Consider the following 144179-nt stretch of genomic DNA (forward strand, 5'->3'; position numbering starts at 1 on the left):
TTCTTACTGCTTCACAGACATCCCAAATACTACCTTCAACCAGTCTGGTGACTTTCCTCTTCACTCCATGAAAACACATTTTAAAATAAAAATAAATTTATATTCCCATATTCAGTGTATTGTTTTCAGTCATGTTGGATGAAGCTGGATAGAGCTATCTTTCGTGTTGTTTGTTTTGTTTTTTCTTGATGATGGAGCTATGAGAAACATAGATTAGCAGGTTAAAAGTAGAGAAAGATGGAACACTCTGGTCTACTTAGTAGTCTCAAAAAGCAAAATGAGAGTCACCCACTGACCCACTCTGGTATGCTCACAGTTATAAAGTTAGTAAGTAAATATTGAGTTAGAATATTGATATAAATATTTAATTAATGCAAAGATATCAGGCATGATGTTGAAAGCATTGAGGCTCCCTGAAAGGCAGATTATTTATTAAAGATGTAGTGTCTGAGTCTGACATGGAGTACACATCCCCAGCAGGGATGTGGAAGAGGAGGTGTTGGACAAAGTGGGTTCTTCTCTCTTCTGACACATGGTATGTGTGGCATTGGGTGGCTTATTTCATGCTATTCATTCCTTAGTAATGCAAAGGGAAATGTTATAAAAGTATTTGAGCAGTGAAGGAAGCATAAATTGTACTACAGAAAAATACATTAATAGTAGACAAGCACGCAAGCCAGTAGGTCGGCCCAGGTAATTTAGTTTGAAACAAGTGGCATAAACCAACACGTTGCAGAGGAAAGGGAATAAAGGTGAAGAGATTTCAAGATGAAAATGATGCATGAAGAATGCCAGTGTTACAGCCCTGAGATGCTGCCTGGATCTTCAAAGCCACATCCACACCTGTTGCCTCTCTGAGTTAAGTAATCTGCCATTTATGTTCAGCTAACAGATGGGTTGGTACCCCCACTCCCTTCTTCCATGCCTGTGGATTTAAAAAGTGCCTGGCAGATGCCAGAGACATTTTTATATTGCAGATATTTTTTCTTAGAATTGTGAGGTTGGTTTTTTCATTCTGTCAGGGAAAATGAAGTAATCAAAATGAAGGGAGTTTCCTGGTAATTCTCCTAGCAGCTCCTGTCACCAGAAGTACTCGTTTCCTCAGGCAAGCCCTTTATCCTCCAGGCTCAACACTGAATCCCTCAGTCTTTGTCATGGCAGCACCTGCCAAACCCTGCCAAAAACTTGTCCTTACCCTCTACACTTGAGAGAAACACCAGCTCTTTCTCTGACACCAGCAGTGCTTCCTTTTTCAGTTCAGACCCACCTCACCCATTATGGAGCCACAACTGTCTGTAATGAAATACAGCGCGTGGTGCACAGTGATGCAGTACGATGACAGGGACATGAATCAAATGTCTGAGAGATGAGTAAAAACAATGTAAATTTAAATAGGAGAATATGATTATTGAAGATGGAATTAGGTTTGGACACATGATAAGACTCCATCCATCTGTGAAAAATGCCAGAAGATTTTTTAATGAGATTTTCGGTTATAGACGTGGAGACACCATCAGTCCTGAGGTGATAAGATTAGAGCTTGATTGTGTGTAGTTATGAGAATGGAAATGTATATAGAGAACTGACCTACTGTGGAAAAGCAATTAGGGACTACAGGGGGACTAATCAGCAAATAAAACAGCTATACAACATATCCCATGGCAAAAAAAAAAAAAAAATCAGATGTACTCGGTTATAATTTAACAGACATTTGTAGATAAAATTGTAGTGATGGGTGACTTGAGGGATAAAACTATATAAAATAGGAAATTAAAGCTCTAATAAATTAATGTTGCTTGAACCAATATGCTGTTAGGCATAATGTATTGCAAAGGACAGGACAATTAAGGAATGGGAAGGGAATTACTTCTGGGATGAAATGTCCAGATGTGACAATCTGAAAATCCAACCCAACTTTGACATTTGACTTTGGCAAAGTGGCTTAGAAGAATAGACTTGGGAATGGACTAATTGTACATATGAAAAGACTTGTCAGGGTCAAAATTATGGCTGTATTATCTTGCACCTGTCAGGTCTTCAAATACTTCATTCAAGGTAGGTTCTGAGGCTGGACCAGCTTCATCTTCCCCAGCAGCCTCCCTCCAGAGGGCAGGTGGCACGGGTGGGCACTGCTGCCACTTCCATGCTGCTCATGGGCTTCACACAAACTTACACCAGCAGTGCTGCCCCCACCCTCTCCTCTGCATCTGCCTTTTGCTGGGCAATTTTATGTCCTGCCAAAAGGAAAGGAAATGGGACTGGCTATGTGGCTGCTGGATGTGGAGTGGTACATTTGATTGGAGAAATAATAAAGGGGTTTGCTGTTACTACCTGCCAAAGACCCCTCTTACAGACCATGACCCTCATGGCTGTGCACCTCTGGCACTGTTTGCGTGTAGCTGACCCATCTGTTATTTCCATCTGCTCTTTTTCTTCAAGTTTAAAAGTTATATTCTGAAAAGTAACTCAGATCACCTTGCACCATTTTTGCTCTTGCTTTATGCAGCCCATTTAGTGTGGAAAACTGAAGATTTATTGCCAAGCACTTGTAAGCTTCTAGGCAAATTCCTGAATGAAAGAAAGAGAATTTTCTTAACTTTAAATACTTGTCTCTCTTTCTTGAGCTTCATCCTCAACAGTTTCACTTTGTAGATTTCTCTTTTTCACTGATCATTTCCATTGCCATTAATTTTGGCTGGTTATCACAGAAGCAGACAGAGTGCCATGAAGCACACCTCTAACGAATTTGGGTGTAGTGGTTCTGTGGACAGCAACTTTCACAACCACCTTTGGGGAGCAATCCCTACTCTGAGCAGGGATTTTGCTCAGGTGCTTGCTGGAGTTCCATCTCATGTTTTAAACAGGTACACACAGCTCTGCTCCCTTGAGGAGACAAGATTCAATACATGCTTTTCAAGCGTTAACAATGATCAAGTGTATGGTAATAAGCATGGTATTTTTCCCATGAGTAGTAAAGTAGCTGAAGTAAAATGTTTATACTGCACCTAATGACATACTGACAGTCTGTGCTTTGTTCATGTGTGCAATGTAAAGAAAAGATTTGTCAAACTTTAATGTGCAGAGTGCTGAGTATTAAAAGGAAACAAAATAGGTAAGTATTGCACACAGCAGGAAATGTTGAATCTAAAGCTTCTGATCTGGATGCAAGCTTTGTCAAGGTCTCTCTGCACATGACCATGTGTTCCACAGGTGAGTTTGGCACCCAACTGATGCCAAACCAGGCCCAATAGGCTACCCTGGCTGCATTTGCTCCAATCATCAACTCGTGCTCTGCCTTGGGAAATTTGGCCATGGCTGAGTAAACCCTGATGATTCCCCTGGAAATTTGCAGGGAGCTTATCAGTGCAAACCTTACTACAGGAACAGAGACTTCATGGAGTAACACATCAAAAACAGGCAGTACTTGGCAGTAAATCTCAGCCCTGCCCAAGGGGGGTGTAACACCTGCACAGGGTGTTACACTGGGCAGCCCATGGCAAGGGGCAGTGGTGGCAAATCTGTCCTCGTAAATCCCAGCTCTTTGGCCAAAAAGCAGGTTGTGGGAGTGTTTTCCAGCAAGGAAAGAGAATGGGTCAGGCAAAGGTGAATGCCTTTATCCTAAACAATGAACAAACCCACCGAGGTGTCTGTTGGAGCTGCCTACTAACAAATAGAATGGTGATTGAAACACTGTGCTTGTGGCAAGATGCTAAATAAAACCATCCATTTAATAATACCAATCCATTTTAGTATAATAAAATACATCAGCTATGGGATATTTTATGAAAATGTTTAATTCAACTGTTTCTTTGGAATGTAGTAGTCATAGTTTGGAAATTTAAGTTACAGTTCAGTTCTATGTGGTTTTTTTATGCTACTCAGTGTCTGAGAATACAAATGTCATTTAAAGTTAAGGCTTCGCTGTTCATTTTGAATCAACAATTTACAAGTGTCATATTGTCATAGAAAATAAAAATTTCTGTAAAAAAAATTTGCACAAAGTTTTATGATGGTACAAAACATGAAGCAATAATATACCAGTAAAATGAAATCATTTTACTACAGAAGATTTTTATAGTTTTTCAATAAAGAAAAAAATATGTTATTTTACACTTTAAAAATTATGAAACAATCTAAAACAATATAAACTGAACATTTTGTAACACTGCCTTTACAAATTAATAACTTTATAAACATATAATTTTTTTAAATATATTTATCAGTGCAAGATACTTTTCAATGTAAAGTTGCAGTATCATTTTTCCTTTATTGAAGGGTAACTCTAATTCTATTACCTTCAGAGAAATCAAATCTTCAGTGCTAGATCCTCATTATCATAGTAATGTCTGAAGACCACAAAGGAGATATTTTTTTCATGTTCACTATTCTCAGTATATTAAAAGAAGGAAAAACCCCACCAAATACCAGCTTTTCTGTTCAAATAGATCAAGACCCAAAGCTGGTATGGAATCCATTGAAATCAGTGGGAATATTTCAAAAGGTTTTGGGCTTGGGCTCCCCAGTGGGATTTTCTCTTCAAGGCAATGTAAGCATGTAACTCTTAGTCAAGTTAGTGAACTAGAAGTTTTTTCAGCTAAGGAGAATAGACCCTTATTTCCTGACTCACACAGTGGTGGTCTGCTGAAAATAGTTTTGAAAAATCCTTTTCTTCTTTGGGTTAATTAACTAGCTGCTGCAATGCCATTATGGTCAAATTACAGTGTTAGCAACCAATGAAAATTCTACCTCTGACAAAGTGAGTCTGTCCCTTGGGACATCTCGTGGACTAACTTTCAGGCAAAACTTTCAGGCCTTAGATGCACTGTCTCAGCCTTTGGAGGACCCAAGGTTGAGAGGCTGGGGAGGTAGCTCTTCCATCAATCTAAGGTTTGATGACCTGAAGTGGGTATTTGGGTTTTTGGGATAGTCATTGCCTTTAGAACTCCTCTGAAGTAGCAACTCTCCATGCTTTTTTTCTATTGGGACTTCCTTTAAAATATTTTCAACTTCAAACCTCATTTTCACCTACTGTCTCCCTCCCTTTTCTTCCATTTCTGGGTTACTAGTGGATTTTCTACATATTTTTCTATCTTATAGTTCATACTGATGAAATTATACACTTCAAAGCAGTTGGTGTATAGATAGGGGTGGATTTTTTTGCTCCAAGTAATTCAAGGCTGAATTAGCCCTTCTTTAATCCTAATCCTGGACAGGATATTTTATTGCTCTTCTACAAAAGCAATTTTGGAAAAGACTAACTCAGAAAGTCCCACTCACTTCCCTGACTCTACTCAGGAATTTCAATGAGGAAAAACATGAGTTCAGCACTTGGTAGGATGTTCCTTTCCCCACATTTGAACTGTTTTTCTCTGCTGGTTGGTGGATACCCAGGGGAAGGCTGATGCTGCCCCCAGTTATGGCTGTGCTGTGTGCAGGTCACTGCAGAAATCCAGGGGCTCCCCTTGCACCTGCAGGAGGGGAATGACCCCTCTGCTTTCTCACTGCCTCGCATGGACCCCTGTGGGAAACCTGCTCTCATTTCTTTTTACCCTGTTGGACCAGCTGCATAGGCTGTTGAATATTATTTGACCAATAGTATTTGCCCCAAAATATTACAAAAAATTGCCCCATCATTGTCAAGCACATTTTCCTGATGGCTTAGAGTACTCAGTTCACTGCATTGGTCACTGCCTGCACTTGTGGTCAAACAGAAACCTCCTGGTATGAAATGCCACCTGGATATAACATGGTGGTAAGAACATACCCTACATACATCGTGGGATTTCATTCTGCCCTCAGTACGCACTCCTAAGCCCAATTAGCATTGATTAGCATGAAAATAGGTTACTGAGAGTACAGAACTTCAAGTTCAGGTAGGGGCAAGAGGAGGAAAGTTTCTCATTTTAAAGGCAATCTTTTCTGTAAGGGAAGCGTTTTCCCCAGTGTAATTAACAGGCAAGCTGTTCAGGATAAAAGATATGTTTCATGACATCAGGAAAAAAGATACTGTCACTTTATGCTGTTAAGAAGAAACCCAAAGTTCGACTTTGGAGGATAAAGTTAAGAATTTTCCCTTATTTTTTAACACAAACTCTAATAAAATCCTTTGCCATTACCAGCAAGTTAAAGCTGAAGTTTTCTTTCCTTGGCAATGGCAAATGCTTATGAAACTTACTCAGAGAGACAAAGAGAGAGAGAAAGAGAAGAGAAAGGGAGAGAGATTTTACATTTGAAAATACATTCTATATGAAAGAACAATAAAAGGGGATATTGCAGCTTTATACAAAAGGGTCAAGAGACATAAAGTTGAAATACAGAAAGCAGAGCAATCAAGCCAGGTTGTCAAATCTGATTAGCCCTTGCCTTGGCTGAGGCTGTTTTCTTACACTAAAATATACTTTTCTTTTAGTCAGTGAGCCATCAGAATATGATTAAAGACAAGGGCGTAACTGCAGAGAAGCTGTAGTTAATGTTAACACAATGAGAAGCAGTACAAACAAAAAGGCACTTGAGAGGACATACACTAGCCAGTGCCAAGGACTTTTTTTGTTTAGTTTTTAGGCAGTACACTTGGTTACCAGTTGTGTCTGATGATGGCACATACTCTTTTATGGAGTTCACAAGCACAAAATTTAGTACAACACTGAAAAACATCAATAAAATTTGACAGTATTGCTTCGTAAACAGAGCTGACACGCTATATCGGTACTGATGCAGCAGTACTTTCAAAAACATCCTAACCCTTCTTTGCCTATGCACAACACGAGCAATTATACACAAATACAGGTGCAGAAGTCCACTAAATTGCTGTTACTCCAATATTTTCTGGGCACTGAGCTACAGACAGCATGTCCATCCAAAGGACCCCACTGGATACATTTTGTGACAGCATCTTGGATTTTGCACAGTAAAAACGAAATTACCCATTAACGGAAAACAAAAGAGAGGGAGAGAAAGAAAGACAAAATGAACTATAAGTCAATCATACTTGGTCTCAACACCAGCATCCGATTATTTCAAATAAAACCAACAGAAAAAGCAGACTGTACATGATTCAGGTTGTTAACACAGATTGTTGTCCATGTTCATCGGTTACACACTCATTGAAGCTCCTGAGAAAAGCTTGGCTCAGTGTCATCAATGCACTTTTCAGCCTGTACAGTAAAAGATCAACAGTTCCCCAGCACGACCGAGCTATGTCCTTCCATCCCGATTCTCACTTCTCCAGTTGCTTTACGCCTTCATGCTTCTGAGTATGAATTCTGTGTGTTCAGTTTGTCTTTTTTCAGTTTTACACCATCGACCAGTTCAAAGTTATAATTCTCCAGTGCAGACAAGTTCCTCTCCGACATGCCATTGTGCCAACAGGCACAGTACAGCACGACTCCACAGATGGCTCCTAAAAGCACCCCGAGTGCACTCATGGCTATGATGGTGATGAGGATTGGATCTAGGGTCTTCAGGACATTGCCTGGCTTCCTGGAGATGTCGTCGTAGTCGTCACCTGTGCTACGGTAGGGAGGTGTAAACCCTGAAATTGAATAAAGAATTGCAAAATTTTCAGAACTGATCCCAGCTAGAACTTTGTTTAATGAATTGGAAATTTTGAGAAGGCCATCAATTTTTTTAACATAAGTTTTTAACATAGTTTTAAAACCTAGCTTCTGCAAGGTGGTCATAAATAGCTGAAAACTGTAATGTGGCCCAAATAGCTGTGGATTTTTTCCAGACTGTTCTCCAATCTTTAAATCTGCTGCCTGTTAGTAGAGCTGTGGTTCTGTCTTGGATTAAGTGGGAGTGGATAAGGAGGTCTTTTAATCATATTTTGCCATGTTGCCGTATATAGCTCAAAAATGTTAATCAATTCCTACTCAGCTCAGGGTAAGAGGTTAGAGCCTTAGACATTGGTTGGGAATATCCAGCTATTTTATTTCTACTTCAATGACTTTAGTATTGCATCTTGAAGCGCAAATAGTGGCAGAACTGACACAAAAGACCATTCTGCCCTCTTGTGTAAAATATTCACTGGGTATCATAATCTTTTCTATCAACTTTTTTAGTTTATGAAAATGATCCAAAAGCAGCAAACCCTGTAATTGTTGCTGGAAAAGCCCAAAAGTCTTTTTGGACAAACTCACTCTCTTTCACTGAAATCAATTATAGCAATCCTGTTGACTGTAACAGAAAAAAAAATTAAGCTCATTGCCCGAAAAATGCAAGTATATTTTATTAGTGGAACAATATGACAATTATGATCCATTTAATGATCCATTTACTGTTCTCATCATTGGAAATGATAATGCTTTGCTAGACTGGTCATAAAATGGCATTTTCAGCCAGGTCTGTGAAACATTTAACCTGAAGAGTTTTGAGCCTAATTACTGAGGCACAGAGCGAGTCATAAATTGTAATAATGATAACTCATTCTTCAGCAGGGGACAAGCCTTGTAGGTAACAAAATATTGAGGGGCTATAATGTGTTGCATGTATATGAATATAATGTAACAAATTAGGTATATGAAATTTGAAATGTTTGAAATAGGCAAAAATAATAAAAAGGACAAAAGTCCATATGACATGGAAGAATAAAACTACTACAACCTTCAAATAAATGTAAGTCTTCTAATCATCTCATCCAGAAAAATCATAACACCTTAATACAATATGCAGTTAGAGAACAAATCTATAAATAAATAAATAGAATGCAAAAATTCACATTAAAATACACATTAAAATTCATTCCCTTTTAAGAAATAACACAAATTTTACCTGTTTGATTACTTTCTGGGTCTTCTTCTTCATCTATTTCATTCTCCACATCAGTTGATTCTAATGAAGCAAAAGAATTGACATTGATTATTAGGGTTACAAACACTGATTGACTATCATGCTGGCAATAATGGTATAGCAGATTTTCCTGTGTCAGAGCATCATTATGGCGGCTTGACAGAGCTGTTCATTATAATGGGCTCTGAAAATTAATGGAGAAAAAAAGAAAGATTAAAAAACTCCCCTCCGCCCAGTCTTGGCACAGTTTTAGTTATCAGCAGGGGTTTTCCATGCCTGGGAAAGAGAAATCAGTGTGATGAATTAGCATCTCGTTCACTGTATTTACAATTTTGGAGCCCAATTCCATAACACTTCATCAACACAGGCATAGTTAATCACAAGAATAGTTTCCCTGGCTGCAGCAAGACTACTTGTGTTTGGATTTCGAACTGAGCTTTTGGGTTTAGCTCCCTCAGGCAGAAATCTTTACTCAACATTTGGTTTGAACAACCAAAACACGGAGGTAGGAAAGGAGTTATTTTCCTTTCTCATGCTGGAGTCAATTAAATGCAGACACTGTGGTCTCAGCACCTCTCTTGGCACTGGGGACACCGCAGGAGGACTGCCTCCCTTTCCTGCCAGCTGCCACTCTGGTGGCATTTGATAAACCCCAGGGGTTGGACCACGTGGTAAAAAGAGATTGTTTCCTCATCCTGCAGTGAAATTACCACGTAGCTGAAGACTGTCATGTTACCCTCAAAAGGATGTTAGCTACAAAAGGTGAGGAACACCCTCTATTATTGCTCTTAGTTGCATTGTTAAGTCACACAGAATAAATTTATCTTCTTAATGCTAAGAGTTCTCATCTCCATTCCCTCTTTTATATAAAAGTAATTGCTTCATCTCTGCTATGAAGGACAGTGTTCTGTTGGTTGTGTTTATCTGGGGCTGCTGCTGCCAAATTACGTGCAGTATGCAATGTGCATGTGATCAGCAGTGACTGGAATAACTCGAGACTGGACAGGAATAAAAGGGCTCAAAGAGCATCTCAGGAATAGCCTGGCTCAGATATGGGAAAGGGCATGTCCTAACATTGCTTTGTGTCCCACATGTCTGGGAGCTGATGACTACAGTAAATGAGCCACAGCAAACTCAGAAGTACAGGACAGCAGAGGACAGAGCAGGGGCCTTTTCACCCTATCTACTTATCCTGTAAGGGTTTGATATGGCCCTTTAAAAAAATTAAGAAGGCTTTGTAGTAAGTGATCTAAAAAGGGTGAAGAAATAAAATTGGATTTTTTGCATTAGGTAAAACAGGGTCCTGCAACAGGAAAAGCAGAGAAATTTAAAGAGGGCAGCAATACAAAATACAGGGAGAGACATGAAATTGTGAATATGCTGTAACCCATGTCAGTAGGATGCCAGTTCTGATCCAAACTGCTGCCATACCAAGGTGACACCAGTGGCACTTAAAGCTATGGGCTGAATCAGGATATTTTCAGTGGAAACATAGTTAATAATTATCTATCCCTTTCTCACAGATAAAACCAGATATCAAAACAAAATAAACAATATTTTGGATGAGAACTCTCTGTGCTCTTGCTAGTCACACTTACTTCGGCAATCCTCTTGTGCTATGTGGTTGTCAATTTTAATATCATCCACAGCAATTCCTCCGGTTCCTTTTCCAATTTCTCCCTCAATAACCACCTGGAAAAACAAGATAGTGTTCACATTATTTTCACGTTAGCATACAACTGCAGCAGCCATGATTTCTTAATTAATTGTTAACACACATCTTCACTTGAAGTCACATTTGTGCTTCAATCGTGGCCTGAAAATCTGCATTGCCTTTCTGAACTTGTACAGGCAAATGTAAATTATGCACTGACATGACTTTATGAAAGACTTTTACATCAGCAAAACCGTGGCAAAGAGGCAGTTTTGTGACTGATGATAAATGCTATATAAAGTATTTATTTGGCCTGCGATAAAAAGTGCTTGTATCACAGTAATCTGAGATACCATGAAATATTTCACTGTTATCAGTCACAGCAAGCATAGCTCATCCGTGGGTGTAATATTGTCTGCATAAATCCTTCGGTGACACCTTTACTGCGGTGTATAGAACACAACCAGCAAGGTGCTGCTGGCCTTGGCCCTGGTGGCTCAGCGAGGAAGAGCCCAGCTCACCTGGTAGTGTTTCACAGACTTGTGAAGAAGAACACGTCCTTCCTTCCAGTAGTTTGCCTGGTGCCCGCTCAGGGTCCACAGCACCTGGTCGTACTCATCCGGCTTTTGGTAGCGCAGTTTGATCTTGAGGGTGCCGATGTGCGCGCCCGACATGTGGTACCAGAAGGTCATGCAGTGGGCAGAGTTCTGGGAGTAAATCACGGGGCTCAGCAGGCGGGCCACTTTGCCTTTCTGGCTCTCATCAGCTTGGGAGTAAATGAAATTGCCATCTCCTACTGTGACAGAAGGACTGTGTTAAGAATAGCCACCAGCTTTAATTGTCTTTGCCAACATCAGATCCCCTGACCACCCCGTATCTCTTGCTTTCTTTCTATGGGGATGGGTCAAGCATCACAAACAAGAGAGTCAGAGTGCTGTGTTTTGGGAGCTCTAGGAAAGCTGATATGCTTTGAGAAGAGAGCCACAAAGCTGATCAGAGGGCTGGAGTACCTCTCCTATGAGGACAGGCTGAGAGTTGGGGTTATTCAGCTTGGAGAAGAGGAGGCACTGGGGAGATCTTATTGCAGCCTTTCACCCTCTAAAGAGGACTTACAACAAAGAGGACAAAATTTTAATAGGACCCATAGTGACAGCCTAAAGGGCAATTGTTTTAAACCAAAAGAGAGTAGATTCAGACTAGATAGAAGGAAGAAATTTGGTGGGTGGTGAATCATTGACACAGGTTGTCCAGAGAGGAAGAAGACACACTATCTTCAGAAACATTCAAGGTCAGGCTTGAAGATGTCCCTGGTCACTGCAGGGAGGTTGGACTAGATGACCTTTAAAGGTCCTGTCCAACCCAAGCAATTCTGTTATTCTACACTTTCCTCTGGCCATCTCCTGTGCTGTTCACTGGAATGTTTTGTGCTAAGGGTGAACCCTAACAACATGCTCACCACATGAAACACAAAAGGCATTTGTTTTGTTGGGGGAAGGAGGTACAAGCAAGTTTGGTGAGACAGCATTATGTGCTCCATTAGTCAGTGTGCACCTCCTGAAAACAGTCATCCCTGGTTCAGCAGTCTAGAGAGAAATCCCTGGGGTGTACTCTATGTTAATTGTGCAAAGAGCTATTTTTAAAAAGTTCTGTTTGAAGTAATCTGTGCTCAAAGGGCAAGATTAGAATGGGAAGAACACTGAGAAGGGTGAAATGGCTTTGAACAGCCATGGCCAGAGATCAGGAACTGAGATTTAAAGCCTGTTCCCAAATAGAGGCTGAGCATTGTCACAGATGGTGTCAGAATTATGTCCTTGATTTTTGTAACAATATGTTGAGCTCTATATATTTGTGAGCCCTTTTCCTGAAAGAGCAAGATTATAGCTTATAATATATTATATAGCTGATTATAGCTTTCTCAAGGGTGTAATGGATTCACACTCGTTGAAATCTGAACACCTAATACCCTTAACTTGGAAACTTACTTTCTCAATCATGCTGAGAGAGAAGCATGTGGGAGTGTGATTAGTTTGGTAACAGAAAATTGCTAAGTAAGATACTGACTATAGAGATATGCTTCTGAATTACATCAGCCACACATCCATTCCAGTCAGCTTTTGAACAGTGTCTTTGCAGAGAGTTGTGGTGGAAAAACATGAAGCTCATCCTGGTGTGTGAAAGAATAGATTGCACGTGTAATGCACTCACACAGATGGAGTCAGCATTGATTGACATCATTCCATTGAGAGTAGGAACGATAAAAGTAATAATAAAAAATACTATTTCTCAAGTATTGCTGAAGTAAGTATACATATTACTGTTTATATCAACACTGAAAAGAAAGAAAAGTAAAAAGAGGGAAAAGAAGTTGTTTTGGAAGGGTGGATCATCAAGGGTGGTGTTTGGTCAGCATTGGTGTTTGCCTATACATAACATCCTTGAATTTCATGTAAAAGAGTGTAAAATTGGATTGCAATGATATAGTCCTGCACCAATGAAAACAGGAATCTGAGCAGTGCTACTCTGGTAAGCATAAGAAGGACAGAGCAGTAAGATGGAAACCAGGAGTGAAGAGGAGTGGGTTAAACCCAGTAGCTAGACCTAAAAAATAAGAAAGGACCATACTTCTTCCTACATGAGACAAGGGTGTTTTCTTTTGTTTGGATCTTTCTGTGAGCAGTAGAGGTATCCAGCCCAATATGCATGTTGAAGAATTGTATAGGAGAAGATGATGTTATATTGTAAAACTAATTAAGCTTTTTTTTCCCCCCTGTCTTCCTGCAGTAGCATCTTGTCCAGCTTCTTAAGCAGGAGTGCTTATGTCTATACATTCTTTCCAACTAACTTCATTTCTGTGCAGAGCAGCCCAACGTGCAAATCTCATCAAAGAACAGGGAAATCCAGAGGGAGGGAAAAAGGAAAACAATCAAGGCATTAGGACGGCGGTCTGAGTTGGAAGACCTAACACTGGCCAAATTTCATCACAAGATATATAATTTGAAGTGACATGCAGTGTATCCTGCCATCTACAAGCAACTGCTGCTGAAAATTACTTCTGTGTATTTTTTCAGCTTTACACATGTGTCTGAGAGAGGGATATGCCTGGGAGTTGCTCACTGTGATTTTCCCAATACGTAGGGTGGCCCTTGTTGTGCATCTGAGGGTTTGTTTGGGACATCAGTGCCATTCAGACTGCTCATGGTCTGTGTCCACAGCCACCCCACTCACGTTGTGCCTGCTGGCAGGCAGGTCACAAACCTGGCAAGTGAAGGTGCCCCTTAGAGTTCAAGGAGAATTTTGGAAAACACTGAAAGCGCAGGAGAAGAAAAAGGGGGCTGCCTTTAAGATTTACTAAAGCTACAGCTCATGGAACAAATAAGTTTTCTGCACTAGCAGGGCCCAGTGGAAACAACAAAATCTCATTTGAAGAATATAATTTCTTCATCTCCTCATTGAATACAGGTTCTCTCTCTATAATCCTTGATGGCAAAGTGCAGATAGCTCTCATTTTCAGAATATTATTGCAGTGCCAGGTCAGGAACTCTGTCTTCATTGTCTTAATTAGAGCTTTACTTATGCATGCCTTTTAGATTTTGTCAGTCTCTGGCTAACATAGCTTTTAACCTCCTTTCAATGTCAGATCCTACTGAGCCATTTCACTTTACTCTACATCAATTTTTCCACCATTACAGCCTTCACTTCAGCTAACTGCATTTAGTTAATTTGATGCCATTTATTTGTACAATGCCATTTATAGTCAAAGTATTACAAGTTTTTTTTTCCCCCGAAACTACTGTACTTGTCTTAAGATTCAATTGAAAGTGTCTCAGAATTTAAAAAGTCCAATTTTGTCTAATTTCCTTGTCATTCTCATTAAGCAAAGGGTAGCAGAAGTGGGAAGGGGGATTCATCTCAACCCATTTGATTAATCTGCACGTATGCAAGCGAGAACACTAAAGTAAGAGGCTGTGCAGGTCACACAGTGCCCTCCCTTCTCCACTAGCCTGCAGCAAATTTATTGCCTAATTATGCTGAGCTATGAGTTAGTTACTGCAAAACAAACCAATCAATTCCCCAGCGTGATATTTTTTGAAAAACTGTTTGTGAGCAGAGGATGGCCATAATCTCCAATTCCTGCAGGAAAGGAGAAGGGGGTGGTAACACATCCAATCTGGGAAGTTTCATTTACATACAACACTTTCCTGTGGTGGGTAGTCCCTGCAACTACAAACAGGAATAATGTGAGGTCATTAACTGACTGACTGTATTAGTTGGTCAGTGATATTTGCAAAAGATTTGGTCATTCAGATTTTTTCTACCCCAGGCGATGATTACCCAAATGCAAGTCAGGGGAAGGGAATATCTTCAGTTCCTGACAAGAAGCAATCTTTATTCCCCAACAGAAATGACAATTACTGGTAATGGATTAGGTTTACTAGAGAACCATCCTTGTGACTTTATGTATCTTAGGTATAATTCACTCTCCTGCGATTTTGGAAGACATTGGTATTAAACAGAACAATCTCATCCCATGTAAAATAGCCACATCATGAACTCATGATTACCTGAGTGGTCTTGAATCGGTCCAGTTTTGCTGGTCAGGATTGCCCACCTTAAATCCACCTGGTTGTCGTGCTCCCAGTGGCACAAAGTCTTTTGGGATCCCCAGCCAAAGGCACAGTTGTATAGTGGTGGCTCTGCAAGGAAAGATGGATAAGAGGGGATCAAATGTGATTATTAATTGCATAATTTGGAATTTGTACTTCAAAACAAATGCATACTTTTGACCATTAGCAGAACCATTCCTTCCCGAGACTCTGAGAAGCCATAGCAAGAACAGCCCTCCTGGGAAACATGAAAAATCACTACTTTTTGTAAAAGATGTGGTTGCTTCTTGTCTCTTTATGACCCCTATGATGGGATTTTTTTTTCCTGTGGTTAGATTAATTCTTCTGATTTGCCCGCATTATCTGATAACTGCGTTGTAGCACGGAAGGCTCATAAAGAGAGCTCTGGCTTACTTATCAGATGGATTTTCTGGTTATCAATATCCCTGCACTGTAATGGTGCCACAATTTGCAACTCTCAGTGAGATTTGGAAAAAAATAAGAGCAACCAGAAACATTAATGGAATGTCCTTGGCAGGAAAGGATTTCTGGTGAAGTCTACAGTTCTTGGCTTCAATAAGGAACTTTTTCAGCATCTTCCAGACAGTTAAGTAGGCCCACAAGATGGCAGCATTGAAATGGACAAATTGAGAGGGAAAAGGGACAAATGTGGCTGATTGCCAAATGAACTCAAAATAAGCTTCAAAACAAGCTCTGCATAAAATAAGGGAAGTCTGGTATTATGGTCAGGATGAGATCATATCTTGTTTTCAGCTTCTTTTCAATTCTGCCCAAAGGTTTAATACATAGTAGCTTATTTTCTTCAATAGAACTAGGAATTTCAATGGAAAGATTACACAAAGATAGCATATAAATCCTTTGCATTTCTTATTTTCAGAAGCAGTTTGAAATCTTTTGAGCATTTGGTTTCTACCCCATTGGCATGAACTTTTATCTCACCTTGAGCAGTGACCACTCCCAGTAGAGCGATACCCTCCCAACAGCAATGTGACCAAATCTTGGAGTATTTTCTCAGGCATGACTCACGCCTTATTAAGGGAATAACTTAGGTTTACTTTAATGAGATGCTTTGTGCAAGTATGAACTAAGAACAAAGGACTCTATGCTTCCATCAATATCAGCTCTGGGGGAAGAATTGTGTTTCTTGCCCATTATTAATAAAAAAAGCCAGGAAAGATAATGCAACTCTTAGAATGTGCTCGTTTATTGTGGGAAAATAATGAGAAATATGGGAAGTGTGTTGAGACCTGCAGTTGGCCAGACCTTTGAGGTGGAGCTCTTCCAGTCTGAAGAGGCAAAGACCTCCTGCATGTACTGAGCTGCCAGGGAAGACTGGTTAGGCTTTTGAACTCACAACCCAGATTTTAATGGAAGGTAAACTAGAATAATAATTTTGACAACACAAAACCTCAGGTGAGTAGGCTGAGACAGAATGGATATAAAAAGGGTTCATCTATCATTCTCTCCTTGCCTGCTGTGTCCTTGTTTGGCAGGCCCTTGATCCCAGACAGTTTTTTTCTCAACTCACTGGATTCCTGCATTGTGGCCACTGTTCCCTCCTCCCCTCTGGCCCCCAGAAAATTTCATTCTGTCAGCAGAGACATCTGAGCCTATGGCAGCTCCTGCTCCTCTGCTCTGCCTGTCAGTGCCTCCCTTGGCTGTGCTGTGCTGTGGTGTCTCTCTGCACTGTGCCCTCATTCTTCACTCCTTTCTTTCATCCTCCCCATCCCATCTGCCTCCCCCCTCTCTCCTGCTGGCCTCCAGAGGGGTCTGCTCCACATTGTCACGAATGCAGCATCCTAGTTGGGAGCAAATGAATTCAACAGATAATGTCTGGCGCAGGAATTCAATGTGGAGGAAAGATGTTCCCTGGAGCACCCTAGCCCTTTCTAGGAAAAAAGCACATTGTGGTGAATAATCTCTCTTTGGGCTCCAAATGTTGAAGAAGCAGAACTCAGTCTATGCACACATGAGTGCAGAAAGGCAATCCTGCAATTATGACTCTTTCGTCAGCGTATTAGGTATTTTTTTCTAGACAATGGGGCCATGATCAAAGACATCTTGCCCAAAAGGGGACATCTGAAAATCAAGGGGGGTTTTAAAAGAAACAGAGTGACATTGCAATGAATTAAAGAGTTTTAAGATTGTGACAAATAGCCTTTCATTGTCAAGGAGGCCTAGGGAGAGCTATATTGCATGGCTTTGACATCAGAGCCGTGAGACAGAACTTTAGAAAAGGTTTTAGAAAATGTAGAACAAAATTAATCTTATTAGTTGCAAAGGATTATATCATGCAAAGTACTGATAGCCTGTGTGGTATTCAAACCACAAGAAAGGAGAACAGTGGTAGATAGATCACATCCATCTGAAGATACCACACAGCAGAAATGATCACAGAGGACAAAGACAGGACTGGTATTGTTCAACTCTGAATAAAAATAAATAGCAGAATACATAGGAGAAGTATGTAAATGAATGATGAATCCAGAGACTCAGAACAGAACAATATTCTGGTTTCTCCATTTCCCAGCCTAAGTAATGTGAGATACCCAGTGAAGCTCAATGTGGATCAAAGGAAAAAAATTCCCATATAATGTGAGTGGTACTTGCTCCCTTGAACGCTGCTAAGATTGAACACAATTCAAAGAGAACTGGACATTGACATGGAAAAGGAAAACATCCAGAATTTAATAGTTAATTTTAAAGTGCAGGAAGTGACAAAAGCCTTTTACTTCATGCTCTGATGACAGCTCTGAACACAGGGATCAGAAGGAGAGTTTCAAAACAGAGCAAAATTTCACAGCTCCATCTAATAAATACTTTCTTCCACTTTCATTTGAAATATATAGTCCAGGAAATTGGCAAAGAGCCTAAGTCTGATATGCTTTGGCCATGCCTGTGTTCCTTGTCTTCAGACTCGGAGGCAGCATGGTGTAGCATAAAAATGAACTTGTTTTCCATGCAGAGGTAGAATCCACTGAAACTGAGGAGAATTTGACCAGTAACCTGCACGCAGTTAGCTGTTTCTTGCTGGATTCCTGTTGTTTTCTCAGGAGTTATTGTGTTACTGTGTTCCTTAGACAATCACAGCAATGGGATGGAAGGTCAAAGGCAAGGCATTTCAGAGCGCTCTTGTTTTACGAGCTTCTTAAACATGCCATCTCTTATTGCCTATTCTTATGTCTCTTCCAGTGCTTCTCCCAGGGACTCATAAAAAAGGAAAAATAGGCCTGCTAGCCAATTAATAATGGACACTTGTAGCATCAGGATAGGTTCATTATGGTTCAGTATGGACAATGGATCTGCCCCAGAAAAGTCAGGCCAGTTCAGCCCTTCTATTAAAGGTCCCAGGGGGCTGATACAGTAGCTCACAGCGAGCTACAGGCAATCTGTCCTCTTTGTCCTTGAACTATAGCTTGGCAGCTCTGGTGGAAGGAAGGAAACTAGGGACGAGTAGCAATTGTTGGGCTCCCTCTGCATTGCTGGCCCATTCCCATGCTAGGATAATTCTCCTGCCAATAGGTGATTGATCTCTGGGTTTGTGTGTATGGAGAGGACAAAGAAAGCCAGTCATTATGTAATCAAATAGCAGCAGCTCAGATGAGAATCTGAGAGGGAGGTGTGACGAAATCCCATATGCCTTTTTCAAAATGTAGGGTACGTGATACTGAATTAAAACAGATTTGTCCTCTCAAAGAATAACCAACAGCTGTACTTTTTGACCACATCTTGCTCACAGCTGGGACCATTACTGCACATGAACAAGAAAGTAATTTGAAAATCTAGTTGAGTGAGTTTCTTGCGAGTCCATTAATCTTTCGTGGCCCACAGACATTGACATATTTTTAGAACTCCTTCAACAAGAGGCAAGAAGAAGCATGATGGCATTGAAAATGATATGAAAATGCTCTCTAAGATGCTCTTGCCAAAGGGTAAATCAACATTAAAATAGGAAATTACACACATAATTTGGACCACTTCAAAGTAGTATATTTGGTCTGATTTGTATTTGCATTTTTATACCATTTATGCTGGCAGCACAGAATTACCTTAAATGATAGTAAATGATAATTTAACAGCCTTAATATCCCTTTACTGATACAAAGTTGCTCCAGCATAAATGAGAATCAGACCTATTCTACTTTTAAATTATTTTTAGAAGAGATTTTAACTCCAAGATTTTTTAATTATATATTTTTCTGACATAGCTATTACATGTGTGAAAAACAAGGTACTTCTCAGAACAGTCTTCTTTACAAAGGACTCAGATTACACACTGAGAGCACGTAATGTAAATTAACAGCTTGCTCTGTATGTAAATAGCTAAGAGACAAGCATTTCAAATAGTCCTTTAGAATTGAAAAATATGTGTTCAAAAATGACTAGATGTTAGAAAGTCTTAGGGCTGAGAACTGAGGTATTTACCTTGACAGATGGATTTGTAAAAGGCATCTTTTTAAGTTTGAGGAGGAAAGTAGATCCTCTCTTTTAAAAAAAAAATCCAAACCTTTAAACATTTTTAGCAGTTTGAAATCATGATTCTTTTTTTTTTTCTTTCAATTGAGTCCCCTTGAAACAAAATGTAAACGACTCCTTGATGGAACAGCTTGTTTATACACGGAGGCTTTCCAGCTCTTTGCTCTTAACTGTTTCCATAGTGTAGGAAAGCTGGTTGGAATAGGATAATCTCAGGCTTTGACACACACAAGCACGTTAGTCTGGGATAACAAGATTAGGGATATTTGCAGGCTGGAATGCAGGCAGAAGCACAGCAGTACGTGGTGCTGGCACCTACTGCACAGTACCTGTGCCATGGCACGTGCTGCTGCAGCCAGGGCTGGGCAACCTCTGTCCCCAGGCACTGTGGCACAAACTGCTGTGGCCACCACTGGCACCGTGTACCTGATGCAGGGTCACCCACTGGAGCCTGCAAACTGCAGCTGATCTGGAATAGCTCCTTGGCTTGGAGCTCATCATCTACCTCATGGTGCATCAGTATCTTCAGGTGCACCAGGCCTTAAAGGGAATTAAGGTCAAAGCTGAGGGCTCAGTCCTTGATGTGTTAAATTCCTACCTTGTTCAGTTTGAGAAGAGCTGAAAGAGTGCACTTATCCTCAGGCAGCAGAGGGCCAGGGGCCCCCAAGCAGCCCTGGAACTTCAAGGGCAGTTTAAACCGCGTTATTTGTGGCTGACAAGGCAGACTCCCTCCCGGCTGCACAGCCCCTGCTCCCTGTGTTTCACTGTGGCACTCGGGTCCAGCCACGTCCCTTCAGCAGAGGGAAATGCTTACACCACCTCCAGGCCAGGAGGGGCTTCCCCATGCTGAGGAAAATTTCTGTCTGCCCGTTTTTTGGGAGTTTTTGGCTGGTTTTCAGTGAGGGATTATGAGGCAGCTGGAAACCTTTATGTCTTAAACTGGAAATTCTGGAAACCTTATTCTTATTTATTAGCGTCTGGCTGATCTCTATCTGTGATCTTTGTAATGTGCTGCCATCTGGGAGCCTGGAGTTTGGGATGTGAACTCGTCCCTTATTCCCCGGAAGGAAACGGTTCCTACGAGCACAATGCAGGGAAGTAACACTGGCATGCTCTGAACAGAGCTTCAGAAACTCTTTTAATAGAGAAAAAACTTGGCACCTCACAGAGTAAGCAAAGGTGGTGCAGGAGGGAAGCAAGGAGAGAAAATGAGGATATCTTAAACTCTGGTAGTAACAGTCAGTCTGTTACTGGAGAGTCCCACCCAAGGCAAGGGGATTTGAACACAACCTGCAAAGCAGCTGGCACTGCTGGGGAGGGAGTGAACCTGCACTGCACAGAGGCGCTGTCTAAATTTGCAATTTGTTTAAATCCGAGAAAATAGTTTAAAAAACTGAAAAAAAAATCCTCAATGTCATCAAAATAGAAACCTAACAGATAATTTCAGACATAAAAATTAAAATGCTTTGCTCTAAATCCACTGCACAGAATCTTTTCTTCCTCTGCATCCCCAGCCCCTTTGCAGAACTGTGAGATCAGCAGCAGCCATCCAGCCCTTCAGCAGCACTGACTGTGAAGAGGAGGGAGGAGAGGTGTCCCAACAGGGGGGACTGGCTCACTGTTGTGTTTCTCATTGCACTGGTGCTCCACGATTTGCCTCTGCTCATAAAGCAGGGCAGAGGTAAAAATAGTGTATGCTGACTTAGCCAATTGGGTGACCCTGGAGACAAATTTTGAGGAGAGTAAAAGCATTGGTCTCTGCAATATCTGAATACAGAGGCCGAGAGTGGGAACAATGTCTGAGCTAAGTCAGCTCTATTTCTTAATCAGATCAACACCATAAGTGTCCTTTAGGAATTTTTTAAAATTATTAGTCCCTTTCTTTCACTTGAAGCAAGAGTGGGTTGTGTCACATGGTTGAGGAAACAATGATAAACATTTACCCACCCTGTTAATAAATCACTTGCAAGACTGTGCCTGAGTGTGCTTTAATGGAGGAAATGGGAGTAACTGAAAACTGACCTCTTTACCGCTCCACAATTATTGATGCAAAGGATTTTTAACCAGTGCTTATAGTTTTTGGAGTTTGGGTTTTCTGCCCAAATCCATCCTCTCCCCCACTCCCAGTAAATTGTACAGGATATTAAAAAAATGGCATGAAAGCTGAGGAAGCAGCAAACGAAGGAATTTAAAAGCTTCTAGCTATTGTATTAAGTAACAAGAACCTGCTGCCAGTGACAACTTGGTTTTCCCTTTTCAAGTACATGGTAGCAGTTTATGTAACCCCATTTCAAGAAAACTTGCTAGAAAACAATATTGTAGAACTGCCAGCTCCCTGGTGGAAAAAACTGGCAAACTTTACTTGTCTTAGTTTTGTAAAACCATGGATATAAATAGTGAGTGGGACTGTGTGGCTGTTTTTGTTTTCCTGGAGTTTGCAAACACACTTTGTGTCACTGACATGCCACATTTAAACAGTGCACTGTGTGATTAAGTTAGTTTAATTTTGTCAGCACTTGGCATTTGCTGATGCAGAAGGAAATCTTGTTCTCTGCTGTATCTACATGTGGATGAAAGGAATAAAATATTTACTGTACAAAGCTAAGAGACCAGATGCTTCTTTACTTCAGAGACTTCAAGGAATGGTAAGTCAGGAAGTGCTGCAATTCATTATTTTGTCTCTGGCATGAAATTTGGGTATGGAATTTATTGTGGTTTTAATAAGAATTTTTTTTTTACCTGGTTGTAATGTATTGTCAATTACTGTTGGCTTCTCTGTATTCAGCACCGTAGTCCCACCTGGAAAAGAAATTATGCGTATCATGATACATGTGACACAACAAAGGACACAGCAGTCATTAGGAATAACCTATATATAAACCTGAAATATTACTGTCTTTATTAGACATGTAGGTAACTGAGTATGCCTTGCTTAAGCATGAAAATATGACATTAAAAGTCTGGTTTTCTTTATCAAAAAAGCCCTACAAGAACTCTTCATTAAATAAAGCTGTGAATCTTTGGAGTCCTTGCAAACACCAACTAAATCATCCTCAACATGTCCCTGTGACTGTCCTTGATTTATAGACACTGTTTTGCTTCAAATCACATGGGAAGTGAGCAGCTGGTCTTCATGACACCTCCTAAGAGTCACTATTTTGTTCACTTACCCATGACCTGCTGTTTCTCATACCAGGGATGTGAGGTAAATCTGGGGTTCCCTGTAAGCTGTTTCATAGCTGTGTTGTGAGACCAGCACACAGGAGAGGTGCATGGAAATTGCCAGATCTAGTCTAAGGTAGGTTTCACTTCTGTCTCAAAGTGAAGGAAGAATTAAGGACTTCCCCTTTGTCCTTTTCTTCATACAGATAAACAAGAGGTGAGTGGGGTCATGGCCCTCTCCTAGGCTTACTAATTGATATTTTTAAAATACTTGACTTTTTAAAGCAAGCCTCATATTCATAAGGAAACAAAAAGGAAATTAGTACAATTATAAATGCACGGTGGGGTGCTGATTACCAGTCAATGACTCCTGTTTTTCTTTTCTCCAGCAAGCAAGTGCTTAAAGCATTATAGAAAGGATGCCTATGATGACTCCCAATGAGAATGAATACCCAAGCTGTATCAGCTTTATGTTTGTGAGAATGATCTGATGGGAAATGCTATAAACCACGCAAATGGAGTAGCTCTGTATGGGGTCCAAATGGAGCAGGAAGGGATTTGGCCTACAGCACAATTACAGTTAATTGCAAGGGAGGCCTTGCTGTGGCACTCACATATGTGCAGGCGCTGTCAGGGCAGCGACTCTGCGGCGGCGCCCGCGAGAGCGCGCACGCCACGCTCGCACCGGGAACGGGTGAGAGAGGGCAAGGCACTCATGAAATCCCCTCTGCACTGCCCTGCTGTCCTTAATGGGCCACAAGACCTACACACCTGTCTTCTATGCAGTTTGCAGGAAGAAAAGAATGTTTACAATTAATTTATCGGTATAACCAGTTCTGTGCATTTTGCTCTGTGCGTTTATAAGTAAAACCATACGTACAGTGCAGCATTTCTCTGATGTCCAGAACAACTGGGCGTGCACTGCCTAGGGTTTCTAGGCATTGTAAAAATAAATTGTACTTAAGTTTCTGCACTTTTGTAGGAGGGCCATGCAGTAATTTTCAATATTAATACTGAAAAACATTCAGTTCCCTAGAAAGATGGTGCTCAGGAAGGTTGGCGGCTGTTCCCTTGTCCTAGAGATTATAAATTGCCCCCTAAGCACAACCAGCAGAAACTGCCAGAAGGTTTTTCTTCTGCTCAATAAACGTTCCCTAAGGGACATGTGGGATGGAGTCCTGAGCTCCTTGAAATGCAGAGACTATGAACATGGAAGGTGCTTGCATAGATCCATCTGCTTTCTCTGACAGAGCCTCCTCTATGTGCAATATGTCTCTACCTATTGGGCTTGGCAAGACAATGTAAGGCTCTGCAAGAAGCTCTAGTGCTTCCTGACCTGCTTCTTTCTTTCTGAATAATAAATAAATAAATTACATTGTTTAGTAACACTGAAAGCTTTCTGAGCTACCTTAACACATCACAGACTATTTTATCAGACTCCCTTCATGGCTGTTTTCAAAAAGAATAAGGTTAATCTGAGACACTGATTTGAAAAGCAGTGACAGTGACCGTGCACTGTCTTTTCTACTCAAGAATTTTCTTCAATATATGATTTGCAATGTGCAATTACAGGAAATATTGGCAAAGCTCAGAAAGGGTTTGATATTGAAATTTCACTTTCATTTGTATCTGTTGCCTGATGTTCTGCTTGGCTCATTCCAAAAAGCCAATCTCTTACCTAAGCTCACCCAATGACCTCTTGGACAGCTATTGCCAGATTTTAATGCTATTTTATGTCATGGATATAAGAAGCAATAAACATTTATTAGATAAGCACATCAGGGAGCAGTGATGAAATAACTTGTGTCACCGCATCTAAAAACAACCTCAATTACTGCAGATGTATAGATCTAATCAAACAGACACAGAGATTTGTAGAACAAGTGACCTCCAAGAAGAGATCAAAAACATAGAGGTGCAGTGTCAGCTGTCTTAGAAGAACTAATGATTCTGTGCAGAAGTGTGAGGATATGAAACTTAGCAGGCTTCCTCTATTTCAGATGCAGTCTATGTTACATCTCCCCCTCCTACTTTTCTGCTGGTGATGGCAGCTTGGGGAACATCAGCCCCTCTGTGGCTGTAATGCTGTGTAGGCAGGGAAGTTCCTGGAAATATTTCTGGCAGTGTGAGTATGTGGCAGTGCACTTTGATGAAACAAATCTGTTTTGTTTCTGTCTAGGAAAGGTTTGGGAATGAGATTTGAGTCCTATACTAAGTTTTAGGTAGGAAACCTATATGTAAACCAAGCAATATTTCAAGTTCTTCAATATCAAATAATAAATCTCAAGAGTATTGCCCAGCTTTTCTTCTTAGTAAGAGAAAGTTTGATTAAAAGATTTGATTAGACACAATTACCACTCAAAAAATTGCCCTCTCTTCCATCTAGTCACTATTATTTTCTTCCAAAATTACATAGCTGAGAAAACAATCAAAAGTATTGTCCTATATAAAAGGCAGATGCCCATGTTTTGACAGCACTGACAATACAAACTGCATACTAATGTCCATTAATATTGAGTGGTTAGATCAGTGCAAACATTAAGCTGGTGATGGATATGAGCTACAATGAAGCTGCAATGGAATGAGGATGGTTTCTGCACCTGTCAGTTGGTAGTCATCACCTGTGCCACTGTGACAGTTTGCCTGGTCATCATCACACTCATCCACGGGCTTGCCTTCGGAAACGGTAGGGACAGCAGTTGGAGCTGAAACAAAACCCATGGTTCAGTTAAAACACGAGCTGGAGAACCACTGGGAGTAACATCCTGATGAGCACCACGTGTTGTGTCTGAGGATTGAAGCAAGTCTACTTTGCAGGTTGCTTAGTACTTCTTTGGAATGAGGAGTATCTTTCGTACTCTGGAATGGGGAGTATCTGCTCTGCCTCCTGCCCTGGGGCATATCTGAGCTGAAGGGCTGAGCAGAGCTGGGCAGCCAAGCCCCAGACTGCTATTCACTGGGTGTTTGTTGTTCCTATCAAGGAACAGTAAAAGCCTGGCAAGGCAGAATGAGAGTCCTGGAGGGCTGTGTGTGGGGTAGAGACCCCATAATTTTATTGCTCTCCAAAGTCCCAGGGAGTGGGCCTGTGCAGAGGAGCAGGGGGGGGTGCATGCTCAAGGTGGTAATTCTCTAGCACCCGATGCTTTGCTGAAGAAACCTCTCTGCACACATAAGAGAGGAAATGTCTGAGCACGGTCCTGGTAACAGCAGCAGGAAGGCAGTGTGATGTGGAATCGTTTTGTGCTCAATGAGGACACATGGAAGGCGTTTCTTTTGTTTTTCGTTGAAGTTATAAATAAATAAGACATCAGTGATGTCAGTCATCCCTCCCGGCCACCTGCCTGCTCCTCACTGGTGATGACTTTCCGGGAGCTGCTGCCTAACCAGTAAATGTCTGACCCTTGTTATTACAGTTAAAAGCTTCAGGTTTGTGTAAGATGCCAGAAAACACATAGCCCAGAATCTGCAAAGCGCACCACATCTGGAAAACCAGAACACAGAGACTTGGTGCTACGTTTGTGTTCCATGCCACACGTATAGTTCCCTGGCTTAAGATAAGCACTCCTGGAATGTGATCCAGGCTTTTGTCTCTTCTCACTCACTGTTATTTTCATCAGCAATCTTTTTCACTCATTATAGGCTATGCAATAATGTATGTCTTTTGCAGATTCTTCTTTTCCCTTCTACAGCCCTCAGCATCCGTTGGCCACAGAAGATCACAAACACTGACTTCATGGCTTGAAAATGTCAGGAGAGGTGGTAATTTTTGAAGTAGCTATATTATGGGATAAAACATGCCTCTTTAGGACCCTGACTTATGCTTTACAAGTTCAAGTTATCCCTAGTTAAAGAAACAGTTCTGTACCTATTATGAATTATGCAGAACATTTGTTACCCACATTGCTATAAAAACCCCTCTGAGGGATCCCTCTAGCTTTCTACATCCAGTTAAGTTTCTTATCTTGATCTTTGTGTCCCTGTATAGCCTCAAGCTTCCCTACATCTCTGCCATCATTTCATGTATGCCCCCCTGGGATGCTTCAAGCACACAAAACTTGCCCTTGCTCATTATTACTGCTGGAGAGCTGATTTCTACTCTCTGTGCCAACCTCCATGCTTCTTTTCTCAACTCTTTTCTTGCTCAGTAAATCTCAAGTGGCTTCATTCAACTCCCTCCTTAAGATGCAATTATACAACATTTAGCATTATTGTGCTTCTCCCACAGGCAAATGGGAACTGACCTCACCTGTCTGTGGGTGTGACCCACAGGTGAGCATACATCAAAAGTACACCACAGCAGAAAGAAAAAATATGGAAATATGCGTCCCAGTGGAAAAACAAAAATGTACTTGCTGTTTCAGTTTGCCTAAAAGCAAAGGCTCCTCCATCTCACTGAGCAATATATTCTTGTGAGATGGTCCACAGACTCACTCCTGGGTGGCTGGGTGGCTACAGGAGCCCTGTGGCTAAAGGACTTTGCCCAGAGGTTGTGAGTTTACATAAGGCAGGTGCTGGGCTTTCTTTTTTTCTGCACAAGTTGCACAATAGTCTGCAGGAACTAAGTATTCCCACAGGAAATGAGGACTTCCTGCGGGAACTAAGAAGTATTTCCAGCCTCCCCACTTTCCGGGCCAAGTAAAATCATACTAATTCAATCCCTAAACTAAAAAAAACAACACAGAACTCATCAGTTCTCACAGCAAATGCCTCCCACACTTCCCTCTTGGGGGAGAAATGGTGAGAAAGAAATGGAGGTAGAGCAGTTGTTTCCACTCATCTTGGGTTCAGCTGCTTCTATAGGAGGTGTCATATGAAACCCAAATAATAGGGTTTGTTATTCTGTATATTTAAGCTGGGTGGTTTATAAGCCTCACCACTGTGTCATCATCCACCAGATAAAATTGTTAAATTCACATAGTGCTATCTGTAGTTATCTATGAAGTTAAATAATTATGTTTATATAACAAAAATCAAAGCGGACTTCATGTCACAGTCCAAGGACAAATGTCTAAACTTTGCTTTTCCTGCTCTTTCATCTTCTACATATTCTTGCAAAATTGAAACTTAGTAAAGAACAAAGAGGCCCCCTTTAGCCCCCAAAAGTAACACCACAGACACTGTCCAGTCAAGTGATCTTTGCCTGCCATAGTTTGTGGTGTGACTTTCAGGTCCTTTGAAGGATAGAAGGACGTAATTACTATATTTAGTGCAAAGCTCCCTCTGCATTCTCGGAAAACATCTCCTCCAGGGTTGTATCATTGTAACATAAAATTTAAGTTCCTGTCTTTATTCTCTCTTAATAGCTCTATGATTCTCAAAAGTATAATCATAAGGATGCTTAAGGGAATGGAAAACCATGTGGAGAATATCACTGTGATTCAACAAAGGACTGGGAAACAGAATAATAATTGTGCCTTGGGCACAACATTCAAATGTTGCAGAGAGGAGCTGAACAGGCCAAGAACCAGCACTAAGGGCAGCCATGGAAGTGAGAGTCCGACGTGCTGCCTGTGCAGACACAGCAGGCTTCAGCAGCAGACCAAGTAGAGAATGTATTTATGAAAATAATAAAGTGCATTCATTTCTAGCAGAGCAATTACCTTCAAGTTCACAGCCCAGCAGCTCCATTCGCAGCCCCAGTCCCCCGTGTGTGGCTCTCTCAGGGTACACACGTATGAATCGTGTCGATACAGGTTCAAAAGTCCGCAGCTCAGGCGTGTCATAGTTGGTGTTGCCTTCAAAAGTCTGCAAAGCATGACAAACGCTACTTGTTAAAAAAGAAAGGAAAGGAAAGTCTATTTTCCACACTCATCTTTTTTCCTTCATTCTCCAGCCTTTGAATTAGGTGAGCCATAGGCCATATTCTAACGGCTTAGTAAGTGTCAGGCATTCCTATCCTAAATGAGAATGGAAAATACATTGTTAAAGCTTCTCAGAAAAGTAATGCATTTCATTTTTCATAAACTCAGTAGCAACTAATCCATCAGGGTCATAACAAGAGCTGAGTGTTTAATGAGACATGTTTTTAAATGACGCTCTGATCTGAGGTTTAACTGGGTGACATTTCCAACACTTCTCAGGGAAAAAAAATGGCTGAGGTGAAGATCCTGTCACCTTTTAAGTGGTTACAATAATAATCCAACTATTCAAGAGAAAATTTCAATCTGATTTCCCCCAGTGACAGAGCTTCACAAGTTGTAGCTATTTCAAAAGGCATAAATTAAACTTCAGGAGCAGTAGCTGCAAGAGTTCTTCCAGTGAGCTGGCTATTGAAGAAGAATTAGAAGAAAGAGAAAAAAGCTGCTTCCTGACAAAACTGCAATATAATCCAACAGGCAAGGCAGGTCAGCAAATACACATTTCAGACAAAAAAATCTCGTCTCTGAATCGCACTTTGGGTTCTTCAGACAAAATACAACTCTCAATGGCATTTCTTTGATACCTTTAGTTTCTCCTTTTCACTAATCTTTTGCATACAGAACAGATTATAATTTGGACTTATAGCAACACCTCAAGTGCCTCTATGTGGATGATCAGTCCTTAGAAGGAATCAACTGAACAAAGAAACAGTCCTTGGCATGAAATCTTTATAGCCCGAGATAGGCAAAAGCAAAAAATGCCTATTTTATAGCAAAAAATGCCTTCAGAATATAATGTACAAAAGTCTTTAAAGTACAAAATATGAAAATGCCTGTAACAATTAAGTAAAAGTATTTTCACATTTTCCATGAATTAGTGAAGTGGCAAAACTCTAAAAAACATCTTTGAACTGCAGTTCAAATTTAAGATTAGGAGTGCTACCATAAGATACTTTTAAGATATTGCTGTGAAACCAGAATCATTCTTCAGGAAGAAACCATCAGATGCCCTTCATTTTGGATGAGATCAAAACCCAGCCTGCAATGAACTCCTTCTATTCATCTGTAGCAGAGAAAACAGAGGCCATGGGAAAAGCTGGCTGAATTCCTAAGGCAGAAAAGCATCACAGGTAATCCCGATTGCTTCTTGTATTTGCAGTGCAGCTCTAAAAGCCTTCCTTTTTTTTACTGTACACGTCTGCATTGTGATCACAATCCTTCCAGCCACTGTTTACAGAGTGCCAGTTGCAAAAGCCAGTGGTGATGGGAGGCTGTGAAGAACTAAACCAAAAAAATAATTTTAACATCAATGCCACTTCTCCTACTTCCTAGGGAAATTGCACCTCCAAGGTGGCTTCAAGGGGCACTGGCTGACCCAGTGTACTGTCAGTGCTTGGAAGACAGTTGTCACAAATTTATGTGTAGAGGGCCTGTCAGATCTAATTGACATGGAATTACATATTATTATATTTGAATAACAATATAGTGCAAATGATCAGAAAAGCTACCTACTATATGAAAAAGAATGAATGCCATTTTATGTGTAAAAAGTAGACAGACACATGTATCTGAGGAATCCTTGCTCCCTTTTTTAATAGTAGTCTTAATAGCAACATATAATAATGAAAACTGATTTATAAAAGACATCACTATGGAGTACTGACACATAGACATTAGGATTCAATAGGCATCTAGAATTACATTGAATCACTGTCCTTTGTAGAGCAGAGCTGCCTGTGATTCAATTTTGACTGTTCATTTAAAACACATACTGATACTCTTTGTGGGAGAGGAGAGAGGAGTGTACAGCAAAACTTCACTTTGTGAGTGTCCTTTATACAAGCTATGTCACAAATTGCTGTACTCCACTACAAAGATAAGGCATAATAAATAATAGTTAAACAAAAGAGGAGCTAAGATGGTGAGCAGAAAAAAATCTCCCTGACTTATTTTAAAATCAAAATAAACGTTGCAGAAAAATTTTAAAAGGATGTTCCAAATGGCAAGGTGTTCTGAAGTTTCTTGTACCAGAAATGATGAGAGGAACTCTAAAAACAGCAGCAAAAAACTCCCACAAAACAACTCATCCTACCCCCATAAAAAGTGGAAGGCGGAAAGAAGTGGGAAAGAGAAAGATGACTTTATGTAGTAAGCTTGAGTAAGCAAACCCATGGACAAGAAATACAAATTGGATCTTGAAACGGAGTTCTGCACAGCTATTTGATGATTTGTGATTTTCACTCCTTTGAGTGCTTGAGCTAAGGCACTCAAAGGGGGAAACATTTTGCACACTCAAAAATAGCTGAAATTGGGTCAGCCAAAGAGGAAGGAGTTATGGCAGTCTTTGTGAAAGCAGCTGCAGGCATGAATGACAAGATCATGTTAAGAAATAAGGTGATGTTTCACCCTTTGGACACATTCTGTTATGTTTAGCCTGTCACTGCTCTTTCTTCTCTGAAATGCAGTTGTTTGTTTATTGAAAGTCACGACTTTAACCAAGTGAAACGATGTGTTTCATTTCATATAACAGGGCTGTTTCTAATCCACGTTCCTGCTGTGACTTATTATAGCATCCTGTCCCATCCAGCTCTACTTACAGTTAAAAACACTACATTCCAGTATTAACATTTTAAATTCCTCAGGCTCCAAAATCATGGGATTTATCTTATTCTCTTTAAAGAAGACTTTTTCTTTGGAATAAAGTTTATTAAATATATTGAATTTTTAGGAAGGATTATAATTATGCCACAAGAGATTTGAATCCCAGCCCTCTCCGTTCCATTAATCTTGAAAGTTAATTTCTGGTGGTGATGAAAACTGGGGATGGGCTCAGTGCATCAGTTAGCACACTAGTTTTCTTGTCAAACTGCTAACTTCTGACAATGATGGCAAGTGCCTGTATTAGAAAACAGAAAGCCATGCAGCAGACGGCACGCTGCTTCGAAAGCATATGGCATTATTTTTTTCCCTCGTTGAGCCACAGTGTAGAAGTACATGTCAAAACAACATCTATTTTAGAAAGAAAATGGTAAGATCCCATTGTTGATTTACACTCCCTTCACACTTTATGATGAAGTCAAAACTCATGGTAACAAGAGAAAGGAGATGACTGCAAAGGCTGAATCCATTTAGTTTTAATCCCCCAAACAAATGATGAAAAGTGAGAAAATGCAGACATATTCAGTGAGATTAAAACAGGAGAGAATGAAGTCCAATATTTACCAAATGTGCTTGGAAAAGCTACATCCATGGGCCCACTCAGCTTTTCCTTTAAGGAAACACAGGTTCCTCCAATGGATGAATCTATACAGCAAAACAGCTTTTACATCTAATTTTCAAACTAACACAGATGAGATATGGAGCAATTCCCAGGATCCCATCTGCCAAGCACCACAACAATTTGCCTTTTGAGGGCACGTTTTGGTGTCTGATTCCCTGGTCATCTCAGTACTACAGCACCAATTTGTGAGCAGGGCTGCATGCCTACTCATTTCCTCAAGAAACTGGGTAGGAGGACTAAGAAAGAACTGTGCCTTTTGAGGCAAAAATGCACTTTGTGAGCAGAGATAGCAAAATGGGATGGAAGACTTCAATGGGATTTGGTGTAAATAAGCTAAATCCCCAGTGTAATTTAGGTCCTGAAATGCATGCATCTAAAACCAAATCAAAACAGATACATTCCCGGAGACTCTTCTGGGCCACAAGTATTTTCTTTTCCTTGGAATCTTACACAGCAATTCATTTGGCCCTCCTCTGGAAATGTATTCCCAAGCATCCTCCAAGATGCTTCCCTTGTCAGAGTGCAATAGTACTTCTCACTTGGGATAACGTGACCAAAACTTCATCACTTGCTTTTGGAGGGACTTGGATCAGATCTTTACAGAGAACCTGTGAAACTCTCAAAGCAATCTACAGGCAGTTGAGAAACACAACAGGTAGCCCATTGAGCTGAGTAACACCATTCTCATTCTACAGCTCCAACAGAAAGTAAAATAAAAGTAATTCAAACAAATTTGTCTCAAGTTTGTTTACTCTCAGTTTTAGAGTTCGGCTTTTTAGACTAGACTTTAAAATCCCATTGCATGGGATTTTGCAATAAATTGTAAGCCAGAGAGGCACCAATGTTGACAGGGTAAAGCCTGAACTAACTGTTGAATCAGCAAAACTTGCTGCCAGAGAGGCAAATGTCCTAAGTCCAGCTCTTGCCCTGAGGCATGGGACAGCTCCCACAGCATTCCTTCAGGGCTGCTGCCCTTGGAGTCCTCCTGCTTGACTCCACCCCAGCTGTGTGCCCTTCCTAAGGTCAGATAGAGATGTGTAGAAATGCAATGCAAACTTTTTTAAACTCAACTTTTGTCAAGTGCGTTTTTTGCCCTTACCTTTATCTTTTTCTTGCTGGAATCCATGATCATTTTCCAATCTGATCCATTGTTGCTGTAGCCAATTTTGAATTTTTTCATGAACACTTTGTTTTCTCGGTGCTTGCCTCCTTGGACAATGATGCCCCTCACTATCTTTTCCTCACCCAGGTCTATCTGAAGCCATTCATTTGCGTATGGATGAGTGGTGGGTGGCAGTGCCCAGCCCGAACGGCTCGTTATCAGCCGAGCATTTTCGGGGATCCAGTTTCGATCCACTTGAGTAGATGCAGTAATCTGAGAGTCAGGAATTAGGCCAGACACCATGCCCAGCATACCAGAACAAGGATAATCTACAGAGAAAAAAAAAAAAATCCAAACAAATGAAATAGTTGTTCTGAACAAGCGCCAAATAAGAAAAAGGACACATCAGTCAATTCAACTATCATAGCTAATTACTTACTGATTTCTTATATTCAAAGTAATCTATTGGATTTGTATATAATTTTCATTTTTTCAAACTTGCACATCCTAATTTTAGCAGGAAGTACCAAAATACCACAAGTATTTTTGGCTTGGTGGGAACCAAAAGGATCAGAAAATCCTATTCTATTCTTGTTTTCTATTCTTCTTGCTAAGGCAAAGAGTGCAGGGCCATCTGAATTTGTGAATATTGCCTCAGAGAAAACTTCCAAAACCAGCCAAAACCTGGTTGCAGATTATTTTGGTGACATTGAAAATGGAAATATTCATACATTAAAATATAATTTACTGCTGCACTAGAGATTTTCCTAATGCATTTTTTTTTGTCTCTCAGACTTTTTCAGGTGACACAGAAGCTAAATAGTTGCTTCTTCTATGAACCTAGATAAAAATACATTAGAAGTACCTGCTCACAAGAAATTAAGAATTCTAATATAGAATGAAACAGTAGAACTGATTACCTACATCTAATTTGAAAAGATTTTATAGAATGACTTGGAATTCCCTAACAAAGTAATCAGTAATCTTATTTTCCTTCTGTATGGAAACCAGTTCTAAGAAACATTTTCAAGACTAAAGAAACACTTTAAAAGAAAAAAAATCCCTAAATATTAAAAATTAGAGCCATTGAACTGTATTAAGTGCTAAAAATGTGCTAGAAAAATTAGCTTTCTAACATCTAATAAATCATTATAATTTTCTTTCAACTGTAAGTTGTATTTCTACTTTACAGATAAAGGCACTTCCACTGTATAGAAATTATAGAAAACCTGAAACTGTAAAAAAGATATTTCTAAAAATTTTTGACAGGTGTGATGTAAAGGAATTACTTTGCCATACTGATCGTGACTGGGAACTTGACAACAACCACCATTATTTGCACAGACTTCAGATCAAAGTGCTTGTACTTTGCAATCCTTTTAAACCTAGTCATGTGTGTTTGTTCCTTGAGAAACCTGCTCAGAACTACCCATGAATAGCAGACATAAGAGAGATGGACTGAAGGGTTAGAAGGGAAAAAAATGACATAGGAATTTGCAAAATATCTGTGTATCTCAGGAATTTTGCATGAAGCCGTAAAGTGATTGCAATAAAAGTAATTAAAACTAAAATATAGCATCATAAAAATATTCAGATAATGCTGGATGTTTGGTTTGTGGTGTTTTATTATTTTTTTTAAGCATTTCTACATTCAGATCGTGGTGGAAATCATGTTCGTTAATTTTACTCATAAAAATAAATCCCACAGTTTAGCCACAATAAATTCCCCATATTTTATAATCTTTCCCAAGACCTACCTGTTATCTTGCAGCCATACACTTCAAATCTCAGTGAAACTCCATTTTCCCAAGACACAGGTCTAATTCTCACAAACCGTGTTAAAACTGGTTTGGCAAAAGCTCTGTAAACAACATCAGTGGGATTGCTATTCCCTTGAAACACCTTTGTGTGGAAAGAAAAAGTATGTATTTGTTAGGCTTTCTCTTAACTGGTGTTTACAGTTCTGTGTTTTACAGACAGTAATGATATGAGGTCTAACCAGGGTTGGTTGTGGGGACTGAGACAAAAGACTTGCATGGGAAACTATTTCATTAATCTCCTAACACAACTTTTGCAGACAGGTTTTCTTTCCTTGGGGAGGAAAAACGAAGATGTAAGGTGTTCAATGATACTAAAAAAGTTGTTCCTAATGCCCAGATCTATATGCAGGAATGACAAACCCTGGTCTTCGTCACCCAACGACTTCTCTGTCCTGGGAGAATCCCCCAATGCCCCACTAGAGCAGTTCTATTTTTTGTACACTCATAGAATGATGCAGAAAGCTAAAGAATCTCAGGCTCAAATTAAAGATTTGGGTTTCAATTAGACCATGTAAAAATCCTATATGGAGTTATGATAAAAATATATATTATTTTGCTGACCTTGGGCTTAAGATTTTTAAGGTCTATTGTGCAAACCTTGCTTTGTTAACACCGTTTTCAAATCCTTTTCAACAAGGTCTCAGAATTTCTTTCTCCTTGCATATTGAGATTGAAGTTTATTTAAAATCTGTATAGCAGGCTCCAAGATTTTCCCTGCATCCCCCGAGGCTGGCAGTCAAATTAGATGAACAATGAGACTTCCACCAGAAGCACATGACTGTGCCGTGCTTTCATGTTGAGGATCCTGCAGACACACTCCTTCCTAGCCCAGCCAAAACCTTGCAATGTTCCAGTCCAAAGAAGGTGATTCAGCTTCCTGCTTCTTCCTCACATAGAGGGAATCAATTTCCTGTTGTTTTCCATGGATGCAGACCCCTCTCCTTTTATGGGAGATTCTTCCATGTCTTACACACACTGTCCTACCTTCCTGTTTGTTCCTTACAGTAGCTGCATTAATTTGGAGCGGAGGCCAACAGCACACAGCTGTCAACTCATAAGGCTCAGTTACAGCTCAAGTAATTTAACTTCAGAGTTTCATATCTAGTAAGAGATTTTTAATGGAACTGCATTTCTTTCCAGCAACCTTTTTTTTTTTTTTCCTGTGAGGACCTGCTGTAGTTTTCTCAAAGTTTGCATCTGACAGAGAAAAGAGTATTTTCTCAAAAGTACACAGATTCTTATATGTAGTTAGTGCAACACTGGTTGGTGTATGGCTGCCTTGAGATCTGCAGCTGCAAACTTTTAATTTGAATTAAAATATCTGGGAAGGAGACTGGTGTATACGTTTTTCTTGTCTTAATCAACAGCAAAATACTGCCATTTTAGAAAACTGATTTTTTTAATGAACCCTTTGTACAAGTGACACAGGTTTAGGAAATGTTCTCACTAATTAAAGACAGCATGTACAAGAGAAACTCATGTAAAATATACTTTTGGAGAGTTTACAAATTGAAGCTGGTAATGAAAATCAGGCATGGTCTGATTTTGAAAGAAGCATTTGTTCAGATTACAGAATCCAGAGTCAGGAAACCCTGTGTCTCATACCAGCCACTGCGCTGGCCCCTCGTGTGACTTTGGGCAAGTCAGTTATTGTATCTTTATATACATCACTGTACAGTGCCCACATTGTGTCCTCTGACTTTCAGAACTTCCAGTCAAACCAGGATAATACCTGTCAGAGAGAAGCTTTCGGTATTCATTTTTTATTGTTTCCAAAAGGCTTCAAAAAAAAGCAAGAGGTATTTGTTAAACACTGCTACCATGTTGATTAGATAAATGTAGTGGACTTGGCATAGCCCTTACAGATGAGTCAGGGACAAACCAGTAACCAAATATTTAGAGCTTGATAGGGTGACACTGATAGACTTTGATATTGTACAGCTCTCCTGTGTCATTACAGAGGGGTCACAAAAAAGCTGCTTTGAAGGGAGGTACCACAAAACTATTCCAGTTGCATCAGCCCCTGGCAGCCTCTGGGGATGCTGCTCTCAGGCACATCCTGAGCGAGCTGGGAAGGGAGGCACAGCCTCACTGGGGCTATTCATGTGCGAGCTGGAGCAGAACTGACTTCTCAGTAATGAGCTTTATGCTCATGGTAGCGGATAATGACAATTTTTCTTATGAGTGTCTAAAGCTGTTTCATTGGGAGGTCACAGAGAGCAAATCTGCTGATAAATGGAAAGGTGATAAAAATCTATAAGGATGGAAAGATGTGCCTAATCATCTGTCTGCATGACCCCCATCACTGAGATACTTGGAAGTCTAACAAACCACTAATCATCTGCTAGCAGTCCTGCTTGGCCAGGCACAGGGAGCTGAGACACTGACACATTGCATATCCAGAGCTTCACTGCACATAACAGACAGACACATTTTTTGAAAAGTTCTGCATAATGTTTTTCTCAAGGTCACATAGAAAATCTCAGAGAAACAGGGAAACAGCAGAACAGTCCAGGAAAAAGACACAAAATGACTCAAATTATGGTGAGTTCAATACATAGGGCATCACCTTACACCATTTGCAGCTGCTCTAGGCTTTGCATAAACACTTTCTGTGTCCCATTACTACTGAGACACAAGCTGGCTTTTGGATTTGGGAAATAGTGCTCATCAACCTGACTAAAACTTATTCCTCTTTTTTAAGCATATAATAACAACGAAAGAGTTCAACAGACTTTTCAACATATTTTTCAGCTGAAGAGAGATTAAAAAAGGAAAAAAAAATACTTACAACAGGCTTGTTTCCCTCCTTCAGTGTAATCCAGTCCTCTCCATTGGAGCTGACATCTACACGGTATGCTTTCAGGTAATATTCTTTCTTTGTTTCTTTTGAGATGGCTCCCTGGGTCCCAATTCCAGAAACAAAGCGGAGGAGGCCCAGGTCTACCTGTGGTGGAGAATAATTTGAAATGTGAGGACGAGTAGTTCAGAGCATAAAAACATTGTAGCAGTGGCACACTCTCTACCTCGTCCTGCCTTAGAAAAATTACAAGGATTTTATATAAAGCAAACTGCCAAATATTGTTGACGATAACACAGACACATCTCTTTTGTAAATGGCGTCATCACAGAATTCAGGAAAATTTGCCTAATTAGCCAGGATTGTTCTTCACACACCAGAGAATCCTCTTTCCTCTGTGAGGGAGGAACCAGAGATGCCATCAGTGCAAGTGGGAACCACCAGACTGCAGAGGAGTTACTAGAGAAATTCCTCAAGGACCAGTCTGCTGAACAAACTTACTTAATACTTTCATTAAGCACTTGCATAGATGCTAACGGAATTCCCTAAGGACACTCAGCTGCAAGGTGTTGCCAACACAGAGGAGACTCATGCAGTGAGAGCTGAGTGACCCTGAGGACTGTAGCAGTAGAAATGGGATGGAATTTATTAGGATAATGTCAAAGTTGCACTTATGGAATGATGACAAGAATTCTGCTAAAACCTAGAAGACCATTACTTGCAAATAGAAGAGAAGAATCCCAATGTATATTAGTTGGCCACAAGATAATTACAAATCACTGTGTGATTTTGTTGGGGAAAAGGCAAATTAGTTGCTAGTACTGCATGATGTATTTGGGGAAAACAGAAAGAAGCATTAGCACAAGTGTAGTAATTCTGATCCAACTGTCAAATGCTTCTATCCTTAGAAAGCAATGTCATTTTGAACTCTCTGGAGAAATGCACATGAATGTGCGTTAGAGGTCATCTCTCTTCTTCACTCTTCTCTCTCCTCCTTCTCTCATGGAACTGCATTGCCCATTACAAATGGACAAATGATTTAGGTTAACCTTGCTCTCCCCCATTATTTCTTTTTCATCCAGGTCTTTTCCTTATCTAGTTCATCATGTGGCATCAAAGAAGTATCAACGTATTTGGGAGAATGATGTGGGGTGTGGGAATACAGCTACTTAAGTAGCTGGCTACTCAGTTCTGCTGGCAAAATAACCCCATATCCCAGTGCACAAGTCCAGCTGCCAAATAGCTGAAACTGGGCTAAACACTTTCTCACAGTGACCCCAGTTTTGATACCTCTGCCATTTCCTTACAGCCTTTTTTAGCCATAACAACAAACCAATTAAAATCAAATTCCTCACCCTCTTTCTCTGCAGTGAGAACCTTTGTTTCCCAAAGCAGGTAATTTAATTTCAGTATAAAATGACCCTATTCACAAAATATTAATCAGTGTAATTTTTTCCCCTAACTTCAGTTGTCCGGAGTTTAGTAGGACAATAATAGGTTGAATTAACCCTTCTCAAGTGAATGGCCCCATGAATGTCCCAGTCTTTTTCATTATTTCCAAAGTACGTAGGATGCAGATTACATGTGCTCTGTGTCCCAGAGGCATCCTTTTTCCTGGATGTATGTCATATATCCAAAGGCACTGGAGCAGTTAAATCAACATGCTGTGCATTCTCTCTCAGAAGGCTGAAGGAAGTGCTATTGAGGACAGAGTGTGTGCTCTCTCAGTGCCCATGTCATATGCAAGGCATTTTGGAGTCCTCCAGCACAAGAATAGCAGCCTTGTGTGTGACAGATAGAACTGGCTTTCAGGGCAAAGCCCCTGCCCCAGTTTGTTAGGCTCATAAAGTCTATATGTAACATTTTAGCCCTCGTCTTTAGGGGTGAAATACTGCAACATTTTGGTTTTGTGTGATAAAAAAAAAAAAAAAATCAGTCTTAAAAAAAAAAAAAAAGCCAGCACCACCTCACAAAAACAATCAAGTGATTTAAAGTAACTGGAGAGTCTCAGATGTTAGATTGTTGCAATCTGAAAGTTAATGGGGGAATCTGGGCATCATTGCTCTGAGCAATCTCAGCTTAACTTCAAATGCTCTCCAAGCTGTACTCTGCTGATTGTAAAGTGTGCTGCACTGAGTTATGTCCAATACCACATTCACTTCCAGGCTGAAGAGCACTTGAAAATCTGGAAGTCTGAGGGAGCACAGAGCTAAGTTATTTAAATGATCTGCCTCTCTTACAATTTGAAACAGCTCTTCAGTTTTGAAATGATTAGGGTCCCAAGCCTGTACCATTCCAACTGATTTGAAATTATTCTAGTAGAGGCTTTTTAATATACAGTAAGTACTTCATTGTGAATAAAGTCAAGCAATGGCCTTTTACAAGAGTTCTAGGTATTTGAAGCCAAGGTAAAATTTAACATTGGCGGCTTAGGAAGATTTGATTATTTGATGCCTGACTTATCAATTGCTGCCAGTCACTGACCATTCAGGCCTCAGGCTTGTCCTGTCAGAAAACTTTAGGCCCCCAAATTTTGTCTGGTCTTGAATTCAGGGATTCATTACACCTACTTAACTCCGTATCCTACAGAACCCATCTTACTGCCCAGGATTACATCCCAAACACACGATATAGACATGTACTTTCATGCCTAGAACCTGGCAGAACTCCCTCACTGGGAGAGAGGGAGACTCTGAGAGGACTTCTGATTTATTGCCTATAAATAAGGAAGGAAAGGCAACCTCATTAGCACTCCTGGCTCCAGTAACTGAGAAAGACATTACTGCTGGAAGGAGGGCTCTCCTTGTTAAGGAGCACATCTCTTCACATGCATGTGCTTTCTCTCCAGGTCAGCAAATCTTTAGGTGTCCTTGAAAACTGGAACTATGTCAACAGTAGTCCTCTCCTGGAGTGCCTGGAGTCTGACAGTTTGAGTGTTCAGCATAGCTCTAAACCCCTTGCAAAAGCAAGCTGTGACCCCTGACCTGCTGCGTGCCAGGGGCTGTTTGCTCACAAGCTGATAAAGGAAAGAAGAATAACATTTCTCCATTGGTGTTTTGTGAGAAAGAAGCAGTGCAAACAAGAAAGGTGAGATTAAACAACAGAGAAGCAGAAGGGTCTCTTGGAATTTTTAGAACCAACTCTGTGTCAGTGAAAAAGTGCAGGAGAGAGGGAGGGCTTAAGGCATTTACTTCCCTCTGACAGTTCCTTGCTGTGGCCTCCGGAGGGGAGCTGCCCCTCTCCAGGTGCATGCAAACAGAATTGCAACTGTGCACCCCTCTGTGGTGCCTAGGTATGTTTGCAAATTAAGCTCTAAATGTAGCAATCTTCTCTAAGTAAGGTGATAGAAATGAATTATGTAGAAGACTACCTCAAAACTGCATGACACATTTTAATGGGCTGTTAAGCTCCCCCTCATTAATCACTTTGTGATGCATTTTGTTTTTGTTCCAATGGTTTTTGAAAGTTTGCTTCCTATAAAATGCAAAAAGTTGTCCATAAAACACAGATTCTAAAAGTCACTGGGACTGTTCAGAATTGAAGTGCAACCATATCAATTGCTAGTAACAACTGGAACTGGAAGGCACCAAAGTGTAGCTGTGATAAGACACAGGTCTTTATTTTTCCCAGAGGAATCAGTGCAGAGGGTAATAGCTCTGGAAGAGCTGTGTCACCAGACAGGAAGTCTTTTGCATCTTGAAGCTTATGTCTAGAAAGTCCACCTTTCTGTATAAGTTTCACTCAACACAGTATGTCCTATACAAAGAGGTCTCCAAGTGTTAATGTGGCCATAATGTGAGCCATTTTTCTCAGATGCAGGCTACTCCAGCTATAATATAAGTCTTTAATAACTAGCTTTTTGTTTTGGCCTTCTTGTCCTTTTTGTTTCAAGAACTTGTGTTTCATGTTAGAGTGACTGTGAAGAGATGTGGTGTTGAAATACAGTACTTTTGAAGATGAACATCAAATGCATTTCCCTGCAATTATTTGACATTTAACGTTCTGCACATATGATAAACAAACATCTGGTATTTATTTTAGAAAATGCAAGCGATTTTGTAAGTTATTGCAAGCCTTATGGCTGTGATCTGAGATAGGCAGCTGTCTCCAAACCTGAAATCTTCACATTTCATTTCCATGACCAGACTTTCAGCTTTGACTAACGGCAGCATGTTTCAAGTTCTTTTTCTTTTTTTTTTCAAATTTTCAATTTCATTCAGTTTAAGAAGCATATCTCTCTTGGAAAATGATGCCTAAGGGCCTTATCCAAAAACACAGCCTTTGATAGTTGCCTGCACTGCAATGTGAACATCTTTATTTGAAAGTGCAAGTCTGGGAGCAAACTTGCCTATAGGAATGGGCCCCTACCTTGTAAAAAACGAGGAACATCTCCAGTGTGTATTTTTTTTTTCCAGGAGAGAAATGTTCATGGGTTTTTTTCAAAAATACCTCACTTGTTCCTCTTTCTAAAATCAATTTATTTCCTACATAAGCATATTGCAAGGCACTAGCTGTTTCTACATATGAATTACTTCCTCTCTATTTATTCTACAATATCTCCTAGCATCCAGGAGAAATATTCTTATTGCTGTAGCACTGTCTCCAAAAAATGCAGGTGGGTGACACATTTTTAAGACAAGCATATGCAAGGGCTGGCATATGCATTTTACTTGAGACCAGTTAAGGAGAAAGAAAAAAATAGCATTTAGCTCTGCACAATGCATCACGTAGCAAATCTGAGCAAACTGCTGGATAAAGAATGACACACAACATACACGGCTTGAAATTAATATTGCTTCTTCCTGTCATCATACATAACTAGGCTGTAGTATGGAAGACCTTATCTTCAGGATGAAAATCTGCCTTGTTAAATAAAATACAGTCATTGAGGGAGCTGTAGCAAGGGAGCAGTTTTGCCAGATTTTAACACTCCTACTGTAGGTCTGTTCAACAGCCTGAGAAAATAAAGTACTGAGTGCTGGAGTTTGATTAACAACAGGAAGCTTTTTGTTGTGGGCATCTCTTGTGGCTTGAAAAGCTGTACAATCCATCACTTGACACAACATACCAAAGCAAATATTTTTAGAGAACCGTGTCATTTCCCTAGATAGCATACAGTGCTCTGAGTCAGATTAACTGCTGTGACGCCTCACTGTTCTGTCAAATATTTAATTAAGCAAGAGTTGATCTACTTTCTTAACACGGCTGTTGATTTGGCCAATCATGCTTTCTCATGAGGTATATACAACTAAGACTTAATTCTTTAATTTCTTAGATTGTAATGCTAAGTAGGAATGGGACAGGCTCCAGTAGAAATTCTGAAAATAGTCTAATTAATTTGGTTGGAAAATTACTTCCAAAAGTCTTCATTCTTGACATGAGTAGTCATTACAAGAGCACAACTCCTTGATTAATGACAGGTTGTAAATATTCATCCTGGATTTAAGTGAAAATAGTTAAGCCTGTAAACTACCTCAAATCTTTGTGTAAAATTCTCAGTGATACTTGCAGCAGCTCCATAAAGAAGGTGGAGAGAAAATATTGCTCTTATTAAGATCTCTCCTGAAGAGACTGAAGTCTTTCTCATTGACCTTGACGGCAACATCCTGAAAGCCCCAAAAGGGAAATCAGTGACTTGGCAAACAATAGTTGTGCCTAACAACTGTCCCCAGTCAGCTTGTTTTACTGAACTGATGCTTATGTGACTTGGCAAAATGGGGAAGCATGGAAGAAGAGATGAGAAAACATTCAAGCCAAAGACACAGGAATTCTTGGCAGCAAAAGGGAAATGAATTTTTCTTTAGCAGTTGAAATATATATTTCTCACAATCTTCACCTTCTGCTCAAATCCCTTTCTGCAGAAGAAAAAACATAAGTGTAAAGATTCCCTCCACCTGAAAACAAAGAATAGAGTCAAAAGATGCTATCAAGTTGAGCTACTGATGCTGTGGTCCCAGAATTGAGTACAGCAACTTTTCTCAGAAGCAGATCAGCCAGTTTCTATAGGAGAAAATTTAGGACAACGGTGAAAAAGTATGACTGATAAACATAAGAGAATCTCAGTCATCATTATGAGACTAGTTCAAGAAGGAAAAGATGCAGAAAGCCAAAGAAAAATGAAATCCAGAAACATAAAGGAAAAAAGAAAAGACAAGAAAAGAATAAAAGAAAAAGCTTCTGTGTCTCTGACAGAGAAAAGATAATGCTTGTGTGGGCTGTGTTGCATCTGGATTCATGGCACATTCTCCCACTCTTATGTTAATTTTTTTTTTTGCATAAATCAGAAGCAACTAATTAAAAAAGAAATATTTAATTCTGACATGTTCTTTGAACTGGTGTTCCATCTGGTTCTGTTTGAATAGTAAAATCTGCTGTAGTCATAAAAATTGGCAAGCAGCACTCTGGTAAAGAGAAACAAAAGAGACTCAGTACAGCAGGTTAATACACTAGCATTTTAACTGGAGACATTTCCAGAATTCAGCAAACCAAATCGCTCCAGTATGGGAGCTATAAAGATCAAATGGGAAGGAGAAATGCTGCGCGGGGGCCGGGAGCGGCGCTGCCGGCGGCAGGAGCCCGGTGTGCCAGCGGGGCCGGTGTGCCGGCGGGGCTGGGGGGCTCAGGAGTGCGGTGTGCCAGAGGGGCTGGGGCTCAGGAGTGCGGTGTGCCAGAGGGGCTGGGGCTCAGGAGCCCGGTGTTCCAGCGGGGCCGGTGTGCCAGCGGGGCTGGGGGGCTCAGGAGCCCGGTGTGCCAGCGGGGCCGGTGTGCCAGCGGGGCTGGGGCTCAGGAGCGCGGTGTGCCAGCGGGGCCGGTGTGCCAGAGGGGCTGGGGCTCAGGAGTGCGGTGTGATAGAGGGGCTGGGGCTCAGGAGCGCGGTGTGCCAGCGAGGCTGGGGCTCAGGAGTGAGGTGTGCCGGCGGGGCTGGGGGGCTCAGGAGTGCGGTGTGATAGAGGGGCTGGGGCTCAGGAGCCCGGTGTGCCAGCGGGGCTGGGGCTCAGGAGCGCGGTGTGATAGAGGGGCTGGGGCTCAGGAGCGCGGTGTGATCGAGGGGTTGGGGCTCAGGAGCCCGGTGTGCCAGCGGGGCTGGGGCTCAGGAGTGCGGTGTGCCAGCGGGGCTGGGGCTCAGGAGCCCGGTGTGCCAGCGGGGCTGGGGCTCAGGAGCCCGCTGTGCCAGCAGAGCAGGGGCTCAGGAGCCCGGTGTGCCAGCGGGGCTGGGGCTCAGGAGCCCGCTGTGCCAGCAGAGCTGGGGCTCAGGAGCCCGGTGTGCCAGCGGGGCTGGGCGCGGGCAGAGCCGGGCAGGAGGCGCTCCCGGGAGAGACGGGCTCGCTGCGAGGGTGAGACGCACCCAGGGCACAGGCAGGGACACAGAACCATCCCCCTGGCACTCATTTGCAAGCTCCATCTCACGCATTCATGTGCAGCTTTGATGCAACGCCGTCGTTATTCAGGAGACTCAAAAAATATCTTTTTCCTAATTTATTTTTCTTACTTGAGCACTATTTAAAACCTGAACGCCAAGATACAATAAACTCTGATAACAAAGGGAGGAAAATGTAATCGTATTGGGTTTTCTATAGACTCTGGGATCTAAGCAATCAGCATCTTGCGCCATTCAAATCCTCTCTGTAGCAATGGAGAGAAAGGCTGATTAACTCCCAGTGCTTTAGAAAAAGATTGTTTTACATCTTGCAGGAACATATCTTGCTGTGAAATATTACTTCTTTAAAATGAAAACCTTTGCTTCAGCACTACATTAACTTGCAAATGGATAACCTAAGACATGTACAATGACTTGGTCAAAAAAAAGGAGGAATGTGAATGGCCCCTTTCTCCAGCTAAGATACTTAGGAACCCTTGCTGAGCAATAAATGAGTCAGGAACGTAATACTTTTAATTAACGTTTTCTGAATACTTATTTGTAATTTACATTTAATTTTAAACCTGAGCTTAATCCTCTGATCTGGAATGAAGACAACTATTTAGTGCAGTTTGAATGTGACCTTCCCTGGTTTGTGTTAGAAACTATAGAAAAGGGAAACTCTATAGCAATACTTGCAGAACCACTCTTTTCTGAGAGAAGGGCATAATTGTAGGACTTTCTTTCCCCTAAGTGTACTGAGCAACTAATGCACAAATGGGAAACAAGTAATCCAAAGCTTCTCATTCAGCCTTCTTCACATGCGAATAACCAGACTTTGGGCGGAAAAAATTGAATTTTGCCCATTAAGTTCTTTTGGTTTTTTGTGCCAGCTGCTGTCCTGTCAAAATCAGGGGGTACAGGCAAAAGGGCTTGGTTTATAATTGTGGTATTTTGAGTATAAGTACAACACTACATGTGTAAACACACAGTAATAACTTCTCCTTCCTGTTTCACAGCATACCTATGGTAATGGTAGGAAGCTGCTAAGCAAGGGATGATATGCTGTGCAAAATTAAATCTCTCCTGTCTCAGACAGCACACCTTGATGGTACAGATAGATCTGACTGTGCAATCCCTGTGTTCACTATCAGTTCCACTGAAATAACTGGAATTTACTACAGTCAAATATTTTTGAGAGTTCAGGCTTTGAGTTTTCTATAAAAAATCACAGCAAAATGAGGAAAAAGTGCCAGTGTCTGTGATATACTACTTTTTAAGTCTAATTTCACTGGAATAGGTGTACAACCTGTGTCACATGGAAATACATGTATTTTCTTTTGATCAGCTTTCTCATCTTGGAAAATCAGCAGTCTCTTTAAATCAGTCATTCATCCACAGGAGTCTGCATTCATTTATTCTCTGTTAAATGGAACTGTCAGTTTTGTTGCATCAAAATTCGATTTTCTATTTCATACACATTGTATATGATGATTTTAATTTACTGCTGGGTCACCAAGCAAGTCACTGCTTTTTTACAATACGAGTTTCTGCTACCATCTAGAAAAATGTCAGGTAGCTACAGTTAGACAGTGTGGTGAGGGTGCTGCAAATGTATGGTGAAAAATGAGAGACAGACTGCACATGCAAAGATTATTTCACTTTTTCTGGTATGTTCCTCACAGATCTGAGGAAATGAACACATGTAGATTAAATACTTCTGAGGCTATGACTTGGAAAACTCACTGCTGAGAGTGGTGCTCTTGTCCTGTGCCAGAGGAGGAAGTGGGACAGCAGAAGGGATGCACAGGTCACTGACTACCAAGACAACTTCCCCCAAGTGCTAAAGCAATCCTGGGAAACTGTCTCTGTCCTTCCCTCAGCAAAGCATGATCAAAATTAAGGCAGGAAGATTTTATTTACAGGGTTTCTTTGGCCAGATAATGGTGCCTGGTTTTTGTATCCCCACTCTACCTATCTAAAAGTTGCTCTATCTGCAGTTATGTAAAGAGAAAAGCTATTGATTTTTAAGTGCTGTGGCTTTTAAAAATAAACACAGGATGTATTTTCTTAGTTAAGCATATCATGAAAGGAGGGAACCCTCCTATGGACAGCTAATTTTTAAGGCCTGGTAAGAACATTTGAAAATTATTCTGTGCTATGCTAACCCTTCAGTCCATTGCCTGAAGCTAATAGTATTTGCATTGGAGAAGAACCTGCTCCTGTGTCTGTTATGGCTGAAAGACACTTTAGCCTTTAGTGCAGTAATCTGTAACTTAAATACAGCCAGTTAAAATATATCCTGGTCTGATATGTGATGGGACAGATTGATCTTTTCATCATCCTCAAGAGGATCAACACCAGAAATGAGTTTAGCCTGAAGTGTTCAACACAGAATGCTGCAATGTAGAGAAAGACCAGACTACACAGGTACAGCTGGTTGGTGAAGTTATGTGTAAACAATACTTCCCTGATGAGAAGCCAGTTGTGCCTGAAAACAGAGGAACTGAATCTCAGCTTAATGTTTGGTAAACTGTATTTTCTCTGCTAGCAGCTTTTGTTTACCAGTCAGCTTTGGAGGTTATTCTGACGCCTTTTAAAAGACTTTTTTTGAAACCTTAAATGAAAACATTAGAGGCAAAGACAAAATGAAATTAAGTGTTTCCTTTTTGAAAGATACCTTTCTTTTTCTTTTTTTCTGCGGGGGCAAGAAGACAAATTGCTTTCTGAAGGGCAGGTATTTACCACTTGGAAGAAATCTCATTTATCCTTCCACTCTACCTATTTTGCTACTGCTGTGAAAATGTCACCTAATGGGCAGAACAGAATTGAACTGGGACAGAAAAGCAGGATGACACAAGGACAGGAGAAGTAAACAATAGCTCAGCAACAGAAAATCTGGAGCCTGGATCCCGGGATAGGGAAGGGCCCATAGGACTCATCAACTGCACAGCTTCATACTACTGTGCAGGTGTGGAAAGAGTGAATAAAAATGCATAATCGTCTCTGCAAAGCACTCAGCAGCACACCTCTCATCTCCAGCCCAGCGTCGGCCCCACGAGAACAGAGACCTTTAGCTCAGTAATAACTCTGCTTATTAGAACACATCTCAGCTGTGTGTTCCCAGCCAAGGCTCTGTTTCTGGTCACTGCCCTTAGTCACTTAACTTCTAGCCCTGAGCTTTACCTCACCCTAGTCTGACACCTGCCTAGTCTCGTAGATTAATTTATTTCTGCCAGACTCAGAAAAATCTCCCTCTGAGATACCTTCCTTCACATCTGCACAAGGTCCTGGCTGTTGGTGTTGCTTAAGATGCGTTATTGGTACTGGGTGGGCAAAGCTGCCTCGGCCCCCATAGGGTCTGCAAACCATCTGGGAGAGAGCAGAGAGCTCCCCTACCCCCCAGAATGGCACAAACAACTGATTTCTTGGCGTGATGGCAGCTTAAAACCCAGCAAACTGTAACAAATATTTTGAGTCAAGCCAAACATCTGAACCTGGTGAATGGGAAAAATAAAAACAAAAATAAAAGAGAGAGAGAAGAACCACTTTGTACAGAGTAAGTGGATTTAATTACTGTGAAATAAAGAAGAACAAGATGTGATATTAAAAAAAAAAACAAAAATAAAACTAAACAAGCCAGTGGTGGTTAGTTTAAAACTAGTTTTAGTTTAGATTTAAAGATTTTAATTTCTTTGCCTCCTGGAACCAACTAGTGAAAGTGAGATAAATTTATAAAATTATTACAGTAGTTGCTGAATCAGTGCTTTTGGTGGACACATTTTGAATTTGCTATCTCAGCTCTAAAGGGCCATCTGTCTCCCAGCCATTGAGGGGATGTAGGGCTGGACTGGGAAGTAGATGCACAGGTAATTACAGAGCTACACACAAACTACTCAGATCTCTGCACAGTGGATCCCCTGAAAAAACTGAAGCTGTTATAATGATTAGGCTGGCAGTGGGGGCTCGGAGGGGCTCTGCTTCTGCTGCTCCTCCATATGTTGCACTCAGGATTGCTCGAAGCCACACAGGACTCCCCTCTGTATTAGGCCTGATGTTAAAACATTTCAGAGGGAGGTAGAGAGGATTTTCTTCTAAACTGCATTTTGCACCTGCACTTCCAGAGCAATAAGGCTGCCAATGGTTTTGCACAGTTCTCTGAGCATCTCTCCAGCCTCCCCAGAGTGATAAATCTATGGCTGGGAACTTTCTGGTACTAAAATAGCTCTTAAAGCACTTTGAATAATCAAAAAACCTTCATACTTTGTAGGGCCCTTTTATTTCTCCCTCTCCCTCTAGTTTAATTTCAGTACTTGCCTTTGTGAAACTCTACCATTTATTCCCATGTCACAGTAAATAAAGGTATGAATGTATCCTGCTGGGTCAATTAACCCCGGTTCTGTGCTGTGTCACAGTCTGTGCTGGCTGTGATTTCCAGAAAGGAATATTCTTTTGTCATTCTTTGCCCATGTGCAAAGCATGTTAAGACCGCTAAGATAACTGTAACACTTTCCTACACAAAGCTAACTCTGCTTTTTGTGATTTCTGGAGTGCAGTTATGAACTGTAAAATGACATGAACTAAATTCATGACTTATAATCTAAAGTGGTAGAGAAGACAAAGGACTGGCAGTTTTTGTGCTTTAATGTCAGTGCGCTCCCTAATGATGGGCAAGCCCCACCACAAAGCCTTGAAGTCCAGCTCTTAGGCTGTCCTTCAAAGGCCAGGAAAACTGGGAGGCTGAGATTTCCCAGTTTTCATGCTATTCTATACAGTAATATGCTGCACTTCACTTCTGTACCAAACTCCAAAAGAAACAGAAATAATAATAAAAATAACAGGCACTGACTGTGGACCAGCACATCCATTACTTTTTATGTGAAGTATTTAGATAAGCTTGCTGGGTAAAGTCAGCCTAAACATCTGCCTGATGTAAGAACAAACCTGTTAATGAAATGAATGTGCTGTGCAGCAGCAAATATAAATACTGACTATGTTTTTAAGTGAATACCTGATAAGGAAATCAGCTATGACACAGATGAAAGGTCAAGACACCAAATGATGAACTGCAATTATTTTCAGAAGTGATATGGAAATAAATCAGTATTAATCTATATACCAGTTCACATCAGTGATGTATGCTCCTGGGTTGCACTTACAAAGGAGCAAATAATGAAGAATGTAGGTTAAAAACTAAAGGAATGAAGACAAATGTGGAAGGCAAATTCCATCTCAGAGTTCCCTCTCAATTCTGGTGAAGTAGTGTATACAGAGAATTGCTTTAAATCAAGAGGAGTATATTTTCCTTGCACAGCAGAGTTAGTGTTAAATAAACAACTGATATTTCAATCAGTGAAGGAAAGGGGGATCTCCCAGGCTGTTTTTTGAGGAGGCTTATTGTTACCTCTCTGGCCTTTCTCCAGACTCCTGAATGCTGAAAGATGCAGAGGCAGAATTTTGCACCAGATCAGCTGACGCTGCTAGCGCTGTCTGGTCTAGAGGTCTTAAATTACTGCTGAGGTTGTAGGTGCCAAAGGGCTGGGTGGGCAGTGAGATAGGGACTGGCAGGCAGAGCCTGGTGCTCCCTGTGCCAACCCCTGAGTCTGGAGGTTCACACGTGGTATCAGGTCTGTGCCCTGCTGAAATACCCAGCAGTATGAATTTGGGCTGGTTTGGCTGGGTTTATGTCATATTAGCCAGAACACACAATAAGGAGTTCATCTTAGTGTAAGGCCCCATGACAGCTGCAGAAAGACAGATAATGCTCAATCCAGAGCATACTGTCTACTTATGTTAACCCCCTCTTAATGTTTTTGAACAGATTTGAACTGGCAGAGTGTGTTTATACCAGACTAGTGCCTTTTGGTTTATGGCTGCAAAGTTTTGATCTGATCCCAGGATTCTTAAAGCTGGATTTATGGCTTTCTGCTACCCCAGACATAATGTGAACTGAACATCTCGTGTTGCTAACAAACACACTTTGGTCTCTGGGCAAGCTGGAGGTCTCACTCACTGCTATAGGATGAGAGGAAACTTGTGCCACCCAGAAACTGTCATCCAGCTTGGTGGGAGCACAAAGATTTGTGTTATATGCATTAGAAGAAATATTTTGATAGAAAACATACAGATCCTGCAGTAAAAGCACCCAGAAGGTGTTGCTCCTTGTGGGTTTGAAAACCCAGCCCATGATGAGGATTGATGGCAGCAGAGGTTCCCAGTGACCCTGGTAATAGGCAATCAGTCTCCCCTCAAAGCCACACACGTGGGTTTCAAGTGTCCCTGTGGGGCTCCTCGGGGGCTCCCCCTGCTCCTGCCCTGGGGCTGCTGGCCGCAGCCCACCGGGGCATCCCTGAGCCACAAGGTCTGGCCATGCACGATGGCCTGCGGCTCCTCCTCAAAGGACTGAGAAATAAGATGCAAAAAGACCCCAAAGTACAAAGATTTTGCGTGTTGTTTTTTCAGATAAGTGTAAATGTAACTGCTTTCTTAAATGTGAACATTAAATCTACTCTGTAAAAACACAATTACTGCTGCCATGGCAGGCATCACTTGTCCCTTTTGAAGGAATGCCTTGAAAATGCAATCATAAAATCCTTGTGCATTATGGATTTCATTAACATTGTACTCCCCTAGGATTCCCAATTGCACAATAACAGGAGTTCTTTAAATTTTAAATACCACAGACAGGAACAATTTCACTAAAACCAGATGTGAAACCCTTGCATGGGCCTTCTTACTGGTTCTAAGTACTGAAACTGGCTGGTAATTGATACCTATTAACGTGTTTGTTGTTCAGATTACAGAAATGGAAACACTATACTATTTTTCCTGTGAAAGGATACATTAATGAGGGACAATGACTTACATTGCAATGGCAGTTCCCTGCTCTTGATTAAATTAAAGGTCTGGTTTTATTTTTTATTTTAAATTATGCTGTTTCAAACTGAAGGGCAGTCAAGTGTGTGAAACATAAGTGCAATAAACAAGTAGGCTGAGCTTAAGGTTGGGATGCTAATAACATCCCATATAACAATAAACTACCTTCACACATATTTTTGGCAGCCCTTGTTCCCTCATGCATATCTTTATTCCATTCATATTGGAAAATTCACAGACTTATTAAAGTGTTTTTAAAGAAGAAATTCAATCTAGAGCGACTCTGTTTCTGATTAAGGAATCACTCCAAAGCTCATGTTAGTTGAGCAATTTTCAAAGTGTGTTTGAGGGCAAAAATAAAATGGAGAAAGTGCTGGGCAGACTTGCAGTGCAACTATACAATGGTTATTTTGAATCTAAGCTTTGAAATTGATTTTCTAACAACTAAGGAAAGGAAGGGAAAGGCAACTTTGACTTAACAGAGCCTTGTAAGCAGGTGGAACTCTGACAGACTCGGGAGTTCATACCTGTTAGCCACAAAGAAGCAGTCTAGTTTATCCACAAATGAATAGGATTCAGGTCCACAGATGGAACTCATGCAAATCCATTACTAATAATGAGCCAACACTATTTTCCTAATTATTTTCATCAAAATGGTCCAAAAGACTTCAACAGCTCAAAGGAGACAATAATATCTCATGCCCTCTAGACGTCCTCTATAGATACCAATGTCCTTTGGTTGATACTCAACAAGGTTTTCTGTTTCTTTTGTCTTAAAAACATTAACCTTGAAGAGAGAGGCAAAAGGAAGAGAAAGACGAACTATAATGTTTCCCCTGTACAAAGAAACCCCAACACACTGAGGAAATTAATATTTGGAGTTGTTCTGCCCATGTATGATTGTACACAGCTCATATAGATGCCCTAGTTGCATATGCAAATTAGCAGCTCAAAGACAGATATCACTGTTTAACCAGCTGCAGTGTTTGTGTAGGTATGGAAACCTGCAATTATGAAAAAATTAATGGTTAACTGATACACACAAAACTTCTGTCTCTCAGACAAGGGCATATAGGCAGAAATTTTCACTTTGAAGGTTCTAAGTTCAGCACTGCTGTATCCTCAGCTTTCTTTTTTTGCTGCTGAATATCTCCTAGAGTTCTGCTCTGTGCAGCAAAAATCCATTTATGCTGCACTGCACAAAAGCAAATACTTCACATAAATGACTAGTTTACAATAGCATGCACAACAAAGCAGAACAAAGTGACCTCAGTCCTTCACATACAAGTGCCTTCCTGCTTTTTATAAAATATTACAATTTTTTTTTCTATGGGTAATTTCAGAGCACTTTATCAGTTACATGTCCTTGGTTGTTTGTCTGTAAGCTCTCATGGAGAGGAACATCTGTTCCCAGGGATATTTGTGCAGAGGAAACATGGGACTTCAATATTTTATCCAGACACAAATTCACAACATGCACTTACTGCCAGAGGCATCAAGACTTTGTAGAAGATGCAGGTTCATATGCCCAAGGACCCTCCCATTGAGGTCTCTGGGGGTCCAAAGCCCTTAGCACCCATCACAAGATTGTCAGTTAGCAGGAAAGCATTTAGAACACGTTGGAAGTTTGAATTATCAGTGTCAGTGTAGAACTAAACCACAATAAAATAAGCTTAATCAGAGCCAAATAAGAATTATCAGAGCCAAAGATGAGTTAAGTTGTTGTGCCTTGCAAAAGGGGATGATATACTGAATCTCTGAACTAGCTCAGCTCCTTCTGCTGCACAGGTTGTGCTCTGCAGCATGTGTAAAGCATCTCTACTCAACACAAGTTGAATCTTCAAGCAAGAACTTGTAGGCTCATTCCTGCCAACAGGACACAGACACAGCCTAATTGTTCTGTGATGAAATCTGCCTTGGGGACGCTGCTTCCTCCACATGGGCGAGAATGAGGTGTCCAAGGGACTGCTCAGGGAAATGGTTCCTGCTGCTTTTTCCAGTCCAGGAGCTGGGTGAAGAAGATGAGAGCTGTGGCATGAGCAGCACAGCATGCAAATAACCACCAGCTTCTGGGCAGATGTGGTAGCTGAAGGCATCAAAAAGCTGCTAAAAATTATGCTCAGTGCTTTTTTTCAGCCCCTGAGCACCCTGTTTTATGGCAGGAGGAAAAGGAGGCTGAGAAATTCATGTGCAGGAGGCCTGAGGTACCCTGAGCTGTTTTAAGCATAAAACCTGGAGTAGTTTGAGTTCTATGTCTGTTATTAAAGAAGTTTATGGTCAAAAGAAGTCCTTTGAAACTTTTTCTCAAAAAGATCTAGTTCTAAGTGAAAGGATTAATATATACAGATATAGGTAATATATAGGCACGTAGTTATCATAACTTAATAAAGTTAATAAGCACACAGAACACATGAATGAGATTTGACTAACTCTCTTGTTTTGATTATCTGGTCATAAACAGCGACAGCAGAAAAGAAGGAAACAAAGGAAAAGTGGCAGCCCTGCGACCAGATGAAACACATGGAATTTGATTCTGACGCATTCCACCCTTTTTCCATGTGCATTCCATGGATTGCAAGTGGCAATGATTAATAACAAGCCTTGCACGTAGATAAGGTTGAGGAGATTTTAGTGTTTATTCCTAAATAATGAAAAAGGATCAACAGATTTTTTTTTTTTCCTTTCTGAAGGCTGATTAGGTCCATTGTACTCGATTGCCAAGAGCTCAGGATGCACAGGGGCCCCCGAGCAGGACACCTGAGAGTCCCCTTGTGTGCCAGGGATCAGAACTGAAAGATTTCCCCCTCTTTCTTCCCTTTGCTAACTACTACTCAACATGTTTTTGAGCTTTCTTGCAGACATCAAACCTCACAGGAAACATCAGTGTGAACACTTGTATGAAAGGCTAATAAGGCATTGTTTTTATATGTCAGTTAGTAATTTCCTATAGAAAATAACAGAAGTAGGAGGAATGTTTCAAACCTATGAACAAGTTTTCAATATTAGTAATATAATATGCTTAAGCATTTCTCTTAGCTTTTGCCAACAGAAATAGATTCTAGGTTTCAGGTAAGTAGTGTAAGTCAACTTAAAATTGAGGAAAATCAATGTTTTTTCATATAATGATATTAATACTTCCCTGCTAGTATGGTTTTTTTGTACACAGTAATTGATATGAATAAACTAAACCTGTTCAGGAGTTATATACCATTCAGCTATGGACCTGATAATATATAACAAACAACAAGTCCAAAGTGGCTGAACTCAAGGAGCCTCTTCATGGTAACAAATGTTTGCAGGATTTCTCCTGTGCTAGCAGAGCAAAGCCAGGGCAGCCCATCTTGGTAATGAATGTTGTGTTTAAGGATGTGGAAGAATAGCCACCAGACAGAGACCATTGAGCTCATTCTGTGAGTAACACATTCTAGAAGGGACATAGGTCTTCTGAGGTGAAATCTGAGTGCATGAACACACCACATTGTATTAATGCTTAACTGTAATCAGCTAGAGACATAGCACATGCTCAGTTTACTGGGACATTCCACTTTAAGTGCATGTTAAGCTAATATTGACTTTTCCACTAAACCAAAATCTCTGTTATTTGTGCCCAGAAGACTGCAAAAACAATAGATGTGGGAAGCAGAAGAATTAATCTTCCTGACCTTTTCTTTTTCTATGCCTTTGGGAGTAAGTCTTTTTTTGTCTGTCTAATGGGGAATATGAACTATTCCCTTGCAACGATTCTTAAATTATGTAGAAGTACTCCACTGCGTTGTTTTTTTTTCTTTCTTCTGCTTTCCCCACATCCAATAAAATCCACAGAGTATTATTAATAACATCTTTAAAATGTTATCTTTTTACCTGTATCCATTCCCTGATAGAATCTTCCCCTGGGGTCCATCCATTCTCAGGGTAATTCAGCCGGGACCTTTCTGAAGACCAGATAGCGCTGTACTGGGAGGAGACAGTGATTTGATCAGAGTGAATTTCTCCTGACTCCATGCCTAGTGGTTCCATGCACTGGAAATCTGAAGGAAAATAAATTACCATCATTATTATGGTCAGCTTTTTTGATTTAGACTTTGAATAATAAGAACATTTACCTGCTTTGAATATGAATATCTAAAGAATTTATTTTTATGTGACTTTGAATACTTTAGCAACTTTAAATGAGGCAGTGTTGGGCTTATGGTGTCATTCTTAATACTGCCATTTGAGTTGCCATGGCAATTCCTGCAATAATAATACTGTACAAATATTTTAGTCCAGTATTGTGGCCATTTCAGTGCAGGACAATAGAAGTGTCTATCCTAGGCTAGCACAGATGCTCCTGTGGATTCATAATATAGAACAATCTATGTTCACCTCAAAATTATGCAAAAGCCCAGAAAAGACAAATTAGATGACTTTACAAAATAATTTGATTTTAAAACTATTTAGTTCAGTACAAAAGATATAAAATGCTTAAAAATTTTTATTAAAATTTTAACTGTTCCTTTTTGGATTCTGGACACTGGAATGAAATAGATCAACAAAATTTGAATTCAGGCCACAAAATTATTGACCTAAGGAAATTACCACCTCTTCTGTAATGTGGTGCATTGTAAATGAGTTGATCATCTCCATTCAATCTCTTTTTGTTTACACAAAAATTACCTAGCTAATTTAGAATCAATTGACTTCCTAATCACTACAGTGAGTTCAAAGGTTGGTAGGACAGAGTGACTCAATTCTTCTCTCAATCTTTAAAAATAAAGGCTCCAACCCCTCCTAAGGCAAGAGAAGCCACTAGCTTCAGGCAGATCCTCACACCCAGGTGCTCTTGGGCCTTTATGTCAGTACAAGAGCCCCCCAGTACAAGGGCAAGAGAAAAAACCCCATGGGCCTATGCTTCTGTTCAAAGACTTAACACTATAGAAATAGAATTAATTCCTTTATTGGAATTTAAGCTAGCATAACTCCTTGAAATGGAGTTGGATATATTTTGGATATATGCTCCTTTTTATTGCACCTTCTCTGGAGCTGATGTTTCCTCAATAGGGGTGGGTGCTGAGCTGAAAATTTCAACAACCATGAGTTGGAAAAATGGCTTTAAATATGTGAAGTTTTGGGTTTTCAATGAAAATTAAAGTATTGTGAAAAAAAAAAATCTTAAGTCTTTTATCAGGGATCCAAAAATTTACATTCAGAAATGTTACCAGGGTGTTTTATAGGAACTGTAGTTGGAGCTTCCCATAACTCAATCATACCAACAGCATTTCCTGTGGAATAGGAGCCCGTGTCCCAGTTCTGTGCTGCTTCAGTGTATTAGGTACGTGGTGAAGGACTGAAGCTGAACTACAGCAGGGTAAGACTGAAAGGAAAGGAACTTCTGCCTGAAACCTAAAGGAAAGCCATAAGCCACTACAGAGAATGCAAAACATGATAGGGGGGAGTAATATCAAAATACCTAAAAAGTGTCTAGTTTGATCTAGACACTTTGGCCTTCCCTGTAGTCTTCTGAGAGGGACAAGTAATTCCTGGGGACACATCCCATGTCTGAGATAAGTAGATTGGGCTGTTCTCTGGAGGTGACCAGACAACACAAAGAGTAAGGGTGGCTGAAATTAAATGAGAGAATTCGCTTCTCTAAGTCTGCAGCATATAAAATGCTTCCTCTTGTCATCCAAAAGGGGTTTCATACACACCAACTTCTGTTCTGCTGTGTTAAAAACTGAAGGCATCTTGGCATAGCAGATATTATTAATTCTGACTTCAGTGTGATGGAGCATCTACAGCCTGGTGAGGGTGACTGTGGAGGAGGGGGACATGGGGGACACAAGTTGTTTGTGCTGGTTATGAAGGGATGGAAGCAGCACCTACATAAGGAGAAGCCAAAGTAGCTGAAGGTACAATGCTTCCCATCCACGGAGGCTGTGAGTCCCCCATTCCCTCTTCCTGCCTACATGTGTGTAAGAAAGCTCTTAAAAAAAGGCATGGAGTGGAGAGATGGGGAGTTACAGTTAAATTTTCAGTTTGCTCATTTTTCTTTTGTGTCTTTTTTGATTAAACAAGTACACCAAATCTGTATGAATCTGCTCAAAACTCAGTAAAGACACAGAAAGGAGAGGGAGTTTGATATAAAGTGCGTGCTTTATCATTGAGGAAAGCAATGAAATCTGCAAGGACATGGTGTAACACAGCGTGTTATTTTCCTGTTTCCCTCACTTCATTTCATTCTCTGTCCAAAGGGTAAGCATGAAAAGGAGTCAACTGAGAAAAAAATACGAGACAGAGAACAAAGCTTAGCTAGCTTATGAAATGGTTTAACAAGAGCACATATATTAAATGGGTTCTTTTTATTCAAAAAATCGATCATCAAAGCTTATTCCATGCAATAAAAGAAGGCTTTGGATAGTGCATTCATTGTTCATGTTTCATTGTTTTAATGCAAGTGTTCAATTGCTCTGCATTCCTGCGTTTCCTTGGTCAGCACAGTTTTTCACAATAATTATCCCAACTTCCTGGCAATACAGTGGAATAAAACTGTAAGGAGAATTCTGCTTCTTGCACTTCTTTTCAAAGGGCAGCTGTTCTTTAAAAAAAAAGAAAAAGAAAAAAGAAAAAAAGGAAAACAGAACCAATCTTTCTCTACCCTCTTATTTATTTAAGCTTTCTTTAAAGCTTCAGACAACACCTGGTGTGCAAGAAGACATAACAGAGAGTATTTTCCAAGAAGCTCTGCGGGACAGATGAATACTGACCTTCTGAGACACTGCTCTGTGACACACTGTAGTTTGCTGAGAAGCCCTCCTTTGCTATTGCACTGTCAGTGTAGAAAACCATTGAAAGAATCCCCGTTGAAGACCGGACACGTCCTGGGTTGTTTTGCCCACAGTAACGCCCGATGTGGGGGCCAACTGCAAAGAAACAGGATACAATAGTAAACTGCCAGGGCTGCTCTAACAATAGGTGCCACTACAATATCCTCCCAAAGACAGTCCCTCAGCAGGAAACGGCCAGCCTCTGCAGCAGCCCAAAATAACAATGCCATCAATAATTTAGTGATGAACAATAAATTGTTTATCCTACCCTGGCAATCGTACTTCTAAAATGCTCCAGATAGCGCTCTATGAAGCTCTGAAAATGTACAGAACCAGGATTTAGAAAAGTGTCCTTCAAAGTGTGCAGAGGGGGCAGTGATGCACAAAATTACTCATACAAAGCACCACAAGTATTTTCCAAAGTGTGATTGAAGCACCAATTTATGACAAGAGCGACTGAATGGCCTGATTTGCCAACCTAGTACACAAGATGCTGTGAGGAGTTCTAACCGTGTCTTCCAGGTTTTATGCTCTATACTGCAGATGATCTGTTAATTTAATCTCAAACTTTGAAAAACATTTTTGCCTCATATTGAGTCTATGACCAACATGACCAACATCATTCCCCTTTATTTAGGCTTTCACACCCCCATAGCTCTTTTGCCCGTATGGTCGATATTAAAGAATATTGTAAGAGAATTTGAGATTTAAATCTTAATCCTTTCAAAAGAGCAAGAATTTCTTAAGTATATCTCCATGTCACAGAATACACACACATACACAGTTACATGATCTCCTTCATGCTAATACTGTATAAACCAGATTTTGGTATTTTTCAACAATTTCTGTGCAGTGAGATAATCTTTTTCCTTAATTAAGCCACTCAATTCACAACCAACATATGTGGCCTTCTAGCACTTGAGCATTTCCTACAGATAGGTCCCTAGGCTGTGGAATGGTGGTACATCTGTGCTTACAAACAATAAGAGAAGATAATGCTAAAACCCACCCATGGAGTCAATCATGAAAATAATCGTGAGGCTAATGCTTACACCACTGACTTCCCAGGCTTAAATTAACACCTTGTCATTTCTCTAGGAAGTCCATTACACTTTCAGTTTAAAATATAAAATGTTTAGATATCCTAATTATTCACAGTTCAAAGAAAATCTACAGCTAACATAATTTTCTAGTCCTTTATTGGCATTTTCCAACAAGTAAAACAGTTCCAGCTTGGAATAACTTATTAGTTACTTATATAAGCTACACATTTCTGTAAGGCCCTAGAATTGCCAGGAAGAGGGAGCTCAGATGTTATAGCTCTTGCTGCCAGCATGTGCTTTTCTATCCATACTCTGGCCACAGTTACTCTTCAGTTGCCTTGGCAATCCCATGGCATTTGAAATACCTGCCAATTCAGACTTATTCCACTAAGGTTGTTCAACGCAGCATTGATAGAATGAAACATCCTATAGAGAATATGAATTGAATTCTTCCTCATCCTAGAAATCATTAAAGCTTTGTGGTTTCATTTTTCAGAGAGAGAAATTTGTTTAGACTGTTAATTAGAGCTTTGAAAAAACACAAATAATGCCCCCACAATTCAGGTACTGCAGGTTTTTGGTTTTGTGTTTGCTTTTGTTTTCTTTTGCGTTTTCTGTGTGCAAACAGCTCTGATCCTGCTCTTTCTCAGAATGGCTTTCCAGATTATAGCTGCTGATGGTGCTCTGAACTGCGAGAATATAAGGAGGATAAGGCTACCATGTTCTGGTGCTCTGAGCCTCCCTCCTCCCATTTCCTGTAGGGAAGCCTCTTTGAAAGGACAAACAGAAGAGAACTTTGTTTAAAGCAGACAGGCTTTAAGATTCCCCATGACTCACTGGTTTATAATTTTTAAGACATATTTAGTGATTATGCATTTGAGTCTTCAACAGATTGGCCCTGCCATCACAGTACTATTCCCTTTGCCAGCTATGTGGATGCAAGTGCCAAAAATGTGCAGAATATGACACAAAGAAGTATTGAATTTTTTGTGCAATGTGTAAACCATAGCCTGCTGAGCTAATACGATATTGATCTGAGCACAACTGGATGAAATAGAAATTCTCCTTCTTCCATAAATAGCTAACACAAAGTTCCTCCCTTCTATTCTTTTTTCCATTCAAGTCTTGAAAACTTTTGAATGACAATAAATTATCAAATATTTCGTGTGTCACCACATCAAATAAATGCTGTGCAGCAAACCCATCTGAGGAGTCATTCAGGGGGTCTGTTTAGGTAGACTATGCCACTGGTTATGTTCTACCATCTTCCTGACAATTCCTTAGGAAACGAGATGGGATTTCATATTAGACTGCCTAGAGTTCTAAACGGGAATTTTGGGGCAGAGGGTGCTGAAAAGTCACTAGGCCAGCTTTTAACTGTGGACCATCATGTTCCTATGACAGCATCCCTCAGGAAGGGCTACTCCAAATGTCCCTTGGATTATGTCCTCACTCAAGGATGGATCTACACTACCTGCAGAACAAAGGCAGTTCAGTGAGCCAGGTACCTCATCTGACTGCCCATGCTGTAGCAATCCTGAGACCTTGGCTTCTCTTTTCACTGACACAGTATTATACAGTGAAAAACTGAGAAACTTTCTGGTTAAAAGATGGAGGGACAATTAAGAAACCTATTTTGCATGCATTTCCCAAAATGCAGAATCTAATTCTATAGCTTGAATAAACCATTGATTAGTCTTAATAAGTATTTTGGAAGGTTTACAGATCAGAGTGCAGAATATATAGTAAGTGGCTGGTGGTTCAAGACTAAACAGAAACCTTATCCTTACTGATTCTTCTTTTCTTTACTATTGTTTGCCCTTCTGCACAAAGAATATTGGTACAATGAAATTCTGAATATTACTGAAGTACACTTTTACCCATCTAGCTGAAATATTAGCTTTTGGAATTAGGTTAAGAACACACCCCAAAAAACCCAAAAGCAAGGAAAAAAGGTATATCAGACTTCTAAAATATTATTAAAACAAATGTTTTGTTAACTAGCCATGTATTTAATTTTAAAGCTGTTTTTTACAAGCTTGCACATATGTTGTGGACAGTATCTTCAGATCACTATGATTTTTATTGAAAAAATATTTGCACACAATTTAGGATGCTGAAGGAGAAACAACCAAAAAATTAATTCCATCTTCGCATTCCAGTAGTCAACTACACTGAGCCTGTGTATGCTCTTAGATCTTAATGGCTTCTCACAAGAGTGTAGAAAGCAACCACAACAGGAGAAACACACTTAGATTAATAGCAACCTTCATTTGCACTGATGTTAATGACTGCAGTAAAGCATTCTGCTTTGCTCTGTAATTCAGTGGAAGCTCTTGTGGTATTGACTGAAGCAGCAATGCTTAGGCTGTGGTTCTCAAACCATATGTAAACCTCTTTAAATTACGTTTGAGCCCTAGTAGACAGCCTATAGAGCTTCAAAGAGAGCTGCATGATGAATATGTGCAATTCATCACTGAAGCTAGTCCTCGTCTTGAGTGGGCTATTTTTCTTCAAAGTCATCAATGGAGTGTTCTCAGCAGATGCTGGCTGAGATATATCTGTGCCTTGGGCAAAGATATTTTTGATATCTAGTTTATTCATGCAAAATCATATCTTTCTGTTCTGAGATCTACTCGCTCTCCTGCTCTAAATCCACCTGTTGTCTCTTTCAAAGCATGGTCCCTTTTCTGTACAATATTTGCAAAAAGCACCTGTAGTTTTCAGATATTCCTCAACGGGGTTTTTTTCATGAAACAAAATGCCAGGTTTGAGACATTCCTGAATGCCTAGCATTCCCCTCTTGAAACAGCAAAACACTTACACCACTGTTTAACTTCAGTCCTGTAAGTGTCCTTGGTGAATTCCTTTTGAAGGCAATCTAACTGTTCACATGCTTCAAAGATAAGCACGTATTTTGTAGAATCAAGTAGCAAATACTCAGCACTTGCCAGCTTCAATCCACTGAAAGGACAGCCAGGTAGGCTGAGGACTCCATGATTGTGACAGAGCATTTCAGGATTAACGTCTTTTTGAATGACTGTTACAGTTGCTGTCAAATTCTCTAACAGAAAATTGTTTTCCATCAGTGAAATGGAAATTATGTAGAAATAAAATGTAAATGGAAGCTTACTGACTTTGACATATCCTTTTAAACATCATTGTGAAAATTTGTTTAAAAGAACATTTCTCCTTTATTTTTTCGCTTTTTTGGGGGGAAGGAAGGAAAAAATAATCACAACTGTATAAAACAGCAAATTTATTTCCCTCTGTTCTCTAGGGACTGTAGCTTATTAAATTCTATAGCGAAAACATTTTCCACTTATGTTGGGTTTCATCTGCTCTAACTTAGGCATCTGCAGTTTACATCTGACTTAGGGATTCAAAGCTTTCACTACAGTCATTGAGACAAGACACTCCAGAGGTCCTTTAACTGTGTCCTAAAGTAGATGTTGAGACAAGCCAGAGTAGGATGGTGTTCCCTGCTGGGAACAGAGGGACTAGCTGTGCCTGGCTCAAATGCTCATGCCTATTTTCCAGAGATGCATGTTCAGGGGGCTGTCCACCTAATTCTAGTGTAGTTGAGACAACAACTATTTTCCAAAAAAGCTGTTCTCTCTCTCCTATTACAATACTGCCATCATCCCAGGAAACCACAGCTGTGATTCTGTGGAGCAGGGAATGTGAGGGATAAACATTTTTTCCATATATCAAAAAAACCCTTCTGCCACATTTATATCAATGCAATAGCAGCTTTAACACAACTGGGCACGTGAGCAGCAATGCATTACAACAAAGAAAAATAACTTCCTTTTCTATGGATATATCACTAAACAGACTGGGCCAGAGGACCCCCTCTGGACCTGCAGCCAGTCACCAGGGACTGCTCCTGGGACCAGACTAAGAGAGTGACACAGCTTGCCCCTGTGGGGCTCTTCCCTCTGAAACTGCCTGGCCATGTCCAACTTGCCTGCTGAGAATGATCCTTGACTTTCACTGTCCTCCAAATCATGCTTAGGAATTTCGTGGGAAAGTGCAAATTGGTGTGTGCTAAAACTGTGCAAGGGAGTACACCAGCAAATTAGAAGTGCACACAACCATATTAGTTAATATCAGTTAATGCAGAATACCTTTGCACAGACTAAAGGGAAATGGACAAATGGCTCAAAGACTCACCCTGGGTGAGTCTCCCTTCATCAAAGGGAACCATACTGTATAATTTACCACTGTGTAGAAATTTACTATTTTCATGTGGATAGAAGTTAGATTTATTTTTCCCCAGATACTCTCTCTGTATATATTCTCCAGCATTCAGACATTCTTTATCTTCAGTTCATGGCCAGGTTGTACCAGTGGTTTCCTGTGCCAGCTTTGCTCTTCAGTTGAAATAGTTTTCCCTCCCAGGGATTCATCCTGCCATGCATTTATAGAAAAGCAATCACATTCCCTCTTTCTTTGTAGTGTTAAGTTAAACAAGAGAGACTGACTGCTGGCAAAGGATCATCCTACAGTGAAATGATGCAGCAAACATTTTTCCTACAACTGCTGCAACCTCCAACAGTTTATATCAAAGAAAACATTTTTCCAGCCTACAAATTCTGTTGAATATTTACAAGTAAACATGCAAGTACCCTTAGTGGATGTCAGGATCATTTTCAGTGTAGAGAGTGTGTGATACAGTTTGCAGAAGGCTGATAATGCCTGTTGATAATTGGTGTTCAGTATGGCTCAGCCACTTTCTTGAACCAGGAAATTACTGCTTTGAAACCCTCTACACTGACAAGAATGCATTTCTTTTTGGTTATATTACACATAAATTGATTTACTGGATCATCTTTTCAAATATCAGTTTAAATGCAAGCTCTACAGGACAGATTTGGCCTATATACAAATAAACCTATTATTAAATGTTCCAGACATCATTATTGTACTATTAAAATATTGTTTTTCTAATTGAGGCATTAAATACTAAATAGTCTTTTAGCCACTGTTATGGGTCTTTCTTCACTCTTTATTGAAATGGATCGAAAAGAGCCATGATAAACCCATTAAGCATAAAATATGAACAAAAAGGCACAAATATGTGCTAAAAGACATATATTTTCTGCAGCGTAAATGGAAGCTTTAAGAAAAATTATATCAGAGATTTATTTAGGAAAACAGTCAAGTTTTAATGCATCATTAAAGTATATTCTTTAAGTTATATATTTTCATTTAAATAAAATATTGTTGTAGTATTAGCAGTTTGTAGAAACTTCCACTGCTGCTCATAAAACAAATTTAAAAAATCTATTAATACGGGTTATCACACTAGTGGAAAACTGAAATAGTTGTAATTAGTGCCCTATACAAACAACTTAAATCTTCAGTCACTGAATTTTGCTACAAATTAAAAATTAAGAAGAAAAAGGACAGCTTCAAGATGCTTCTCTTTATCAGCTTATGCCAAACACAGAAACAGTGAAAAAGGCATCACTAATAATCAGCTTTACATAGCTGTTTCCACACAGCTCATATGGGCATTTGGGCACCCTAAAGTTTGGGCATTCAGCTTGAACAATCCCTTTTGGGCTGGAGCTGCAGCCTTTGGCTCTGGGTCCTTGGGGAATTGATACATGTCTGCCCTGCCTGGGGGAGATTTGAATCCTGCAGACCCAAGACTGTACATGAAAATCACAGAGAAATCATGTAGCTATTTTTTTCAGACTCAGTGTAAAACAGGGATATGGGGTTGGGCAGGAGGTGAAATGAAGGCTCTCTGGCTCTATAGGGTTAGCTAATATCTAGCTATGCACTTAGTGAATGTGCACAAGGTCAAGTGTGGTCAACAACTAAATGGAAAATTACTGAGATGGCAGAGACGTTCCAGAAGGGTACCAAACACACCCACCCTGACACATGAGGCCATCTAATCAGAGATTATAAATTAACAAATTAAGATAAAACCTTTGGATTTGCTTAAACTGTTGGAAGAGGGATCGCTACAATGGAGGAACCCTGCAGTGCCCAGTCCCTGAAGTCACCTGAATGAATAACCCAGTGACTGTTTACTGACCTGGGTAATTGTTTAGTCACTATGATTTCAACTGCATGGACACCACATTTTCCCTGGCAAAGAAATGCTCTGCTTTGGCAGCTGGTCTGTAACACAATTCCTCTGCAAGCCAGAGGGTAAGTACCTGAAGTCCAGTTTCTGCAATTTGTTGGAAATGTCTGGATGATTCTCTTGGATTAGCTGTGAAAATTTGAGAACTCATTATAAGACTTCACATTTAATTTATTTTAGTGTAGGAGGTTCATCACATATTACCACTGAACACAGAGGTTTCTGTTAAGCCAACTGTTAAAACTGAACATATTTCATTAAAAAAAAAATCATTCACACTATGATATGCTTTACTGAATGAATTTACAGAGCATTTTCTCCACTTCTTTTTAATTCAACTCACTTCACATAAATCAAGCAAGGATCTCTCTAGCATGACAGTTTAAAAAATGGGACTGTGCCTTCTGCAGGCCACTCCATAGTAATGGTTATGCATATTTCAGTCCATTTTTCTCTTACCATCGGGGAATCCATCCCAGATTTCCAATCGGTCATAGCGACAGAATGCTCCCCCTGGAGTGTTTGAATCAGGTTCTAGCTCAAAGCTTTCAAATTCCAGTACAATCTCTGACATCTTTGGTGCAAAGATAATGTAAGTGCATTCAAGGCTATTGGGATATTTTTCAGGGAATCCAGGGGACTTTATCACTCCACTTGATGAAGTAAAGTTTCTGGAACATTCAGGTCCTGTAGGAGAAGGAGAAAAATCCATGGGGTTAACACTGTGCTGCTAAGCAAAGCAGTTAGCTGGAAAACAAATTAGGTTGTATTGTCTCTGCAGCAGCAAAGGTGGCTTTTCAATGAAACACCTCATTTTAATCGCCGCATTAATCATTCAGCCAGCTTGTTCCTATTATTGATAGTCAGTCATTTAAAGCCCAATCCACATATACTGTCTGATCTTCAATTTTCAATTTGTATGGAACAATATGAAAACTTGTACCAGCTCTAGAAAAAATTATGACAAATACAAAGTCATGTGGGAACAATGAAAGTGTAAGCTGCAGAAATCTCGACAGAGCCCTAGAGAAATAATTATAGCCCCTTCAAGCTCAAATCTTTAAATCTTATGGCTGACAGGCTTTTATTGGTGAAATAGAACTTTTTACAAAAGCGGGTGAGTGAATTCAGTAGAGGGAGTAGTGGTTTCAGATTCCTGGAGCACTGACTCAGTAACTCTGCCAGATGTGACCTATGCCTCCTTGACAAACTAAATGTGAAAGGTAATTCGTACATGTACTGAGGGTGAGTGACTCATTCTGAGTGGTGTTGACACAGGTGCACCAGTAAAATGTTGCTGTTAGTGTGGGCATGATAAACTGTGTGATTACAGGCAGTGTTGCTAGAAGTCACCTAATGTCAGTGTTGACACACCAGCTTTCCCTGATGTTCCCACCATGGCATAATGGGATGCTCCAACAGTGCTCTTGGTGGAGCAGGAAACTGGCAGTAAAGATGTGAGGGTATAAAGGGCCAGGTCCCTTGATTTCCTTTGTGAATACAGGGGACAAACTGGGATCCCTCTCTTGCTGATGGAACTCATTTCTCCTTTATTCAGGTCCCTCAGGAATCCTCTCTGTGGATCCCACACCTGCAGGTGTGCTCCCAAGTCAGCTGCAGGCACTGCCCACACATCTTCCCACAAGGTCTGCCTTTTGACAGTCCAGATTTAATAGAGTGATTTACAGGACTTGGGGCATTGGTGGATATCAGCTGGCCTGGGGAGTTTGGGTAGGATGACTCAAATGAAGGTCCTTCGACATGGAGGACAGGAAGGATACAGAGAGCACAGCTTGGTTGCAACAGGCAGGTCTCTGCTGGAGAATGATGTGTGTGAGGCCCCAGTCTGGATGAGGATGCCCAGCATCCTTAGAGACTGTAGTCAGGAACCTTAGAGGATTTCCAATGCCTAACACAGATCATTGAAAGAAAACAGTCTGGCTTGTTGCATATATGAATACTCTTATTTCACTATAGAAAATGTTTTCATTGTGAAAGTTCCAAACATATTACCCCCCACAGATCTGGCCACCTCCCAGCTAAATTCAGCATGTAAGAGAGAGGTCTGAATGAATTTACTCAGTTCAGGTATTCTTGCCCTTCACCAGACACTGAGAGGAAATTCTTGAACTATCACATCAATATTCAGAACACTTCATGACATATTTTGGAAGATGTGGATATTGATGCTCAGGTAACCTGACCCATTCCAATTTGGGAAATTACATTTTGCCTATAATTAAATCACCCCCTTACACATTAGTTGAATATTCCTCTTCTCTCCCTGTCATTCCCTTGTCTCCTTGTCATGTAGGGGAGGGTTATATTCTGGTTGTTGCTCTTCACTCCCACCAGTAGCTGCTGTTCCAGGATAAAATAGCTTTGCTGTGCCATTCATAGAATAAAGCGCTCTGTACTCCTCTTGGAATCCAATAAAAGATGCAATATAAAATGTAAGCCAGGATCATTATTGCTTTATTAAATACAGCCAGATCCTGGCTCCGAGGGTGCGCAATCGTCAGGCTCTTACACTCACACATAGTATCTCGATGCCAGCTTGCTTTATTTTAAACATGTTTGAATCAATCTGGTGCAAGAAACAGAAACTGTTTTCAGGGGAGCTGTCTCACTAAAATGCCCTCCAAAGCTTTTGACCCTTTACTGACACTGTGAAGCAGCTGCAGGAATTATAACAATTCTGAGGCTATGAGGAACTCCATGGGCCAATGTGCATGGAAAACTGGCAGAAAAGGTTCCAGTGGAGATACCAGAAGTAGATCCTTCTGAGCTGGAGAAACTACATGTGTACATGTGTATGAAACAAAGGAAGAGACATGAACTGAAGGGAATACAGAGAGGAGGCTACAGAGAGAGCAAAGAAAAAGAGATGACATTGGGGATAATTTAATCTGCTATCTGGGGGTGTCACTGAGCCAAAAAATCATTTGCCTTCTTGGTTGACACTTTCCTTCCTTTTAGTTTACACTATAAATTTAGTTGACTAAAGTTAGGAATGTTGAATGTGAACTGTGTAGATCCTTTCCTAGTGAATACGTCACTCATGCACCCTAAAATAGAATGTCTGCCCAAGCCAAAATGATGAAAATTTCATGTGGGCTAAGTGTTGGGCAAAATGTGTTTCATGTTTTAGTCCTGTTTTAGTTTTACAACTTCTTCAGTGTCTCTCTGGCTACAGAGCTGAATGAGCAGTAAAGAGTAATAGGCAAAAATAGATTGTGTGCTGGAATGAAGCTCAGCCTTCAGCTCAGCACCACGGGACCTTGGGCTTGGGATCATTCTTCCCAAACCTGGGAAATGATGAGCTAAGTTGTGAATATGCTAAACCAGACACACTTGTCTGGTGTGAGCAGCTGAGCTTCACCTGTGCAAAAGGGTGAACTGCTTTATTTGGCACAGATATTAAAATGCAAAACTGGTACAGCATATATGCATTTTTTCAGAAGTTAAATAGGGCTGTGTTCCCACAGCAATGATAATTTGTATCCTTTGTGTACACATGGCATTTTCTAACGCTGCATGGTGATAACTGTCCTGCCTTAATATACAGTTTATGTGGAATGAACTGGAGTTAAAGTTGCTCTGGGAGCCATAATTTTGTGTTTCTTGACTTCCATGTGTGTAAAATCACATTCATAATGCCATCTTAGCATGGTAAATATGTATCTTTGAGGCATGTAAATGACCACACAAGGAAATAAACACAATGTTCCTGTCAGAGTTCTGAGTTGTCACTACACTGTCAGGAAATAAATAAAACCTTTTTTTTGAAAGGGTTCAGTTACTAAAATAGATTGTTTCACAGATCATTTTTTCACTTCTTCTTGTGTTTCAGCCTTGTTCTTCATGAAAGATGGTACTGCATATATAAGCACTGAGAAACGTCAGAACACATTTTCAAGAGTTTAGGCTCCAAAGGATATCAAAATAAATAGAGATATTTTTTCAGGAAAGCTTGGTGTCATTTGGATGCTGAATTCTTTCAAAAAATGTGACCCTGAAGGTCAGCAAAAGAATTTCTGGGAGTCAAGAGTGGATTTACAGACAGGGAAGATGGTGAACAAGAGGTCTGTGGCCCCAATTAGCACTGTGCAGAGCAGCAATAGCAATAGAAAAGAGACTTCACTACTGTGTTTCTCCTCATTAACAGTACAGCTGCCACCAAGAGTGTGTGCTGAACACAGCTAAAAATCTGGCTCTGGTTTAGGTGCATAAAAGGGACTTGGACTGGTTCTGAAAATGGGGCACTGACTGGGAGGGGTGTACACTGGGACTTTGAAGTTTTGTGCTGCTTTTGTGAATATGACCCTAAACATGAATGTTGAAGTAAATTTTTTTTCCTATAAAATGAATGTTATTGTCTTTTCATACATGATGAGTTTTGGTCCTGTATTCTCCAGGAATGGAATATATGAATTATTACTCTCCATACAGCTATAGGGAAGATGTATGCCAAAAAGAGTGACCTTACAGCCCTTCTAGCTATTGACTCAGGAAGAGTGTTATAAAAGAGGGAGTGTCTCTCTGTCTGGTTAATCCTGCACTTTCTGTTTCTCTGTGCCCCATAAAGCTAATTGTGCTCACTGGCACTAACTTCTGGCACGAGCATCCAGCAGGTCATGCCTGATCAGTGAGCTGCTTCTCTCCTTTACCTCCCAAACATGATTTGTGAAAGCAGCAGCAACATCATCTGCTGCCCACGTGTACTCGGGTCCTTTCTGAGCCCGCAGCCATCTCTTGGGAGCACAGAGCAAAACACTAACCAAAATAACCCAGGGACTCAGAAGGTTGCAGTGCTGTTGAGGCAGTAACATTGTAAATCATACAGTAATTATTATTATTAAAAAAAGGAAAGCAATAAAGCTAATGGTTTTAAGATGGTTGAAACAAACAGCTGAGGGAAACTACCATATTTCATGCAGAGGAGTCAACCCTCAGACGCAGCTGACCCACTGGATTCATGATGATTTATACCCACTGAACACACACCCCACCATGGAATGACTAGGAGGGTAATAAGATTTTCTCTTTCAAGCATTTTCATGCATTTTCACCATTCCAAAGAATTAAGGTGAACGTCCTGATGCAAGTAAAAATCACAATGAGCAATATAAAAATGAATCGTTTCTTACCTCTTTTGAAAACTTCATAACGGATAGAAAATCCTGCTCCATGTGTCTCATAGTCAGAAACAAATTTAATAAAAAGGTATGGTCCTGTAGACACTACAGGAGGGGGAGCAATTTTTCCACAGTACTTTCCCCATAAGCGTCCTTCAGCATTATCTCCATCAATCACTTCAACATAATCATACCTGGTAGATAAATGGAAGGAAGAAACTTTTAACTTCCAGGAAAGAAGGAGACCTAATTAATTTAGAAACCATAACACAACATAGATAATCAAGAAAAATGCTAGCTTGCTTGGAAAATGCATTATGCTGAAAGATGTAAGCAAAATGAAATAATTAAAATGGACTACATTATGTCTGTAGACATCATCTGGCAACATGGAACTATTAGGAAGAATGGTGTCCATTATGCTTGCAGACAATGTCAGCTAAAGTAACCAATTAACAAAAAAAAAAAAAAAAAAAGGAAATCTCACGAGCACAATTCTGTATTATTAAATTGTGTTCCTTTGTCTGTGTAGTGTTGTTATCAATACATAATGCATAGCATTCTTTTCAAACTGTGAAGTTCTGTTATGAATTCAAAAATGTCTTCTTGGCTGTAGCTCTTTATGAACAATGCTTTGATTTCCATATGCTGTCCTCCAAACATATGTCCACAGAATAATAAATAAATCCCTAAACATTAGATTTTGCTCAAAACTCCATGATGCTGCAGATCAGTGGTAGAAAAATCTGTTCTTTTCCTTATTATCTGGACAAATAGTTTGGAGCAAATCACAAAATCCACAAGTCAGTCGCACCACTTGGCTTTTCTCAGACAAAAATTGTTTCAATACAAATCACCTTTGCTTAGGTATTTGAATCAAGAAGCGCAGGTTACCACATTCATATTTGTACAGCATGTGGTTACTAGACAGAATGGGCTAAAAACCTCAGTTTTACATCAAACCTAAGACTTATAAGGAAAAGCATGCAATAACCAAATAATAATTGGTAGTAAAGTTTGCCTGTGAGCAACATTTTCGGGCTCCTCAGCCCTGTCACCAGAGATGCCAGAGTGCAGTGTCTGGTCTGACAGATTTGGTGTTCAAGGGCTGAGGAGAGCAAGCCCAGCAGGCTGGTGGTGCTAAACCAGCCCTGGGAATACAACCGAGAGTGAAGGGAGGGAGAAGCTGCAGGTGCAGGGATGGGTCTGTTCTTAAGTTTATTAGCAGATGATTTCACTGGACCCCAGACAGGAAGGAGGATCAGACCCAATCTGTAGAACCAGTTTCATCTTCTCCTAGAAAGTGGTGGCATTTGGAGCTTGGGTTGTGTCCTGTGACTCTTTCAGGCAGCAGCAAAAGGCTTTTCCCTGCTGCTGCGTTTGTGTCTCAGCCACGCTGCCCTTTCATTTAACAAGTTGCTGTTAGCCAGACAATCTCATTTACTTTTCATTATCTTACTACAACTGGCATTAAAATGTTGCCATTAATTTGTTTAGACCTTTATATTCTACTGTTATGCTTACTGAACTGTTCCAAGCATATTAATATATAAGGAAGAGCTAAAAATGACAGGACAATAAAGTGTGTCTGGCATTTTTAAAGAGATCAAAGGAAAAAAATGTCTTCATGATGACCAATGTCATTTTTAACAACTCTGCTCCAAACCATCCAGGGCACATTACTTATGTTTACATGAAGTCCTGTGAGACAGCTGCAAAGATGATATCACTAGTTAAAGTGGACAGCTTAAGGCTCCTTAAATTAAAAATGACATTACCTCATCAGTTAAAATTGTGTGCCAGCTTTGGTGTATATCAAATAGAAAATAAAGCTGACACTGATGGAACTGTAAGCATTAACATATGTGAAATATTGTGCTAACTGCATTTCTTCCTATGTATTTGGTTTTTCTAGTAGCAATTGCTCAGCTCACTAGCTTCACTGTCCCAGTGCAGACTGGTGGAAATACAAAGCGGAAATATGCATTTCTGAGATAATTTTACAGAAACTTAAGTAGCCTGTATTTTTTAAAATTAGACTTCTGTTCTTTCTATAATGTCTTTATGATATGTGCATAGCAGGACTTGAAAGTCAGGAGAAGAGTTGTAAAGAGACTTCAGAATTGTTGGGGTTTTGTCTGGTTTGTTTTTTATTTTCCCTTCTCAAAAATATCTTTAAAAATGCCAGCTCTAAGTTCCCTGCAAAACCCATTGAAAGTACTCAGGGATGCATGCTACTAATTTTTATATTTTAGGAAAAAAAGTACGCTGAGAATTTTTAACAAGACAACCTTTCTTCAAATAATCAGCTGCTTGTTAAAAAGAAAGAGTAACCACATAAACCCACAGCATCTCAGTGACAGTCTTTGCTCCATTTACCCCATGGTGACATTTTTTCACCATTTTCCCAGGCACCATTCTTTGTTCAAGCTTCAACAGTAGACAAATTTTCAAATGGTATGAAAAAAAATTTAAATAAAACTGCTAAGCAAATTTTACAGTCTTTTTTGTTTCATATATAAAGGAGATAAAAAATTCAAAAAGTTTGGCTTTGGTGTTTTTATTCTGGTAAACCTTAAAAATAATCAATGTTAGATAGTCTTGCTAAGCCTTCCACATACAGCCAAAAAATAACTAACCTGTAAGTATCAATTTTGCTATTATATGAAGTAAATTAGGCAAATCCCCCCGCATTTAAATTAAATTCTATCACTCTCCTAGTTTTCCTCCTTTATAGCAATAGCCTGCCCACACTTTCCATTGTCTGCTGTAGTGACAGAGCCATAATTTATGGTGCTCTTCCTGGCTGCTGTGCAGTTGTAAATGACACAATTTGGTTACTAAAAGGCTTTCTTCTAATGGATTTTTGCAAGTTAGAGGTCATGCAGCCCCATGGAAGATTGGAGGATTTTTCAATTTTTTTTCTTTCATTTTGAAAAATTACTGACAGACAGCGAAGAAGTTTAGCTGTGAGACAATGGGTAAGAAGAACAATTTGCAAAGAGGAAGCTTTAGAGATCAGCCCCACAACCTTCATATTCTAATGATCATGTTTTACATTTGGCAGCTAACAAATGGATTTGGATTCTCCCACACTGGTGGCAACATATGATATCTGAGTTGCAGTAAATGAGTATCTATATTATTTTTTTCTTAGAGAAATAAAATTACTCTGGATTTTACTAGTTTATACTTGGAAACCAACGTCCTGCTGTCATTTTTGCACTTTTCAAAATCCTACCAGAGACCACAGCATATCACAAACAACTGGTCTTGTAAATAGGAGAAAGTACAGTCACAACTTGGAAATGGAGTTGCTGCCAAGGAAGCTCAGAAAGCAGCTTGCATGTCCCTCTGGACTTGGTAGCAGCTCTTTTCCATAAGTTTGTCAGAAGGTGCTGTGCCAGGGATACAGTTGGCACGTTGGCATCCCTGTGAGAAGACTGAATGTGTCACCTCTGCAGCACCCAGACAGACTTGGAACCCAGCCCAGAATACTGAGTTTGCAAATTTGGATTTCCCATTTGGCAATTCTTCACTCAGTTACTGCTGTCAATGGTGTGGCAAATATTTCTTGTAATTTTATAGTCCTTTAGGGCCTATGGCAGAGAGATGTAAATATAAACATGGTGATAGCCACTGAGTGTAGTTTCGGGTGAAAGACTAGAGCGTGAGTTCAGATGTGAAATTAGGAGATGCCTGCCCAGAAGAGAGGACAGTCAGTGAATATTTTCATGGAGCCACTTTGCAGAAAGCATTCCCTTTTTGCTCGCCTGGGTCTCTCCAGATATCCCACTTTGGTTTGCACCCTCTGTAGTGTGCAAGGCTTTTGGGTGGGAGACTGATGAACAGCCTTGCAAGAGCTCACTCAGACTTCCTGCTCCTCCCAGCTGCTGCCTGGACAGGCCATACTTGTTAGCCCTAATTTTATGGTTTAGTAAAGCTGTGTCTGGGAGAGATTCCCTGTGGAAAGATATGGGAATTTAGAATTCCTCTACAAAGTCTTAAAGGAATTGCAAAGAACTTGTTCTTTTTTGGAAAATCTTAAAGGAATTGCAAAGAACTTGTTCTTTTTTGGAAAATGTAAGTTAAGGAAAAGGGCAAACAATACCTATAAAATGAACCCTGGGCAGTGAAAAACATAGAGAGCTGCAGAATTCAAATTTTGGTGAATTTTCTAGTGCCAGTTTCTAGGAAGTGGTAACAATGCTCACATAGGGATTCAATTCTGACCATGCTGGAGACCCTGAAATGCACCATTGCATGTTGTACTGCAGAAGGTGAGGCGCAAGTGCTGGAAAGCCCTACCTGCTCCTCAAGACAGCCATTCTGCCAAGCTACACTCTGCTTCTACACATATGCTTATTACCAGGGCAGGGCAGTGAGATCTCCTGCCTTTTTCCTTAAAAAATTCCTTTTCAAGAAATAGGCAGAACTCAGCTGAAATCTAAATATATGGCATTTAATCTTATGAAACAGTCAGTGAAATATAGAAAGCTATAATTTACATCCAAGCATACCATATTTTTCTGCAGCCTACTATGATCCATAAGGTTGTTATGAATACTTTGGCTATTCACCTGTTAGGATGAAAAAATTTCCCAGGTGTTTCTCTATTTTATCACTCTGATTCCACATCCAACCAAGCTGCTAAATTTCTCCCTGACATGAATTATCCACCCTGGTCAGACTATCTTTGGTTCCAAAAATTTTCTTCTTAATATGTATCTTTCTTTTGCCTTTATTTTATAAAGATTTTTTTTTAATTCCTCACAAGTCTCCACTTTAGTCGAACAGAAGGCATCACAAGAAGAAATCTAAATAAAGAGCTTCGAGTTGTTCTGCACTGTGGCTTTGTGCCCCATTAGTTACTGAGGGTTAGAGGTGTGGGATTTACTGCAGTACTTGTGGCACAAGGCAATCTGTATCCCAGAGCTAAAAGCTTAAAAGCTGCAGGCACTCGAGGGACACCAACCTTAATCCCAGTTTATTAGCAACAAGAAAAAAGAAGTACATGCTATAAAAAAAAAAAAAAAATTAGGCATAGCCCTGAATGGGCTGATTTTCTGCCTGTAACCTCAGCATCTGTTGCATTTCTCCTCATCTGAGCCTCCTCTGTGCAGCCTGAGCAGTCTCCAGGGCCTCCTGTAAGGTAACCCATCTCGTGGGCACTGGGGCACTGACCCATCGTGGGAAGGCACACCAGCCCTCCCTGCAGCTGGGACTGTCAGTGCAGGTGTCCACACCAAGGGGATGTAATTCCTCACATGTGGTCCTCACAAGACACCTTGATGGAGGTGAAGGCAGCATGCAGCCCTTAGAGGATCCTGGGTGACTGCTGTGTCCTCAGCAAGTCTTGGCAGGGCACAAGTGCTCCCTGATCACCAGTTGTCATGGGAACTGCAGGGTTTTTTCCCATTTTAAGCCCCTTCCTGGTGTGCTCAGTGCCATGGGATCCTGCATGGTGTGCTCCTACCAGGCTGTTTGCTCCTGCCACACACTGCTCTCTTCTCCATCCTTACAAATCATCTGTTGGTGTGGGTATGTCTTTTCCTTCCTTCCTTCCTTCCTTCCTTCCTTCCTTCCTTCCTTCCTTCCTTCCTTCCTTCCTTCCTTCCTTCCTTCCTTCCTTCCTTCCTTCCTTCCTTCCTTCCTTCCTTCCTTCCTTCCTTCCTTCCTTCCTTCCTTCCTTCCTTCCTTCCTTCCTTCCTTCCTTCCTTCCTTCCTTCCTTCCTTCCTTCCTTCCTTCCTTCCTTCCTTCCTTCCTTCCTTCCTTCCTTCCTTCCTTCCTTCCTTCCTTCCTTCCTTCCTTCCTTCCTTCCTTCCTTCCTTCCTTCCTTCCTTCCTTCCTTCCTTCCTTCCTTCCTTCCTTCCTTCCTTCCTTCCTTCCTTCCTTCCTTCCTCCCTCCCTCCCTCCCTCCCTCCCTCCCTCCCTCCCTCCCTCTCCCTTTTTTCTTCAAGTCCATTAAAATGCCCAGCAGATCATTTCTCCAAGGATGGACATGCACACGGTTTAATTAGGATGAGCCAGGCAGTGCAAACTCCATGAGAAGGGAAAGTGGGAGTCAGTGCCCACACAGGAGGCTTTTAAACTGGCTTTGCCTGTACTGGGTTCATGGTGCAGATGCAGCCCCGAGGGAGACAGCAGATCCTCTAAATCCCAGAGTTTTTTAAAGTGCTGGATATTTAAATGCACAATTTGCAATCGATTAATGATTTGTAATTTAATGTCAGTTTGGGGGGCCTTTGTTTCCATTGGTCTTTTGTGAGCTGGTGTTTTTATGGTGTTCACCCAGGGCCAAAATTCACTGTAGTTATTCATACAAAGGTCCTGTCAACCTAAGAGATTTCTGGGAATAAGGCCATTGGGATTTGGCCACTGTTCAGTAATTTACTAATGCCATTAACTGACGGTGGGTCTCCATTAAGAATGAACTACTGAGGGTCTATTTTAGTACAAGACAATGCCGTAGTGAAAAAGAGAAAAGATGTAACAAAGACATCAATGAAGATCTACAGTTACCCACTGCAACAGTTAAATTCCAGCTAATGTTAGCAGCAGTCTTGTTATTACACTGGTTTCTAGAATAATTGAATGCATTGGGATTTGCACTTTCGTTTAAAATTAAGCTTTTAATTCTCTGCTGAACAAAGGAATCTGAAATGCTTCATATCTTAACATTTCAAAACCCAGAAGTAACAAAAACAATCATCACTATTTTAAAATCTGAGTATCCTTCATTTTATCACATGCTCCATGTGTATTTTGGCTCACATTTTTTGAGTACCTGGGACTGGCAGAATTGAAGATCTAAACGAAATAAGCAAGATTGTATCTGCACTTTTATCTGTACAGCTCACTGAGAACAATAGACAGATCTTTATCTGCTGCAAATGAGATTAGGCCCTTTATACCAATGGATCTAAGTCGGTTTAATTGACGTATGGCTAAAGAGGGTGCAAGTGGTGACAGAATATTTTACCTTGTATTGACTTGGTTCTATTCTATTAATATCAAATAAAATCTGAAAAATTCTTCAACAGAAATGAGAACACCAGGATTCACTTTTGGAATGCATATAACATTGTCATGCAGAAAATGAAGAAGAACGAGAGGTTATGGGCTGGGTTTAGACATTTTAGCATTACAATGTCCTAAGGGAAGTAAAAGCAAAATTCATCTGCTAAGGTCTTCAGCACATCTATTTGCAAAAAGCATTTCACCAATGAAAAGATTTGATCTTGAAGTTACAGTAAATTCCACTGATTTCACTGCTTGCCACATACTGTAATAAATTATAATATAATGATCCCAGTATATAAAAATGAAAACCTCTTCTGGGAAGAAACATTCAATTTTAAACCTCTTCAGTGAGAAACTTCAGTTCATAACTTTCTGGCATAGAAAAATGCTATCTTTTCACGGAAAAGGTTTCTGTCTGTCAAATAAGACAAATTTACAAATGCTTGACTTCCACTTTAAGTGGGGGAAAAAGAAACACTTAGCAGTTTAAAGACTTCAGAGAGGAAGGAGCTTTCTAGTGTCAAACTGGTGAAGTTTAGTATTTATAGGAATTTCACATGCCTCTAATTACTCTAAACTCAGTTCCCAAGTAAAATATGCCATCTGGAAGATATTAGAGTCATTTACAACTTGTTCACTTCCCTATTTCACTGCAAAATCTTACCTCTTGCCAACTTTCCAGTGTTCTTCACAAAATGAAATGCAGTCTAATTTTTACTGGTTGTTTAATAGTTACTTTATCTATGTTGAGACAGCTAAGGGTTTTAGGGACTGGAAAAATAGTTACATTTTTTAAAAACTAACTTTGTTATTACTCATTGTACCTCAAGCTTTTCATGTGGATGTTTCAGGTGGGAGGGTTAAGCCTAGGCTTAGTTTAGTATTTGGCCACTAATTTGACACGGTTAGATTTGGAAAGATATCCTAGGTGATAAGAGAAAGAAGAAAGATGACACAAACAGCTATCACGCATAAGAATAGGCTCTTTAAAGCAAAAAAAAAAAAAAAAATCCAAAAACTTGACTATATGGTTTTGTTTTTGTTTCTATGACCTCCCAAGAGATGCCCATCAATCAGAAAACTTCTTGTTAGTACAGCAACTTCATCCAAGTATGCCAATCTGTTTATAAGTGAAGCTTTGCGACATTCCTCTGAGGTAAAGTTGTCATTCTCATTTTACATATGTGGAGACAGGAGAGAGAGACTGAGTGCCAGCAGTCTTGCAGGAATTTTGCAAACAGCAAGGAACAAAGCTGAGATAGCCATGTACTCTGTTTTAAACATAAGAGCCCAGTCCAGCTTCTCCCAAAATAATGGAAAGATTCCTAGTGGCTTCTGTGGGTTTCAAATAAAGCTTCTTAACAGAGGCTTGAAACTTGGAAGTTTTCCTAAGCTATAGAATGACTGGAAGAAGGGGCTGCAAAGTCTCACACAGAATCACAAATACATTTCTGTAGGAGAACTAGACTAAATAACTTGCATGCAGAGACTCATGCATATATACACACTCACACTCACTGTACACCTCTATATCCATCAAACATTGTTTTCATGTGCCTAACAAGTTTAATGATTTGTGGTTGGATTAGTGCTCTGTGCATGTACTGCTGAGTTCACTAAAAAGCCTGCCTAATTGGTAAGTTTGAGAAGCCTTGGGTTTGCTTCCTCGAATGCCGAAAGAACAGAGAAAGAGCTGTATCAAACGGAGATCAGAATCGGTTGTGACTCCTTTTTCTTTCCATGAAAGGAGAAAAGAAATGCTTTAAAGTTATGGCAACCTTATAGCACTCCATTTGGGAGTTTGAACCACTGATTAATTTGTAATTATCCTTTGGGGATCTCTGTAGTATATTAATCACAACCTTAGGAACTCAACTTTTAAAAGTATAAGGTAGATGTTAGCTTTTCACAGAAACTGTGAAAGTTCAGAACATAAAATAAGTTCCACACTTTGGAAACTCAGATATTTGTCCCTTGTGGGCTGTCTACAACCTCTCTGACCAATACCTGTAATTAATGAAACTAAAAGAGGCTAAAGGAGAAAGGAAATTACAGACATACATATCAGCTTTAGATCAGAAGTTATAGCAACCCTGTCCTGAAGCTCTGTAAATACAGTAAAATGATGGGCATTTTCATTTACTTCTAGTTAGGAACTATATAAGGGAATATTAAGGATGCAGTTTTAGGCCCTTGAGTTCAATATTTCTCAGCGTTGTTCCCTTTGTTGTGATTTCTGCATCACATGCCCTGTGGGCAGACCTTGGGCCAAGTGGAAAATCCACTGTGGGGTTACTGTCTTCACATACTTAGTCTGTAGTGATATAAATGACTGCTGTGGGTCTTCCTTGCCTGAAAGGGTGACACATGTAAATGATTGGATTTATTTTTTGCTGAGACTGTATCTCAAACCTGTACATAGCCACACGATTAGGCATATGTACAAACAAGTGGAGTTATTGGAAAATGTCCAGCTTTGCTTTTGAAACTTTTTGGCTTGTCAGTGTTTCACCATGTGCATGTATTAGAGTTTTTCCTGTGGATTTTTACTGGGGAAAGGAGGGGGTCAGACTATCTTGAGCTATCACCGAGGAAAAAAAGTCTGAACTACATAAAGGAGATCCAAACTTTCAAGTCTTTTCTGTATTGAAAACAGAGTCCTTAAGTGCGTGAGATACGTGGCATTATTAGGTAAATATTCTCATAAGGCTGAGAAGTCCTTTGGCAGACTATTGTAACATCTAGATGAAAACCATCTCCCTACTTCTTTCTTATAATACAAACTTGGGAAGGCAAAGTGCCTGGCCATAACATCTAGGAGTGCTCTCTGGCACAGGAGGCACACAAAGCTGAACAAGAGACATTTATAGTTCAGAGATCAACCCACTTACAATGTCTGCATGTTTCCTGGCGAGCCGTTATCTCAGCACAAAATCATTTGGTTGTGTACATTGCCACTTTAACAAACAACCCTTAAGCACATGAGTAATCCTTAGGGTTGGCAACTTTAAAGGAGCCCTGGCTTTGTGAAATCTGAGTGATATTTCCTAAGAGCAGTGTAAGGAACATTTACTCAAGCATGGTGCTTTCAAATTCCAGACTTCTGATCTGACTAAGTGTGGTTGAAGAGCTGCCTGAAAAAGTCCCATGTCTTGTCTTCTGTTTTGCAACTGGGACATGGATGCACCTATGTGTGTGTGTTTCTGTGTGTATATTTTAATAGCCTTTATACAAGAAAAGACCTGAATAACTTCAGGTGTTTTTTCCTAAAGATCATTCTCAGCCAGAGAACAGCCTGGGAAACTTCTCAGCCGGGAAGACGTTAATTTCAAAACCACTAAAGCAAATGAGAACAGGGAAGCAGAGTGTCTGTGTAGATTTAAACTATAGTAATTGCCAACCAACGCTTTTCTATTAATTTGTTGTCTAACTTCAGTAGAGACATTATAAATAAAACCCCTGTTGATAATGCATGACTTATGCATGTCCTTACAGGTGTAGTCTGATTTTGCACACATCAGTGTGTCAATCCAACATGAGTGCAACCTCTCCCTGAGATTCTGCTCTTGAAATCTGCATTAGGAAATTCAATATTACCCTCAGAATTATAATTTTCTTATAAAGTATGATTACTTAATGTTTATTGCAAACAGATCACTATTTAAAGTGTTTCAGAATTACAGTACCTTATTTTTGTAATAGAGCTTACAGTTAAAGTGTACCAATTTGAAACACCAGTATGTAAAAGTTTGTCCCATTGAGCAACTTTATTGCCATTTTATTGTGGGTATCCTAGAACTGAAAAGTATATATAACTTAAATAAATATATTTATCTTATGATAAAATATAGATGTTTAAAGCTGCTAAGCCTTAATTTAGTTAATTTTTATCCTGTATCACAGAGAATGTCACAGTTTTTATGTGTTTTGTGACCTTATGATTTATATGGGTCTTAAGAAATAACTATGTCTTTAGAAAAGAGGGAAACAGTGGCCAATAAACATTCCCAGTAGCCTAAAAACAGGAACAGCTTGTTAGCTGAGGTCAGCCATATGACCCAGTGCCCAGTGAAACTGCATTGTTATAGCTGGAATGTGGGGCAAGCCAGCCATGCAAAAAAAAGCCCACCCCAGTGATTCACCTTTCATAAAAATGTCTTAGAATGAGAGGCATGTGATAATGACTTACAGGAAGGAAAATGTGCACAGCAGATCAGCATCATCTCTGGTACAGATTTACAGGGTTTAGTGGCATTGCATCTGAGGTTCATTGCCCTACACTAATTTAAAATGGAAAACTAAGTGGAAAACCTACCAGAATTCACAAGTGTTTGTTGAAAAATTTGTTTTCCATTGTTTTCTTCTGGTACTTAATACTTTGGAAAGCAAGCAGGGTAATGGACATACACACAGCACAAACACATACACAGCTCACGAGCTTCAGTAATTGGGACCATACTGAATACAAGCATGCCAGCTCAAATCCCCAGTGGGAGCCGCACAAATGTCAAGGAAGTATTCATTAAATGGGACTGAGTTTGTCTTCTTTCCACTTCCTTTTCCTCCCTCATCAGTGCAACTTCTTGAGCTATACTCTCTCCTAAGTCTGCTGAGCATTTGGGCTCATACTCAGTGGACCCTAGATCTATTTTGGAGTGGCATGGCTCTGAGATGACCCCTGCTTTTGAAATCAAGGCAATGTAAAACCTAAGTCAGGAGCAGCACACTCACAAAGAAATTGCTGCTTTTGAGGTCAGAAGTAATGTTCTCCTAGAACCACTCTCCCATCCTACAGGCTGCTTCAACAGCTGTAATCAAGAAAAAGACACTCTTCAGGAAAGAGCTGTTACTGGGTTCAAGAAAATATGGATTATGATGTTGATATGTTTTCTGCATTTCATGGGTCAGGCTTCTGCTCTTGCTTTCTACTTAGAGAAATGGACAGTGTGGCATGGGGCTATAATAATATATTACCTGACAGACCAAAGGGATCTGCAAATAGCTCAATGAATTGCAAACAAAAATGGCATTGCATCTTCTTTTCTTTTGTAATCCATAAGGGAGCAGTGTTCTAAATCTTCTTTAATTAATTACAATAAATAAGCCTTGAAAGGCAATAAACCATTATACAGCTGAGGAAAACACTCTGCAATTAGATGGATAAAATACTGATTTGATGGCTTTTGTTCAGTTTACGCTTTTGGTAGGTATCTATAAATGCTTTTACTTTTGTTTGTCTACTTAGTGGTGATAAGCACATCCAAGAGCAACCTGTGAAGACTCTGTGGTATTAAGCATTGATTCTTTCCTCTCCTTCACTCCTGGCAAGCAGCACACTAACTCAGACAGACAGGCTGTGAAATGTGTTTGGGCCGGATCCTCTTGTACGTGCAGAGAATCTGCGTGAGATAACGCCAGGCTTTCCTCTATGGTTTAATAATGCAAAAGACAGGCTTTCACACACTGGGGAGAGCAAGGTTTGTTTGCCTTATGCATTCTTAAAGGTATAAATTGCCCAAAACAGTAGTAGGAAGTCTGGGAAGGAAATGAGATAATACACCATCCCTTTCCTCACTTTGAGCCTTCTGAGCAGGCTGACAGAGAGGACTGACTTGCACAGAGGGACTCGGGAACTCCTTTTGGCAGCACAGCCTCCATCCTTCTGCTGCAAACGCTCCCCGTGCTGTGTCGGAGGTGGTGCAGACCCCAGGGTGCTGTGCTGCAGGGCACACAGTGCCCCTCTGGAGCTGTCCTCCCTGCCAGCAGTACTGCCAGACACTGTCACCTTGCAGTGCAGCAATGAAAGAGGATGTGGGTTTGCTCTCTCAGTACCCAAATAACACCCAGCTTTGAGCCAGGTGGTAAATGCATCCTGTTCAGCCCCTACTCTGAATAAAACTGTTGGTACCTGGCAGGGGATGGTCTGTAGACGGAAATGGTAGATGGTCTGTAGCCTCTGTGTCAAAACCACTTGTTTTTATCTCAGACTGAAACATTATTTTCATAATTTTTAAATACAAACCCTTCCTGTCTGAACAGCTCGTGGGTTTCATGCTGCTGAGTCTAGGTGTCCCTGCTAGTCCCTCTTTAAAATTTTACAGTGTAACATAACCTCATTTTGTTACACTGTAAACATTTCCAAGATACAGGATCCTGTGTTTTATTATGGGGGGAAATTGTAACAACCCCCCTCTTCCCCGAAACATTCAGAAAACCCTGTCAACAAATTAATTGTATGCATTCCTCATTAGCTTTAACCCGGATTTGGTCCCATGGGCACTGTAAAGCCAGTCCCTCTTTGAACAAAGGGATGTTAGGAGACTTACAGACCACTGCAAGTGGCACAATTCTGCCTGACTCACAGTACCAGCTTTTTGCAATGAACAGATTCCTGAAACAGCTCCACCAAACTGAATTTTCACAAATTTGGCATATAACATCCCGTTTCTCAGCTTCCCCTCAATTACTGCACATTACTCCTCAAAAAGATACCACAAAGTGTCCTCTGTCCTTACATGATTGCTCCATGGCTACTACAGGAACCCCTCCAGCCAGACAACTTTGAGAAAAATTTGAAACCTTAGTCCCTTCCCCCTGTAAAAATTCCACTTGGGAATTAACAAAAATCAGAACTAGCACACGGATAATAGACAAACTGATGAAGGATTACCTCTCTTTTCCCCACAGGGATAAGGATCATGGAAACATGTCTCATGCCAGCAACAAAAGGATGTGTCAGCTGGAAAGAACCTGAGGTTTCTACACAGCCCTGTGCTCTGGGAAAATCACGGTGTTGCTTGTTCGCTGCTCAGAGCAGTGATAAACTCTACCAAAAACTGCAATCCTTGCATTTGGAGATGTGATTACAACACATGTCTGAACTGTTTTTATTTAACTGGCTGAGGTACTTACAATGTCATAGACTCTGCTCAGTGCTGAATGCTCCCTCCAGGAACAATAAATCCTGTGCCACCACAGCTTTGCCACTAACTGGGCCAGAGTCTGGCTCCGCTATGGATGCCGCAGTCACGCCTTGACTGCAGTGCAGATGCAAATACCCAACCTGCAGCAGGCTGGAAGCTGGGAGTCATTCTGCCTTCATCATAGCCACTGTCTGGGAAGGCAGGAGCATTGGAAAGGAACTGGGCTGCCAGGGGTTGCCTGTTCAGTCAGCTGTAGGCTTTCTGGTTTGTTACAGCTCTGTTCTGTTCACACAGTAGTTAGCAGGGCCATAAAGCTGTGAGATTAGAGAGAGAGTTGGCATTTAAAGATGCAAATGTGAGCCTAGATGACCCTCAGTACGATGGGGTTTAGGTCATTTAGGGACATAGGAGCTGGTGGGTGAACGTGGGCAGACACTGGACTGGAAGGCTGAAAGCAAGCTCTTTACATCTGCCATGGCTACTCAGTGAAGCCAAGTGGCAACTAACTTCCACAAAAGTGCCACAGCTTTCTGGACTGGAAGATCAGATATTGATATTTCCCTGAAAGAGTTTGAAGGCACAGGATGAACAGAGATGGCCACAGTACTAGTGACACTGGCATCAATTTTGTGATTCAATACATCTGTTGTAAATAGATATATTTAGTTGACAGCTCTTTATTCTTGCTTCTAACCCTTTTTAGCTGTGATTTCAAATTTTTTACCCTTGAAGATGGACAATAATAAGAACAACGAGAACTCAAATACCATGTATTTTTGTGACTCTCCATTCCAAAATATTCATACAGTGTTTTGCAACTCTTGCCACTACATCAAACCTTCTATGAAGCCCATTATAAGAAGCAACAACATTTCTTTATAACCCAGAAATAATCATTGATGTATCCTTGCCTGGATGAGCAGGGATTTTGACAATTAATACTCAGAAGTATTAATAAGCCCCCTGCATAAATCCCTAGGTGTGGAAGAGGCAACTGTGTATCCCTAAGCTCCTTAGGGTAGGTACATACAAGGAGCCTGGAAAACAAAGGATTTGGGGCACAGTCTGTACTCCAGCAGAAAATGAGTGTTTGACATCTGAGGGACACAGAGTTACTCTGAGTTACCCTGAGTGACCTGTTGCTTTGGAGAATTGGTTATCTGAAGGACATGCTCTGGCACGTCATGGTAGGGTGCCCCAGCAGGTTATCCACTCCTGTTTCACTCTTGACTAAACACACTGGACAAGTGGATTCAAAGGATTTCTGCTTTGAAGAGGAGTATTTCCAGTACCTGAGCTCAGGTGTGAGAGGTTGGTCAGCTTTCCCCCAGACTATCTAAATAAGTTATGATGATGATTACACTGCTGTCAGTAAAACAAGTAGGTAAAAAGGAGGTGTGCTACCTCCTTCATAATCCTGGCAGGATTTTCTATTTGAATCTCACCTTATTATGCTTTTTTACTCTGATAATCCACAATTTTGCTGTGAGGTGGAGTCTTTTCACATAAAATTATTGCAAAAAAACCTCTTGTTGCATAAAAGCCTTAGCTAAATTGTATACAGGATAGATTGCATACACACCATGAAGCTGTCAAAACATTGTGATTTGATTAATGAGGCTGTTAATTTTCAGACTTGTCTCCCATACAGATCTCGAGCCTCCTCAGTCGCATCAAGACTCGTGAGGTTAACGATATTCCCTGCCAGCCTTAGCATGAGTCTGTCACATTATAAATGACTCTCCCTTCATTTGCCATGTAGGAATTGTCTTAGGTACCTGGGGCAACATGAGGGAATGAGAGCACATTAGCAAGCACTTTGCTATGGCAAGTCATTCTGAATGTGACATGCCTTTCACCCAGTATGACCAGCACCCTTTTCACCCAGAAGCTTGCTCCTCCTCAACATGCATTTTGTTTCCTGATGCTTTTAATCCTTAGGGATGCAAGTCCTGCTCTGTTCAATTTTGCAGTCTCCTGCCCATCTGCATTTAGCCAACACACTTGTGAGAAGAAAAACAGGGAGTTGCTATAAGGTAAGTGAACATGGTTTCTTATGAATTGAATCCTAAAAATAGCCTGTTTGGTTTTCCTAAATCTGCAATATCTGTGTTATTCTGCAAAGAATCTCAAAGGCATTAACATAAGTAAGGAACACAGAACAGTGCTGAGATCTTTTTCCCCCTTCTTTCAGCCCATCCTTCATACAGACAGACACACAGACGTTGAAATCCATGATTAGGAGGCATGGTTAAAACTGCTTTTAAGTGTGATCGTTAATCATGTGTATATTGATGACCTTCTATTTGTATTTCTTTCATGCTAAGCACATAAGTCTTGACTGGAGCTTTTTAAAAAGCTTGGAGCTTTTTAAATCGGTACTATCCGCTACTCGTACGATTTAGAAACATGAATTACTCACTAAGCTAGAGAATTTTAATATTCAGCCAGTCTCATATTCAGACCATATGCTCTACCATACAAAATCCAAGATAAAAACGACAGCAGCAAGAATTTATATGAACATGACTTATTTTAAGAATTAGACTGTGCAGCCCTGCTTTTGCTGACGTCAGTGAGACTATTCATGCACAAGGATTTAGCAGCATAGAGGTTACACACAGAGCTTGGGAAAAAGGTTTTAATGTTCCGCAGTATGACATCAGGTTGGAACTGTATCTATCTTTCGGCAATAAAGCCAATCCAAATAACAAGAAAAAAAATCTCTGCTTATACGGTTTTAACAATTTCAATTGTTGAAAACTCAAAAAGGCCTTTTAGCATATGTATGTGAATTAGAAATGCTCAATTCTTAAAGCTGAATCACTTAACAGAATTACAGATAAGCCCTTCTGTGTTCCCCAAGTGCTTATCAGCTTCACCTAAGGCAGGTTTCTGGGTTATTTTTCATCAAATAAGTTTTATTTCAGTCAATATGGGTTAAGAACCTGTTACAAATCCCCCAGTTTCTGCATGACTCAAATACCTTTGTATATTACACTGTTGTACAAAAACACATTTTCAAATGGTGTCTCCAAAGTAATGCTGGAGAGCAGAAATACAATTTCTACATGCAATTGCACCAGCCTGTCAAAATCAGCATAGAGGGAGAGAAGAAAACAGGCTACGTGGTATGTTTTGCTATTGTCAAACCCAAGAGGGCATCTCACCTAATAATTTAAATAAGATCCTGTTGCCTGACATTTTTAAAGCCTTTTGATCTCTTTCTTCTGGTTGCCTGGGTTGTGGCTCTGTAGGGTGCAGTAGACAGAAAGCTATGGATTAAACACCAGGTTGCCTATGCCCCCCTTCACTTTGCCAAAACCCCTGTTAGTGGACAAAATGAATGTTTGCTTTTATGAAACACTACTCCGCTGGAGATGGTAGAGAACAACCTTTAGCAAAGGTTTTTAGACATGGGCCAATCTATAAAACTGCCAAGTTCAGATTTTCTGTTATTATCAAGGCAATAATTCTTAGGCCCTTTGTTAAGAAGATTTGACAATTTTGTTGGCACGAATTAGGGACTGAGATTAATCTGATTTTGAAAATCAACATAATACTCACTGGATCCCCAAAATCATGCAGAGGAGTTTGTTTTGCAATTTGCTGCACTTGGATATAATGCTAGGAAATCACAAATTTTATCTTTCCAGAACAAAGACAGAAAGAAAGATACCTTATTATCAGTGGTTCAGTGAGAGTAGATAAGCCTGAACAATTTGAGGATAAAAAAACTTAGCAGAATGTTTAGAAGTTGAGCCCCACATCTAACTTAGGCATTTTCTCACTGAATGCAATGTCATCACGATCATTAATTTCGATAGAGGAAGACATTGCTTAAAAACTTAGAGATATTAAATTATAACAAGAATTTTATGAAAAAAAAATAAATAGGCATGAGAAATCATAGAGACTGGGAGCAGACTTTTTCCTTTTGTAACCCAATTAGCTTCTACAGAATTATGAAGCATTACTAAGGACCCTTATTTCCAGTGGCTCAGATTTAGCGTAGGAGATTGTAAATTGCTTTGTGGCAAACAGCTCAAAGCATTTGCATTCAATTTACATTTAGAACATGTAACACAAGCTGAGAAGAGGTTGTAAAAGTCCTTTCAGAAAGCTCCATTTTATCTGTACATAAGCATTAGCTCCAAGCATATCTGTGAGATCCGTCGGCTCCTTTGGTTTGGCAGAAGCCTCTGGGGGAGCCGGGTGCCACTCCCCCTTCACAGGGAAATGCTTATTAATTATTCTCCCAACCAGCACTGATAGAAAAGTGTCACTTCCAGCCTTGACTGTCTCCCCTGACAGCCTGCTACTTTGTTTAAGTGATCTCACAGTTACAACATTTTTCATAATATTTAACCTAAATTTTCCTTGCTGCAGATTAATCCTACTCCTTCTCTTATCAAGTAGAATAACTTCACAGCTTGCAGACAGCATTTCTAACATGAAACAGGGATCTAAGCTAGGGCTCTTTCTTAGAGTACATGATGTCAAACTGACCTTTGACTCTCACACTTTAAATACATCTCTTGGCATCCTGTGCAGAAGAAAACAGACACCACTTGTTTCCTAACGATTTTACAACTGGCTTGGGCTAATTAATCAGTCTCCAGCACACACAACTCTGTGCTTACCTGGCTGGAGGAAGTGCAGATCACAGGAGCAAAGTGAAGCTTCTCAGATCTGTTGTTCTCCAGGTACTTCATTAGTTACTAAACAAAGCAAAATCTCCTCATGGCCGCTTCTTCCTTTCTGCTACTGTGCAGCAATCCCATTACCCATTTGACTATTTCATTATATGCAAAAATAGATTTTGGTTCCATGGCCCATTTCGATTCCTGGTGTAGTTTAGCCAAAGCCAGTGAAATTCCAGTAGGAACAATTTGGCCCACTGTCTTTAAGCATTTAACCATCTGCACAAAAACCACAAAAGAGACGCCCAAACCAAAACCACTCATTTACATAATAAGGATGTGAACCTACTACAGCCATGTGAAACTATCATTTTTCACATGTGCTTGTGAATCTTTTCCCAGGCTTTTGCAGAGGGAGGGGCAATCTGAGGGCTGGGATATATGAAGTGAAGAGAAATGTGTGGGTGGGAAAACCAAGAGTTTTAATTTTTTTCCTTTTATTCTGTAAGAAGTATGCAGCAATTACTTCTGTATTTTAAAGAAATGGTAAAAATACCCAGAGGTTATAGAATGATGCTTTTCCTTAATGTTTATACAAATACAAACATTCATCTAAAATAAATACAGAAGTAACTGGAATACACCCACCTCTACAATTACAAAATCACTTTCCCATGGGTAAATTTTATCATATCCCCATCTGTTAGAACTTGGATTGTGCCATGAACCATTATGGCTTATATCCCTTAATTATTTTGTATCACATGAAATGTAATTGTGGATATTCCATGTCATCATTGAAAATCCCTAATTTTCTTTTGTAAAGCTACCTATATACTTGGCCTAGTTCTGTGTTGTGGAAATGAATTCCCAGGGTTAATTAGGTATAACAGAGTAAGCTGCAGTCCCAATCCCACAGTCTCTATGTAAGTTAAATTCCCACAGAGAGAACAGAACTTCTTCCTGAGGCTGAGAAGAAAATAAAAAGGAAAAACACTCTCAGTGTGTCTGAGACCAGGACCCCCAACAGAGACATGCAACAACTGCCCTGGGCAGAGGACCATGACAGACACCTTACCCAACAGGGAACCCACAAAATCTGCACTCTGCAAACAAGCTCTCCCGTCTGGCATCCAGCCAAACTCTTCAGACTTTGGTAGCAGAGGGCATGGCAGCACAAAAGATGGTCCTGAGTGGAGAATCTGAGCTCTCAAAGAGCAAGAAATCTGCACTTGGAAAATATGTTCAAGTCTTTCTCACAGAGCTTTTCTGGTCCTGCTTACAGGATGTGTATCCTGTCCTGTCCCACCACTCCAGCTCCACCAAAGCTGAAAACTGACACAGCTCCATTAGTTTAAGTGGAGGCAATTTAACCCACTGAGGTCTAGCTCAAGGCAAGTCCTCCTAGTGCACCTATAAACATGTCTCAGTAGGTATCTTTAATAGCTGCTTTTGTACCTTGCAGCTGAATTGTGGAATTCCTTGAGTGAAGAATGTGGAATTCATAAACTCTGGTGGTTTGACAAAACTCACATAAGACCAGAAAGTGCAAACCTCCCAGTTTATCCTATGGGCAACCAGATAACTTGCTTCTGAAGCAGCTATGCCAGACTCCTGAGAGCAAAGGGAATCTATACTCCTGGGCTGTATTCCTAAAAGAAATAGTGCTTGTGATATTACAAGTAGCTGATGAAAATAAGATTTTTGTGATTTTGACTTGAAGACATGGATTTTATTTTTCTAAGAACATTCTTTCATGACTTTGAACTAATATCTGTTTTAAAGCTGTGCCAGTTTTCTCCTACAGTACAGCTGCTTTGTCCCTTGGTCAAAAAACAGGTTTATTATGGCAGACATGAAAACATCATGAATGTATTTTCACGATAGTTCAGCAGAAAGCCTCAGATCCTCAGATTCAGAAGGCTGATATAAAAAAGAAGATAGACAGCCTCTGTCTGAATTACAGGGCTCTCCTGACAGAAAAGACATAATGGATTTCTTACACATAATTTCTTACTGGATATTAGATATCCTCTAATAGACTCACAATAAACTGCAGCAGATGTTTGAAAAGCACATAATTTGCAATTGATTATACACATATATCACAAATCAAACATTATACAAAGAATAGTTTCTCTGTAATCATATTGCTTTTGTGAATGAGAGATTCAACTATTCAAGTATTGGTTTAATTTTTATGACTGGTCTTCTACAGTGTCCCAGCTTTGACTATAATAGAGTTAATGTTTTTCCTAGTGGGTAGTACAGTGCTTTATTTTGAATTTAAGCTAAAAATTATATTGATAACAGTGATCTTTCAGTTGTTCCTGAGCAGTGTTTACACGCTACAGTGTTTACACAGTTTTTACTTACTTTCAGCTTCTCACATCACCTGACAAGGGAGTAGGCTGGGGGTACAAGGACTGGGAAGAGACACAGCTGGGACACCTGACTATATTCCAGACCATACAGTGTCATGCTCAGTTTATAAACTAGAGTGAAAGTTGGTAGGTTGGGCATTGGTCAGTGGATGGTGAGCCACTGCATTGTGCATCACTTGTTTTGTGCATTACTGTTATTGTTATTATTATTTTCCCTTCCACTTCTCTCCTATTAAACTGTCTTTAGCTCAACTCACAAACTGTACTCTTTTTTTCCCACATTCTCTCCCCCATCCCACTGGGTGGGGGGAGGATCAAATGAGCAGCTGTGTGGTGTTTAGCTACCTGCCAGGTTAAACCAAGAGACACAGGAAATATAACTTTGAGGTACTTTATACCTCCCAGCTACAGTGATTTTTAGGATATACATAAAAAAGCTGATCTGTGACTTCCCTGTGTGCAAATATGCTTTTTACCTGCAAAATGAATCAATCAGATGAGAGCAGCTGCGTTTGCATAAATTCACCTGCAATTTATTACTAAGCATGGGATCTATTCAGTTATACAGTAAAAAAAAAAAAAGGAGAAGGTATTCTGTTCTGCTGTCAGGTAAGGAGGAAAAGGCAGTATTAGTGTTTGGCCTCCAGGCATGAATCAGCTGGAGCAAAGGAGCAGAGTCAGAGCTGGGAACCCAACACCAAGAGCAGAGTGTCAGGCTGGAAGGGGTTGGAAATAAATTTCCTTCCACCTCTTGAAAGCTGGAAATGGAAAGAAGCGTTTATTCTGAAGATTTTGAAAGGAAGAATAGATCCATCATGATCATTTCAGTATTATTCAGCCACTTTGACATAATCTTTGTCTCCTTGGTTTATTCCTGTCTGCTTTCACATGAACTGAGAAGTGTTGAAAATATACAGACATTTCCACACAAAAGAGCACAAATACATCATTTGAATGTGAAAGAGGTGCTAAACAGTGTTCTCATCTAAATGATGTGTAAAGCCAAGAGACACAAAGTCTAAGATATATGAGAACAAGTCACAAAACCATCTCTACCATGTTTAAAAGCACATTTGTATAACTACTTCATGCCGAGATTACATTCAGCACTTTTCCCTAGGCCTGGAGTTGCTGAGACAGACAGAACATAGCTGACCATTGGAGCAGGATTTTTGCAAAATAAATGAACTGGATGGATGAGCATAAAAGTTACAAGCCTGTTTAAAACGCCATATGTGAAAATCTTGTAAACAGTCCATAAATATCACCTGCTGGGTAAGATTTGCAGAAGCTGCTGCAGAATTTACCAATAATATCTCCTCACCATCTCATAATGGCAATTTATTCTATAGCTTTCCTGTTTTCATGTACTTACAATTATAGAACCTGTTATTAGCAGCTTTGGTCTGCAAGCAGCACCATCCCACAGCCTGGGATCAGGAGCACTGACACTTTGACTGCAATGCTGGCTAGGCTGAGGCACCCGTGGTGACACCAGCACAGTGTTTGTCTTCCTCCCTTTGGAGGTAACTTTGCTGATATTATGGGTGACAATTTTAACAAGCACAGTGAGCTCTTAGTTTTTCTTCCAGACTTCAACTTCCTGAGGAGGAAGTTAGCATTGATCTAATTCTCACTGATACAAACGAGGTTTTTCATTTGCACCATTAAGCTGGACCAAGCTTAATAGTGCAACTTTTTGTGACTATTTCTGCTAGCACTGATTTCGTGAAATAACAAAACCACGGACTGCTTTAAGGTCTAATTTCTTATGGAGGTAATTTTTCAATAGATTTACTTTTCAGTCACAGATCTATGAAAAATGTTTGAAAAGTTTATTCATTTTTTACACACGAAACTTCTAAAGTGTAAAAATTATGCCTTTTTATTTTAATAATTTGGGTTAAAATAGTCACTCATTGGCTGACTTTAATCCTGGGAGTGAATTTTTATGGCTAATATTTAAACCCTTGAAAACAGGGTCTTATAACAGAATCTCCAATGCAGTTTAAACTACTGTGCAGTAGTCCTGACTGGCTCTGTTTTAGGCAGCATTCCTTTTAATCTACTGTTTGAATACACAACTGAAGAAATACTCTGGATTTTAGTGGACAGAATAGTTATAGATCCTAAATGACTTGCATGAGGAATGGAATAAAGAACAGTACATATGGTTTAATAGCTTTATCATAATGAACAGGCACAAAGGATGACATTTGAAAGTCATTATCCTCTTGCACAAGCTGGTACAATTATACTTTTAATCAAGAATTTCTACTTCTTTTGTAACTTCCTGTCTTTCCAAGTTCCTGTGATATACAGTTCCCATTTTGGCCTCATCCTGTTTTGCCCTGCTTCTAATATGTTAAGGAGTCTTGCTCTACTGTAGGCTAGCATTTTTCAAATGCAGCAGCATACAGTAAACAGGAAAGATTCCCTTAGAGACACTGTTGTTTTTAGCTGATCAAAAGGCCATTCTGACATCCGCTTCTTGCTCAATAAAAATATTATTTAAGGAAAAAGAGAAACAACCCCAGATTAACATTGTGTCCCTAGCCAGACTAAGGCCTCAGCAAAAGAAATTACTGGCGTCACTACTGCTTAACCTATTGGTACTCCTGTCCACCCGACTTTAGTTACATAAGGGAGAGACAACAAATCAGACTGTAAGTGAAAATGCAGTGTCCTCTGTTTTTCCTGAATTTTAAACAGAACCTCTCACTACAGTTTAGCAAAACATCACAAACTTAAGGACACTGCCCTGACCATATGCCAGGAGTCCATGAACTGCATCCAGTTTGCGTGTTTCAAGCCTGCAGGCGTTTTGAAAGCAACAGGATCTTCAGGATTTGGGCTTCATAAATTGTTTTAAGACAGTCATTGCTTTGACCCTGATTAAAAAAGAGTTTTGAGCTCAGACCCAAATGGATGCACATGAACAGTCTTCTGAACAGGAGCATTTCATAGTGCTTCATCATCCATGTGGTGTGGTCTGTACTGACCACAAATCCTAGCATCAGTGCTCCATCTTAATGGAAACAGTCTTGTCCATGTGTTAGAGCAGGAATATTTTGGGCCTTAATTCAGGCACATTACTAAGCATGTGCTTAATTGTAAGTTGGCTACGTTATATTAAGCAGGATTCAAGCATATGTTAAACAGGACTGAGAGTGTGCTGAGAGAAGAATGAGGAAGTCTAAGTGAATTAATGACATTTGTTGAATTAGGCAGCCTGTGTTGTGTGCACTTACAATCCAGTGTTTTTCTTTCCATTCCCTTCCACTCCAGGGATGTTGCTCATATCACTGTGTCCTATACCAAGTATCTTTGCTACAGAAGATCCCTAACTGCTGAGCCCTGTGCCTGTGTGTGCAGTGCCTGTGCTCTGCAGGAGTGGCTGAATGCCTCAGCCCAGCGAGCACAGGTCTGTCAGCCTGTCCCACCCAGACTCCCACAGGCTTTGAGCCAAGCCACGGGCGCTGCAGGCAACACTGCCTAAGAAAACACAATCTGACACTATCATCAACATGATACAGTGCAACACAACTCCTTCAGTTCTTGAAGAAAATTTATTTTCATAGAAGCAGAACATAAAGGTCTTGTGCTCATTTTCTGTTTTAATTTTCATTTGTAAACCAATTATGCCATTTGTTGTGCATTAAGCCTGTGACACAACAAAATATTTCAAAACAGCAGTAGCATTTTTTTTACCTCATTGACATGGGCAATACTGTACCAACCTTGGCAACCAGCTCTGTGTCTGCCATGACAGAAATGAGTTCCAGCAGCTATCTAAGTCTGCCAGCTTTCCTGTCCACTTAGGGCAGCCATTTGTGAGGATTTTGGGTGGAATTTATTTCACCTTATAAGAGTTGTCTACAACCCAGGGAGATACTCTGAGCTAGTTATCCCTTGGTAGTCTGGGGAGAGAGATAAAGGCACCTGGAAAGAATGATTTATCCTGGTGATCAGTCTTAAGGTGGGATTTATTTTTGCACCATAAGCCACAGAAAAAACCCACATACCCAGATTAGAGGACACACACATTTTTTTGGAAGATGAATTAGGTGAAATTATGTTGGTTTTGATGCTTTTTCATAATTTTCCTCATGATTATTTTTAAATGACACTTGCTTATCATTCCTGCTTATGCCTTGCACTTTCTTCTACACAACAACTCTGTAGCAAAATACCCTGTTTATTTCCTACCCATGTGCCAACACTGTTTTCTGCTACATGTTCCCTCTACAATTAAATTAATACTGGGCAACACTCCTTTTGCCAGGAAAAAGCCTCTTTGGCAGATTACTGTTTCTCAGCAGTTTAAAAGGGCCTCATTAAGAGCAGTTTTGAATTGCCAGATGAAGAGAAAAAGTTGCAAAGGAGCAACAGGTAGGGTAGTTTCAGACATTAGCAGCACTCTTCTGAAATCTAAGTTGGAAATGCAGTTATAAGTGTGGATGAGAAAGGCGTGACGTTGGAGAAAGACAGGAAATTTAGCTTCTAAGTTTGGCCTATGGCTCTAGTTTTCATGTGTGCAGCATACAGTTAGTAGACACCTGTGCTTGGGACTTGAAACTTGGCTGGTGCTGCATCCACATGGTGTAAAATGGCATAATAGGACTTTGATCTAATGATATGACCTAATCTTGCAGGAAGGACAACTCTGCTCCTGACACTCCAGGTCTGGGTGAGCTAGCAGTTTTTGCGGCTGAACGTGCAGCGAGATCGGAGAGTTCAAAAGTGAGGGTGGCTGCTCTGGTGGACAGAGCCAACAAAGGCAGGCGCTTGGCAAACACAACCAATTCCTGCCTCTCTTATCTTTGACATGCTGCCACAGCTCTCCAAACACCTTCCAAAGGAAACGTGCTGCAGCCGGGCCAAAGCAGCACTGCGTGCTTCCACTGGCTGGGGCTCACTGGGGCGCTGAATTGGCTGCGCACGTAAGCAGGGAGGATGTCAGGCATTCCCAGAGGAGCACGTAGTTTGCAGGCATCAAAGGAAGTTGAAACCCAGGAGCTGGCCCACAAACCATGTGTTCCTGCTGTCTGTGGCCTGCAAAACGCAGTGAAGCACTCCCGGAGAACTGAGGTACAGATGTGGGAGCTCTGGTACGTGAGACAAGACTCCAGAATCAGTCTAGGAGCTACAGAAATGTTTAAAGTCTGATTTACTGCAAATTGGATGTTGCTTGGCTGTTGCGTGTGATCAAAATGGGTCATCCTTGCCAAAGAAGGCAAATGCAATTCTGTCAAATAGCATCTAAGTGCTTCCTTTGCTAAGTGGAAACAATTGCTTCGCCTCACTTTGCAGACTCTTCCTGGTGTTTCCTTAGGTGGCACTGACACAGTTCACAGATCGAGCATGCCAGTGCTGCTAATATTAAAGAAACAATTGGAACAAAATGTAGGAATGTTGTTTTTTTATTTCTCACAGCAAAATTTCAACTTCTTCTACAAAGAAATATGCAATAATGTTACCATCTGTGTCGCTGTATTCAGACCCTATCCACATTGCAGCTAGGAGAGTGTTCCCATGCTGAAACGCTGCATCATTATTAGCAATTAGCAGCGTAGCTGTGTTATTAGCAATGGGACATCTACAGCCAGTTTACATTGTCTGTGCTGCTCTTATTTATTTTGGAGAAACAACGAACATAAAATGTCTCTGCAGGACGCTGCCATGGTGTGTACAAAGGCAGATGTCTCTTGCAATCTCGGGGGTGGACAGGGAGGAGGTGTCCGAGGGAACTGCTCAGGCACTGAAAGATACTTTCATCAGTGTTTCCTTTGGAAAAGGCTGCTCAGAAAATGCTAGGGGAAAGGTGGGAGGGAGGCGAAGAGGAGAGGCAAGGAGAGTCAAAAAAGCCAAAGATAAAAAGTATTTTTCTCACTGTAGTCAGCTCAGAAGCTTTTTTGACAGATAATTGCTAATTATTTGAGAGAGATGGGCACTTTTCTGCAGGTAACTGTCTCTCATGCCTTAAAACCCTGTAGAGCTAGTCTGGAATAGCCTTTAACAACTACTTTAAAAAATCCTAAAGACAGCAGACAGCAAACGGTCTATTTAACACCTGGGAAAAGCAGATACATTGCAAGAAAATATTAATCTCTTTTCAAAAACAGATGATTCAAGAGCATATTTTTAGAGTGCCTTTTAACTTAGACACCGATTCAGTTTTCTGGTTACTGGGTCAGGGTGCTCAACGCCTGCGTCAGACACGGGACGATGCATGAGCGAAGTCCTGGCTCAATGGTGAGGGAATGAGATCTGCTCTAACGTCTGAGTGCACAGTTGTGACTGCTTCTCTTCAGAATTTGCCAAGAATGCACATTAAAAGAAGCTGCAGGGTAAAAAACTACAGCTGCCTGACAGACAGGCAGTAGTCTCATTTTGCACAACTCTTGTCTGTACTCTGCTGAAATAAAAACAACAGGCTGATTCATAACTTCTAAATTATCCATGCGAGAAAAGTGGATTTTCCCCTGCTGTAATGAGAATATAGGAGCCTCCTTCCCCAGCACCATGCTGGGGCAATGGTCCACAATCTGCCCCCTCACTGCAGCTGGTCTAGACCATACACAGTACAACAGCCTATAACAACTCATTTGCTAGAGGCTTCTCCATTGACTGTGCTTGATACAGTCCTTAAGAGAAAGCCTATTTTTGATCCTTTTCTCCAGATCTTAGATCTCAAAGTTCCAGATACTTTGGGAGGGTTTGCCATGCTGGCTGCAGCCACGACCACATGCTCTTGCATGGCTGGAGGTACAGTGGTGATTCCTCAGTACAGGACAGAAATTGTCAGACCGCTGCAGCCCTGATGAGCTTTGGGAAAAACTTGTCTCCACCTGGACAAAGCTATTGGGTATTTTGGTCCTAAGTCCTGCCTGCTCTGAGCCTTAACACTGAGGTGTCTCCTCTTCATGCTCTTTCTTTAAAAAAAAACTTTTCTGGGCTTAGCTGAGGGGACAGATCATGACCCAGCAGGGCCCTGCAGCCTCTGTGTAGGGACATGCTTGTGGCCCTGCCCCTCAGCCCTCCTCCTAGGGAAGGCCAACCCTACGTGACACTTCCATGTATTTTAGAAAAGAAAAACAGAAGGGAACCTTCTTTTCAGTAAAAACATTTGATCTAAAATTTTAGAACTAATAAGCAGAGCTAGTGACAAACTGGTATTGACTTAAGCAGAAAGGCTTGGATAGTCAGTGAAACAAAGGTTCTGAAACACCATAATTAGATCTTTGTTTTTATGGAAACAAACATTTGGTTTACATGGATTGCTTCATTTTATCTTTTTCATTAAATAAAATGCAATTTCTTTCATTAGTAAGTGGAATGAGGTGACCTCCTAGACCTTACCAACCCAAATATTCCTAGGATAGGGTGAAACAAATCTAATGCAACTCAGTAAAATTTATTTTCATATACTACTACTACTACTAATAATAATAATAAATCAAATTGAATAAACATTTCATCATTTTATCAAATTCAAATGAAATTCATGATGAAAACTGAATTGAATACTTCCTTTTTGCTTTGTGGGGTAAGAGAACTGGGCAGTTGGAATTTAAGATATTCCAGAGTCAGACAATGGACTTTGCCAGGTTTATACAATACATGTTTACAATAAAACTTCCTAATGTGAGTTAAACTAGTTTTTCCCATGATAAAGATATTTTTTTACAAAAGTCTTCAACTGTTAGCAATTGTTTTGCATTTTTCGATGGGAAGTTCAACCCCCTCCCCAGTCAAAACCAACCAGACATCTAAATAACAATTTCTCTGAAGCTGAGATGGAACTCATCTGGAAAATTCTTACAGTATTTTCCTGCCAAAAGCTATCTAAGATCATACCTTACTAAAAAAGCATTTTCCCTCTGGGTTCCTTAGTGGCAATACAGCAAAAAAAGGTGTTCCTTGGGATGCAATAAATAAGCACGTGCATGCGTAGATGTGCAGATGTGTGAGATTTCCCCAGCACAGAAACATACAATTGAGGTTACAGCATTGACAGTTCCATTATAAAACCATTTTCACATGTTTGGAGCTTTCTGAGCTGTATTATTTTGTCACAAAGGTTTACATTTGGCCCCTAGCTTATAGGTGATATTTTTTTTGAAGTTTCACAAAGTATACTAATCCATTTTTTAGTTACCAGAGGGTAAAGAAATGCTTTTCCCACCTCTTAGATTCTTGTAGCCCTGTTATGGCATTGATTTTTGCACAGAAGTCTCTGCAGAGTTTAATAGCAATCAGCAGCCTGATGTGCCTTAATGACTTCCTCTGTGCATTCAAAAAATGGCTAAACTTGACAAGTTGAAACCTTCCAAGGGGCCAGTGCTCACTGAGTAATGGCTCCCAGGCCAGCTTGGGATTATTATTGTAAAGCAATAACAGAATAAAGACATTAAGATTTCCTTGAGTTTATAAAAACGTTTCAAAAATTAGGTTTGTCTCCAGAACAGACCCTGAGTTTAGAGTTTTGCATCCACTTCTCAGCTTGTGCACATCAGATTAGACCCACTGCAGTTATTGTAACTGCAGCAGGGAGGGATCCAAACCATTAAGGAAATACAAAGTGGTCGGCCACAACTTCATGTACTTCACTAGAAACATGCTGACAAAAAAAACGGTATAGTTAACTGCAGGATGGGCCCCTTAATGTCAGTGTTAGCTGCTTTGCACCATATTTTTGTGTAATATCTGAATGAGAACCATCCCCTGCAAACATAAGCCTGCACAATACATAAAAGAGTGTGGCATAGGCAAGTTTCTTCGGTGTCAGTGCACCTCATTTATGGAAAGCAGGACTGGCAGAGGACAGCTGTGGCACAGGGAAAGGATCCTTAAGCAACCAGTGTGATCTTTGTACCAACCATGCCAGCAATTTGCAGATCAGGTTCTTCCCGAGCCAAAAGTCATGTCCTGGTATTTAATGGCTTTCAATCAAATTTTTTCTCATTGGTGTAATCTGGCTTTGAAGCCAAGCAAATATGCAGCCACCATAACGATTCAACTCCTAATGCTATTTCATGTATTCTCAGAGAAAAGGATGGTAATCTCAGAGGTATTTTTTTTCTGGGAGGAATTTTGATTTCTGCAAATTTTGATCATACAGTGGGGGGTGAAGAAACGTAGTCATGCAGTGAAATCAATATAAATTAACACTTCAATTTCCTTTCCGTTCTATTTTTCTTCTATAAATCTTCCCTTCTGTGGGAGTTTCAGGGCTATGACTGAGAACAGCAAAAGCCTGAGGAAGTTGTGACTTTAGTAAGAATCTAACACTACCAGCTCTCATTATTTTTAGCATGAGTAGCATGAAATTTGGTTGCATATTTTAAAGCATCAGCTGTTGATATTGTGGTATTGCCAAACTTCTCATTTATGGCAAAGAAAAGCACCCAAAATATACTTGATAAAAAAATGAAACAGGAACCAGCAGTAATTTTGGAGACACAAAGACTTTTATAAAGTTTTGCAATTTTTTGAGGCCTGACTATGATGTCCAAAATTTGGAGTGGACAAAGCTGATAAAGGGAACTGCTGTGTTTTACTGAGGAGAGTCTGAGTTTTCACATCAGCTGTGGAGAGGAGATAGGGGAGGACAAGGCATCAGGTGGAGCAAGCAAATCATAAACCAGTCTAAAATGTTCTGAAAGGAAGTTAAGAAACAAGGCAGATGACCAGCACAGTACCTCAAGCGTTCCATGTACTCTTAGAACAGAAAATGGTTGTGGGGTGTTTTTTGGCTTTGTTTGTGGTTGGTTGTTTTTTGATTTTGTTTCATTATTGTTCTAGCAGTACAAATACCTTTGAATAGTGTGCATTGAAAGAAAAATAATGTCCAAACTGAGAAAAATCGTACAAAAGACACTGGCACCACTAAAGAGCTCTTCAAAAAAGGGTTTTCTGGGGCCTAAAATAAATTTTTCTCAGTCCAAGCAAGACTGGGGAGAAATTTTGTCATTGACTTGGAGGAAGTCAGAATTTCACACTGTGTGCAAGAATAGGAAATGCTCCCCCCACAGCAGACAGAACAGGTCCAAAATCTTCTGTGTCATCTGCTTCCACCCAATAACAGCTTTATAGAAGTAAGTTAAGAATGAATAACTTAACAGCTGCCCAAGGCAGCTCTAAAGTGCTGCTTTCCCCTGCTGCACATGAGAAGACAGCCATTAGTGCTGCTGCTGCGAGGTTCACTGCTCCTTGGGGGACTCTGCATTTGCAGAATGGCCTGGTTTTGTACTGGCAATATGCACACATCTGAAATTGCTTGCATTTGGATGCTGTTTGCTGCACAGCTTTGACTTAGTGCCATGTCTGTTACAGATTCTCCTCATCACAGATAATGTGTCTCTTGTGAGCATGAGCCCTATTCTTTATTTTTGTTTGGATAACACTTCTTTCTGAACGTTAGAAGATTGCCACATGCATTTTTACATAGCAGTTTATTGTTAAAAAAAAAATTAACAGCTAGAAGATGAACAACACAAAACAATGGGAAATTACTATTATACTGCTTTACATTTCTACCAGTGATCTCTAAGGGTTTTGCAAACACTAATAAGCATATCCTCAGATATTTGAAAACCAGAGAAATTCCTCTCTAAGGAAGCAGAGGCACAAAGATGATGGTTGACTGTCCCAAGATCAAGCAGTAGGAGAGAGTTATCACTATAGAGTCACAGTACCCCAGCATCCAATCCTGTCCATTTCTTTAAAGATGTTAGCGGAAAAAGAGTTTTGTACACATACAGAATTACTTTTGTCTTTATTTCACCTACTTTTAAGAAGTTTCTACCCTTTGGTCTAAGTATTAAAGTGCAATCCTGATGAATGGCAAAAGTTTAACTGCCTTCACTCCGAGTTAACATTTGTTCAGCTACAATACTGACCTTTCTTCTGAGAATTTCTAGGGAGCTGTGGAAGTGTAGAGTCAGCTCCTCACTCAGCCGATATAAATCACTGGGGTTCTACTAAGTTCAGTAGAATGATCTTTAAACAAATTAGGAATATAGTCCATGAAAAACAGCTTTCTTTCTTTACATATTTAAATCAAAATTATCTGGTGTCTCTCAGATAAGAAAGAGCTGAAGCTGGGATGTTGAAAGGAAGGATATATTTTCTTTACTATGCTGAGCATATGGGGACATGCAAAAATTATCTGGTGATCAGATATTTATTTTCAGAGTACTCAGAGTTTGATTCCAGAGCATCAGATGAGCTGTGGTTACACCTATGAGCAAGTTTTTACTCTGTAATTTCAGGTATGGGGGAGGAACAACTAAGAAACTTGCATGTCATATAGAAGATCACAGGGTGAGAGTGTGCATATGGATAATTTCCACAGAGTAAGTCAGGTGCTTGAAGGTCATACCACAGTAATTTATGTAGCTGCCTAGTAACACAAGTTCAAAAAAAACCTTCCTGGAAAGCATAAGTTACAGCAGGCAGAGGAACTGCTTAGCTTAGACACTCTGGCTAAGCTTTTGTTTGAAGACTAAAAGCTGGGAGAAAATGGATTTGTCAGGAAGGCCCTCAATATGCACATCTATGTCTACATTGCAGTTTGCAGCTTGTAGTCAGTAAGGCAATCCAATTAACTTTTGCTGACAAAAGTAGCTAATACAGAATCCCAGATGCTCTACTAGCCTTGGTGGCTAGTTATGTCACACAGAAGTAGGTTTCTACATTGTTTTTACAGGCACTATAACTTCACCAGTTTAAAAACCTTTCTAGATAAAGCAGTAGTCTTTGCTGCAAACTGCTGACATTAGCAAGGTTTATTCTGTGAAAATACTGACATTAGACACCTTTTTAGTAGAATTTATGTATCCCCCAGGGCATGCTGAATTGTTTTAACTATACACAAACAAAACCTTAATTGAAATCAATAAATTGGTCCAAAAACCAGTGCATGAAGACTAGGCTTAGAAGACAAAGATTAAAATTCCAAGGAGTACACGGGTACAGTTAGTAAAAAAAGTGTAAAAATGTGCAAAGTATAAATGTAATAGCCAGTAGAAGGAGTCTAATTGGCAAATGTGAGACTGGTGACTGGAGGTAAGTTTTAAGTTTAGTTTGGGAGAGAGCTATTTGTGTGGGAAAGGATGGTTTCTTGAATAATGACTAACTATAATGAGAAGAATGAGAAGCAATTTGGGCACTATTAGCTACACTGCTCAACAGTAATAAGGAGCTTGAAAATTATGTCAGAGAAATGAGATAAAGATGACTATTATACTGTTGGAAGGCCATCATCTAGTATAGCTGTGGAGAATAAATGAAAATGGAACCAGTAAGGAACATAATACAATATACCTATGGTAGTTTGTGTTTGAGCTATTAGCAGGTGCAGCTCTACTACCATCAGTGGAGCTGTCTTCACTTGCTTCACAGTTCAATGCAGTCCTGTATCAATTTTATACACGTACATTTTATAGTCTATGTGCTATAAGAATGCATTGGAAAACTTTTGAAATGCATTAGAGCATTAGACTATGTGGAGTGTTTAAAATGTGTACCTGATTTAACTGCTTGCCATCTGGAACACACGGAGATGAACCTAAACTGTCTGCTGTAATGCATGTAAAGAAGTTTTGGATTTAGGCCCAGATATGAATATACAAATAGATAAAGTTTACAGAACTGTGACACAAAGTCCCAGGGGTTTTCTGGGAATGTCAAAAAACACTCAGCAATCAGAACATATGCCTTCCATGTTAATATATCTTATGCCTCTGTCTCCAAAAGAGATTATAGAGATGACTTTGAAACATGAAAAAAAGAAGAGTTTTCATTTAAGAGCTACCTTTGCATATTTTTCTAGATTTAGCTAAAGCTACTCAAATGAAGCGACAGCCTAGGATTTCCTCTAAGAAGGGTTTTTAGCATGAGGGATATAAGCCTCTCATTTTGCATCTGGCAAAGTGGTGTGATCACTATGGAAATAGACAGTGTAGCCTGCATTTCTACATGGTGATCAAACTAAACCTTTTCTAAATTGCTGATCTGCTTTCCTTGTTACAGATGAATACATCAGAAGAAAGTCAGTAGAAGTTGTCTGGTTTAATGACAGATTGGCATAAGAAGACAAACTTTGATTGTTACTCATGCACTTAGGAACTTGTTCCCCTAGTAAGACCTAAGAGCAGGAGAAGAACTAATAACCTATTTATGGTGATCTATGAAGTATGAGGCTGAATCTTCTACTGTACTGTAAATTACTCTGCAAACATCTGAAAACCACTGTTACAAAGCGATTATTAATTGGTGTAGTGCCAGAAATGTATGTCCTACTCATTAGCCCTGCTCAAATGAGTCTGTGGCTTTAATTGACTTCAGTGTGACTGTTTATGTGAATGAGTAAAACTTTGGCTTTGAGGGAGCATTTCTCAAAGCTCAAGGCAGAATAATCGCTTTGGTGTGAACAGACCTCTAGTTTTCTCTAGGTTACCAACTTTCAATTTAACACAGGGTGTTGTAAGAAAAAAACAAAAGGAAAAGGACTACCAGCATATTTTTTTCAAAGAATGGCATGACCCCAGTGCAGGGCTGAGATGTGAGCTTAGTCCTGCCCCACCTGCAGTGGGGTGCTCCAATCCCACTGCCACACCACAGCTCTGATGGGCTCTGTCTTCACGTGGGGGCACAGAGCAGCCCAGAGCACAAATGTGCAACAGGACCCCAGTGCTGGGAGGGTAGGGAAGGGGTTAAGCCAGGCCCACTCAGCATGAGGCTCAGCCCATCTGTATTTAGTATTTAGGGGAGGCATGGCATGTGTGGCCACTGCAACTCCACGTCAGTGTGGAAGGCAGCAGACAACTGCCCAGTTTCTCCTGAACAACAGCTGGTTATTGAGCTTCTGGGATGTGCATAGTTTCTTCTGGGCAAAGTCATCACATTAAATGGGTGTCTCTTCCACATATGGAGATATTTTCTCAATGGTCCTTTTGAGCCATCTGAATTCTTCATTTTATAGCATTACATAAAATACTTGTAATGATATTAACCTTCAAGATGAGTCTAAATATGCACAATCTGATCATGTTTAAATAAATTATTATAAAGTTCACGCAGTTCATAACCAGCTCTGTGGATTACAGAGTTTCACAGTACCTTATGCATGAGAAACAATCAGAAATTTGATTTCTGAGGTCACACTTTTAAAAACCTTTGATACTGCCCATGAAAATCAATTTCCTCCATGGAAGTTTAGGAGTTGGGAAGGGGGTTATTCTCACATTTTTGTGAATTCCTACAGAAAAGCAAATGACCTATGCTCCCAAAAAGTTGGCAGGTGACTTATTAAACTTCTCTCAAATCTCCTTCAGGAAGTTAATTAAAAGTCTATTTGGAAATGGCCAGGTGCTTGCTTCCCACAGTGCAAGAGGGAAATCTGTCACCCTGTTTAAAAAATTGTTTGGTTACTCAGGATAAAGAAATAATCATTATACCAAGCTGTGTGGTTTTATGATGGAAAACTGTGGCTTGGTGAGAAAAGTACCAAGGTCAATGCAATGAAAAACCCACAGTGAACTCAGACATGATTTCCGAAGCCAGTCGTGGATAGAGGCCAGGAGAACAAAGTCTTTCCTGTGGTTCACTTGAAAACAATTTTTAATATTATGCATAAAAATATCTCTCTAGCTTGAGAGAGTTATTAGCTTGAAAAAAATACCATTAGAAAATATTTTTAGATGTTTTATAAGGATTGCTAAGGCTGACAAAATTACCTTGTTTAACACTGGATCCTGTCCGAAAATACAACGGCCAAGTCAACTAACAGGAGAATAGTAGGGCTAAGCCTTTTTCATTCTTTATTCTGCCAAACCACTGCCTCTTGCAATCAGGATTGATTACAAACACCCAATTAAGAGGCATTTGGAACATGATCTGAACACTAATCCTGTCTCTTTTTCTCTTTATACCTAATTATCAGCCTTAAGATGGGTATTAGGGCTTTGATTAGTAGATTTACTTAAGGAACTTCTACATAAACTAAGAAATCTATAACATATACATAAATACAGGCATATATGCATGGCCCTAAAGAGGTGGACATAAAATATGACTATATCCAAGCAGTTTGGTGTGATATATAAGCCTAGACATATATACATGTGAGTGCATGTATATCTAGTTTTCAGACATAATTTCATTCTTTGGAAATACTGCAAAAGAAAATAATTTAATTTGGTTTTGCATTAGCTGTAAAAGGATCTCTATATCATAATAATCAAATTATGATCCAATGTTATAGCTTTCAATAAACTATAATTAAGAAACTAACAGAAACACGTAGGTTTCTGTTCCAATTAGATTAGCAAAGGAGAGGAGGGTGGAGAGAGGAGCAGTGTGGGGTTGACTGAAAACATATTGAGAGTTTCACGGAGCTAATTCCAACGACTCTGGGTTTCAATTTAGAAAGGACTTAGACCTTTGTTCTGAATTTGTTTATCTCTGTTCACAGAAAGGATGAAGGATTAGGCTTAAGGGAATCCACATTTGACCCTCAAATTTTTCCTGTCTGAAGGGCATCTAGACAGAATTCTCCTCACAGTTAAGTGTTCAGAGTAATAGAAACATCCATGTTTCTATCATATATACATGTTTCATATATACATCCATATATGATATATATCTGAAAAACCATATATATGGTTTTATAGTTTTAGGGTGCTGCTGTACTGAGACCCAAGTCAAGACTTTGCTGTGACAGGGGATGCACCCATACACAGAGTGCAATAATGGGCTCTGCATCCCACCCCTCAGCCCTCAACACAGTCCTGCAAAACTCTCTAACTATGACCAGGCACTTTGGTCATGGATTTCCTAATACCTTTTCCTGAGAAAACTCAAACTAAATCCATTCCTCTAAAAGAACAAATTGTTAAACAGTTTGACAATGGACTTTCACAAGAGTTAAATGCTTGGATAAAAATCAAAGCAATTGTTTCATTACACTGTATAATCAGAAAATAATATAATTTCCAAATTCTTTTAATTCTCATTTAGTCCCTACAATAAAATAACAGCATCTTTGTCTTTAAATACTTGCATCTGTGTGTGTAAATACATGTGGAATCTTGTGGCAAAGAGATATTATATATACTTTCATAATGCAAAATTTTCAAGTTAAAAAAATTTTGGGGTACAAGAGTTTTTTGCTTCCTAGATCCTGCACAGGGTCTGTACTGATTCCTTTCCTTGGCAGAAACCTTTCCTGCAGCCATATGGAGGGTACCAAACAGCAGTGGTCTCCAGAAGGGCTGTCTGGGTCCAGCTGAGTGCTCCCTGAGAGAGCTTTTCATGTGCTTCATACAGAGCAGAGAAATGCCCTCTAAGTACACCCAGAAACATGAGATACCACGTGAGATACCCAATCGACTGCAACAACTCATCTCAAACTAGGCCAAACCCACTTGTTCCTTCTTTTAGGAATAGAATGAAGGATGGCCCCCTTCATCCCTTTAGTACTTCCAACTATCTCTTGGTAACCCCAAACAGCACTTAGGGACAGATTTCTGAGGGAGAGAAGAAGGATAAGATGCTGCCTCTTCAGGCCAGGTATGGCCTTTCCCAGCGTGTCAGTGCCCACATCCCACCCTGGCTTTGACAGAGAGATGTCCAGGTGGGCAGTGCCGCCCATGGCGGGTGGGGTGTGGGCTGTGTGGATTAGTGAATCTGGTCCAGAGCAAGCAGGGGAGTGCAGGCATCCTTCCAGCTGCATCCTTCCAGCTGCCCTCAGCAGTGAGGAGGGGCATTCCCATGCCTCCTGGATGCCTTGCTGAAATCCACCCAAAGGCCAGTGCTGATGCTAGCTGAGGAGGCCGAGCCAGTCAGGCCATATTTCTGAGGCCTTGGCTCCCTCAGACTCTCTGCTCAGCGCTGGGCAAACACAACCCCTGCCTTCCCAAGACCCGAACAGCTCTGCTGCTGCGCTGCTCACCCCGCCTTGTCACTCTGCCTGCCGAGTCCCGTGGTGGCCAGGCAGAGGGAATTGGGAAGCTCTGACTGACATTTGCTATCCAAACAACCGATACAGCCATCAACCATCCTACGGGGCGGTGCTGAGCCCTTCCCTGCAGCCACCATCAGCGATGGGAGACGGCTCTGGGCGAGGGAGGGCAGAGCTCCCACTGCTCCCCCATGGGCACTGGGGCTGCGCTGAGCCCGGAACGCCTCGGAGCATCCTTGGGAGCAGCTCAGGTTTCTCCAGGTGCCCCTGGGGCAGTCAAGAAGCAGCTGCTGTGTGCAGCTGATAGCAAAAGCCTTCTGACAGGCTTGGTGGCAGCCCAGCAGGATTGCTCCTGGGTGGTTCTGCAGCCGGGCAGCAAGGACATGGATGCTCTTACTGCCATCAGCTCACCCAAAGGGCTTGAACCAGCCCTGCACAAAAGGAACCAACGCCAGGCACGAGGCTGGCACAAAGCAGACCCTGCTGCATGGAAGAACAGGGGAAGCGGGTGGGGGAAAAATAGGATTTAGACAAAAGCAAATGAAAGCTTAAACTATGCAGAAACTAAAGGAAGGCCGAGCCGTGACTTCGCTTGCTCCTGTTTATTTTACCAGCCTGAGTTTGTTATACCTACAGATTTGTAGCATAAATCCATTGACATTATTTAGAAGTAAAATGGATGAATGAATTTCTAACGCCATTAAGGTCTATGGGAGTTATGTGGAGCTAGACTTTCACTCTGTAGGTCTGAATGCCTATGCTTTCTTCCTTACCCAAGGATCTGGAGGAGGCATTTTCTTCTATATAGACAGACATAGATATTTTTTTTTTCTCTGTGTTCTATAACTGACCACAATTTCTATACAGCTCTGCTCTCATTCATGTAACTAATCCCTAGTAAATGCAATATGAAGAGTAATTATCTATGACATCTCTCCTATAACTTGAATATTTCCAAAATGGGCAATTTTTCCATTCTGAGAGATTTAACAGCACTGCTGTATATAATCCACAAGTGTTAAGCTTGTGGATTATTTACTACATGTATAAATGATGGTTATTATAATAGTGCTGTGTGGCTAATCTATGAAGACCTTGTAAAACAATACAGTCAAGTCTAGCAACAAAGTTAATAATTTGTCAGTAAGAAAACCACTGTTGGGCTTTTTCTACCCAACCCTCCACCTTTCTTAAGCCCTTTTCTTCTGAAGCTTCACATTCATTTTCTTAATGTTTTTAACCTAGTGTCTGTGAAATTTTTATTGCTCCCTAGATAATGACATCTGATCTGAATGTAACCACACACCTCTTTGCTCAGCAACATTTGTCACAAACCATTATAAATTATCATGCTGATAGTGTGCATTGCTGGGAAACCGGAAAAGTTCCATAAATTCAAAGTACTGTATCAGTGACATTCTTGTTTATTATCTAGGTATAAAGTTTTACTAGATTCAAGATGGCTACATTTACACAGTAGGATACTTCAGCAACACGAGACTTGTACAGCTTGCACTAAGTGCTGAAAAGCATTTACCACATGCAACAAACACTGGAGCATTTTAACTAATATGTGGCCATATGTTTTGTCTCTTCTATTAATTTTAACTGTGTTCCTGACTCCAAGAATGCATGCTTATTTTTGGAACTTGCTTGAGAAAAGGCAAAATGGCAAACAAAACCTACTTTTCTCCTAAAGTACAACCATAATTTCTGTTTTTTGGCTTCCTGAAGATGAGGCATAACACTCATTAGAGCTAAATGTTTAAAGATATTGTGAATTTTTTCCTTATATATGTCCTTGATAACAATCTGTGGTCAACATGTTTGCGTACTTCCTGTCAAAACCCAGTATTTCCATAATGCTGGTATAGTAGTCCTGTCTAGAAGATTCCTTATTAAATGGACCTAGCTTGTGTGAACATATTTTTAATTATATGCCTATCTTTATTCTTCAAAACTGTGAAAGTTGAGTCCTATGGAATGCCTCCAGAGAAAAAGGAATTTTCACCATGTTTACTTGAAATTTAAAACAACTCAAATGGTTCTGATTGTCAGAAAAACATACATATATGAAATTTATTAGCAGTCATTTGAGAAATACTTATTCATTAAAGCATAGCATAATAAGTAGGTAAATCAAGGGCATATTCTTAAATTAATTCCAAACCCTAACATACAAAGAGACTAACTGGGAACAGCTTCAGTAACAGCTAGTGCTTAAATGTGCTGCTTTTGATTCTCCCCAGAGAACCAACCTTTCACCAGTTTTACATTTCAATACATCTAGCCCTCTATATAGAGCAATATTTTTTAAAGGTGGGTAAAGCCTCTTGATTTTCTTGTTGGCAATATGGAACAAGAAGTTAACCTTTCCAAAGTCAAAATGTTTCCCTTCCTGGGCTCAGGAGGTCCCTGTTTTTAAAGTTGCTTTCAATGCTAACTAAGGTCCAAGTTGCAATGAACAGCATTATAGAGAGGATTTTGGGAGCTAGGCCAGCAAGCTAATCTTCTCTAGTCTACTCTAATTGTATGGGACATTTTTTGTTCCCAGACATGAATTCCCTTATCTCCCATTTTCTATCTGCATTTCATATTTAAGTGGTTATTAATTTCCAGTGCTAAACCTTTCAATAAACTAGACTGTAACCTAAATTACACATTTCTAGATTGCAAACTGGGTTTCTAATAAGCTAAGCATATTAGAGACACAAAATGTACTTAGCTGGAAAACAAAAAAAAGGTTCTGATACATTTATTGCATTAATCACCTGTTGTATTCAATATTCAGTACAAAGAATGCAAATTTTGTACATAGATGCTGAAAATTCAGACCATGGAGATTGTTGGCAAATTCCTGTTGCTGAAATAATTGTCCTGGTCCTAAGTTTTTGTTGTTGTTGTTGTTGGGGTTTTTTTCCCCACAAATGCAATCCCTCTCAAGTTAAAAAGAGCAATTTTCAATATAAATGAAGTAGCAGCTGAGTAATTTAGCATAGCCTAGAAAATTAGTGTTTCAGCACAGACAAAATAATGGTAAAGTCATCACCATCATCCACTGCAAACACAATGCAAACAACCCTGTTGAGAGACTTCCTTCCACCCACTACCATCTCATTACTGCTTTGGGCTCTATTTCAGGGGCAGAAATAATGCAGCAGGGAGACTGGACAATGAGCATGAGAAGGAAGCAGCAGAGGGAGGGAGTCAGTCCTTTCCCTGGACCCAGTTCAGCTCAGTCTAGCACTGTTTAGCACAACACTGTGCCACAAAGATTACTTGTTCTTCAAATAATTGTACGCTGTACACCATTTTACTGCTGCCAAAGACCACGTTGGTTTTATAGAGGTGGAAAAACATGCATTCTAGCAAGGGAGAAAAAGGATTTGACACTGAAATGTGCTTGATTTAATTTCTTAATTTCTTGCTAAGAGACAAAGAGTGACAAATATTTTAAAGCCTTAGCAGCATTCCGCAGAATGAAAGCAAAACCTGTATCAAGAAGACACAGAGAAGTGAACCACTGCCTGAGTACAAGACATTAAAAATTAAAGAATGGGAAGTCAGCGTGTGAACATATGGTGTGAATATGAGCTGCAGCTCCAACACTACAGTAAAAACTCATTTTCGCAAAGTTTCGTTTTATGAGCACAGGGTTTTCCTGCATTATCACTCAACTATGGCACTGAAATGCTGATCTATAAGTGGTTATAAAATACCATAAAAAAGCAACTAAGTACCACAATGCATCATTAAAAACTTCATTTTAAGAGAAAACAATAATTGTGATCTAAGTAATCAATTTATTAAATAATAGGACGAAGACATGCATAGTAAAAATTAAGTGCTTGAATACAGCTGCTCTCTTTCCCTAAGTCCAACACTCTCATCTCATGGTCTATCATAAGCACTCCAGATAAATTGGACATCATTTTATGGGACCAAATCCTGTATACTACCGTGAAATACCAAACACCACTGGCTATTGAGTTTAATCTTTCTGACAGGCAGAGAAAATCTTGACTGGTAGCATTAATCAACAGCAACTCTCTTGCAGTTATCAGTAGGGGATAAAAAATTATGATACACAAGAAATATTTAAATAACTATGATACTCCAGAAATATTTAAATAATGAATCACTAAAATATTTTCTTCATGCAACAAGCTGGCTAAATTCAGAGGGCATGTTGAAGAGGGGAATGATCTGACCATATGTTGCCTTGTGCAAGCTGTGAGATTTACAAATTTGGGGAAAAGTGGAGAACAGCTTCTGGGAAGTTCTGATTCTCCTTCTCACTTTTGGAACGGGTGGTCAAAGGGAATGCGAGGACAGGGGACAAAGGGAGCTCAGCTCCCTCCTTTCTCCTCTCAGGGCACCACAGGAGAGCAGGAGGAGGGGAAAGAAAAGCTACTGGCTATAAATCAACAGCAAAGGGAGAGAGAAGGAAATACGACTATCAGTTCTCCAGTCCACCGCCCCTTGAAGGGTGAGGGTACTTGCCAGACTAACTCTGCGCTAAGAAGATTTGCCAATTTATAAATGGCCTGTCTCTTCCATGGGCTGTTTGTAGTCGCGGCGGTACAAAAGAAAAAGGAGCTCCTTTTTCAAACTCAACTCAAACAAGAGACTTAAAAAAGCAAGCGATGCCTCTCAACAACCGCACCCCCGCTCCGCGCATCACCACCGCCCCCCGCTCGCAGCGCACCGGGCGGGCGCAGCTCAGACGCAGCTTACAAACCTCAGAAGGTTGTGAAGACGTTTTTAACACGCACACACGCACACACAGACACACACAGACACACACACAGACACACACACAGACACACGTACACACAGAGCTCCCTCCCCGCTCGCCGCCGGCCCGGAGCCCGCCCGCGGGGCTGCCCGCGGAGCTGCCCGCGGCGGCCGGCAGGTGTCGCCGTGGCGCTCCGCAGCGCTCCGTCCCGCCCGCGCTCACTCACTTGCAGTCGCGGTCCTCCAGGTCGAAGTGCGGGTTGAAGTTGATCATGATGCGCTGGTAGGGCTCCGGCGCCTGGATCAGCCACTCGCACTTCTGGCTGGGGTGGTAGGACTGCGGGTAGCCGGGAGACGTCAGGTACCCGGGGCTTAAAATTTTGATCGTGTCGCCGCACTTGTCTGCGGGGGAAGCGAACACATGGGCTGGTCTCAGTGCCCCCGGCAAGCATCCGAGCGCAGCCCGCAGCAGCGGACCCGGCAGACTGCCGTGGGAAAGCTGCGGGGCCGCAGCCTGCTTCAGGCTAACTTAGCATCCTTCTGCTTTTAAAGGCATCTGGGCTACTATCTACCGGAGGAAGAGGACTCCCTCCCGTCCCCCATTCCTTAAATCCGGTGGCTGGACAGGCAGAAGACAGCAAAAGGCACCCCCATTTCTAAACAGTATCCTTTTAAAAAGCCCTCCACTCCAACAGTACCCCTACAGTGTTAAGGCCTTGCCCCTTCATAACAGCATTAATGCTGGCTGAGGAGGGTACATGGGACTCAATTAACTCCAAAAAACTACACTCTTCTTAAATATGAAGTTTCAAGAAAAGCTTGTTAAGATGTTGAAGCTTGGGAGATGTTAAGAGATGCCATTTGACCCCCTGCTCAGCTATGGGATAAGTCTGGTCTGTGTCACTGACCACTGGGATTGTATTGGTGGATCCAAGCTCATTCGCAGGACACCCTCGCTTTGTTTTATCAGTCCATAAATCTAGGCAGGTTGAAACTATCTGTGCTCTTCAAACCCAGGGTAGAAGAGAACAAAGTAACTCTAGTGAAGCAGAAATCATCCGCTATTTACTCTTTCAAGGACGTTTGTTCATGCTTGGAGACTGCATCAAAGTAATGGAGCAGAACAACCTCCCTTCCTCTTCCCTTCATTCCTTCCTCCCCTGAACAACAACAAAGATTTATTTCCAATAGCAAAATAGTTGCAAAACTTTCTAGAATCACAAAGTGTGACGGTGAAATGTGGTATGCTGCATCTTGCTCCTTTGGTCAGTATGGTCAGGGCTGCATTTTAAGGTTTATAGGAAAAAAAGGGACAAAAACATCCAACCTACACAGTCACTCACTTCACTGTCCAGTGCAGGTTTGTGTTTTCACTTTTTTATTACTATGGATTTCTTTCTGTGGACCTTCAGGTAGGAAAAACTCTCTCCAAGTGTTGGTTGTTTAATTTTGAGCAATAAAACATGACAGTAAACTATGGACAGGAAGAATGTCCCCACTAAAGCAAGACTATATATCACTACATCTCAATAATGGTATATACAGTCTGCAGGGCTCTATCTAATACATTCCCTGTGAAAGCAAAATGGCAATCCTTGCTCTCAGCATGAATTTATAAATATACAGGATTTTATTGTAGGAAAAAACAGGTCAAATGGAAATGAATGAGGAAGTGCACATCAAAAATGCATAAAGCAACACTCTTTATAGAAATTATTTGCCATAAATTAGGAGGGAAGGGGTTGATAGGTAGTCAGATGTATGGTCAAAACTCAGATACTGCCAAGCACGTTGCTGGGAAAGACTATCTTATTATGTTTCTGCTGTGCCTTTGCAAAACAGACTGTTTTCCTCTGACCAGAACAAAAGGCATTGGTGCTTAAAGCTCAAAAGCTGTCACTGGTGATCTTGCTAATCCGCTGTCTGGGGCTCTCAGGGAATCTTGCCTTTTCCTCCCTGTGTAAGCATACTCGGAAAGTGATCTTGTCTCATTAAGCCCACTCCAGCCCTGCAAACATCATGGCAGGGTCTGGCATCTGTTAAATGCCTGAAATAAAGCAGTGCTGCTTCCAGTCACTTGACAGAGTCACTTCAGAGGACGCTGAGGTGGACTCACTACCACCAGCGCTCCTTAATCTGCGACTTCTGGGAAAGTGACAGTGTAATAAGATAATGTGGTCTGCTAGACTCCTTGGCTCTGTGCAATCTCTCTCACACTTGATTAAGAAGAGCAGTTTCTAATGACTTTGGACCATTAGTTCCAAATAAGGTTAACGAATTAATTTAGTGGACACTAATACTGCATGTAGGTGAAGGTGGCATTAGTAGGTCTGGTGGGTTGTAGAGGAGGTTAATGGCCTTGGTGACTCCAGCAGGACCACCATATTAACCACTCGTGGTAGAGGCTTCTGCCCAGCAACTTCCTCTCCTCCTCTTCACAGGGAGACATGATCAACAAGAGCATGGGGGTGGCCCCCTTCTGTCCCTTAGAGGTACAGGGTGGCAGTATGGATCTATGTGGGAGGCAGCTGCCCACACCCCGAGCTGGGCTGGGGCGATGAGCAAAGTGCAGCTCTTGGAGCATCCCCACACCAGGCTTGGTGCACCCCTCTAGCACCTTTGCTCCTGTGCCACAGCACTGGAGGAGGAAGCTCCTGATTAAACTAAGCAGCCTCCTCAAAACATATTGGGAAAGAGATTAACTTCCATCATAAAACATGTGATTTTAATACTCTTGCTTGACACTCCACTTGCGGTCCCTTATTAAAACAATATACCAGTGTAAGTGGAGGGTGCTCTCTTCTTTTAATTACTTTGATTGAAAACCCAGTCAGGCAAAAGTAAATATTTGATAATTAGTTAATAATAATTGCTCGGGATTTCTCAGGAAAGGAAGACTCACAGGAACTGTTTCATGTGCAAGAGCTAAACGTCAAGCAGTCCCACAATTAGACCATCTTTAAAAATGCATCATGCAGTGAAATATTCACAGTGCCCTGGCATTGTTCGGGGAAGGAGGAGCATGCTGCTTTTAATTAGTTGTGTTTTCAAGGGTTGCCTGACAGTAAACTAGACGCACGACTCATTTGTTATGGGATTTCTCCTCTTGGAAGGAAGTCTCGAGCCTTCACAGAGAAGCTCAGCTCCACTCTTGGCACAGTGCAAGTTGCACATAAACTGCAGACTTGGGAAAGGGGTCCTCTAGAGTGTCCTCCGTGTGAAGACTATTCGCAGGTACACACACAGCTAGTAGGAGGCACGATCTAAAATTTTACGCTTTGGAAAACAGAAAGGGCGGGCGGGGAAGAGAGCCTTCCCTTTAAGGCGTTCATTATCTTTCAGATATCGAAGGAGAGACGTTTAATTGCCTATGGGACGGGACGTTATTAAGATAATTGGCTGACCTGATCTAGTGAGAATGAGCAGCCTGCTTTATACAATAACCCAAAAAAACAGAAAATAAAGTCGGAAAGCAATGTCGGGGAGGGCGACCCTCAGACGAGGACTGCTCCGCATCCCTCCTCCGGCAGAAAGTTCCCCCCAGCCGGGTTTATGTCGGTGCCGGTCCCGCCAGGCACCACCGCCCGCCCCCCGCGCCCGCAGCCCCGCAGCCCGGCCCCGGAGCTGCCCGAGCTGAGACCCGACGTCCCCCGTGACACTCACCGCTCCGCAGAGCCCTGGCGAGGGTGAAGGTGAGGGCTGCACAGTGTAGGAGAAGTCCCCAATCCATTTTCCCTTCCGACAGCAGGGAAAGGAGGAAAAAACAAAAAATAAAAATGCCTTCCACGCACAACTCTTCCTTAAATCCTCCAGCCGGAGTGAGGAGCAGAAAGCACGGTCCGCAGGGGCAGTCTCGGGGACAGAAGGAGGCTGGCTTCTCTCTGTGCCTCAAGCCGCCCGCATCCTGTCATTTAGCTCCGGCTCCCGCTCCCTTTCCCCACACTTGTTCCTTCTCCAGGCGCCGCTGCCCTTGCCATTCCCAGCGAGACTAGAAAGCCAAATAAAAACGAGGGGAAAAAATAACAAAAACAAAACCCAACAAACACACAAACAAGACAGACAAAAAATACTGGCGGCTGCCGACACCTCGGGAGGGCTCTGCTGGGCGCTCTGCAGAGGGGAGATAAGGAAGGGAAAGCGGCCGTGAGCGGGGACCAGCCCGGCGCTGGAGTTTGGCAAACTACGTCCCCCCTGCCTGCCCCGCTCTCCAGCGGCCGCGGCTCCCGCGGGGCCGGAGCCCGGGAGCCCCGGGGCGGCGGTGCCCGGCGGTGCCCGGCCGTGCCCCGCACTCACCTGCCCCGGTGGGAGGCGAGCGAGCGAGCGCGCTGCCGCAGCAGGGACTGCCGGCCGGCCGGGGAAGTGGGAAGCGCCCGGGCGGCTCCTGCTCGCAGCCTGAGGAAGAGGAGCGCAACTCAGCGGCAATAAGAGAGGCCGAGGAACCGCCGTCTCCCAAGCCCCAGTCCCCTCCCCCTCCCCGCCCTCCTTCTTCTCCTCCTCCTCCTCCTCCTCCTCAGCCCCCCAAGACATCGGCAGCGCGGAAGAACGAACAAACAAACACGGCAAGCCCCAGCTCTGGCAGTCAGCCGAGGCGGGGACTGGCGAGGGGAAATGCGAGGAGCAGAGAGGGGGCGAGAGGCGGCGGCCCCCGCCACGGCAGGTAGAGCCGATGCGGGCGGTGGCACCACCTGCGCCCGCCGCCCCGCGGGCTCCTGCGCGGCCCCGCCAGCCCTGCCCGGCCCTGCCCTGCCGTGTCCTGCCGTGCCCTGCCCGGCTGCCCCCGTCGCCCCGGCCCCACACACAGACACGCACACACACACGCATACCTGCCCACCTCCCGGCTCGCTCGCCTCGGGCACCCCGCGGGAACCCTGCCCGTCCCTTCCCGGGCCATCGCCTCTGCCACCTTTCCCTCCTCCGCCACCTTCTCCCCCTTCCAACACTCTTTTTTTGTTTCGTGCGAGAGTGCGTGTCCCTCGAAGTCCCTGCCCTTTCCCCATTGGGACACCACCGTCCCTCCTTGTCCTAGGGGAAGCAGGCTGTGCTGATGTGGGGTGAGCTGCCAGGACCCCCCATCAGAGTACCCCAGGTGTCAGGCTCATCTTGGCCACTGCATATCTGCATCTCGGGGGGAGGCCTCCCTGTGTCCCCTCCCTTCTGACCCTTTTCCCACCTCCCTTCTCACCCACTCTGGCTGTCATCCCCGTCTCTCTCAGCTCCTGTTGCAGCTTTGCCCCCCTCAGTCTGTCTGTCTCTCATGAAGCCTCTTGAGCGGCTGAGGAGCTGCTGGGGTCCCCCAGGGCCGGCGCTGCTCCCCAAGGAGGCTGTGCAGCATGAAATCCCCACTGAGGAGCGTCTGTCTCCTCCTGAGTATTCTCCCCACCACCACCGCTGGCACCAGAGGAGTGGAACAAGGCAGGGACATATCAGGCTCTGAATCCTGCTGCTTTGGCTGCACGGTCTGGTGCTCACCACCTACGGGCGCTGTCTCTTCCTTGCCCTATTGCCCTGCCTTACAGGCTGTCCCTGCACCTGGGGAGTGATCACCTTGCTGAACCCAACTGCTTTTATGTGGAGCGCTTTGCACACCCTCTATGTGAGGGCAATCCAGTCGCTGGGTTAGGGGTTACAGGAAGAGCTCCAAGGCTGAAAGCTGAAACACAGTGTTAAATGGTTCCCAAAGATGGGTCTGTGCTGGGAAAGTTACTGCAGCCAGTGGTGGATGTCAGCCACTGTCATGTCCCAGGGCAGTTTAAAACAATTTGTTACTGGTGCACAGTCAAGGCAAACTGTTTTTCCTCATCAGGAAAGAGGCCTGATAGAATACCTACTCCATAAGGAGTTTTTCTGAAGGATGCAGTGGGAAAAGAGCTGGGTTTTCTTGAGGACAGGGTCATCCTCCAACTCTAGCCACGGCAGTAAACCCCTGTCCACTCTGAAGATATAGCCTTGTTTGAAATAGTTTTCGAACATAGCTGTCAGTCTGCAGCCACACAGATTAACTACAAATGTGTTACATCTGTGTACAGAAACCATACTCAAATCCAGCCTCCTCCATCCTTTTGTCTCTAGCCCTGAGTCTGAGATTTCTACTCTCACTCTCCCTCGCTGCCCTTTTGAAGCCCTGAGTTTAAGGTCAGCTGAAGTCTGGAGATTAAGTCTGTAGGAAATCTGTCTGTTGGTTTCATACACACTCTTCTCACCACTACTTTCTGAGGTTTTTTCAGACATTCCCCTTCTGTTCCGTGATTACAATTCCCTAATATTGTGCACTAAAATGCTGTTTGATCCTGTTACACTTTCTGTACACCTAATTCTTTCCTTTGTTGGCTTCTTCTTCTGCCCCTGCCCATGACCCTGCTTCTGCCCATGCCTGTGTCTGCAGGCGGGCTAGAAACAGGCAGGCTGGAACTAGTCAGATTGAGTTATTGGGTTCAGTCTCATTTCCCTGTCTTTAGGCAGTCTCTGGATCATCATTTGCAATACTTATGCATTTTCCTGATTGATTGGGATGTATATTTTATGGGTAGCACATTAAGCCCCCTTTATTTTTTTTTTTCTTTTAGAGGCATTCCCAGAATACGGGGGAAGGGGAGAGTTAACAGCGCTTTCTGATTATTAAAACTCATTCTGCTGGACAGTCCTTGAGATAAATGGGTTCTGACCTGATCATAGTTTGACTGTTTGAGCAACAATATAGCTTTTAAAATAAAGTAAATCTATTTTTGAAAACAGAAATTACCTGCTGATGGTTGCTTACTAAGGGTTTGCAGAAGTATATACATACACGTTTGTTTTAAAACCTGTTCCAGAAACCAAGATTAATTCTCTAAATGACAGATACCCAGAAAGCATGTACATCAAAAAATACACTTACTGCATGACAGTGATGGCCCTCTTGCTTTGGGATTAGCATTGTCTGTCAGGTGATTTCTAGGAATCTGCAGAAGGGAAATAATCATTGCCAGCTGTACACTGTAAAGATGTTCCAAACCAACCAACCAACCAACCAACCAACCAACCAACCAACCAGCCACTGTGTTTCATAATTTTTTTTTCTTATCTGGTTAATGAATTGCTTTTTGCAGATGGAGACAGTTTTTAGTAGCTAGTGTATTTTAAAGAAATGCCTTTCTCTGGAAGAAAACACCTAAATGCAGACAGAACATGTACATTAGGGAAGATGGTACAATGTGATAAATTATAAGATAATGATGAAAGTTGCTTTTATCACCTGAGCCTAGTCACTAATCACTAATCCATATACCAAGGTTTATTTCAACATGTTTATGTCTCAAATATCAGTGCTTCCTCTTCTTGCAGAGAGAGAGATGTGCAACAGGCTGCAAAGAGAGCTGAACAGGAATGGCCTCTGCTGGGGCTACCTTGGCCCATAGAAAAGGATTTCTGCCCTTCTTCAGCACTCTGTGGGCATTTTAGATTTTACAATGGGACTTTATTTGTATTTTTTTTTTCCTGTTGATGTCTCAAGGCCTAGAAAATATACCAGAGTCTGGTACATTAATGTCCTTCCCTGTCAGAACATGAATGACACCAGTCTAATTTTTCCACCCATCTTTTTCTCCCTTTATAAGCACAGTTTTCTCCTATGTATGAATTGCCTTGGTAGACATTCTATCCTTGGTTTACATACGTTTACCTGAAAATGTTTAATCTTTAATAATCTTGAATATAAACTGGCATCAAATGAAACATTCAGAAGTCTCTTTTTATAATCCACTTCTCACATTTTAGTCATGGAATTTTAGGTCCTGATCCTGCAACTGCTTACACATTTGTTCAGCTCTCCATTTTCACATCAGTAATGGGATTTTATGGCAAGGATGAGTTAGTGTTACAAAGACTGAATCTGAATCCAATGTATGTAAAAGTTAATGGAGTGGCTAGCTTTGGGGTTTGGGCTCAGGCCCATCTTTGCTTCATAATTTGACTTGGTGTTTATAATGCTTTTTTGAAGATTGTCTGCACTTCTCTTATAAACCTGTTTCTCAAGAAGTTTATAATTCAGCCATAAAAAAATATTTGCCTTGGGCTAAATAATGTAATATAAAACTTAAAATTCCAAAGGAAAAAAACATTTTTTCCCATTTTAACAATAGCAGAACAGAGCAACTTTGATGTTTATTCCTTTATGTACTCACACAGCACTTTTAATTAAAAGCTAAGTTTGGCAAATGATTAATCAATGGCTGAAGACACCTTTATTTGGTATTGTTTTGAAAAAGAAACACAACAAATTAAACTCATCCATAATATTAAAAGCTTGAAAATGGAGACTTCCTATGAGTATTTAGTGCAGAATATAAATATATTTGCTTTATGACTGTGTCTACTAATAACTTCATATACAGTCTGGTGCTCACTTATATCCTTTTCTCTAATGTTTTCCCTTTTTTTTTCCCCACTTATCTTCCCCAAGAATCTCTCCAAAACTAGGCTTCTGTGTCATCTCCTCTTCTGTTGTTTTGGCCATATGAATCACTACTTGGCTTCCTGTTGCTTACTGTACTGAACCAAAGCTATTTACCCTTATCTTTAAGATCAGACATACATTTTACCTTGTCTATATCTCTCCTCTCTCAGCCCTTTTATCTCCTACATCTTTTATCCTCCTACTCAGTCTCTCACACCCAATGCTTTTTCACCCTGTCCTCTCACGTTACACCTCTTTTCCACACACAGCCACACACATCTAAATGATCCTTCTTCTTGCACTGCACATCTTAGCCTTCTCCAAAGAACCACTGCAAATACATTTATTTTCATAAACTGTGCCATCTGATTTATACATTATTTACATTTACATATGGCCATGTGTTGCAATATAAACTTATATCCTAGACTCCATTGGTTAGAGATCAGATTCATTTGCTTTTACATCATCTCCACACTGACTACATTGTTAGGCTCAGATTCATTTTACAAATATCTTACCAAACTCTTTGGAATCACAACTGTGCCATGATATAAATGCCTTATCAATGTCCATCATCCTGTCTAAACACATTCCACTCTAAAAAATTAGCACAGCCCCAGGCTTTATTAGCTGATTATCTGATCATCAGAAGCCCAATGTTTTCATTTGTGTCAAAGGCAAATTATCTCACATATCATTATACTCCCATTTTCAATTTGACAACAAGCTCATCAGGTCTCTCCACAGCCCAATTCCTCTATTGCTTACATAGTTATAGCTGCCAAAATCTAGTTGTGGTCACCATGTTCCTCCAAACTGTCCCACTCCTCTTTTTTTATTTTCTTTTTTTTTCTTTCTTCACTAATATTTATATATTTTCAGAGTTATCTGCTTTTATCTGAAATAGGAAGTAGACAGCATATGCAACATATGATTTACAGAAGGGTTTTTAATAATAATGCCTGATCAACTCAAAGGTTCTGAAGTAGCTGTTTCTGTGATTAAGGAAGTAATACATAGCAAATTCACCATATGGACTGAATATCTGACTATATTTCCATTGGTGGCAATGACAAAATCCCACTGACTTCAAAGGAGAAAAGCAGGCTCTGTATGATGATAATGGACCCTTAGATTATAAACTTGTTTTTATCAGCTTCAGTTGTTTCCATTTGCTTGCATAATGGGTGTATTGGTGTCTGTGTTTACACTAAGATAACTGCTGCAAAATACCAAAAATAGCAGTTCTTTCAAAGTAAGGTTTTGCCAGACTGAAAATCTGAAGGTCTATAATCATTAGGAAGTAGTTAAAAAACAGTGTTAGATGTACCTTTGTATTTCTTGTCTTGCTCTATTTTTGTCCGGAAAATTAGTGTCCTGCTCATATAATCTATTCATCCATGAAGGCCGGTGTGATTATATCATATTATTGAGAATTATGTGCACTACTTTATATGTGGTGTATCTGATAGAATAATACTAGGAAGGGTGCAATGTTATTAGGGGAATGGAAGCTGTCACAGCAGCACTGCATGGTTGTCATGCACCCCCTTTAGCTACAGTGCAGCAATCACAGTAAACAGGCAGCACAACTGCGTTCATTACAGATCAGATTCCCTTCCTCTGCCCTCTCTCATCTTCTTCAAGAGATGTTCTCTATCATAATTTTCTTTGTCACTTATTACAGCTGATGTTAAATGGCTTTTCAGCTAAATGCTTGTTTGGGTTATTTATTAACTAGGGAACATTTACATTGGCAGACTTTGATGTTAAACATGCAATGGAGAACCCATTTGTAGGCTATAGTGGATTAACTAGAAATTCAGGGAATCGTATTCAGAGGGATTAACTCTTAGGCAGTGGATTACCTCCAGTCAGTTAGCTTCATTGGAGGAGAGGGAAACAACCACTAACACACAGATCTGTATTCAGGTGATTACATACCATGATAGGAGTATTATTCAAATGAATAGAATATACTTAGTTTATATGTCTACTGCTCTTGTTCTTGCAGTGCAAGAATTTGGACTGAGATCTGGAAGGAGCTCTTGGGCTTGCATGGGTAAATTTTGTTTCATATCAGTGCTTGAAAGCGTAAAGTGAGAAACATACTGGTCTAATGTACTGGGTTAATTTCCAGAATGTTGGTTTCTTCCAGTATTTTCTCCTTGTTGCTATGTTTGTAGGAATATTGCTCTTAAATATAATGTTTCATAAAATTTCTTTGAAAAAAATCCCACCACAATGTGGAATTTTGTTGTGTTACTTTATCAGGAAGACACAGTCAAAACAGAAAGACATTTTTGGTATGGAATACATGTGGAAAATTTTTTAAAATTGAATTTACAGGGGGCAGTAGAGAGATATCAGAGAAACCCAATGGGAGTGTTAGAAAATTGTATTGGCAAACTCCCTGGTATAGAATTAGAAAAAGAAATTAAAAGACAGTCTGAACAAAGAATAGGAAATTATATTTTAAAAGGCCTCACATCTATTGGATATTTGTTGTGTTTTTCTTTTTTTTTTCAAGCCTCACTTTTCTTAAAAATTTGTTTTGTTCATCTTCTTTCTCCCTCCTGTCTTTTCTACTTTATTTTTAACTGTGTTGAGACCACTTTGTTGCCAATAAAGTCAACTGATGAATTCTTGCTTTGAGCTTTACCTACTTTGCTGGGGAAGAAAGGTTTGTAAAACAAGCATCAAAACAATAACCAAAGCAGTTTTCAACATCCTTACAATCTTCTCAATCTTATTTCATGAAAAGGGTAACAGAATCATTATATTAGTTTTTTTGTCATCTTTCAGGTATAGTTTAACATTTCTTACAGACCTTTCTGCAATCTATTTTCCGTTGTGGGTTCATGACTTCATATAATTCAGACAGGTTGTCATGAGGAGAAACACAGTTGTTCAGGTTGTCATAGCAGCTAAAACTTTTTTTTCTGTGAAATTGTCACCAGGCCTTTGGCTTCTTGTAACCAAATCACCAGAAACATTATTAGTTTAATGAAGAAGCTCTCCAACAGGCTGTTTCCAAATCTGTAAGTTATCTGTCCAACAAGTATGTCACTGCTGTGTGCAGTATTTTATTCACAAAGGCCATCTGGACAGCCTTGACAAAGGATTCATATCATTTGCCAGAGAACATCTTGTTTGCTGTGAAAAAAAATTAAATTCAATGTTATTTTAAATCTACCCAGAGACATTGCTTTTTGTGTTTTCAACTGCTCTGTTGGCTTTACCGTGTTGAAGCTTCTTTGTCATCATTGCAGAATTTATAATCAAGACAGTCTCTTTTTTCATCCCTGTAGTTAAAGTCTTACACACACCTTTGTTCTTTAAGATTATTTCAGACTCTGATTAGTAACAGTCCTTGATTTATTCTAGTGAGATTTGTGTTTGGATGCAAACTCTCTGACATTTATATGCTATGTTGTTTTTGAAATTTCCTTCATGGCTTGTTCATCATGCCATAGCATATCATAAAACCTTCAATTATTTTCTCCTCCTTTGGGGCAAATTCTTCCATCACAAAGATCTTAATGAGTAATAAACAGACAAAAACCAGGTACCACATATAGACTAGAAAAAGGTCAAAGCCCACTTTAACAGCTTGGCAATTGCATGTAGTGAATCCAAAAGGTGCTTGGGTTTTATTGACTGGAATGAAGATGATTTCAGCTAGGCAGAAAATAACATGCTGTGACCAATGGCCAAGAACCCCACTTCAAATTAATCCTGCAAGATACTGAGCAATCTTATAAAAGAGTGAGTAACCTGAGCTGCTATACAGCACTGAATAGGAGCTGATGCTTTTTCAGCTACTTAGTACAACGCTGAGCACGTTGCTGGAGAGCTCTGCATCCTTCATGCAGAAAGTTCACATGTTAATATAAATTCAAATGTTCTTTCACCCAATTACCCATAATTAGAAAAGGGCTTCCAGACCCTTGTGATACAGTATCTGGATGAAACATGAGAAAATTAATGAAATTGATTTTTTGACATGTGCGGTATCACTCCCTGAATCTAATTGAAATAACATTTTTGAGAACGACCAGAACTTACTGGATTTATTGAAAGGGTTTCTTTTTTATTTGCTGCCTTGATTTTTGTCTTACAAGATAATTTTGTGGCACACATATATGGTCCTGTTGCAATCAGTGAAAAAGTAACACATTTTGGATTAATTCATATATTCAGAATCTCTCCAAGCCTCCATTGAAGTATAGACACATTATTTTGAAGAGTTTAATGTGAATTAAAATTTAGAACCAAAGCAGAAAAATGATTCTTAATTATGTAAATGTGATACCTGAAGAAAAAAAAATTAGGTTCGTCATGAGACAGTGGTAATAAACAATTACTGCTTTTAAATGTAATCTTTTTTTATGGCTAAAGAAGATCAGAGACATGCCAGAGCTCATCTTTTCAAAGGCTCACACTTTTGCAGATGAAATGAGAAGACTTTCTGCATTGACTGCTTTAAAAAACAAAGAAAAGTACATTAAAGTTTAGTATCCCTAGACACAGTGACAAGACTGTGTGTAGATGGTAAAACCCAGCAGAAAGGCAGCAACAGGTATTTAGAGAGGCTGGGATATTGGAGTGTAATATCTCCCCAGGTGCAAGGGGAGTGTTGGGCAGTGAAGCTCACTATTATGGTCTGTGGCTGCGTTCTGGCCCACGCTGCTGCCCTGCCCAGACACACTCAGGGTCTTTAGCCAAGACATTAACCTATTGACCCACTGCCTCAGGATGAGTACGCTGCCAGCCATAGCTGGCTCTCATTGCAGACTCAGGTATTGCAAACATTGAAAAGAAACAATTGCTTGGCAACTAATCAGAAGATTTACCTAAGAAACACTCACTGAACTAAGTCAATGTTTCTGACACTCTGCTGCTTGTTTATGCCCCATGGAAAATTGTCTTCATCAAACTCAAATTTGTATGTATTAAACCAGATTAGGTTAATTTTGTTCAGTTGCTAACCTGTTTTCCAGTCCAAAGAAAAATTTCTTTGTCTTAAGGATAAACCAGAGACAGAGTATTGCTCTGTAACTTGCAGTCGTTCCGATCCCTACTTATGTCAACTTGAAATAGCTTCATATTTCAGTGAATTATGCAGGCCATTATTAAACTGATACACTGATGAGGGTGTGGGGTGGCACTACTGATAATTGTCATCATGATTTCAGTGTGGTTTTACTCACTCACTGAGAGCTAGTGCATGCAGGCAGCACCTAGGGGAGTCAGGATGGGTCAGAAAGCATTCCCCAAAGGAAGTCTGGATGAAGGTGTCCTGCAGAAAGGCGGCTGAGTTAGTTGCCATCAGACCAGGGCACAATCTCTAATCCATTAGGTCAACAAATATGGACACAGCTTTAGTAGCTGCACAGACAATTATAACGTCTTTACAAAAATGGATGCTGTCCAGCAAATAGAAAACTATTCATGTGAGAGCTAACCAAAATGAAGGGCTACTTTTGATCAGCATATTTTTGGTATGGAGAGGAAGCAATCAAAGTGAAAGGTGACCATACATACTATCACTTGTTGCTCAGCTGCCTGCTGTGGAGAGCAGCCCCTCTGCTGATACCTCCGGGCAGGGTTTCTAGGAGGGTTTTGAGCATGAGGACATCCAAAGGATTCATCATCCCTCCCCTTCCAAACTTCCCCTTATTCATCTACTAGGTGATAGCTCAGATTTCTGTGTAAAAACCAGGTTGCACAATGCTTTCAGCTGCTCTGGCTGACAGGTCCAGGAAGCATTTCAGTATTCCACAGTGGGAGATATTGCTCTTTGGCGAGGGGGAGTGGGTACAGTGTCTGCTACTTCAGATGCTGGAAGGAGGAGGATGTCTTTGAGAGGGACAGAGGGGCACCACCCCGCATTGCTGTGCTGCTCTGCTCCCCACCACATCCAGATCTCACATTTTCTACAAGAGGGGCCTGCAGATGTTCCCAGCACCCTGTAAAAGGCCGTCTGTGTGGTGGTGAGTTCTGAGAAAACACTGGAGGCAGTGGTAAATGACCCTTGTCATGCCATACCTCCTGGCTTCCTCTTCCAGGTCTCACGCCTGTCCAGCCCAGGGCCCATCCGTGCCCCTTTGCTGGATGACTCCCAGACATTCCCTGTGCTTTGTGTAAGGCCACCTACATCCTTCTAAACTCACCCGGGCCAACTGTGAGCGAGTTAAGCAGTGAAGTGTGGATAGGTATCAGGAAACTGCGTAAGGGGAAGGCAAGGAATGACTTTTAGATATCTCTGTTGGGATACTCTTGGGGTAACTACTGTTTTTTGAACTCCTGTGGTGCTATTGGCCTGTGAATGGTGCAGTGCCCTGATGATTCCTTTGGGGCATCTGGCTGGCTCTCCCCTCCTGGGCTCTCCTTTTGCATGCTGAAAGGAGGGTTGCTGTCTCTGTGAGGCCCAGGCTGGCTCCACAGTGTTCCTCAGACATCTGTTGACATGGTGTTAACAGCACTTGTCGTCAGGCCTGGGTCCACAGGCCAGGCTGCTAATGAGGAAACCGCCTTACAGCCTCAAGAGTGGGATTTTAATAAGTGTGATGTGGAGAGTATACACATGCCCTGGAGTGTTGTGTGAATATTTTGGGTTGCATGTGAGAGTACAAGGTCTTCTGGGTTAATGTTGGAGGATGGTGACAGATGGAGACAGCTAAACACAGTATGGCCTCATCCATGCTGCTCCTTAGTGGAAGCTAACCTCAGGATGAACCCAAGCTTCCTGTTGAAGAGATGTAAAGGGAATAGTCCAAACCACTATGAAAGAGAATGCAGAGCAGACATCAAGGGCTGAATGCTCAAGCTTGCACCCTCAGCCTTTTTTAGTTTCACAGGATATGGATATGCACTGCCAGTCCTCCCTGGAACTTCTGCCTTGCCTTGGTAGGAAACATAATTCTATTGATTAAATAAATTACAGCATTATTTCTATCAGACTAGAAACACAATCTTAAAACAATTTAATTTAAAAAGTCTTACTATGTTGCCTATGATCCACCTCTGTGTACTGACACAAGAGGGTGTCTGAATTTCAAAGCTGGCGTTGTTTGACTCACATCCTGGTGAACCACAGTCCCTATCGCTGCTGTATACCATGTTCTGATTGCTGTTTTGCAAAGACATTAATGAGTTTCCCAGATCAAAGCCGGCTCTTTCTCAGCATAGTTTAACATATATAAACAAAATCTGTTGCAGTAACTGTGAAATCATTTGCATTCATAATTATAGTGGTTTTTCTCATAAATTGCAATCATGTCCAAGAAAACATATAAAAATAGAAATACATTACTTATGCTTTATTGTTCAAAATGGGCTTCTGTTTTATCAAGCTGCAATGATAAAAAAAAATACATTTACTCAAAACAAGAAACCTGGAATATCATACTGTGGCAAGGTGGTGACAGATCAAAATCAAGAATAGTGCAGTTATCTCTTAAAAAGGAGCTAGAACCTTTGAAATCACTATCACTGTAGCATTAAAAGCCCCCAAATAAAAACAACACCATGCCATGTAGACATGAGATGACACTATTCTAACTGAGGGCCTCAACTGAACCAAAACATTTGAATTTTTTATAAGGTTTTACATTTTTGATGAAAATATCTTAGTAAGGAACTGTTAGTGGATTCAAAAATATGTCTGTCAGATAGATATTCAGGCCTGTAGTGTTGTGAAAGCTCTTGGAAGCGATGGCGAATGTGCAGTTGATCAAAAGTCTCAGCTGATTTAAAATGCTCAGTAAAATCCAATTAAGCAAAGCAGGGACTGAGGAATCAAAATGTCTGCTCTTTCCATCCAAGCACCTGCATATCTTTAGGAATTTAAATTATTACTGGCATATGTAGTCTATATAGGAAGTAATGAAATATTTTTCCTTCCAAGAATTATAAATTACATTTAAATCCCATTTACTCAGAGTATTTGAGACAGAGACGTTGTATTCAGATAACAATGTCTGAACTGGTCAGCTGGAGTAATGGAGGAAGGAATTAGATTCTTGGGTCTATTATCATAAAAACCAGATTCTGCCACTGTTATTCTCATAAAGTCATAGCTCAGTCCTGAGTATCTTACACCATTTTGGCAGTTTCACTGCTGATGGAGAATAGCATTATCTGACGTGGATACAGATAACAATATTTGTCTAATAGAAAATGTTTCAGTATTCTGCATTAGATAGATTGTAGGAAAACTTCTGACAGGGGTATTCTGCTTAAGCTGTCCCCTGTAATGGATGATTTGGCTGCAATAAGAAATGACAGGCTTTTCCTATCTTAAGACTAAACAAAAAGGCCTTCTGGAATTTGAGAGGAGATTTTTAATGTCCTAAGAATTACTTTCTGTAGGTCCTGGTTTTAGCAAGAATTAGAAAAAATAAGTGTTGAAATGTTATAAATAAGACTACTCTCTTGAGCTTTCCAAAACACTTTGCTGACCCAAGAGGCAGGTCAGAAAAATATTGAATCCTGAGAGTGCTTATCTGAACCACCCATTTTGAGGGGCAATGGGTCACGGATGGAATTTCTAAAATAAGAATCCAAAGTTCAAGCTCTTGGTGTCAGTTTAGTATAATTTCATGAGGAGTCCATAACTCCAGTGCAGTATTAATGATGTTGTTAAAAAGTTCATGAATACAGAGGCAATTACTACGGGATTCTCAAACCAGTCAATTGTGATAAGTGTGGTGATAATCCGAAGCTAGGGAAAAGTGAAGGGTCATTTACTGTGCCAAGCTTAACACATTTGGGCTCTGTTGGAGTAGTTGGGGAAGCCAATTTTGAAGCTGAGAGCTGTTTGTTTTAAAAGCCTTGCTACTGCCTCCTATTTGTTTAAATCTAGAGCTCTAACATTATACTGTCAGAAATTGCTTTGAGACTTCACTTGGCAGGAGATGTTTTTTCAAGAAGATAGGACCCAGGTCATTTAACACTAATTCAGTGTAGGAGCCAGTTTCAATAGGGAGAGAGCCATTCCTTTGAAGGGGAGGAAAAGAGAACTTTTGCCAGAGAAGCTATCTAGTATGTGCTCAGTGATTCCCGTTGCCAGCCAGGCAAGCAGCTGGTTTCAGCACGCACTATTGTTTCCAGTTGGTCCTCATCTGTAGCCCCATATAGAGCACATCACAATAATTAAGTCTAGAATTTAAAAAGGCATGGACTGGAGGTGGCACTGTCCAAAGCCAAGAAGAAATGTGATAGATGTCTAACTGAAGCAGAAATGAAAATCTGTCTTGGACCCTCAAAGCCACCTGCAATTTCAAATAGCAATAGGAATCCAAACGCACTCCAGGTCAAAATCCTCTCAAATGGGAAGTGGAAAAGAAGTAAGATTACACCTATTTTCCCTTACATGATAGCCCCTCCTCCATCTTGTCCAAATGAAGCTTCTGTCGGCTTGCCCTTATCTAAGTATCAATCTCTGCCAGGCACAGGCAAAGCAAAGATGCTGCACCATCTGGGTTTGATGAAAATGAGGCATAGAGCAGCGTGTCACCTGCATCTTGAAAGCACAACAGCCCAAACTGTGTTATTATCTCTCTCAGCATCACATAGAGGAGGTGCACTAGAGTATAGCCTGGCAGAACCTGTGTGAAATTGTTCTTTGGGCAGATGAGCAATTGATCAAAATCACTTTCTTTCATCTCCTGGGGCCCAAACCTGTTTTAGTTGAAGCCTAAAGCAGTTTTGCAGTTGAGTTCAGTGGGAACTGGAGTTGACGTTTGGAGAGGAAAGAACAAAATCACTCAAGTGAGTGATAGCATAAAAGCTGTGCTGTTTATCACAACCAAGGGCCACGGGTATCAAACACCACTGACTGGTCTAAGAAATTACAACAGGCATCTAAGATTTTGTCCACTGCTAGGGAGAAACCACCAATCAGTGAGACTAGAACAGCCTCTGTACTATTCTCCTGACACAAATGGGCCTGAAAAAAGAGCTAAAGGACACATTAAGGTTCCAAACCTGTTTTTTATCCTCATCTTCCTTCTTGAAGACCCACAGAAAGGTGACAGTGGAACAACATAATAGCAACAGAATTTCAAGGACTGAGACATCGTTTAAGACAACTAATGGTTATATAGTCTTGCAAAAATGCTATCTTTAGGTCTTATGAGGAATCAGAAATATCTGGTCTAATGCTTTTGTGCTCAACTGAGTTCCAAAATCCTGGTTGCAAAATTAAGTCGTTCCTCAAACTTCCAAGCTGCTGCTTAAACTGGCTGACATATTGCCAGAGAAGAAGTCACATTTATCTGTTGCAGTCCCAGTGTGACCACAGGTGGATACACTGCCTGTCTTGGAGAGCACTGAGGGTGAAGGGTTCATTTGTCCATCTCCTTTCCCCCAGGTAATCAATTACAGTGAAGTAGATTGGCTTGGCTTCCTCTGTAGGGTCACCTTTATTCTTCTGAATGGAAACCCAGCTTTCACTATCCTTCAGTGTCTGCACAGCTTAAAAGCCTTATGTATTTAACCTAGACTGACACTCAAAATGTGTATAAAAAATGAGTGATAGATGCATACAGCATGAAGGTGAAAGGAAGAAATAGGGGCTTGTAACCAGATTTCCTCAGTTCTTACATTTTTGTTAACCACAGCATGCAAGGCGCGCAGATGTCCTGCTGGAGTGAACACACATGTACTGCAGATCATGCTTTGCATCAGTCTGCACGCGTGTCCTCTGAACGAGATAAAAGGTTTGCTTCTCAGCAACCTGGCTTACAGGCTCACATGGGTTGAAAGGAAATCTTTGTGGTATTTTAATCCTAGCAATTTTCTGGAAATTTGTGAGGGGGAAAAAAGACTCAGATTAAAAACTTAAGCTCTTATACTAGTTAAGAAAACCCAGCATTCTAACATGATTAACATTAATAAGTAGCGATTTTAAAAGCGGCAGAAGAGGCTAAGCCACAGTGGAACTGCATTTTAGGAATTTTAAGATAATAATTTGAGTATTAAACTGTGAAAAATGGGTCTGTACCAAGAAGGAAGCAGCAGGTTTGATAGCTAATGCAAAACATGAAGAGAAGAAGACAAAATCCTTTTCAGAAGTGATAATTTAATGTAATAATGATGTGGGGACATACATAAAAAGTATGTACCCAAATACCTATGATAGAAATGTCTATTTTAGAAAACAACTAGTTTTCTTCTGATCCCTGAGAGATAAAGTATTCAAAGAATGAAAGAGAAAAGGATACTTTAACTCATGCTAATATGTCTTTCTATTTTAAACACAATTTTATGATAAGCAATACTTCCTTAAAGCTGTAATGGTATATAAAAAAGAGTATCCACATTAGCTTTTAAGGATGTCATCATGACCTGTAAGTATTCAAATGAAGAAAACATCCTAGTTTTGTAATTGTAGAAAGCAAAATCCTTTAATAGCTTATGGAGAGTAAAAATCATTATGTCTGGTATAGGAGGTAGCAGAAGGTTCAGGGTGTTATCTTCCTTGCGTTGCCATTCTTGTATTTTATGTAAATAGTTTCAAAACTTTTTTAAAATTTATTTTTAAATTTACTAAATACCTGGAATTGTAAGAAATAACACCAAGAAATAATTTTTTTTTTCCACAAAATCATCCACCTTTGTGTTGGTGCAATTTTTATGATGAGATATGTTTCTTATGATTTTAGGCTTAGCTGTGCAGGCTGTACTCAATATACTTACATTAAGATTTTGATGACACAAAAGTTCAGAGTTCATTTTGCCTAAAGTATCCTTTCTCTATTGAGATTTCAGTGAAGAACAGTGAAATGTGACCAGAATAACCAAGTAATGACCAACCCCCTAAGTTATCAGAAAGATAAAAAGGATTAAAGTGGCACTTTGAAATATAGTTCAGAGTGGGGAACATACCGAAGAAAACATTTTTGAAGAGAAAAAAGAGTTTATAAACTACATAGAGATTAGCAAAGTGCTGTTAAAAGAGGTGGTTGAAAGGTGATCTCGGTCCTGTCAAGAAATGAAATAAACAGAGAAAAGCAAGTCTTTCATAATTCAAAAATCTATATATGATCCATGCATACTTACAGTTTGTATAAATTAAGCATGTAGTTCTATAACATTGATGGAGAAATGCATCATACAAATTAGAAGCATTTTTTAGCCAAAAACATTTTAAGGAAGATAACAGACCTCCTATCCTTTCCTCTCACTGGAGTCAAATAAATTATGTCTGGCTGGAGTCTACAAATAGTGAAAAAAACATAATGAAATCAATTCCTCCAAATTTTAATGCTTACATAGATGCTTTTTGTATTTTCTTCTAGTAGTAGGTATATAAAATGCCTTTCCTTTGAATGTTCAGTAGCATGAAGGGTTTGTGGTAGTTCCCAAAGGATTTAGATGTCATACTGATGGCAGTAGGCTGCAGGTGCCCTCCATATACTGGGATCTAAAGAGGACAATTTTGAGTGAGGCAGGTGTAGGGGGAATTAAAAGGAATATTTGGAATCATTGCTCTTGCAATTACATGGTCAGCATGCATATAGACATAACTAATTCTATCTGTGCATATTTTTCTCTTTTGAAATTGCCTAGAGCAGAAAAATATGAGAAATTTCTTGGGATGAACAAATCTAGCATTTCTGCCTATTCTTCCCTAAAGAACCCTGTTTTGTAGGTGGGTTGAAAGCGCACCTAGTACGCTGGCAATACTGACATCCACGCCACATGATGTTAACAACAAATGTGGTGAACACATTTCCTATTCCAGAAATAGTTCCTATAAAAGCCTGTTGAATAGCAGTCTACTCAGAAATTAAAGACCTGAAATCTGAGCATGGGGAAAACACCATCTTTCCGTATTTGAACTCGTCCCAGAGCTAGAGGTGAGGATTTGGGCTGAAAACCATGGCTTTATGTTGATGTCTGACTCAGGAAAGAGAGGTAAGAAGAGCCATGAATTTGAGATGCTCAGACCTCCAACTGCACAGGATAGGAGCCATCTCTGTGGTGGCATTCTGCAGGTGTAGTGCACCTCTGGTGCTGAACAGTGTCAGGAGGAGATCAGCTCAGTGACCAGCAAAGTGATCAGGGTTCCCATTTCTAATGTGCTCAAGGCATAATGAACAGCAAGTTCTTCCTTCCAACCCCAAATACTGGAAATCCCTTTCTTTTACAAACAGAAATAATGAATTGGTTATGGCAGGGTTGCAATAAGGTGTCTCTGACAGCAGTCACTGAGATCAATCCTACTTTGTCTTTGAGTATTCATTAACTTTTAAAAATCAGAATTCTATAACTGTGTTTACTCACTGACCATGTTTACCTTCTACATACATGAAGTATATCTTGGGAGAAACATTCACAAAGCAGTGAGAATAAGGTCTGAACTCCTGTGAATTCTGCTTAATTCTGGTGGAGCCTGTTTCCCACAGCAATTCAAGTTCAAGCATTTCTAAGCTAAATTTGAAGAATTTATGATGACAAAAATGAAAAAAAGTAAAATCAAGCACACTCACATAAAAAAGGCCATGGTAGTATCCATGTTATAAAAAAAAAATTAGGGTAACCTGCATATCAATTATTTTTGCCACTATAATTTTGAATTGTAATGATCAAATATATCCAATGAATTGTTCACAGATGAGTTACATAACAAAAATTATTTGACAAATAACTCAAAACAATGGTTACCTCTTCATAGACAATGCACAGACATAAAAGAAAAGGCAAAATTAGTCAAATAAATTATGCATTGCAAATCAACATCTCAGCTTTTATGATATCCCACCCCTTTACTGCAGCTCTGTCTTTCACCATATGGAGAAATAAAATGCATTTCTAATTTGTTTTCTAATAAGTACTAATTAGTTCAGGCCTTTGAGATCCTTAAGGAAATAAAGTGTGTCCTTGTAGCCTTCCAAATAAAGCTCTAAAGCTGCAGCTGGTACAGTCCCACATTGCTCTTCCTTCCATCTTCCAAGTAAAAGCTGAAATCATCCCTTATTTAGATTTTAATGTGAGATTAATTTAAAATCAAATTGACTACAAGTAGCAGCAGTCATTTAGTCAATGGGCAATGTATGGAAGCTACTCCTTTGTGGTGACGTAAAAGACGATCTGAAGGAAAACACACAGAAAATGCTAAAGTAGAAAGAAGCAAATGATTTTAAACTGCTTGTGTCAGATGCCATTATTAGCAGAAATAGTTTAATGGGGGAAGCCCATTTTGCTGTGCAAGTGTCTGCTCCCTGTGCAGACCCACGCTGAAGCAGTGACGGGTGGGGCATGGGGAGCGCCTCCCAGGAGCCATGCCTGGAGTGACCTGTGCATTCCTGGAGTCCATTCTCCCTTGACCCACTGGAGAATTTCATCCTTCAGCAAGCGTCCAACTAAATAATATTATAAACCTGACTCCTTCTTTAAACCGTGGACACTTTTGTAAGGAATTACAGTGTACTTGGATACTTCAACTTTTCCTCCAGTCCTGGGCTGCTTTCTGGGGTGTGCACTCTGGTGTATTGTCATGTCGTACTGAAAATCTCTGCAAATGTACTCATGGTGGTGTGTGAGAAGAAAAAAAGGAAGTGTTTTATCACATCCACTACTTCCTCTGCCTCCTTCAGCCAACTTTTTTGGGGTCTCCATCTTGTGAGGTGAAAAGCTGAAAAAAGGGGAAAAAGTTGCAAACACCCTTTGTGATTTTTGCGCACTTCACTCTGTATTGTTTTCTAATGCCTGTTCTGATTCACGTGATCTCTCCAGCTATTCCCTCCAAAGTTTTGTTTGTTTCTTATTTAAATGTTTCCTAAAAATCTCTTTTTGATCCAGGGAAAAACAACTGCCTGTTAGTCTGTTGTACAGAAACTGTATAGCAAAAGGTTATTTCACCTTTTAGAAAATTTTAATATGTTTTTTCCCCAGCATTAATTTGGAAAACAAAACAAAACTTGATGTGAAAACAAATCCACTTCTGCTGAAGCTTTCATTTTTCACAGGTCAGCAAGTTCTGAAGCAAAAATACTTCCCTGACACTTCTGTGACCTTAGGAAGGGTGGCTCTATCTGCGGGGTCCTGGGTGAGAACAGTGCTCAGTAACTGCGGGTGTGGTGGCACAGTGTGCTGGTCCCTGGGGCTGCTCTGCTCTCCCATCCCTCCTGGCAAACTGGGCTCTGCAGCCAGGGCAGGCTCTGCTCCACTCAGCTGAGCATTAAGCACGTGCTAAACAGAAGCATGTGAGTCATCCTGCTGACATGAACTTGAGCTCATGAAGAGCAAGTAGGGGAAAAGAAATAACAAATACTTTTCTTCATGCATGAAGCCCTTTGGTTGTGCAGGGATGCTGTTATCTGTGTGAGTAATACCATATCCAGCAATGTTTGTCTGAATGCCTGAGGAGAAATGGGAAAAGGGCAGGGTACTGATACCACAGAATTGTAGCTCTTGGAAATTTTACAATTAAGGTCATTGACAAATATTTTTGTTACTTGGTCATCTCTTGTAAGGACCATCAATAACATTTTCTGGCATGCCTAATTTCTTTGACTGTACATTCCAAACTGGCCTAAGCCAAATTTATACTTCCACCTTCCTAGTATTATAAGTGCACCCTTAGTTGTTTTTCTTTGGCGGCACTAAACTTTTCTAGGTGCAGCCCCAAGAGCATTGGGAAGACTGTGACATGGCCATCCAGTGTTTGTCAGTCTGGACATCCCCAGCAAGAAATAAACCCTATGTCATCTAATGAATAACCCTAAGTATTTCCACCTTTTTATTTGTTAGAAGATTATTTGCCACCGTTTCTGAAAATAAGAGTGCCTTCCTTTGCTGAGACCCTCTTTCCATGCTCCAAAAGAAGCTTAGATGGCTAAATATCTACTTCTACAGATATTATTGAGTTTTGCAGGAAGTAAAATTTGAATATGTCACAAATATGAAACAAATGTCTGTAGGCACAGAGGGAGCTTTGTAAAAAAATAAATCCCTAAGAAATTCTGGCTGCTCTTGAGTTAGGTAGTGACCAGGGAAAAGGAATTTAGAGTAGCATTTAGTGTTAAGGCTACTCAAGCCCCACTGTGTATACCTACATCATTTGCTGTATCTAGCCTGTGGGGATGTGCTAAATTTCATTTTACAGTCACTTTTGTTTTCCTCTTCTATTTCTGAGGATGATAGTTTTTAAAAAGAACCCTGGATGTCATAACCATTTTTGGTACATGGGATCTTAAAGGAGATAGACCGTGATGTGAATTCCTAAAAACTAGTTGTGATCCAAGTTCATGCTCTTTGCTTGTTTTTCATTTTTGCTGGTACCTATTTGGCTTCTAGCTGGTGTGTTACTTTTTCTGCTCATTTCCATAAATAAAACGTTCTTTCTCTGCCATGTTGCTGTTCCCCCTGATTATTTCCTGCTGTGGCCTTGGTGTAATAGTGTTTCTTCTTTTACTTAAAACAGCATGCAATTGCATTTTGAGTTAAGTTAATGGGGGATGGAGAGGATGTAGCCAAATCTCTGCAGGACTCCCTGAGTCTCCCCACAGCATCTCTACAAAACCTTTCAATGGGCCTGGCTCAGTTTTGCTGCTGGTTTCTGTTGGCTTTGTTTATTACCGACCAGTGTAGAACGTTTTGTATGTCACTTGCTATTTAATGAAATACCCTGCAGTAAGTTGGATTTCTAGTATTAGCTTCCAGGAAACCAGTAAGAGTCCAGTTATTGTTACTGCTATTAGGGGTGTATTGGTTCTTTGCCATCATTAAACGAATGAAGTATTACATCTGCTAGGCTTGCATTACAAAGCAGCTTCATAAAGCTCAATGTGAGCTTTATTATCTGTTGGACTTCCCATAATGTCTAGCATACAATACAGTGCACCTATTTAGCAAAAAGGTTCCCTCTGCAATTGAACCTTCTCTTAGAAATAGAAAAGGATTTTCAGGCTGTGAATCTGCAGGTAGTAATTTTAATAGCCGCTAATGTGAATTAATAATTCTAATAGCCTCATTTCTGATGCATTATCAGAATACTGGAGAGTGGGTTGCCATGGCTGCTATATTTTATCACTCACAGCTGTGTAAACTCTTTTAGGCCAGCCTTTTTTCTTTTTCCTTTTTTTTTTTTTTTTTTTGTCTAAGAAACCATTCGTGTGACTTCTCACTTTTAGAGCCCTCATTCAACATGGACTAACATGGTTCCTATGAAAGTGTTTTATTCCCCTCTGGGAGACTGGGCCATATTATTATCAGCTTAGAAAAAATAACTACCCAGGGAAATGTTCAAGGTAAAACCAGTTGTCATCATGCTGGCATATTTATCATTAATGCATGGAATGGATGGTCTGCCCGATACTCCTCAAGAAATTCAGTTGTGCAGTGAAATAACCAGTGAGACAGAGAATATATTCTCCATTTCCCAGGATGCAACAGCTCCAAAAAATACAACACATTCCTTGATTTGCAAAACTGTTATATGAGGATAAATTTGCATGGATAGAAATTTTGCATTCTTCATCTAATAGTAGGGCAAATATTTAATTATATGAATAACCTTATTCCTGCTTGGCAAAGCACTTGAGCATATGGAACTTAAGTCCTTGCTTAAAGTAAGCCCTTAATTGCTGTTTGTATCAGTTGCTCATCTAAGGTAAAAAAGTGAAAGCTTAGGAGGCACAGCACTCAGTTCGCAGGCCTTTTTATCTCTGACATTTTATTTATCAAAATAAAATTATTTCTGTGCCATTTGTGGGCAACTCAGTGGCAGAGTTGATTTAGGGAGCATCTTAATCAGGTTGGCTGGCATCACCAGTCCATTCATATTTATAAATCTCTTGAAAGCAGTGCTGCAAACTCTCATGTCAAGGACACCTGACCAAATTTGTATGATAGCTATACTTCAGTGTACTTCAACAGTCTAACCTGTTAATGGATGGACCTTAGAGTGGAGATTTGCATCTGGTAATGAGACAAACTTTCAATTCCTTATCTGAAGAACATCCAGATCTCTGCAGTCAGCAAAACATCCCCAAATCTTACAGCAACAGACTTTATAGAGATAACTATGGTATTTCCCAGAAGGGCAAGAGTGGTCTTTCTCACAGAATTTTGGCACTGCTATTTCTGGCTCTGGACTTCAAAACAGAAAGGGAGGGGAAATTTAAAAAATGTAATTCACTCTTTAAAAAATCCCCTTTGTTTCTGTTTTGGTTCTACAAATAGGCAAAGGGAGAGGAAGGGACTCACTCTCCTATGCTTTCTATACACCCAAACCTACTTTACCTCAGGATTTTTAGTGAACAGTTTTCAGGCAAATCTCTTTTCCTATGCTGCAATTCCTGCTTATCTGAGGGTGGGATGCATTCTGAGAAACCTCTCTGAGGCACTGCTATTTTGGGGCAGTGGAAGAAGACCCTTTTCTATAGCTCAGGGCTCTGTTAGCTGACTGCATTGCCCTTAGTCTATACTCCAGTTTGCTTCCCAGCCTCTCTGCTCTCATTTACAGCATATTCACCTTCACATGATGACTCATTTGCTTTCACAGTTGTTAAGAGTCACCTCAGGTTTTGTATGCACAGTTACTGTACATTTTGTACCCTTAAAACCCTCAAAGGATGACCACGGCAAAGAAGGGATTAAAAATGTTTGATGGATGACACCCTTCCACTTCACAGAAAGCATTTTGTCTATTTTATATTAAGAGAGTCAGACAAAATTACATCTCTAAATGTCCCAGACTATGCCCTTTGTTACCATGAATCACACCAGCTACATAAGGCAGGCCGCACAGCACGAGAACAGATCTTCACGACACATCTGAGCAACTGTGCCTCCACTCACTTGGACTCCAAAAGACTATTTAATGTAGTATAAATATAATGTACAAAAGACATGTACACATACATACATACAGTTAATTTGAAATATAAACTAATATAAGCATACTCTATTTTTTAACTACAGAAAAATTTTTTATTTTCTTGACTCATTCTGCTCCTTGAAAAAGAGTTGATAACTGAATCTTTTTAGATTACAAAAAAATGATCTTTTATAGCAAATATAGATGCCCACACACTGTCCCTCAAGAAATAAGTATATAATCGGATTAGAAGATATTTCAGATTTGGACAACTCTAATTAAATTACTTCTAACTTTTACTGGCCTTTGTGGATCAATCTCTTCTTGACCTTCACAGTCTGTCAATATAAGCAAAAGCAAAGCAAAAAAAGTCTTCTCTCTGAAAAAAAGAGTGCCTTTTTCCTATTAAAAATAAAAGCCTCTAGCTGTCTGGATTTCTTTGGAACTTGACCTCATCATGCTTAACATTAGCTTAAAAACCTCACACCTACTATTTTACATTGACTTTATTCCATAGTACAATCCCTGTGTAAAGAAATTTCTTGTGCAATCTGGTTTTCTTTTGCATACATCATTTACCATCTTTCAAGGTAAGGAATTTAAATGTATGCTGATACCTTTATCATCTTGACAGTTTAAGGATAAAAGTTCTGTCCAACGTGATGAAGAAAAGACTTTTTCCCTTAAATGTATAAAGTAGAAGACATTTTCTTTAAATCTCTTAGAAGATTAAATGACACATAATATTTTGCATAACATTTAGGAAATCTTTTACTTAAGAAGCCCAGAGTATATGTCTTTGAGGTCCTATTCTGATCCTTTGCATCTACATAGTGTGATGGTAATCTGATCGTGCATCTCCTCACTTGCCACAGTAATGAATGAGGACATACTCTGTTGGAATTCTGTCCTTTTGATGTAAATTATGTGCCTCAAGAATAGCCAATTTAAGGGGTCTGGAGGTAGGACTGCATATTTAGTTCCTTGGCTCCTGCTGTGACTATGTGTTCTCAAATTTTTCAATTTTAGCATTTATATAGAAACAAAAGTAAATTAAAAGTTTTTAAAAATTAACTTTATTTTATGAATTTAATTTAATTACAGTGATGCCAGTATGCATTCAAGTGAATGTTGCTGCTATGAAACCACACAGCCAGAATCAAAACAATTCTTAGTCAACTATGTACAACCACTACATCAAATTTAATTTTGAAGTAAGCACAAGTCATCTCAATTAGAGATGTGACATTCTGCCTGTCTCAAGGCTAATTTTTTTCCCACCAATTTTTGTGCAATGTAATGAATGTATCTGGAAGAAAAATGCAGTCTCATGCCTTTATTCCATGTATAGAAATGATTAATCATAGTCTTCACACTGTTGTGCTGAAGATAGTCCATTGGCCTTGGATGACCCACCTTCCAAAGCTGAGAAGTGTTCATTTTGTCACATTTAAGAATGCATAAAATATTCTTTTGGACTGATAAAAAAAAATATTCAAGGTTCTGTGAAGTTTCAAAACTTCGCTGAAAACGAAAACTACTTTTCTGGTAAAAAACAAAAAGACATTTGTAAACATCTTTCTCTTTTTTACTGCTCTGAAAGATGAAGTTTGACTGTAAAAATGAGATTTTCCACCAAAGTTCAAAGTCAGAATATTTATTATTTATTTTTTTTTCACATTTGTAACTTGTGGGAGAAAAAAATCTGTAGTTGCTAGGAGAAATGTTACTGTCTTTCCTTCACAAAATGAAAAATGGCAAATCAGGCCAACTTCAGGTTTGTCTTTTGCAACAGAGACTTCACAAAGATATATAACTTGGAAAAATAAAAGATAAATAAATCATTCCTTCACTTCTCTTGCTCACACTTTTCTTCTTCCCTAAATGCTAGTCTACACTTAGCTGTAGACTAGCTGTCTTCTTTCTCCAAATATTTTTTCTTCTTTTCTGGTCTCTTCTTTCTCACCAGGCAACTGAAGACATCTTTACTTGTTGCCCTGAGGGAATGCAGCCATTTCACAGAAAATTACCCAGGGATTCCCCAGATGGAATGCAAGGGACATTTCCTAAAATACCAAGTGAATGCTTTATCTGCTGGTGAGCTGAGAAAGAGTCAGTTCCTGATCAGTTCCAAAATTCATCCAGGTACAGTATGATGGATATTGGGTTCATGAAGCCTCAGATGCCTTCCAAACGACTTACTCCTTAAACTCCTCTCTTCCTTTTTCTCTTAAATGATAACTATTATTGTAAAATCCAGCTACACACATACACCATCCTTCTGCTGCCTGCACCATGACTAATGAGGAACAATTCCTCATAAAGCTTCTGCTCTTCCTAATTTTAATCTAAGCAGGGTTAACAAAAGGAGTTTTTCAGCAGTGACCATAATGACTGCTGAATTAAGCCCCACGGGCCAATTAGTTGCAGCACAACTTTGCCGCCCATGCGAGCCGGGGTTCTCCTGCGAGCTGTCTCTTGGGCAGCCCTGCTAACAAACCACACAGCAGTCTGGGAAGGTCACCAAATGCCTTTTCCTTTGTTTCAAAGACCCAATTGGTAAAGTATTCTCCATAAAATAATAGTAAACAGTGATGTGGGAGTAGTGGGGAAAATCCGCTATAAAACTTCCATTAGTTAATGAAAGTGGCTGTCACAATCATGTGAAAAGTTCAAGGAGACAATCTTGTTAAACAGCCATTTTGCATAGAGAAATTTATATTGCTATAGACCTTTTCAAATAACTTTGAGGTTTTCCAGAACAATTTATGAATGCTGAGCTTTGAAAGAAGGAAGATCAATTCTGCCACAAAATAAAGTTGGCTAGCAATGGACATTTCGTCCCAGCTCAGACACTCTGTGTTCATTTATAACATACTCCTATTCAGCTCAGTAGGGATTTTTCTCTGCTGAAGAGCCCCACAAGCTTCAACTTCATTTTGTATTGGAAGTTGTTTTAAAACATCTCTGCAATCACATTAAATGCTCAAGCATCAACACAGAGTTCCTAACACTGATGACAAATTACTCTTAAATGAATAGCACCAAAGCTGATGGCCTCAGCATCACAGTGTTTTCATTGGTATCACCCTCTGAACCTGTCAAATCTGTCCTTGTCTTGAGGTGACCAGTCTTCTAAGGTTAACATTCTTACTTAGGACTGAAATTCTTGACCTACACAGACACAAAAACTGCAGACTTCAAAGAAGAAGGACAAAAACCACAGCATTTTAATCTATTTTTCCAGCCAGTCATCTCCCATGCATCTAAATTTAAGTTACTCCTCAAAAGCATCCAACCAAACCAGCCCAATTCAATTAATAAAATGTCAACCCAAACACCC

General features: G+C 40.5%; 1 protein-coding gene across 6 annotated transcripts; it reads right to left on the bottom strand.

Annotated features, from left to right (window-relative positions):
• Positions 1-3784: 3784 nt before the first annotated feature.
• On the bottom strand, positions 3785-118268 carry NRP1 (neuropilin 1). 6 transcript variants are annotated; one of them, XM_084201440.1, is made up of 19 exons: positions 118253-118268; positions 117861-117959; positions 117231-117677; positions 113795-113969; positions 70900-71081; positions 66209-66436; positions 58541-58696; positions 55659-55825; positions 37556-37711; positions 34702-34846; positions 32942-33273; positions 28305-28449; positions 25305-25409; positions 22282-22341; positions 15004-15135; positions 10963-11237; positions 10386-10479; positions 8770-8829; positions 3785-7531 (listed from the first exon to the last, which is right to left on the bottom strand). In XM_084201440.1, exons 3-19 carry the CDS (start codon positions 117295-117297, stop codon positions 7242-7244), a joined length of 2769 nt encoding a protein of 922 aa, XP_084057566.1. In that variant the 5' UTR covers positions 117298-117677; positions 117861-117959; positions 118253-118268; the 3' UTR covers positions 3785-7241. The 6 variants fall into 6 exon arrangements, with proteins under 6 accessions (XP_084057566.1, XP_084057570.1, XP_084057569.1 ...); XM_084201444.1 differs by lacking the exon at positions 118253-118268 and having other exon boundaries at positions 10963-11234; positions 25326-25409; positions 117861-117997; XM_084201443.1 differs by lacking the exon at positions 118253-118268 and having other exon boundaries at positions 25326-25409; positions 117861-117997.
• Positions 118269-144179: the final 25911 nt, after the last annotated feature.

Source organism: Fringilla coelebs (genome assembly GCF_963513975.1).
Source record: "Fringilla coelebs genome assembly, chromosome: 1".
NCBI classification, from domain to species: Eukaryota; Metazoa; Chordata; class Aves; order Passeriformes; family Fringillidae; genus Fringilla; species Fringilla coelebs.

What these genes read in the sequence shown, in the direction of transcription:
- NRP1 (XM_084201440.1), bottom strand. Translation starts at nt 117,297, where the DNA reads ATGGATTGGGGACTTCTCCTACACTGTGCAGCCCTCACCTTCACCCTC. An exon ending in GTATGGCTGCAAGATAACAG is followed by an intron (nt 33,274 to 34,701) that starts GTAGGTCTTGGG and finishes TTTTCTCTGTAG; the next exon opens with ATTATCCTTGTTCTGGTATG. An exon ending in TGACAATACATTACAACCAG is followed by an intron (nt 15,136 to 22,281) that starts GTAAAAAAAAAA and finishes CTTTCCTTGCAG; the next exon opens with AGCCACCACTATACAACTGT.